The sequence below is a fragment of the Channa argus genome, chromosome 5, assembly GCF_033026475.1.
Source record: "Channa argus isolate prfri chromosome 5, Channa argus male v1.0, whole genome shotgun sequence".
Lineage (NCBI taxonomy): Eukaryota > Metazoa > Chordata > Actinopteri > Anabantiformes > Channidae > Channa > Channa argus.
In genome coordinates, this window is record NC_090201.1 from 9689352 (window position 1) to 9811247 (window position 121896).

Sequence of the window (121896 nt, forward strand, 5' to 3'; positions counted from 1 at the left end):
CCTACAACCATAAAACAAACAGTTAATGTTATTAGTGCAGCAGGTGGAGATAAATGTGTCACATTATTTTATCTTACTCATTCCCGCTACTAAATGAGCTTTATTATGTTTAAATACTCCACCTCATCTACCTCTATCATGGTTGTAGGCCACTCATGTTTCAGCAAACACATGCAATTTAAATTTTTAAACACACATTTTAAACACACTCATACTCTAAAAAATGATCTTTACAACTCATTTAATAAAATTTGTGATAAATATCCAGGTGCTTTTTGTGTTCAGTTTGTGTTTGGTTGCATGTTGGTTAAACTAAATAGTGAAAGTGGCTGTAGAAAGGAAACAGGAACACAACATTTAACATTCCTCTGCAAGGAAAACAAATGTAAAGAAAACAGTGGCCAGGGGAAAATGAGACTAAATAAATAAATAAAAGCACTCAAGAACAATGACTCCCAGTGCAGAAAATTAACTGCACTTTTTGTGGCAGCCAGCATCAGGAGTGGTGGCAAGGGGATGCAAGGCTCAAGCTCATCCCGCAAAGGCCTAAGCTACCCCTAATCACCCCCTTACATTTTCCTGTAATTTAAAAAAATGTGAATCAATTTAATTCCTTTTTTAAATCAATGTTAAAATTTGACAGATTGGGAATCTATTCAGTCTATTTAAAGTTCATTTAAGCAATTTAATGCAGAATCAACCTCAACTAAATGACAATCTTATGGTTAATTGCGCAATGTGCTCATGAATTACAAGAAGATACTTTCAGTAAGCCAGTCAAGTTTGGATGCATTGGTTATGCTATGGTTATCTCAACACAGTTATTTGTGTTAATCAAATATAAACGAGTAGTATTGTTATAGCTATATTAAGTGAGGTTTGGAAGTTGTCTGTTATGCAGAAAATTTCTGTGATTATGGATACATATATGAATTCTATTACAGTATATATCAGGATAAACCCCTTGAAATGTTTCATTTCATTTCATTTTCGGTCCCAAAATTGGAGACCTGTAGCCAACAGCTAAGAGCACGGTAAATGTGAGCAGGTAATGGTGACAGAGGAAGAATCAGAAGAAAAGAGGCAACTGTATAATTTGCAAGATGAAAAGAATATAACAGGGACTGTCTTTCTGTAACTGAGAAGTACACATTATTTAAACTGACCATATGCTGCCAAAACAATTAATGAGTCTGTTCTGTGTTACGTTTTGTGTATCATGTAATTATTCATGTGTTCCAGCTCATGCATTTTCCTTTTGGTCTCTTGTCATGGATATTAAGCGACACTCTTGGGTGGTAGTGTTTAGCAGGAAACGCTGTTAGTGTCTTCCAGCGGCAGCAGCACTTACATTGTGCCACAGAAGCTGTGTCTGGCAAATAGCCAGAGCAGCTCAGTTTCCTTTAGCATCACAGCAGCGGCAGCTCAGCCACTCATTGTTTGAACATCGCAGTTTTCTGACTCTGTTTCACTCACACCAAACAAAAGTAAGCGACAGTGTAGCTCATTACAATTAATAGCTGTGGCTGTAAAACAGCAGCAGGAACAATCCATGTATCTCCAAACTGAGAGAAGTCATGTGCATGGTGCAGCAGCTATAGCTCCACTAATGTTTATATCCTATATTGTGGCAGTTTGCCTCCAAACAGGCAGCTGCTGTGCACAGATCCACAGTTTCTACAGCAAAATATAGCAACTTTGTCCAGGACGTCTCTAGACACATATATTATATGGCAGTTAAATGGCATTAGTAAAGAGACTGTTTATTGTTGTCATATTTAATTGTTTTGGGGGAAAATGTTTAGCTCCAACGCCATGTGGATTGCCCAAAGTGGACATCTGGATTGCTGAAAATGGGATTCAAAAGTGGCCCTCATAAGAAAACACGGATGTCCCCTGGCTTTTGTCAAAATGTGTCTAAATTGCACTCTAATAGCCTTGTTAAGGAAATGCATATATATCAAGAGCCAGCATTCATAGTAGTAGTAGTACAGCAACCCGGGGAGTAAGATAGGAGAGGGACAGCCTTAGAGAGAGAAACAAAAAGAGGATGTGAGCTTGTAGAAGTAACAGAAGGCGTAGTTTGAGCAGCCTGTTATTATGTATGAAGGCGTTGCTTTGTTTGCAGCTCCAGTCTATCCACAGTTGCTCTGAGGCAAACTAGAAAGCTGCTTTAATGTACCTTTCCATCCTTCTTATAGCATGTGAAATACCTGCTCAACACAACTCACCTCAACAACTACAGCATTTTCAGAGCCCAATGCAACAAGTCGTCCAACCTTAACACCCAGATAGGTCATTTGTCTCTACACTCTCATATGACCAACAGGACCATTTGTTAAAATAGTGTCCCCACATAGGGTGGCATTCAGCTGTTAAAAATGCACCTCTTTTGGAACCAGGCACCAAAGTGGCAGATGGTGTCACTTACAGTGGCACCAAAATGGCGTCCACGTTAACACAATTTTTTGCCCTAAACTCCCAAGATTGCTGGATTAAAACTGGCACGAAGACATCTGGGCTAGGTTAGTTTAGTACTAAATAAACATGTTTAGCTATGGTTAAAACATCATGCTTTTCATTGTGTTACGTCATGTGACCTAACATGTTACCTGACATGTTAGGCTCTCACACACTGAACTCAAGTTCCAATCTCCGGTGAGTCCAGTAAGTCGCCTGCTTTATTGACCCATCCATCCTCCATAGCCTCTTCCTGGCAAACTTTTCTATGTCTAAATACTAGGTGACTGTGTTGCTGTAGGGATGACATTCATGTTGGTTGTTTTGTCCTTGTACAAACAACCTAGCCAACTGCTTTGTCTCCCTATGTGTGAGTGCCGCGTTAGTGGGTCAGTCTAAAGCTAAACCTACTGTATGTCTGTAAAGAGACTACAAAACGTGTTCTGTGAATGCATGTAGTGCATTCACACAGAGAAAACATTTAATACACATTATTTAAATAAAAATCCTATTAGGAATTGTACTTTGGGGACACTAATATAAAAAGTAAGTGGAAGAGCAACTCATAGGTGCAACAGAAGTAATTGAGGACGGTGGTGAAAGAGATTCAGCAACATTTCAGAAAAGAAGACATATATAATTGCTCTCTCAGACACAATCGGAATTATCCTTGCCCATGCAGGTATAATTTCCTGAATTATAAAACAAATATGTTATTTCCTTATATTTGTTTTTTTTTTTTGTTTTTTTTTTAGTTCAGGGTCACCACAGCTATTTTGATGACAAAATACTGCTTGAATGATAACACTGTATGGTATCAAATATTAAAAGATGGACACAGTAACCGCAAAAAAAATTCTATTACTAACATTTCATAGATTTCAAACTCTTTATCTCTAGGACCATGTTACAAAATTCTATTTGTGGGTGATTGATTTAATATACTAAACTAAATGTTTAATTATAAATTATTATAAATATACCTTTTGAAGCCCCATTAAAGTTAGGTTAATATTTTGCATTTTTGAACATTAATACATTTAAACCACAGAAGACCTTGCAACAAGAACAGTAATTTTGTGTTTTCCAGATGATTCTTGATGTTATAAAGTCTGAACTTAACAGCTTGTTCCAGACTGTTTAGCCACTGGCTGACAATAAATGATGGGCATTTAGCCTCTTTCAGGTCCACGTTGAGGACCTAATGTAGGGAGCAACTTCCATCTGATAGAAATGACATGTCAGAATTTACTGCATGACTTATGTGACTCAGCAATAGACCAGAATTGGAATCCAAATGTCTTGACATTTAATGGCCACCTTTAGGTCACCAGCTCAGCAATCCAGACTCAGTGGTAGATCAGCTCATCAGAGTGCTGACAGCTTCCTGGCACCTCTCTCACTTTACGTTATCTCTCTCACTTTGTCTCTCTCTCTTGGTACCTGACGTTGCTGCGAGGTGCCATGCAAGGCACTGATGACTTGATCAATAATCAGTAATAAAGATGGTGTGCTGAGCATGATTGTGGAATGATTGATCTGTCAATACAGTATTGAGCGGACACCCGGAAGGCCAGACAGATGCACATTTCGGAAGCAAGTGAAATGCAGCATCACATGGTTTGAAATAAGGCAGTTATATTGGCCCAATATAAACTCTAAAGATTGCTCAACAGGGGCTAGAAACCTAATTGTTAAATCCAATTAAGTGATCGCATTGTTGCTATTAAAACTATTTCTCAACATTACATTTTTACATATTGTAACAGGGACACACTATGGGTATGTTATGGGTCATTTCATAGGGTCATCCTGTATCCTATTTAGTACTATTAAATTTTAGATCAAGGTTTCCCCCATAATGAGGCCACCCACGTGATATTCAAATACTGTATATGTGTCAGAGTCTGTGCAATCACATCTGTAAATTATGGTATATTGTTTGTTTGATAAGAGGTCAACTATGACATTTACTGTAAAGTTACAGTACATGCAGTTACAAAGCTACACAATGACAAGTTTAGTTTTAGTTTTTTACAATGTCACGGGCATCAAAACCATAGAACAAACAAAACAGATCAGAGTAAGAGTGTCTCAGAGTTTGGTCTCTTCAGTCTTCAACGTGATTTTTTTTTTTGGACCACTTATACCAGCAAGGAAATGCAGCAACACAAAAGCAAATTAAAATGTTCCTGGTGTGGTTAGGTTATGTAAAAGTTAATCACTCAATTATCTCTGAACACACAATGTCCTTCTTACGATGACAGTGCAAAAAGGAAATTTGTCAAAATGTTCTGGCACCTGTAGCAGCTGTTGGCTAAAGATTCTTTCTGGTCTCCAACATATCAGAAAAATTTCTCTAATGGAAGATTGTATCACAGCATTGCCAGATTTCCAAATCGAACTACTCAGTTCAAATGAGTTTCTTTTTTCACACAATGCTCGGGCTCTGAGGGATGTGGACACTGTCGTTAATGCTACTTAGATGGGCTACAGGGTTGCAAATTTTCCCCACTGCACTCCATATTCCCCAGAGGAAATTGAACATTGTCATGGATGGATTAGCTCTGTAATGGTGAGACACATAGCTTGAGCACAGGAGACCAGTAAAAAAAAATAGAACTGGGTAAATGAGGGAGGGGAAAAGGTATGAAATTCATTTCATACCTCTTCAGGCACACTTACTTCAAGAGTGGCTTTCCGTAATGCTTAGCTGACACATAAGCAACTTTTGAGCAGTTTTTAGGTTATACAATGCTACTGTTAAAAGTTACACTGCCATCATTCTCTGAAACCACACTAATCCAATTCCACTTAAATTCTAACATCTGTACAGTACATTATGTATTCATTGCTGTAGTGCCACAGTGAATACCCAGTACTCCAGTTTCACCCTACAGTCCTAAGACACGCATGTTAGGTTAATTGGTGACCCTAAATCGCCTGTAGTCGTGAATGGTTGCCTGTCCATATGTGTCTCACTGTGTTGGCCCTGAGACAGACTGTTGACCAGGATGTACCCCTCCTCTCACCCTAAGACAGTTGGGATAGGCTCCAGGCATAAATAATTTTGGGTAGTATGTTAGGAACAGCTCAGTTGCCATGTATCTACAGTTGACAGATACTGTAATCTACTGTATATTACAGAATCCTACCAGCAAGACACTGTGAGTCATTAGACTACCAAATGCTAAATTTAATGTTTTTTCTCAATTCTTCTGAAGTGTCCTTGAACCAGGAACTGAATTTATGAGGTATTTAAAGAAGATGGATTTTCTTATGTGAAAGCCAATGGCCACCTGGCCACCTACAACAATGGCATCACAATATCCAAAATTAGATTGTGTACAGTCTGAAAAGTCAGATAAAAGAGTCAATATTTAGCCATTTTATACACAAACACAGGTCTGACCTAATCCCACACTGTAACCTGTGCAAATAGACTTATATTGAATCGTCTGGGGGACACACTGGTAATAGTATGTCTAGTAATGTAAGGTGTCCATGAATTGTAATAAATGAGCTAAAGCATACAAACCATTGATATGGCTCTATAAGTCGCCAATACAAATGTTCAGATTTGCAGTTTCAGGAATGAACTTTGTTTACTTGCTTGGTCAGGCTGATGGTTCATAGTGCGTATAAGATACAAACATAATGGAAATGGCAAAGCTGGGAACAGACAGTAGGTGCCAAAAGTTAGACTTTTTCTGTCTTGCCTCTATCTAATTCATTTACTGCAGAGTCTAGTTTTTCTGGCAGGGTGGTCAGAGATAATGTTAATCTTGGTCAGCAGCAGTGGGAAGTCATGCAGTTCCACACAACAAAACGGATTGAAATGATAACACAAATGTAGTCAGAGGCAGACAGAAGGGACTTATCTCTACGCAGAAAAGTTTGCAAGTGGCCATGTGTGACAGTCCAATTCTTGAGTTTGTCTGTTATGTTGATTTTAGTGCTTGACATAATCTAATGTTAAATAGGTCTGGACCTGGCAACAAACAGTGTTGTATAAGAAAATCTACAGTGAACACTGTTTCTTTATTAATTAGTTCATTATTGTTGTGTTGAATATAAAAACAATTGCTTCTTGGTTTAAATGAAGAAAAAACACTATACAAGGAACACAATACCTCTAATAGGTTGTGCCTATTAGCAGTAGAATCACTAACCTTCTCTTTGGGTAGTTTTTAATATCAGGACAGGGATCATTCTAATTTCTAATTGACAACTCATCAGACTCCCTGCTATTATGACTTCATTATATCTGCAGAGATAAAAATTAATGAGAAGCAGAGGCACTGAATGGATATGGCAAACTTAGCATTTACATTAAAGAGAAGAAAAGAAACTCACTTGGCCAGAATCTGTAGTGACTTTAATCTAAGAGAGCTTCTAATTTAATGTCACAGTTCATTGTTATTATTCTTTAGGACCTTTATGCTTCCATCTTTCAGTTCTCTTTGAAGAAGCCTCAATGTACACATTTATTTTCTATGTTTACTTTTCTAAACCCATTCATATAATTTCTGAAGGCCAATGTCAGTGCTAACGTCCTCTACCTCCTTCCTCGCGCTCCCTCCTTCTCCTCCAACAGGAATAGGTTTCATTACCGTAGTCAATCTGGGCCTCGGTGGACAGCTCCTCTGCAGCACTTTGCACCTCAATATAATTCTTTTAATTAAAAGCCTGCCCCCCTCCTCCCCCCAACACCGCTGCCCTACTCCTGCCTTTGCCCTTTTCTCACATGGCACCATTCTTTTGTTCAGGCAGGCACTCACCCACTAGCTTCATGTCAAGCCACACTCTTGCCATTTCAAAAGAGGAGATGTCACCTTTGTCTCTACCCCTTTCATGTGGCTTTAATCTCTCTAGCAATATTGCAGACACTGTGTGTGTGTGTGTGTGTGTGTGTGTGTGTGTGTATATGTGTGTGTGTGTGTGTGTGTGTGTGTGTGTGTGTGTGTGTGTGTGTGTGTGTGTGTGTGTGTGTGTGTAAGGAGCTGTGTGTGAGGTTCATCCAGCTTAGGGCTCATCAGGGTTAAATCAGCTCTTAAAAGAGCTTGATTGCTTGTGATTGGGTGCTGATAAGAGGCCAAAGGGTGGGGTGGCATTTAGGCTGCACAGTGCTGTAGATTCTCTATATTGATTTGCCATTATGAAAGCCCTTACCACCTGTTATTCTTCTCTGCAGCCCTTTGAAGTGAAGGCATCATTTTCAATCACAATGATCAAAGACAGTGGCTCAGTTCTCCGTTGTTTTTCTTTAGGTCATTGGATTATGATGTTTCTTGTAAAACTGCTATGAAGAAAATGGAACAATATAAAAATGTACAGTATTATTATTCACGCAATCTTTCCAAACTTACTTGGAAAAACTCCAAAAGACAATAGTTGCTAACTATGTTGCTGACTGCAGTTGCCATATGGTAGAAAATTGATGAATGGTCTCAATTTTTGTGATACATTTTTGTGCACATACTGAAAGCTCCTAGATTAACTTCAATCAGTCTAGCACAACATGACACCAGTGAAGCCGTGTACCTGGGTGGTGGGGATGGACTGAGTGTTCTGCTTTAACCGGCCAACGTTATGTAACCTACATGTGGCGTTATAACTGTATCATTCTACACAAAATTATATCATACACACAATGCTTTTCGTCTAATTGACACTTTCTTTGACACTGAGATACACTCTATCACACACGAGTCCCAAACAGCCTATTAATTTGTACCTGTTCTTATTTTTAGATGCAGGTCTCCACCCAAATATCTGACCAGACACTTTATCCACGATGCAGATTCAATGATGTAGCTAACAGAAGCAGTCATTTACAAACTTAGTCAGGAGATGTTTAAAGTTTGAAGATCATATCTTGTATAAGTAGGCTATCAGTAGTATCACGGATGTGACTTGAATTCTTGACAAGTCAAGATCTTTTCCAGAAGGATTCAATTTCACAGCACAATCATTGTGACTTGATTTTTCTGTGCTTCTGAATCATCCGTGACAGGTTAGTAGAGCAAGTGATCCTGTTTTCCATGGACTGGGGTACATTGACTCAGCAAGCAAAATAGCAGATACCAAGGTAAAGCTACCAGCTAGCTACTCCATACATCTAACATCCCTTAACAATAGTTGTTTTATCATGTCTGTACACAGCTCTAGTTTTGGTGTTGACCTGCTGTCAGACTTTCTGCCTTATATGATTGTTTAGTCCTTCTGGATTTTCAACAAAGGATGCCAGCTTTGCAGTGTTACAGTAGGTGTGTGATGATTCACCACACGAGGTGCTGTTTCAATTGTAATTTACTCAAAGAGAAATAGAGAAGAAATGCCAAGAAAAAAACACAACAACAGCACAGAAGAATCTTTAAAGTCAAATTTAAATGTTTTTTTAAAGGACATCTACAATTAACCATTAAAAAAAGCACAAAAAAAAAAAAACGGCAAAGCATTGCTTCTTTGACTTTATGAGAAAACGCCACTACTTTTGACACAAGGCTCTTTCCACCTCCTTGTATTTGTTTCTCCCTTTCACAGCTATCAAAGGAGCTTTATTCTGCCACCAGCCCACCCTTAACCCTAAACAAGCCCAACTTGATAGTTGTCTCCTCACGTCACCCAGGCCCCATAACTCCCTGATTGATAAGAAAAACTCCTTAGCCCTCCCTCCAACCATCTTGCCCTTGACCCCTCTCTATGCACTATTCATTGGGGTTTTTAAAAGTCACATTGGGCTTTCTTGGGTTGTCCGCTGTTTAAATCAGGGGGCGTTATCAATCTCTCTGCAGAGAATCTCTTGACTCCCCAGACCCCGACCCCTGGAGTTTTATGCATGCGTGCTTGGTTGCAAGAGTGAGTGCACCCTGTCCCAGGTAGACAGGGCATTTATTCACTCAACTCTCAAAGTCTGTCGGTGCTTGGCGGCCATAGCTAAAACGAACTTGGCTTCGGTCTGTCTTCAGTCTGGGCTCTCTGTCCCATCTTTCAGCCTGGGATGTTAGCATGCACAACAAGCAGCCAAGGCTTTGGCCCTTTGACAGGCAGACTGTGGGGAATAAGATGTGTGAGAACAGAAGAAGACAGAGGAGAAAGGGGAACAAGTCAGTGTGGTGCCCTCCAAGGGTCAAGTTGGTTGCTGGCGCTGCCTCATTGAGAATCGCGCAGCGTTGAGTTTAATGACCATGCATGGATGAACAGTGGATGCCAGAGCAATGCTGAACTGAGGACGCTGTCACAGAGAAGAAAACTGGTCAGCCAAGTGCACACATGTGAGATCAAAGGCAAAATTACAGAGATACAGGAAAGGAGTCACTGCGCTGTACATGTGTTTTGACCTTCGGTATCATTTACAAATCATGCCACCCTTCCTTCCGTGTTGTCTCTTATTGTGTTTTGATCGATTGAAGGAGACAACTGGTTATTCACGAGCACCACTGCAGGTCAATACGGTTCTCCCTATCTGGCTTCAATGGGGAGAGTGTTTTATTCGCTCATTAAATGGGATCCAACACTACCACCCCGCTCACATTTAGCCGTATCTCTTTATGACAACCAATTAATGCATGTTCAGACACCCTCAGGAGATGGCCCCTACAATAACCCAGACAAAGGATGTGGAGGCATTCAGCTAAACACATGATTTCAGCACACTGTCTCTTCTTTTCACCTTCCTGCTGAGCTGTAAGGGGTTAACTTCCTGTGGCCACATTTTCATTTCCTGTAGTGGGCGTTCATATTGGTTGGAGGTGTTTATGTGGAACTCCCTTTCTCTGTTTATTACACTGCCAATGACAGATCAGGCTCTCTGACCCCTCTGGCTAGCTTTAAATAAAAGGAGTTTATTCCAAAGCAGCGGCCCCACTGTAGACTGTTGACATGAAAGCGCCTGAAGAGTGCCAGGAAAGCAAAAGGCCAGTTAAAGGGAAATTATATTCCTAAACAAGGTTTGACAATAAAGGCATGAGTGGGACAGATAAACAAAAGGTACTGTACCTCCTCTTATTGCTTTTCAACAGAGTGTATGAAAAGGCACGGGGGATTTGGTGCCCTTACTGTGCTATGTTTACTGGTTCTGCTGACTATTATTGCTCACCTTTGGCTTTCCTCTGCTACATCTGATGCAACTATTTGTTGTTTAATGGCTTTTTTTGTCTTAAATCTGTAATCTGTCAAAGTTGCATTACCACACGAGCCCACATAAATGTGATAAATTTATAGCCTAATAGTTTAAGTCAATTTACCAACAACACTGTAATTCACATTAGACACGTGCATCAATTGAAACCTTCTAAATTAGCAACATTGCAAGAAACCATGAGCAGGTGTCCTTAACAACCTTCATTTAATAGACTTGGCTTGAATTACAAAACAGCAAATTGCCAAAGAATAATGCAAGAAGGGGAAAAATTAGGCAATAAATGATCCCAGAAGTATAAACACAGGCATTTTCCTTTAAATAAAATCAATAGTATTTATTAGATTCTCAACAAGAATAACCCCGAAGCCAAATTGCTCAGTAGCCTTTGAAATCTTAGAAGCAGAGTGTTCAAAAAAAAGGAAGGGGGGTGGGTTGTGTGTGTGTGTGTGTGTGTGGGGGGGGGGGTGATCCTTGTACGCTGAGATGTTTTGTATCATTACAGGCAGCCATTATGTCAGGCACTACTGAGCATGCTCTGAGCTGGCCAGCAGTCCATCGGGGGGCGTTGTTATCTCTTCAGAGTCATTTCACTCTCCATGTTCCCCCCAAAGAGTCAATGTTGCGGCACATCAGAAAGAGCTCTCGCCTCATTAAGCCATTGATATTCTGTGATGCTGGAGTCCTGCTGAACACCATATAGGGACAGCAGTGCCAAGAGAAGGACACAGTGTGTGTTTTATGGAGAGACTCTTCTAATACGGAGGAAAATGATATTATCATGTGGATATGGGCGCTGTGTAGTTTGTGAATGTGTGCGTGTAGAGAGAGATATGACAGTGAGTCTGTGTGTGCATGTTTGGAGGGGGAAACTCTCAGCCACAGCCCGGGGCAAACCCACTGTTATAAATACAGCATTCTAATGGTGACTTTATGATGTTGCCTGTGTGAGACTATGGCCCTCAGGGGACCACTTCCCCACAGCCTTTCTCCTCCCTCATCTCCCTTCCCCTTTTCCCTTTTTCCCTTCTCCCCTACTATATTCTCCCGTTTCTCCTCATTCAGAATTTACGGCCTGACTGGGTAAGACGGGAGCTGTAAATTCTCACCCCTCCTTCGCTGAATTATTTATCTGTGGGACCTGTGACACATGCAGCAGATGAGAACTCTGGTTAAGGAAATAAAAGGTGGAGAAAGAGGGGCCTAATTGACCGTGATGGTGGGGTAATGGAGAAATATTCCGAGCACAATTGGGCGTGGAGATTTTACTACACGCAGAAGCGTTGTGTGCAAAGTATTTTTTTAAGTAAACAAAAGCATACTTATGAATGTGTGTTTGTGCAGTAGTGTTCATATGGATGTACTGCACAACAGGATTACTGCAGGAATATCATCAGTGTTAGGGACTTAAGACATCTTGAGCTATGTGTGAGTCAGTGTTCATTGTTTCATTTTCCATCTCCAAACAAAACACAGACCTGAAAACAGCAGGGAAAGAAAACTCTTTAATTAAATCAGCTCTCAGCGACACACTCATCTCACCGTGTAACATTTCTATCTTCCCTTTTGTTTTCCCTCTACTGATGCAACCACTTCCTATATATTGCACTGTTCAAATGATAAATGGTGATAAGAGTGGGCCATTAATACACTGCACCGCAAAAGTCAAAGGGGACGGGACAGAAAAGTGTATGTGATGTTCTTCCCCACTACCACCCAACAACTCACCACCCAACACACGCACGCACACACACACACACACACACACTTTTGGTCCTACAGGTCTAGTAGCTCTGTGGTTTCTGTCAGGGTGGCCTGATTTCTCACTGTTCCATGCACTGTATTAAGCAATGACACGGGTTGATCGTGTTGACCCCAGGATGTCGACTATCCCATTCTGATGACCTCCAAGTTTCCTTCCACCAAATGCCTTTGGCTCGGGGCCAGAGGTTTCTATAGAGTTAGGGTGTCTGACAGGGAAAGTGAGGGACACAGAGGGCTGCAGGGAGAGAGAGGTAAAGAGGAGGATATCTGCAACATTAATAGATCGTTATCTGGCCCTCTCACCATTGGCCTAGAAGAACACCAGGAGCAGCATGTCTACTGAGATAAATAAAAGAAAGCCTCCAGATCGATCCTCCCCACCCCTCTGGTTTTTAAGAGGCCTTGCTGTGACCTTTCCACAAGATAAGGCGGTCACGAAGGTCACCCCCGCCCCAAGTCCATCTCTCTAAGGCAAACGAAGAGTGGGTGGTGGAGAATCAGGATGAGGAAATCTGTTCTCTGACGGTCTCCACCCACCACCCCACCTCCAGGGGGGTCCCAGGTAAGATTGACAGGGTTGCAGCAGAGGATTGATGAGATGGTGACTGTCAGCTTGACCTTTTCTGAAATGCATCAGGGGGTCAATAGATGGCACGTTCCCCAGCTCGATGCAGAGGTAAGCAGGGCCACATCCCGGGCGTCACTGTCTTATTTGTGTCAAGTGACAGCAAGGGAGTAATCTAAAGAGCAGTGGTGCTGGGATCACGTCTCTGTTATTCCTCCGTTGAGAAAGGTTATAGCAACAGTCTATAGGAATTTAGATTCACTGCCTATCATCAGCATTCCACATAACAAGCCAGTCTCTCCAGAGGAGCAATCCACATTTGCTCTCAGACACAACAATGCATGTTGCTTATAGGCCATTTTGGTTAATGTGTATTCGTTACCTGGCAGAGTATATATATTTTAGCTGACAGCTGTTCCCTTCATGGTTGTTTATTGTATCAAGATTAACACAGGAAGATCAATTTGTGCTTTGACAAAGAATCATCAAAATCCTCTTTGCTGATGTTGGTGTCATTCTGTTACCCAGAATATATATAAGCTTCATTTACATTATTTTCACAGCAGAATATGGCTCCTACAGCATGTCCTAATTAATGTGCAGATACATTCCCCTTACTTTCACTTTGCAAAAGTCAATAACCTGAATTCACCTGAACAGTGTGTCAGCATCTACTTTATTCTTTTTGAACAGTAATTTCATATACTCACAAAACACACAAAAAGCATCAATTTATTTATTTCTTTTCATTCAACTCAGCGTTGTCAGGTTTGATTGAATAGGGACACCCTGTTCTCTGTGCAGCTGTTCCATGTTCTCTGTGTATACATAACCTTGGCACAAGTAAGTAAAGACATAAGCAAAAGTCCAGATTAGGTCTTATCTTGAGTAAAGGTGCGGCATGGTGTCAGGTGTGGGGGGGCTAGGTGATGAAGATAATAACCTTTTTTTTCAGATGGGAGAGGACACCTTTAATTCCCTGTGTGCCCCTGTGAAGAGAGAGTATCCCTCAATGTCTTATCTCTCCATCATCTCTCTCTTCTTACTGAGCAAAGAGCCTGGACACATCTTAGTGATAGTGCAGCAGCTTCTCCAGATTACAGGGTAGCACTTCATATCCAATCCGGCAACTGTTGTCACGGCTACTAATGAGTTCAAGGAGGAAAAAAATTTGAATTTGACTTCGTAATGTTTCAAAATTATAGCACGATTGACTTGTGTTTCTTATTTTCATACATAATGCAGTTTGCATAATGTATGATGTGCTCCTGTATGCCCAGAAACGGTCTGCATGCTCAGGTTACCAATGACTATAAAGCCAAACACTTTGTGTACTTGAAGAATTCAATATGCAGAAATCAAGACAGATCGGTGCTGCTAAACCTTGAGCTCAGTCTATTAACACTGCCACTCTGCTCATCAGCCCAGCACCTGCCCGCTCCCCCTCCTGGCTGACTTTAATCATGCTTAGTAATAAAAACCATTATATCACACAACTAACGTAACCCATGTAGTGCCACACCTGCTGTTAAAATGGTGGAGAACCACACATAAGCAACCACAACAGAAAAAAAACACCTTAAATCCACATGATACACTTGACATACTTCCTGACTCAGGACCAATGGGATCATGCAGGTGAGATGATCAACATCAGCTACAGGAGGTGGTGGTAGTGGTGGGGGGGTGTATTTGGCAACCTTCCTACCTGTCTTAGGGGGACAAATAGCCCATGTGGATGTTTAGAATGATTACATGCAATAAAGATGAATTGCTCCTCCTCTGCGTTTATGACTTGGCGTCGGTGTGTTGTCAGAGGTAATATAGCAGAGATGGTAAACAGAGACAGGTGCATTTGTTTATTGTTAATGGGAGCTAGTAAAGCTACAATGCTAATGTTCTCTTCAGTAGCAGACTCTGGGCATCTGCATTGTTGGAAGTCATTATTTTCAACACACATTAGTAATCAAACAAAACAGTCAGAGCAACCAAGTCCTTTAATATGAAAAAGCTGAGTTGCATTGATTAGTGATCAAAGACCTAAGAATGACTACAGTATAGTAGAGATATGATGTGAGGGGCAATGGGGGGAAGTTATATGAAGTTGCAATGCTGGTGAGATAATGTTGTTCATCATGCCTATAATGTTTGTAATTCTTTAAATGGCTTAATTGTTATGCTGTAAATCAGTGAAGTGATGTCTTACATTTGTGACACGTATTTTAGGAAGAATACTGACCATGTCATTCATTCATCCATTCATTATATGTCATTCTACTTGTATTTTCGCTTAAATATGCACTTCAAACTTTTAAGTGCCTAATTTTTTATATCTTTATTCTGTTTACCAGATTTTTGGCACTAGTCGGGCCGCCAACTGTGGTTGGGGTCAGTCAATTTGAAATCAACTCAACATCAGATAGTGCCTGCCAATCTGTGAGTAAGACAACTCTGTTACCAACATTTTTGAATCCCTCATCCCCATGTTTTCCTCTAATTGAAAGGCTTTAGACAGTGAACTGTTGCTGTGTTTACAACCTGTGTAATTCTTGTTTCACATGACCTATGTACTTGCTTTGATGTCATCACAGCTTATGTAGGGGTTGGAAACACTGAAAATTTTCTGAAATATTGTCCATAGATCCTCTAGGCAGATACTCCTTGCTATACCGAAATGCCCCTCAAGATCCAATATTCATAATTGTAGAAAATCATTGAAACCATATCTCCTTACTTTTAGAAGAAATCTTGTCTGTTGTAGAAATAAAATTTGTTTCAACTGTCTTCCCACTTTGCAGCGACCTCACTAATAGCAAAGGTTACGGTTGTTTGTGTGTTTGTCAGCAGGAATGATTTGTCAATGTTTGAGGTCGACAGCCAGCCAAGTGCTTGAATATGAGCTTCTGCTGCTGTGATGGATGCAAAGGGAAGAATACAGTGAAGTGATAGTGGAAAGAAATTCCCCCCACCAGTTCACACTGGCTCCTACTCTCAGCCACCCCATAATGGAGAGTGCTTTCGAAGACAGCAAGCCACAGCGTGACATCAGAATTGAGAAAATCAGGAGTCTAGGGGACAAAAAAAAAGGAGGGAAAGAATGAAGTGGGGTGAGTTGGTAGTGAAGTGGGTTGGTCGTGCATCAACTCTGAGCCTTAGATGAAACACAGGGAAGGAAAAGAAGGAGGGGGATTGTAGGGAAGGGCTGGTGAAAAAAAGAAGGCAGGGAAGAAATCAATATTTCCACGACATGGCCACTCAAGCCACTGCCAATGACAGCAAACATCATGAAAAGATATGGGAGCAGGGAAGGGGGAAGAAATGAGAAAGATAAGAAGAAAACAGTAAAGTAAATGACATCTGAAGCTATTTCCTCCAGGGCCCTGCCTAGTGCCGAGCTTTGAGAACTCACTGGAGTTATGGGCAGAGTTAAATTTCTATTAGCTTGCAGAGGAAATTTAAGTTCTCTGTCTCTGGAGGAAGACTTGAGAGGGACTCACAGTGGCCCCATTGTCATGTGACAGATGACAAAAGCACAACCTTAAAACGAGTCACGAGGTTCACCACTAAATAGTTACTGTCAGTGAAAATGGTTTAAAGGAGACAGGAGACATTTAAGAGCATGATGTCTTAATTTAAGGCGATGAGCTTCCAGAGCTTTAAAGCAGGCAATTTGTGCACATAGGTCAGTGTAGACATCAATTGTTGATGGGAAATTTTATTCCTAGAAGCCACTGACAAGTGACAGTAGGCATAGTGATGACAGCGATGGTTACCATAATGGCTACAGCTATTATCTGGATTTTAAACTTTATCATTCCACAGCTCACAATTAGACATTTTATGAAGGTGTTTCTGATTGACGTGCTGCAGCTGTTAGTGTTATGGTGTTCTCCAAACATTGTAATGTAGAGAGACACATAACTGAACCTTGGGTCAAAATGATTTCTCATCCTTGCTCAGGAGGCTCTATCAAAGGAATTGTTACGTGGGTTGAGTTCTCACATAGTTCCAACCTGTCAAGTGTGCTGAATTAAGATAAAGTACACTTATCATCATGTGGGAGGAACTTTCTTTTACTTAGATTTCAGACTATTTTAGACAACTTGATTTCAACAGACATTTTAATTTTTTAAAGTCACCTTTCTATCACTTTTCTTACAGTAACTGGATTCACAGGCGTTGAGGAAAACACTTTTTTTTTTTTTTGAGCTAATGGCATAAAATGCATGTCTCTCCTTCGTCTTCTCCCTGCTGTGTTGCTCAAAGGCATTCCAGAAAAAAGATAAAATGTCTTGACTTGAAACAGAAACAGCAGGGAAAGAAGCTTGTACACGTTGCATGACTAAAAATGTTGTTTGAAGCTTGATAACCATGTTTAACTGGGTTTAATAAAGGATTACTCTAATGTGCATGCATCACTCTTAATTTATGTAAGATGGATTCATGCTTGTATGTTTGTGCATATATTGTATATATGCCAGCACTCTTGTGCATTCAGCAACCTATACTTTCTACGTTAATATAAATAAGCAGATTTTATATAAATGGGTATGTGCTCCACATGGGTATGTGCATGTATAAATATTAATGTATATTTAATAATACGAATGCTCTTGTGCTCATTTATTTATGTTTTTATGTGGTTTTACTTTCTGCTACACAGATTTTAGATTTCTTGTTTCTTTTAAAGTTTTGTCGACTTAATTGGTAATGTAGGACTTCTTCCCTTGTATTACTGCCATTAGTCTGACAGGACTGTGTTCCCAGGAGTCTGCACAAAAGCAAACTGCAAACCGTTGTGCTCATCTAGTGCTGTAGTGCCTGAACTAGGATTGTTGTTGCATATTTTCCCATATTTCCTTTATTTACCTCATTTGCATTTTTTCATGTTTTATATTCCCTTCTTAGTGCTTAGGATTGATTTAGACTACTTGTACACTTTTTCTGTGATTTCACAACCATTTTGAAGGGGACCCCTAATCTTCTGTTAGGGTTTTTTAAAACCCTTGTTCCACTTTAGCCAATTTAAAAACGTATTTATCATTTATGAATTTAATGTATGACATGTTTCCGAAGTCCCAATCAGAAAACCATTGTTCCATGGAGAATAAATATTCCATGTTTTATAGGAGGAAGTTTAATAAACATGGAATATTTACTTGTTGGTGTATAGGCAGTGCTGTACAAAGACTTTGGCAAAAGAAAAGGTTGACACTTTTCTGCATATTGAGGTTTAATAAGGTCAGAGGAAAATAAATTTTGTTTAAACGGGAAAGGTTGATATTGTAAATATAAGTTTTACACTTACAACAAAGGAGTGTATAGAACCCAAAACAATGAAAAAGTAAAATCAATTTAAGTTAAAATCAAATGTTAATATAAAATACTTCCATGTGATTGTCACTAATGTCCACAGGAAACAGTTAAGACTCGAAGACTTTGAATGCAGGCTAAAACTCCTGTTCCTCCATCACCACTTCCCTTGTACTGAGCCTCCCAATTCTCTTACTAAATAAAGCTAATACCCCCCCCCAAATAGTACTGTACACACACATGCACAGTCCTATTGTTTCCTCTGCTGTTTGTCCGGTGCATTTTATGTAATAAAGGGGGGTCTGACTTTGATTGAGCAGGTGATTTTATGCTGTGCCGTTAGCAGCAGAGAGATAGAATATCTTCCTAAGGCCTACGGATAGCACTTTTTATGAGCTGCTCATTGCTGAAACTACATCAACCTGTCCAAGGGCACCACACCACCAGGGTCTTTAACACCCTTCCTCCATTACCCATCTTTATCATTCCCTCTATCATATAGTGCTGGGTCTTTTTCCCCCCAGTGTGAGTTTGTGTATTTTTGTTAGAAGAAAATGACATTTATTAAACTGGAAATGTTTGATAAATCAGTAAATGCTGTTTGTATTTGTTTTCCATTTTGTGCTAGAAGAGAAGGCAGCAAATGGCCTATATGATACTATAATCCTTGCTAAACAGCACAGAGACATGTAGAACTATATATACACAGACTTGCAAAATGCACTCACACATATTGATTAGACATAAAAAAAAGGGATAAGACAACTGCTTAAATAGCCAAGTGCGCCCTAGTCAGCCTGAGCAGTTTCACACTCCTACACACACTCTGAGCAACCCACACACAAGACTTAGACACCCAGTCACCCCTTGAGATCAGCAGCCAATTCTGGCATTTAACATTACCATAATCTCGTCCTGCTTCATATAACCCTTCCCTAACTTCACAACCACCCACTAACCATCATCACAGTGCTCTGCTCGCTGACCTCAGATCACTATATCAGTAATATTTCACCCTCAGATCAACACGTCCACGATAAGGCAGGGGGTGAGAGGAAGGGAGATAGAAGAAAAGATGTGGAGGATGGGATGCTATATCAACAGCGAAGCTAAATTATTGCCAATCAGATTTTATTCACAGCTCAACTGCTAGACAAATTGCGGCTGATGCCGTTTGCCATGGGTCAGGGCACTGCGTAATTTCATTTTAATAAGTCATTTTCCAGGCTGTGATGACACTGCAACACATGCAACTTCACATGCTTGAGGACATACACACTCACACATGGCCTCACTCTCAGATGTTAACCCCATCTTCTCATACAAACAAAAATGTGTGACCATGTCTTGGGGGTGGATATTGTATGTGTGAAAGAATCGGATACATCATCAGTGATCTTGAGAGTGACTTTATTCTGAGATAATGCTGATCCAACATGTACGGAAACATGACGAAAAATGTTACAAACACTGTTTGTGCATCATTATACTTACGTACATATACATGTTGTTTAATCCGCCATCATTAAAAGAAAGTGCTGCATTGGGTAAATTAAAGCTGGGATTTTGTTTACAACTTTAACCCTTTATTTTCTTTAAACAGCTATTCATATTTAGACATTTGTACGCAAAATGTTATGAGTCTTAATAATAAAATTGAAATTTGAATATTTGCTAAAGTACAATGACCAATTTCACTGCATTTTCTAATTAGCAAATCAATGATGCAAATGCGTCATGCCATTAAAATGCAGGTACTAGAAATGCCAAATTATGTTTGTACATAAAACATGCCTGGATTTTGTCTTGAGGCTTTTGATTTTTTTTAGAGATTACTGAGCACCTATCTGCTCCATTACAATTCTCCACAAGGTGTGAGTTGAGGCAAATTGATTGGATTAATGTTTATCTGGGCAAATAAACAACTTGTGCCTTAGGGGTCTTTCTGTGCAACATTTCTTCAGAACTCCTCAGGAATCAGAGCCGCTAATATCAACGGCTGCCATGTGGAATAACATCATGCACTCATGAAAATGCAAGTCCCATATATATCAGCATCAAGAGGAGACCTGTGAGAGTAACCGTGTCAGTGATGAGATGTACAGTCAAATCAAATTCCCGGTGCTGCACACACACACACACACACACACACACACACACACACACACGCACACACTCAAAGGAGAAGAAAAAAATCACTTCTAAATAGACCATAAATTCTTGATAAAAATGTGCACTGGATTCAAAGGCCTTTGCGCTGGCTGCCTGTCATGTTCATAGCTGTGTCTTTGAAGTTGGCTGTCAGTGGTCGATGCCGAACCATCTTCAGAGGTGCGTCAGTGCTCTCCCTCCTGTTCTTTCAAGTTCCCCTCCAGCGGCCAGTTAGTGGTGTGATGTTCATTCGGAACGTGCAGTTGCTGCTCTGGAGATAGGGCTGGTCAATTCTGCTGTCAGAAATATCATCCTCCAAGCAAGGCGTGTTTGCGTAAAGTGTAGCTATTCTCAAAGAGAAAGGAGGTCTGGACGTGTAGTCAGTGAGGCGCAAAACACAGGATTTCTGTTTCTGTCACTGATTTCCATATTATGGGAGACTTTGAAGAAAACACAAAATTGAATTATTTTGTTCTCACCAGGAAAAGCACATTAAAGCTCAACCCTACAGTAAACTGTGCAGCCATACCTTTAGGCTTATCTGTTTTCTGATTGCAGTTCCCACCGAAAATTCGGAGCCTCATGCAGTATGAGAAGCTAAACAGGATATTTGATCTCTGAGCGAGAGAAATACTGGGTCAGCACAGTCAAGCATGAAGGCCAGCACAAATACCACCAAGTCAGGAAGATACGGTCCAGGATGAGGAAGTGGTGATAGCAGCGTAACTAAAGATACAGCCTGAAAGTAGAGAGCAATAGCCCTCAACAGATAGAGAGCCAGAGGGCAGGGAGATAGGCCCATAGCAGAAGAAACATTTGTGACAAAATGGCTGACATTATCTTTTAATTAGATTCACAATGTTTACTAGCTTGTTTGTACTCATTTATACATTACCTGATATGGCTTTTCTTTATCTCTTGTAGGGGTTGTAGAAGTTGGCGATGGTATAGCGTTGGCGGTGATGGCTGAAGAAGCAATGCTCATATAACGTTTTCTCTACTATAACTTTTTCCACATAAACTTGGTTGTATTTTACATAAAGTAGCAAGTAACTGAATGATAACTTTTGCACAACTCAAGTGAATTTCAACAATCTAAATGTTCCAAAAGAAGAAATGGTGGAGACGACAGAAGGCAGACCAATTGATCTTTCTGAGCAGTAGCTTATGTGGGCGGTAGAACCAAATCCGCTCTGCCAGTTCATATGAAATATTCTATAATGTGATGTATGCACACATACATCAATTTAATGAAAGATGCAAATTTCCTCATTAAAGATGGAAGCATGAGTCCCTCTTACACACAGTCTACTCATAATTAGCTTGTTCCCCTCACTGGCCCTGAAGCATTTACTATAATGCTGCAACAAGCTCAGTTAGCCTGTGTCTCAATGCTCTTGATAATATTATACATGTTCCAAAGTTGGACAGTTATACTTCCAGCGATACTACAGTATATGGCAATTTAAGGTGTGTATTTCATAAGACATACTGTACATTGTAAGAGAGAGTCGTATCTATATGTATTCCAAGCAGGTGAAAACTGTGTCTCCTTTGCTACTTTTTGATTTTTTTCTCTAATTTTTTACGCTAAATCAAAGCCAAAGTCATTATCTCTATACCACCTGTGCCATAGCACTTATTATTCTACATAATAAGAGAATGTGAAGACTTGACAAAAAGGAAAAACATCAAAGCTGCTAGGAAAAACCTTAAGTTCACCCTCAGTAAAGTAGATTTTTCCTCCCTCTTAAGGAAAAGAAATTAATTCCTGCCTCAGCTTTACTGTTTGTGACATTGAGCTTTTGTGGATTGGTGCCAATAATTTCACCACAGAGGTATTTACATTGGAATTTGTCAGCATTTTGTGAAATTTGCTCCCAGCAAATTTAATTTAATAGAACAGCATTTCAAACAAACAGATCTTCATCAGTCATTGCCAAGTAGAGAGCATAGACGGGCTAGCGGCTTTCCAACTGGTACACATAGCTAAGTTACCTATTTGTAACCTTTTATTTGCGATCCCTGAGAGTGGTTACAGAAATTTCATGTCTTGTCATGTCATGATGAAAAAAAAGTATAAGGATTGCCTCAGAATGATTTCTTTAATATTAAGCTCAGTCATTCAACATGTCACTTCTTATGTTCTAATGTCTCTGAGGAGCCTGCTGGAGTTGTTAGAACTGTTTTGCTTCAAGCTTGAATTGGTGTTGTTTTTTATTTAAATTGCATTAATCTTACTCCCTTAAGTAGTTACACACAATATACACATTTATACCCAGTAAGTTTATAGCTTTTTCACTGCAAACCAACACCAATGAGGTAAAAGTGGCCCAAGAGCTTGTCAAAGTACTAACATCCTCCTAAATTTGTGTTTCAGTTGTAGAAATGCATTTGCATTTTGTTGTGGGAAATGTGTTTGTTGCAACAAAGATGGAAAATGCAAATAAATTGGTTTTTATTACAATTTTAAACAATAGGCTTTCTATTATATGTTATCATGATAGGAATTTTACATGTTGAAGTTTTTTTTCATACTCACTGAATCTGCCACTGTTTACATCTGTTTTGCAGAGGTAAAAAGTGGCATTAAAACCAGGCATGATTCTCAACTGGACATCACTGCATGGGCTAAGGAACAATTCCACAGTGAACACAGTTCACTCCAATCCACTAATCCACTAATGTGAGTTAAAGCTGTATCATGCAAAGAAAATGATATATGTGAATGAGATCCGAAAACACCGCCGTGTTCTCTGGGTCAAAGCTCATTTAAAATAGTCTGAGACAAAATGGAAAAATGTTCTGTCGTCAAAGGAATCAAAATTTGAAATTCTTTTTGGAAACCATGGACGCCATGTCCTGTGGACTAAAGAGGAGAGGGACCGTCCAGCTTGTTATCAGTGGACAATTCAAAGGCCTGCTTCTAAATTAAATATGGGTTGATGAAATTTTCAAATCATTGCATTCTGTTTTTATTTTCATTTTACACATCTTCCCTTTTGGGGATTTAGGTTGTACTTTAAATCTCTCACAGTATCCTTGTTTTATTCCTACAGTAGTTAGGGTTTGGTTTTTGTCCCCAAGTCCCATCTCACTCTTCTGTAAAGGCATAGCACAATCAGCTGTTGGTCAGTGTCAACGTTATAGCTAGCATGTTTAGCGCATAATGTCTTTATCTTGTGCTTACACCGCACTTTTATAAATCTCAGTACTGTGGATGCACTCATGTGACAGGAATGGAGACACTGAATAATGACATCCATTATATGCATGCATTATAAGGAATAATGGTTTTGGGCTGATCAAAGCGAGACTTAGAGTGTAAAAGCCCAACCTCCGGCTTTTAATTTCACGTTATCACCACGTTAATAACTGGCAGATTTCCTGAAACACAAGAGTGTTGTAGAGACCCATATTTGCCTACCTTTTAAAGGTACTTAGAGTAGATTACGTGTTGTTCATTGTAAATATTTAAATGAACAGTATGCTCTTTGAATTGCACACACAGTTTCAGAGAGGCACACCAAGCGTCCTTGTCGAGGTCAGACTTTTCACAGCTTATAGGTAGGTAATCTTTCTTTTTAAGCTGTTTTTATTTTGGATTTATCTAGGATTTCTTAGTACTATTAAATAATGCATTTTTCTGCATGCGGTGAAAGGATAAAATGGTTCTTAACGTGAGCTCCCACCCAATACGGGGCTCTCCCTGTGGTGGCCAGGTGAGCCGCCTCTGAGCATGCCACCGTCGCTGTGGAGGTAACTTTCATGCTCCACTGGGTAAACATTTTCCAGGTCACATTTTTCAATTACACTGAGAGGCAGGTCCCACAGGCAACCAGCCACACCAGCAACAACCACCCAAGCACACAAACACACACTTCCACACGTGCGCTCACATAAACAGACTAACCTTCTCGCCCCTCTCCCTTCACCATGCCCACACCCACACAAACCCAACATCCCGTGTTTAGCAGCACAGTATCTTCCCCTCCATCCCAAATCTTCAAAAGACACAAACACAGCTCAAGGCTTGGGAGAAAGGGCAGGGTATGTTAATAGGAGAGGCTGCACAACCCTCCAAGGAGATTCCAAAGAACCTATGGATTATATTGACATTTTGACAAGAAGGTTTTTGTCCCAAAAAGTCAATATATTTTTATCTACTTCATCATAATCAATAAATTGTTGATCAAATAAAGCTAAAGCAATCAAATTGTCCACCAGCAACCATTCAAAGGACCTTTTCCTCTATTAAATCTGTCAAGGTTTCTCAAGTTCAACATAAGGTGTTTATCTTCTTATCCGAAGTCTTTGAAGTCTCTCCCTCTGTCTGTAGCCTAAGGCATGTGGTGAGATATGAGGAGAGGCTGCCTCATCTGCCTAATGCTGCTTGTGTAGCTAATAGTCCAGAAAACACTGCTCTGTGAGGCCGCACGCGAGCACTTTAAATGATTCATCTTTGGCTGTCACCAAACGAGAGCAACTTACACTCCCACTCTGTCACTCATGATTACAGCCAATCTGAAGGTACTAAGGTGTTAGAGTGGCTGGCAGGACTTAAGGGGTGGTGAAAAGTTGTGTCTATTTAGGAAACATATATTTTTGAAGGTCGCGGAAGCTACTTTGACCCAAGTCATTATTGGCGACGTAAGTATCTGAAACATGAAGAAGGGGGGGATTAAGATGATAATGTTATAACACTGTGCTGTCAAAGTATTAAACTATTATCTCTGCTGTGTTTTGAATTCATTTAAAATTCTGAATCTTCCACTTGGACTCCCACTTGTGAAATCAGATACACAAGATTTAATCCACCCTCTGTCCAGAGCTGCATTCATGGTGTATAAACCCCTTTAGACAGGGTTTGCTTCGCAGCCAGGTGAGGAGCAAGGCAGGTGTTGGGAGTGAACTTTAAACACTAACTAACAATCCAGAGAAGAAAACAAGCAGAGTCTTGAAAAGAGTTTCTTTATTTTACTCAGCTGAAGAAATACAGCATGTCTTTGCTAAGCTACGGTTCCTGGCACCCGCCATGCACTGTATGTTAGAAAGAAGAAGTTACTTGTTGGGAAACTCAAAAAATCAAACTGCCGGCAGCATTCACAGATTATATAACAAATTTTTTGTTATATGACCGATGTGTTTCGACCTGTAGCCTTCATGAGGGTATGAAGGTTAACCTTTTGGGTGGAAAAAGGTAGATATGTTTGAAATTCTATCAATATTAACAAACTTGAGTCAGGAAGGGCCATAACACCAGCTCGTTTGAGCATGATTTGGGTGATGCTACAGATCATTAAAATTTTGACCTGACAGTAGTGATAGAGAAATGGTAAAAATCTAGTACAATCTATTCAGTATAGTTTTACTCAAAAAGATCTCACATCGCATAATGGTGGTACACCAAAAATCATGGATTCAGCATCAGGGAACCAGGTCTGAAGGAGGAAATGCCTTATTTGGCCAACTATGGAAATGAGAGACAGGACTCATAGCTTACTTGTTCTGGCCAGCTTATATATATAAACTGACCTGAACAAATTGATGGTGAAAGGAAAACCTGACATGTCATTGCTGCACCTGTCTCCTCTTCTACAAACAACTTTCTATTGTCATGCAGTAAGCCCTTGTGGGGGCCCTGACCCTGACTATATGTCACCAAAATAGGCTACACAGACAAAGTAATGGGTGGCAGTTGAAATTTCAAACAACCCCTACTCTTCTTAACACGTAACACTCTGTTTATATTCTCATATAAGACTCATAATAACATATTGCCTAAATTAAACTGAGCACAGACCCAGGAAAACATAAGAAGATTGTGTATTGCATGCAAAAACTACACAAAAAATTGCAAACATAGTAATAGGGATGTAATAAAAGGCTAAATGAAAGGTTTAATGATGAAATGGAGGTTAAAATCACCTGACAACATCTGTACCAAAGAGCCCAAAGCAGTCTATCTTGAAATCCTTAGCATTTCATCACACTGGTTGGAGCCAGAACAGAATATCAGAATTTTCCAATAACTATTGTTGAATGTGGGTGATTTATGTGATGTATGTGATATGTTCACGTCAGTTATCTTCATTTCTTTTGTTTGGCTAACACAGGTTTAATCTTCCAATTTTAATGAATAATTTGACAAATTAAAGGGCAAATTTGCCAATTATCACCTTGTTTAGAGTGTAAATGTACATTCATGCTTTTAAACATCCCTCTGACGTCCCAATATTTAAATATTATGTCTTTTTTTTCATTAGGAGTTCAGATTATCTCACCTGGAAGAGCTCTAGAAAAGCAGGTTGACCATGATTACAAACTCCATAGTGTGAGTGACAAGGGCTCATAATCTGAACAGAAGGTACCTCCAAGTGATGTCATCTGGAGTCATTTTTCACCTTGATGAAGAGAGATCATTTAAAATAGGGAAACCCAAACTAGATCCAAAAGGAACAAATTCAAAATCAATGAAGTCCTCCTTTAAAAAAAAGAAAACGGATCCTGCAAAAAGAAATTAAATTGCAATAGTAAGCACTGATATTTCGAAAAACATAAAAGCATAAATGTACATGAGCAATTTTCTTGTGGCTCAGCACAATCAGGTAATTCACAAGCTACCAAACTGTGACAATACAATCATACTCTCACAGCTCAGGCAGCACTTCTCTACTGACCTACTATGGCAGCAGCACTGACCTACCATGGTGACACATTTCAGAATCATGACAGAAAGTAATAACACAGCCTCCAACTCACTACCAGGAAGGCAGGTGAATCCTCAAAAGATGGCATTCATCCCCTATCAATTAACATAGGGTGACATCAACTTCAAATTCTCTTTAGAGCAACATTAATACATTGAAATATGCAAGACCTTCCCTGAAAGAGAAGTTGTCTAGATGGGAGCATATGTTGCATATATTATATATGTCTTAAAACAAGCTGGAGTGTCTCCCTCTTCTTTAGTCCACAGAACAGGGCGACCATCGTTTCCAAAACGTATTTAAATTTTTAGTTCATCTGACTACAGAATAGTTTCCCATTTTGTCTCAGACCATTTTAAATGAGCTTAAGCCCAGAGAATATGGCAGTGTGTCTGGATCATGGTCACATATGGCTTCTTCTTTGCATGATACAGCTTTAACTCACATTTGAGGATTGCACAGTGAAGTGTGTTCACAGACAGTAATTTCAGTGATGTCCACTTGAGAATCAGGCCTGTTTTTAATGCAGTGCTGCCTGAGGGCCCAAAGATCACAAGCATCCAGTTTTGACCTTTGGCCTTTTCCCTTGCGCACAGAGATTTCTCCTGATTCTCTGAATCTTTTGATAATATTATATATTGTAGATGGTGAGATCTTCTAAGTCTTCGCAATTTTAAATTGAGGAACATTTTTCTAAAATTGTTCCAAAATTTGTTGATGCGGTTTGTCACAGATTGCTATTCTTTGCCCATCTTTACATGCCATCTTTCAAAATTAGCTAAAGTTTTCTATGAAATGTTAAAATTTCTCTGTTTCAACATCTGATATGTTGTTTATGTTTTATAGTGAATAAAATATGGGTTGATAAGATTTGCAAATCATTGCGTTGTTCACACCCAACTTTTGTGCAATTGGGGTTGTAGAACATTTAACTTTTTTCAAGGGATTTGGTGACAAAAAGAAAAATATAAAGACACATCAAACTTATTATTCTAATGTTAATAATTTGTGCTTAATATTAACCAAAATTCAGGCATATAATTGGACATGATGTGCAAAACCTTCGTCAGTGAATGCCTCTTTGAAAACTTACGAGAAGCTGGTGGAAAGGCTCGAGCAAACAAAACATTGCAGATAAATTAAAGATGGCAGATAGATAAGATCTAATAATATATTAAGTAATATTAAAGCATTCAGCCTCAGAACAAAATAACATAGCAGCAGATAGTGCAGCAGTTGTCAACTCCTTGAAAGCATTTCTATACAATGTCATCTAAAAATGACATGTAGGATCTGAAATGGTGCATGTGGCTTCAGTTTTGGTTGTGCCAACAGAGTAAGTGGCCATTGCTGAGCAAAGAGTTGTGTAATTGTGTGAGACTATTCAGGCACAGAGGATGGGACTGCAGGCTGCCTGGAACAGAGCCAAGGACACTGGGTCACCGGGGTCAGAGCAAGCTGGCATGACTGGTGAAGACACACAATACGGTCACCGATACACACATCTAAACACACACATAAAGCACAATTAAAAACCATGATTCAAAGCAGAGTGGAACTGATAACATTCCTATTTACATGAGCGCACATGCGGAACCTCTCCTCCTTTTGCTGTTCTCTTGTGGTTAATAATGTTCGGCAGCGTGATGATTGTGATAAGTCTTGCTGTAAAACAAATGCAAATTCACAAGCATCTTCCCTGAAAACCTTTTGGCAAGAAAGTTTCATTAGAATTTTTTCAGCAGAAGGAGACGAACATTTTTAAAAGAAAATACATAAAATCACAGACATTACCAATTTTATTTCCATCATCTGCCAGACTTTGTCACACTCTGATCCATCTGTTCCTGTGGTATTATGCATGTGGACCCATCAGCACCAGCAGCACCCCTGGGCATGACTGTGTCATACCTGCTGAGTCTTCCCGAAACACCTGCTGCCTCTCATCCTGACATGAGCAAAACAAGTGTGGAGCATCAGTGTTTTTGAAAACTGTATCTCGAGTTAAATGTCTGTTGACAATCACTCACTCCTGTATGCTAGGTTTGTCACAGGACAGGTGTTTCAGCGCACGTAGCGCTGAGCATCAGCACCACACAGGAGTGTTAATTAGACACACCAACAATAGCGTCAGGGGTGCTGTGACTGACGTATGAAACTCCCACAGCGATTAGCACACACCAAAACGTTTGGAGTCTGACAGGGTTTCTGTCCCTGAGTGCACCTGAGTGACTATCACAGGAAGGAGTTTTGAGACATTTAAAGACAGAACTACCTGTATGGAGTTAAGCGTACGTATGCAGAGTGAAATTCAAGCTGACTTGGAAAACAGCAAAGTTGTGTCAATCAGAAGAGAAAGGTTATTTTAAATAAAAAGAGAATTATTAAACACAAAGGAAGGCTTTGACACACTGAAAAATGATATCCCTGATCCAGGTGATAATGGATAATAAATGCAGGCAAAGTTCCTGCAATAGACTGATTCATTCTTTATCACTAGGGAGGCAGAATACACAGGGGAGCAATCTGAGTGAGTGCTTGCTCATTTACTTTGCCTTAACGAAGCGGGGGGATCATGCTACACAGCCTCCCATAGATGAGATTCAGGGAGTGCTGGAGCTACGAATAAATGTGCTGCATGCAAAGCGCACTAACAAACATTCAATTAGCCTCCTCACACCCATGCAGTAATTTAATTGCAGGATTGAAAATGTATAAAGTATGTATAATTTGCCAACATTACGCGAAAACACTTTTTCATGCTCTACTTTTTTCAGGATTGGTCACACTTTCTGTCGCCTCCATACAAAAACACTCGCTACAGGGAAACAAGTTGTCTGAATATAACACCCTACATCAATCCGGTCACCTCCAACAGCAGCTAATTGACAGCAGTAAGAGATCTCCACTGGACGACGTTCTCATGAGGTTCTTTCTTTTGAATGGTGTCCATCCTGCAGTCAACAATTTACTTTCACATGCAGCCATGGATACTGTGGGTCACACACCTCATCCACTACGATCCCCATGAGCAGAGAATTCTTTAGTTCTGGTTGTGTATACATATGCCCACTGAACCTTGTCATGTAGTAAGCTACATGGTACCGTGCTGTTAATGTAACTGTAGCTCTGGTGATCTCTTTATTGTATGCAAAATGTGACAAAGATACCACAGAATGCTCCATAACTGTGGAATGAATAAAAGTCATGTTTAGTAACATAGTGAGCTGTAAAGGGATCTGAGGCATGACTGCTTTGCCCTGTTTTTTTTTTCCTTTGGGATTTTGCTCTGTCTTTCACAATGCCTTTAGATTAGAAGTCAAAAGCAGGCGTTGGCAACAAGAGCACTAATCCAGTCAGTTAGTTCATCTGAAGATTCTAATCCTTTAACGCCATGACCAGACGTGTGAAATCTGTTGCCATAAATGTGCGGATTTTTCCTGTGTGCCGTCAGGGTTTCTGAGAGGGCTCGGGTCTCTCTCTCTCTCTCCCTCTCTCACTGTTTTTTTTCTCTTCTCCTTATTCGAATCATAAGAAAAGGGAGGTTTGTCGTGATCTCTACCCCATATGTGATGAATTTTCAAATTCCTCTTAGCCATAAAATTGAATCTATCAAGTCCCCAGCACACCGCCTGCCCCCTACATTTCTCACTGTCAGCCTCTCCACCCTTGAGTTTTATCATTTTGTACAATCTGAGTCCTCCAGCTCAGCCACAAGTTAGGACAGTTAGATTATCTATGGGACAGATTTAGATAAAGAAAAAAATGACTCTAGCTTTACCTATATTGACCTCAGATTTTATGAGTTTACTTTACAGTGCTACAAATTCAAAACAAGAAAAGACTGTTAAAATGCAAGGACTATATTTGGCAGACATGTGCTGTCTGACAAACATGCTAGATATTCCCTGTTTTGACAGCTCTAGCTCATATCTACCCAGACGCCATGCAGACTAATCCCTATTCAAGATTAGAAGGTCAGTGCAAGGCTAAAACTGCCTTTCACTCACAGCAGGGCCAAGCACAACTTGCCAAGGTTAGCTCTAATTGCTAGGTCCGTCCCACTATTTTTTTGAAAAACATTTTTCAAGTATAGTACAAATTCATTTCAATAAAAGTACTGAAAGGTTCATTTTTAAATAGATGTACATTATGCTGTCAATACTGAAGTAAAATTTGACTTCACAAACCCCACATTATGCTTACTGCCCAAACACAGGAAGCTCAAAACTATAGGAAGTGCTTTCCAGCTGGAGATCACTAGCACCAAACTATATTAACTGTAACTTTATTTATGAGTATTTTGTGCTGCAAAATAAAGGGGAGTAATATCTTTGTATGCACATTGCAACAAGTTTTCTAGTCGTTATGCATTCAAAAGTAATTTCTCCCTACCCTCCCATAAAAGCAACAGGACCATTTGGTGAAAGAGCTTCCCCGCATAGTAGCTACTGAAAAGGAACTCTTTAGCACCAAAATGGCAGGTTTTTTCACACTACTTTATACCAATTGTGTTGGGACACAAACCCAAGAAAGCTGGAAAGTCTTGTTCTTTTTTTATCCAACCAACCAACGCAACTTTCTTCTGACAAACTTTTGAGAGTCTAAATACTACATGTCTTATTTATTTATTGCAGCCCTTAGATGTCACCAAACAGCAATATATTGGTTGTTTTTGGCTGCTGGATGAGACAACTTACATAGTTGTGTTTTTGGGATGTGCTCAGTGAATAAATCATGATTGACGTGATTAACTTATTTTTCAAAAGGTCATCACATAAACTGGCTTTGACTTGATACTTACTGTGTATTAAACATTTAAAGTCAAGATCAACAGCTTTCAGCTTGTCCCTTTAGGGGTTGCCACAGCAAAACTTGTAATCTGGCATAAGGTTTTATGAGAGGGATCCTGCTGCAACCCTCTCATTTCTATCCAAGCAAAGAACGGACATTTCCAAACCCAAATGTTGCCCTCCCATATGTACAGAACGTACATATTGTTTTGGGCATGATTACAGCTTCCAGAGCCACTGAAAAACAGCTAATGTTCCATGTTTAAATGAATAGGCAGACACGTGGGTAGAAAATGCCTCCTACAGCATTGATCTATGTAGAGCAGGGTGCAAGGTAATGTGGGTTGTGTATGTATGTATGTTTTTTACATTACCATGTACCAATGATTTTTTTATAAGGCAATCAAATCTTATAAAATAAAAAAGAAGCAGAATTGTGCATTCCACGCTTTTATTTCCACTCCAAACCCTGCCCATTTTGCCCCCAAGCTATATGTTTATGACTCTGGATACCTTAATCCCCAGGTTTCTAGATCTTGCAGCTACCAAATAAAGCTGGGTGGCAGGGTGATCTTCAACCTCAGGCATTATTGGCAGGCCTGTCAATTGAGGGCATGGACAATTTCAGTAATAGATAAAAAAATTCACAAGGTGGTTAGAGATTGAGAAATCAGCCAAGTGGTACTTACCAGCATTACATCCCAGAAGGAGGCTTTCAGCAGATGGTCCAGAACAATTCGCACAGTGTGGAGAAAGGTGCAGCAGACATATGGTCTGTCTGGGGATCTGTCAAGCCCATCAAATATTGTCCATTTGAGAGAGTTTAACCCCCTCAAAAACAGACTCTGCATAAAACCATGGCACAACAAAAATCTTAAATTTATCTGCCAGCTAACAAAGAACCAGAAGCTCAAGGCATGTGTGCAATTAGGTATTCAATTAAACATTTCTTTTAAATTACTGGTACATATTACCTCTATTTTAGATTTCTTTAGACATGTTCAAATAAGAAGCTGCTCATTAAAGCACCCAAATTGAAGCTTGTCAGAAAACCTGATTACTTGGTCCAAATCATTATCTAATACGAAACACTTACTCTACATCTTGAAACAAAAAAATGGAATGAGCTAGACATTGAGGCTAGACTGAGGAAAAGTGGTGAATTGTTGGAGAAGAATGTTGGAGAAAGCGCAGTCAGAGGATGAAAACATGTACATGTATTCTGTGTTATCCTGCAGGAAGAGCAGGATTATTGACGACAGAAATCTTTTGTTTCCAAGCGAACATGTTTGAAGTGATGTGATTGATGTGATACGTGGATTTAGATTAAGATTTTTTGTACGCAATAAAAAATATATAATGAAAATAATACCACTGATACCTATCGGGCCAATATATTTAAATAAATAAATAAAAAAAGTTATAAATTAACATTATCTGTGAGGGTCAGCTATTTTCTTCTCATTTCGGTGTGATGCTGTAGGAATAATTAATCTCTTCTTGTACACTGTGTGCCTTCAACTGTATCCTCTCTCTAACTACGCTGACCTTGGCTGGTGAATTTCTATCCCAGAGAGCCAGTAAGCTGCTATACCATATACTGCTGCACAGTATTATTTTGGCTCTGAACTCCAGTACATAGGATTAAAAGAAAAATAAACTACTATGTGGTTCCAGTGGTGACAACATCTAAATCTGATGAACCTGAGAGAAAAGCAGCCTTTTGTGTAAATGGGCTATAAGCTCTGCATTGTTCCCCCCAGTGTAGATGTAAACACCTTTAAAGATGAAACTCAGCACGTTAACTTTAAAGTCATTTCATTTCATTTCAAATCCAAAGTATTAGAGTAAAGCCAGTCACTAACACTGTACTGTAGATCCTACAATAGCAACAATTACTGTTAAGTATATCACCCATACAATCCCTTAAATCAACACCTCAAATAGCTAGGGAACATGAATAGGCACCAATTACCAACAAGACTCCATATTATCCTCCCCCTCCACCCCCTCGTTCTTTCCTACAGTACCTTCATCTTCCCTCCCTCTCCCTCATCCTTCATTTGCGTCCATGGAAATTGGTAGAAATCCACAAAATTTATGAAGAAATTTTAAGGACATCTTTCACTAGAGAATCTAATGGTAATGGTAAAGACGAGTCCCATTAAAGCAGCAAATAAATCTAATTAGAGAGGAGATATGCTCATGCGCCTGTAGGGTGCGGATTAGCCAGCTGCTGTCATGCAATCCATACTTGTCAGGAACTACAATCTGACTTGAGTTGCCTGGGATATTGAGATGTGCATTAGCACGGAGGAGATTATCATCATGAAGGATGGCAAGCTGTTTCTCTCCTCAGTTTTCTCATTTAGTCACTTGTGCAGTCAAATCTTCTATTTGATAAATTACTTGTGAGATGTAAACTAGAGGTGCGTTCAAATGCTTTCCAAAGAAGTTCTCAACAAGGCTTCTAACTTCAAAACCTCATCAGTGAGACATGCTCCTTGGATTTTGGGTGTTTACTATGCTGTTAATAAAGTGTCTCAGCTGCATGAAATGGAAACATTTGTCTGCAGCAAACACATTTTCCTCTACCAATCATACCGATTTGCTGAATTGTCTGAACATTTTACCAAGCTCAAATGATCTATATCGACTCTACATATTACCTGTAAGACCTAAATTTCCAGATTTGTGTGATTCCTGCAAAGCACTTGTATTTGACAATAGACTGAGAGTTGGATATGACAAATAGTTGACTAGGACCTGGCAGCACCTTCATTACTAATTTTTGACCAGCTGCAGCATTGGTAGTGCCGCTGGTGATGCTTGATGGTACATATGAAGTAGTTAATTTAAAATAATTGAAACTGGACAAAACTAATATAAGCTGACATTATTCAAAGTTTAGCAGTTGGGTGTTGTTACTTAATTTGCCAATGTTATTTAAAAAGTTATTACTGTTTGAGGGCCTTTATAAATATTATTTACAAGTGAAGTTCACCAAAGCTTATGCAAGAAACTTGCTTGTTAATGTCAGGAAAGATTTATTCCGAAAGATTTTGTTGCCCAAGTCAACAATCTGAAAAGAGAGAGAAGATTTGAAAATGGCTAACAGCAGGTAAGTGGTTTAAACGGGGTAGCACACTACCTACACTTGTGTGAGGTATTCTTGAAAATCTGATGTGAATTGCTAATATGCAGTTTTGCTTTACATATATCAATTAAAATTATCTAATTTTTGTTTGAAAACATTATGAATGGATGAGTCTATATGTCAGGTTTGAAGCAACAAACACATATTCCATAAAGTACAGATAAATGTTATAAAAGTTTATAAACTTGTGAGAGATATTTATTTTAGTTTTCTTGCCCGCAGAACCAGACCAGCACCAAATGAGAGACAGACAAAGTTAGGAAGAAGCTTGTGAACATAATGGAGCATTATAGCTAAAGAACCAGATATTTGCATAAGAGCTTACTAAAAGAAAACCAGAGAAAAGTTAATTTAGTAAAAAAAAACTGACTCTAACAGTGGTAATGTAAAAGATAGCAGCAGAAAATGTAACCACAGTTTTACTGTATGTTGTTGTTTGCTTTTGGTTTCCACTGCTCGGGTAACCGATAGGGTCAGTTTTTGCTTGATAAATATTTAGAAGCATTAAGATTTTAACTGTAAGTTAAAGAACACACATATCCACTGAGACACACATATCCACTACTTCAGTGATGGCACATATACAACTGATTGACCAGCCACATTACGGTTAAGATTTGAAAGCTATTATTTGTCTGAGTGAAGGATAATCAAAAAATATACAATTAAAATTATAAAATCACTACATATTTCTAAATATCCACAACTAGAATTCAGCTGTCATTACATCCAAATCACAGATAAGCCATTTTGCAAGCAGGTTTCATTTTCTTCTTTCCTGAATTGTTACTATAACAAGGTTTACTCCAGGCCAGCATTCACTTGATATAAATATATTTCTTTTTTTTTTTTTTCAAATCCCGATAGTGAATATTGCATTTTGGAATGAAATAGTCAAATAGAAAGAGCATTTTAAAAAGATAGGACTAAATTTTGCTTTTAGTGCATTTCTCAGCCTTACCAAATTATAGCCATAACTGTCTCCTCTCTTATGGTGCAACGCTGAAAAGTAATAAAAGACGGGAAGGCAATGGCAACTCAGTTAATACTCCCACAGCATTTTAGTCAGGATAAAATATTGGAAGCTGAAATGGCACCCCAGAGATGCATATACAAATAGCCTGTAAGGAAAAGTTTTCACTCTTTCTCTCTTTATTTCCCACTTTCTTCTTTTCTCTTTAATCTCCATCTCTCCGTCTCTCTCTCTTTCCTTTTTCCAGCTCTAACAGTCTCTTGTGTCTTCCAATATTCCTCCTTCATGATTGTACAACTCACACCGCATGCTAAAGTTTTTGCAGCTCCTCTCTCTGTCTTAGGGCATTGTTAGGCATCACTCTGTAAACATTGAGAAAGTGGAAACTTTCTGGTGAACACGGTCCTGGCAGTCAGGCATAGCAAAGCAATTGTAAAATATCCTCCCTTTTTCCACAGTGGCGATCTGTGCTGTCTCTTAGCTGACATGTTCAAATCAATAATTCATATTCAGCGAGTGCTGCTGTTTCTTTGTGTGTGTGTGTGTGAGAGAGAGAGAGAGGGAGTACATGTATGTGATTGTTTTTGAAACCCTTATCAGCCAACAGAAATGCCTCTTCGGCTCTGACAGATCGACATGTACTGTAAGTTTATCAGGCAGATCCTCGCTCTGATATCATTTTCACAGGCAATTATAGTCAGCAGCAGGTGCTGGATCCAAACTAATAAGGACGTACATAGTTACTGTCACTCTACAAGGTTAAGTGATAAAAAAAGAGAAAAAAAAAACACGTGTTAGTTCATTGCAAGAAAATGAATGTTTTAATGGAAGTATCCTTGCTTATGTATGTGCGTGTGTTTGTGTGGGGGGTGTGTGTGAGTGAGAGAGAGCTGCGGGCCAGCCCACAAACACACATGTAGCTGTATGACAAGGCCGCAGACATTAATATTCACGCTGCACAAGAAGGTTTTCCTCTGGCACAATTATCTTTGTAGAAAAACAAAATGAACAGCACAATCCGTTTCCAAAATGGCCTTGGCACGGTGCGGCGGATAATCATATAATTTGCAGATTTAATTGGAAATATAAATCCCAATGCACACACCATTACGAGCAGCTTTGATATACACCTCGCCGATTGATGCATGATGACACCTCGCAAATGCGGAGGGTCACCCGTGTCACTTTTAAATATCACGGCACCCTGGGAAACCTGATTGGAGCGCCAACAACACATTTAAATAGCTGCCCTCGCATATTGCTGAGCGAAATTACCTCTTCAACTGTCTCTTTCTGCTGCAGATTAGGTTGACTATATTTTTTTTATGGTCATCTTCTATATTTGACAGAGCGCAGCAGAGCTCATGTTGTTGTTGCTGTTGTTTTTTTGCATTAAATTTAACTAATACAGCTGGAACGCAGTATTCCGACATTTCAGTCTTGTATTATATGGGGTGTCTGATAGCCCTATTATAGCCTTATGATATTTCATCTGGCAGTGGGGGAGCCTGTGTGGTGGTCCACCTGAAAAGGCTGCAGGCTCCCTGTACATCTCCATACAGTATTGCAGCAGAATATAATGCTTTATCAATAAACCACTGGACCGTTTGCTGTTTTCATAATGGAGTCATGAAAACACGCTCTGGCTCCTAATTACAGAGGCAAACAGAGCTTGGCAGCAATTCAGGGAATAAAGGGGGGAAGAAAGGGACAGGAGGAAAAGAAGGGGAAGGACATGACAAGAAAAGACCTTTAAAGAAAAACTGATGAACTGCTTGTTCATCCCAAACCCAAAGCTAATTATATCTGCTGAAGCTGGAGGAGGTCTTGTTATGCCCGGTAGACCCAGCTCAGAGGTAGTACCAAGATCCCTATCACAGCTTTATGTCTGCAGGTGTGATAAGACAAGCCTAGTTCACATTTGCCCTCCAAACTTCCCCTTTAGGTTGCACTAACTTTATCAGGGATTTTATTGTGGCCCAGTAACTCAATGGGTAGAGCAGCAGAATGGGATGCAGAAGTCTACAGGATCAAATCCCAGCAGGATCAAATCCCAGGCTGCCTTGAACAGGCGTGTCCCTGAGCGAGACACTCAGCGCTAGCTCCCCAAGCTGAGCGGCAATGCATGGCTCCTGTAGATGACATCCAAGGCCAGATCAGATGAAAATTAAAAGGTCAAAACATGCAGGGCATTTAAATTTACACTAGATTCAAAGTTAATAATACATTAAAATGAAGGAACAACAGAAATTAAATGTTGGCCAATTGTGAAAAGGCCTTTGTGTGCACCTCTGCCGACAAGACATGAAAACAGCGTTTTGTGCTGTGTTGACAGGGAGAGGTTTGAGCAGATAGAAACAAATGACTTTCATCCTTTATACTTTACAGAAGTCTACAGCAATGTTAGCAATTCTGAGTCAATATAGTGATAAGGTACAGCAGTAGTTTGATGCCAACATCAGCATGCTAAACATCCTTTAGTCTGGGCAGCACGTTCTCATGCCACAGCATCAGATATTGACGCTTCCTAAGACGTAATATCGAGCCGCTCTGTACCCTTTGGTGTTACTTTTGGATGCTTCAGGAGGGACACTATTTGAACCCTGGGAGCAATGTCATCCAGTATTGACGCTACAGGTATGCTTTGGTGTCGGTATTGGACAATCCAGGAAAATCATCTTTTGACTTTATAAACACAGAAAAACTGTGTTAGGGTTAGGGAAAAAACTTCAGGGTAAGGTTAAATTAATAAACAAAAGTTAGGGTTAGGCACAAAAATTCAGGGTAAGATTAGATTAGAAGATAAATTACATAAAAATAAAAATGCTACAAACAGTGACAACAGCATACACGCACTTCCTTACTATAGTAACCATGTGGTCCACATTGTGTTACGTTATTAAAGTGCACATCTTGCACTGGAGTCAAACCCCGATCTCTTGTGGGAAAGTCCTGTGTTTTGTTGGGTCAATTTTAAAGCGTTTGGGTTTCCATTGTTCTACACTGAAAACTCAGAGCTTCGGTGACCGACCCAAACAGGTTCCCTAAGCGTCATCATATAACACAGGAGGGACTGGACAAAGCGATGCTTTTTGACGACTTGGGAATGAGAACGGTCTGGTCAGAACCAAAGCACTGGCTTTTGTCCTACAGCCATTTTTCAGCAATTTATTCCCAAGCTGTGCCTCAACAATAGCCTGGCACTACTAGCACTGAACTCCATTGCCTGTGCCAGACACTGAATGTCACTGACACGAGAAAGCAAATACAGTGAAAAAGATTAAGGAAACAAGCATTTTTCACCACAAGCTTAGTTACAGCAGACATTGTTTCCTTTTTTGCCAGAAACTGTGACAATTTTGAGCTGCAGAGAAATGTTATGTGGACACGAGACCGCATGGAATTGAGTCTGACAGCAAAGAGGCACAGGTCTCAACCCAGGGCCAGTGGATAACTCTAATGTCTATTGACAACAACCTGAGCCTCTTTGACTTTCAACCTAATTCACTCTTGGAAAGAGGGAATCATTGCCTTAAGACTGCCAGCAACAAATGAAGTAAAAAAAATACAAAAAAAACAAAGCTTTGATAAAACATCCAAGCTGCTGATGCTGCCCGAAATCAAATTGAAAACAGCTATCCATCTACAGTGTGTCTATGGAGCCCCCTCCTCATGTTGCTTAATTTTCCTGTAATTATTAATGGGTCTGGAATTGCTAGATATTATTATCACAGAGCCAGTTTTGTGGAGGATTTGATGGCAGTTTTAAAAAGCTCATGCCGTTAGTCACAAGTGTTCTCTGGCCATTTTTACTTCAATAACAGCCTCTTGAAGCCGCGTGCACTCAGGTGAATATGAACATTGTGTTAAGAGCATATTGATCCAAGAGGCACTAATGACAGCACTTTGCCATATAACAACAATAAAAACTTCAGTGCACTTACAAACTAAGCTGTTACACCAAATGACTTCACACTAACCTCTGATCAACGCATAAAGTCATTTCTCTCATTACCAGCAACAATTTTTACCAAATGACTCCGTTTTCAGCTTTTCTTAAATGGTTTTAAAGTAATGTTTTGTTTACACTAAATCGTGTTATCGAGAATAAATAGTGACTGTGGTTTTTCGAAATGTTAATGTGGATATAATGTGAAGGAAAACCGATCAAGTTTGATCCCTCTTGTTCCCACTAAAAACTCCCACATACTTGACAACAGAAAAAATGAATGTATCATTTAGGAGTCATTTTTCTGCAGAACTAAACTGTTCTCACCACAGCAAATTACAGTTTTTCTCAACTCGGATGTTTCAGACATTTTGCATGAGGGTTAAGGCATGAGCAGAGAGGAAGGAAATTGTGGAAAATGGATGGGTAATGCACAGGAGAGATGTTGCCACCTTGGGTAATTAGGCTGACAACAGAAGACTGACAGACACATTGGGAGACAGACAGAGACTGGTTGATTCACATGCCCACAGAAAGCAGCAGCAGCAGCAGCAGCAGCAGGAGCAGCAGCATCAGCAGCAGCAGCGGCGGCGGCAGCAGCAGCCAGCAGCCATCTCATGACAAACATCTGAGGAACCTACTTCCAGACAGTTGAGATCAGAGTGTCATCTCTTCCACAGCATAAAAAGTATGGGCTTTATGACAGGCATAATTAAAGTCGCCTCAGACCTAGCACAAAGTTTCCCATAGTCTTTGAGTGAGCGACAATTCTCTGAAGTTCATCCCTTTAGGCAAAACACTCAGAACATGGGCATGTTAAAGTAACCTCCTTTTATCCTAATGATCATAAGCCATAGCTAATGCAGCACCAAACGCCCGCTAAAATCATTCAAAAAGTGGCTTGAATATATTCAATTATAATGATAGAGTTAGAAATGGCATCGTGGAGGCAATGGTGACTTTGCCAGCTCTAATTATGCTGCGGTCATCAAGATCATTATTTTTCTCAGGCATTTCAGGAGATGGAAAACAGGACATAATGAGGATCAAATATACATACAGCACATGCCTAGTTTCATGACCCATTTAAATTCTTTTTAAGGCAGATTGTAAACTTGACAACACAGAGGCATTCAAAGTTTATGAGCTACTCAACACAAATATTGCATTCGCACAAAATTGTGTATTTTAAAACAATGTATATAATTTATTTGCTCGGCATTTCACCATGAAGATTAAAAAAAACCAACAACAACAACCCGAAAGCAAAAGGGAACTGTGACAAGATTTAAATTAGTTTCCATTTTTATATCTTACTCGAAATTACAGCGATATGGATTTGGGGAAGGGGTGTGAATGCAGGAAATGAAAGGACTCTTCATGCCACAATAAAAAAAAAAAACTTGCATGGAAAAACTGGCACAGAAGGGAAATAAATGCTTGATGAATCCTCTGTTACTGACTACAACACCAGGCTGATGAAATTGTAACAAACATGATTATTATAATTATTCAGGATTCCAGACTCCTGTAGGTCCTGTAGCAATTTCTGATAACACTGCAACAGCATCTCTTTTCGACCGCATGTTTTTATTGCAAAGATAGAAAAAGGTGTTAAGGAATAAACAGCAGTGTGAGGAACTTGATGGTACTGTTAGCTCAAACCAGAGAGTCTATGTTTAATCTAATATCTGTTTGATGCAGGAGTTTGTTTCTGTTCCCCTAATCATGTGTATATTACAAGGCAAAGGGTGTATGTGTGTTTTTATCAAGGGCCAACACATTGGTGGGGTGATGGAGGATGACAGTTTCCCATTTTTAATTGCCATGGCTCCTGGTGTCTTGTTGCCTGGGGGGGACAGGAAGGGTGCAGACACAAATATTCTCTAATGAGTATTAATCTAATCACTGTCTGATATAAACAAGGCCTCTGTAATGATGCCAGACCCCCACTGCCATCACTACCTAACTCTGACATTTAGAATGAGAGCATTTGCATTTCCTAAGAAAAAAGTCTTGAGAAATGGAAGGACATTCTTCAGGCAGGAGGGCTTTGGGAGATAACGATGACCATGAAAAATATCTGTCCCATTTCTTTAATAAACTAGTTGTTAATAAACTATTTAAAGGGGCAACTTGTATTTTTTTTAATTATGCAATTCTGTGTCTTTGGGAACTGAATGTGCCCCCATTGTGCCACTGGCTTTGCCATATTTAGAGGCTTTTCATGCCTACAGTGTGGCAACCCTGAAAAAGCCTTCATAAATGTTGGTGAAGATACTGCACATCAAGCTCAAGGAAAATGTTTGTGTTTCAAAAGGTATTGGTAGTGATGTGGGGAGATTACTTATCTGTTTTTGTCATACAGACTAACACCAGTGGGAAATAAAGCTTCTTATGTGCTCACCTTAACAAAGAAAACAGTGAAAACTGCACCCTTGTCTGTCTTGTTTACCTCAGTAGATTGAGAGGGTTACCTCCAAGGGCAAGGGGACATGAATAATGCCTTCCACCTGCACCTGTTTCCTCTGGATGCTGCGGCTTTAATTACCTCAATTAGCATTAAGGAGATTGTTTGTAAGGATCTGTATCTACAGTGATGGAGCATACGCTCGGAGGGGATGCTAACTCATTGGAAAACACAGACAAATTGTCTTCCACTATAACCTTCTGCAGCAGTTGTGACTCTGAGCATGCTGAGAATGAGCTCTGTGCTTTGCCAAGATGAAGAGACGGTGATAATGGGTTGACATGTGATCAAATAAGATGCTGTGCAGCTAAACTTTTCTGTGCCGTGCGGAAGATGCCAGCGCTATGAAAAAGTAAGGAATGAGCCGTAATCTCTGATCTGCAGAAGGAGGGGACAGGATCATTTGTAGATACAAGCTAACACAAATGTGACTTGATGAAATTCTCAGACTGTCCTCAGTGTAAGAGTTTATTAGGAGTCTGAAGTAGGAACTGTGCAGGTTTCAACCTTCTTTTGTTGAGCCTAACCGTCCAAAGTATACTGCACTATGATTTTGTTACTGCTTTACCCAGTGATCTGTATCGTGTGATTTGTCACCTTTCATTTCCATAATGGCTTTCTGAGCTCTCTCATGGAAACATATGGAGACCTCTTCTCACTGTATAGGATTTGTCCTGCATTAATGGAGCTGAGATTGGATTCTGGCACTTATGTGCGCCTAGATGAGTCCTCCTTTTTAGTGCCGTTCTCCTTTGCCTCATACATAATACATAGGGTTAAAGCAGTATTGCTTTGCAAGAGATCTCATTTATTAACAGGGAAGTCTCACAGGGAGGCTCAGCATCAAAGTTTCCCTTGGCACACCTCTCATCATCACCAGGAAGCACTTTCCACCAACAGGTGTGACTAGAATAATTATTAGTATTTAATCACTTGTAAAATTAAATGTCCAGCTGTACTTAACAGGAAAATCAAATCATCGTCACATGTTACCATGACTGAAATCACACATATTCATATTTCTCTGACCAGAGCGTATTGTAACCTTGTGAAATTTTATTTTACTCGTGTCTGTCCAGGACACATGCGAACTGAGCATTACTGAAAGGAGAAAACAACAAAGCCGGTGGCTGTGACAAAGGCAAACAGAGACAGCTGCTTGCATCACAAATTCTACCAAAATGGTAATAATCATAATATTCATTCTAGCTAATTTGTGTTTCTGGACCTAAACCTAAGTAACAGGACATCCACACATATAGATCCATACGCCTGATCTAGCAACAACAGCCCATTTATTGGCAATAAAAAGTACCCCCTGAAAAGCAACACAGATACAGAAAGACCCCAGCTACATTACAAAGGACAGAAAAGCTCAGCTTTATGCACATATTCTCTGACAGAGTTCATGGATTTTAAAGAAAAGAGAGGTAAAGTGATCACCACAGCGTCTGTTTTCTGATTATTGATGACACATGTTTTAACATGTTAAAACACACACACAAACACACACATATACACACACACATCTTTAAAGTAATAACAATCTACCTATTTTGACTCTTAGTTTGTAGCATTGCATTTGAATTCAGTCATTGTGAAAATATTTGAGACTGCGGGTCACTTGTACAAACCTTATTCCTGTATTTCTGTTAACATATCAGTCCCTAGTTTGTCATTATAATAAACATGATGATTTCTTTTTTTTTTAACCCTGAAGTTTTGCTCCAGTAAGTTTGTGTGAGGACGTTTTACTTATTGTTACTTATGGTTGTGTAGTTGTGTTACTGCGTAGCCCACTTTATTTTCCAGATTTCCTTAGTTTGAGTCGGCCAGTTTGAGCTCTTGACCACACAATATTTCATGTAATTAGACTGAACTAGGACACAAATTGCATATTTCACTAAAGCAAAAATCTCTAACTCCACCCTCGCTTCTTGGATCTAATGGTCTCCATCTTGTCTGTGTTTCCACTAACCTGTGTCCAACTGCAGGAGGTCTTATAAAACATCCGTTGCCCTCAGACCAACCTGAACTCCAGGTAATATGAGCACAGAGCAATTACCTCCCTCTGTCTCTATACCTCTCTTTCTCTCGCTTTCTCTCTCCAGGAGGGAGGCACATCTCAATAAGTTATTTCATTATCTCACTAGCTCTGCTTTTCACCCTCTCTGCTTTTGTTTTTCTATCTCCCTGTGTGCATTGCTTCCTTTGGGAGGTCACACAGAAGGATATGGGATTATCTACTAAATAGAGGGCATTCCAGAAATGATTTTCAGTCAGAGTTTTTGATATAATAATCTGAGCTGCCACACGTCTAGAGCATTTATAGGCCATTTGCTAAATGAGTTTGCTTTAGTCATTCCTCTTTAATTTCTATTTAGAAAAACTGTGCCCTTGATTTTCTGTTTGGGTCCTTTGTGTATGCCTGTATTTGAGCTATTATCACAAGTCAGCAGACTAAAGTTGCTGGTATGAAGTTAATTCAAGGTTGTAGAACAGGTTAATGCCTGCTAAAAGAATGAGTGAACACCAGCTGTGAAACAGTCAACAGTCAAATGGTTGCAAATGTTAAAATGGTCAATGACACAACTGGAGTTTAGCAAGAATATTCATTAAATCCACACAGGGCTCCAGATATTTAGCTGCTTTGTTGTTTCATAGCGAAATAATCCACAGGACTCTTTGGTGGGAGATGGTTTAATGACTTTTGAGTGTCATTAGGATGCAAAGAGTAGAAATTACTAGGAACTGTTGAGTGTTAGGAGCTACACAAAATCATCTTTTGATTGTCTTATAATGTAGCGTAGGTAGTTGTGTTGTAATTAGCAGTACTTAGTAATCTGGGCTAGGCAAAACTTTTTTTTATCTAAGTGCCTCTTGATATATCCTCACATCGAACATTACTGTGGTAAACGGTTTCAGAGGTGTTAATGATTAAATTATTTATGTCATTAAAGCTTAACTCACTGTTACTGCTCAAACAGAAGTTAGGCAGCAAGTACGATTTTTTTTAGAACTTAAAACTTGTAGTCTTTGGTTCTGTGTGTTTGACTGTGTTATGTTTGTATGCATGTTTGTAGATTTGGCAGCACAAGTCTGCATGAGGTGGTTTGTTGCCCACTATGGATTTTTGAGAATGTGTGTGTGTGTGTGTGTGTGTGTGTGTGTGTACAGTAAGACTGTGGGTGTTTGAAAGTGTGTGTTCCCACATGTCTTGGTCCTCTCCTGGTCTGACTCTGTAGTGCTTTGATTTGAGCGCGGTGATCCAGCTAAGACTCGGAGCAAATACACGGATTAGGCCGCAGCAGTGCAGATAACACTCTGATCAAAGTGGCCCCGCTGCTCCGACAGGCACAGAGAGGAAAATATGTTAAAGGAAGAGGCAGTGCACACACACAGCCCGAGTCACACGTTTTTTTTATCTCTACTAACAGACAGACAGACAGGAGGAGATTGTCCTGCTTTATTTCCCTATGTTCCAACTGCTCTGCTGTTGATAGCTCTGCCAAAAATTTGCTCGAATCAGTCCAGGCAGCGTCCATCCCCAGGGTCACTGAGACCAATAACAAAATGCTCTTCCTCCCTAATGGGGCACACTCACTCACTCCCCTTTCTTTTCTTTCCTATTGTCTTCATTTTATAGTCCTATCATTCTTCACCTCTGACCAACAGACACATAATAAAAGGCGTGCAGAAGACCACACTGGCCACACTGGCAGAAAAGGGCTCACATGTCACGCACTTTCTTTGCTGTACCTGTTCTTAAGGTGATGATTCATTCACACTGATGGATGGACTATCACTTACTAGTCATCTTTTCATTTGGCTTGTTGGATTTTTTGCAAGTTATCTTTTGACACTAGGACAATCAAGAGTATTCCCAATAACATTAACAATGGAGTCCCACTAAGTCATAGTAGTTTGACAATGAACCAGGACCCTGAAACTGAACCGAATTCAGCATTATTCATTTTTTTTTTTTACACCGCCTTTTTTGACATCAGCCAGGTTGATTTCTATGCATGGGTTTTTAAGTTTAATCCAGCTCAAACACATGTATTTGTGATAATAATGGTAATATTAAAGCTAATTCAGAATGCAGCCGTCACAGTTTTGATCTCGACAGAGCACTGATTGCATATGTATTTCAGAAATGATGTTTAACCCATTTATAACATGGTGCAGTACCATCTTATAATTGTTTAAATAGTTCAAGTTACCAATTAGCACTGCTTTATTCTTTATTTGTTTGCTTAATGCTTAATAAGTGATAATGGGGACATATTTGCTAGAGGTATTGGCATTTTGTAAATGTAGTTCACTCCCAAGTCAGAAAATACAGTATTATGTCTATTATAACAGACTCTTTCAGCCTGTAAATGTACAGGGACTGCAACCAAAGACATGACTTACAATATTTGTGAAATTCAAATTGTGCTTCACATAACTCATTAATGTAATTCTTAGTGTCATGCCACCACCTAACTGTACACCTGTGTTAGACTATATTTCAATTCATTAGATTAACACTCACTCTTGCTGCCACAGAGTGATACAGTAGCAATCACCATAGTAACTCCTAGAGGAGTCTTGCTGCAGTCCAGCAGCAGAGCTGGGGAGTTAAAGGGTTGCAATGCTCTCCCTCTGTCGGTAGCAGCTCATTACTTATCCATGAAGGACTGTTAACCACACTGAAATGGAATCAGATCTATTCACAACAATGGTTTTAATTAGATCTCTGTGTGTGTGTCTCTGTATGTGTGTGTGTGTGTGTGTGTGTGTGTGCATGGGTGTTTGTCTGTGTGTGCGTGTGTGTTTGTGTGTGCGTGTGCATGCACAAAGCCAGTGGATGGCAGCAACCTTGAATCCCGGGAATCCCATGTGAAACGTGACAGTGGGATTCGTGCGTTTATCACCTAAGACTAATTGATTAATGTGTTTCACTGCTGATGTCATCTAGAAAACAAATGGCCTTCCCTCCCACACACACACACAAACACACACATCACTGAACTTTATGTAATTAATGCCTGAATTGACCATGTTTTTTAGATGCGCCAGTGCTGATGTGGAAAATAAGAGGGGATTAATGCAGCCTTCTGTTAATTCCACAGCCTGCTTCAGCACAAGAGGCTGACTCGATATAGACAGTGAATCCTATGTACTTAATAGGGTAATTAATACTTAAGTCTTCTTAACAGTGTACAATTTTCTATGGTAGTATGACGTTACACCTTGTGCCCACAAAAGGGTGTCAAGGGATTTTGGTACAAATCTCCTCCTAACCATCCAATTAAAAAGCTAATTAACACGTATATACTGTATATTAGCTGTTTGGTTTAATTGTGTGGTGTTTGGAAAATTGCAATATTGATACATTTTATTATGATATGTATCTACTTAAATTGTTATGTAAAACAAGAGTATCACCTTATCACTGCAGCCATCTCATTCATTTTCAGCAGCATCTGAAAATAATGTCCAGGTAAATTTAAAGCTTGAAAATGCAGTAATGCCGTCATATATCATATATCCAAGATGTCCAGTCAGTCTGATCTTGGAGTAACGTAAAGTGTGACATGTCAAGGACTTGCATGAAGAAAAAAGAAGCTAAAAGTGTCCCTGTAGGCCATGAAAGGATCAGAGGGATGGATGACAAAGGAAATGGGGAGTGGAGAAGAGAGAGAAAAGGTGCAAGGGAGGGCAGGTGAAAGGGAGAGAGAGAGAGAGAGAAAGTGTGGCGTGATTTCCTGTGCGACAGAGCCCCACAGCAGACATGGAGGGAATAGCAGGTAACTGGGCTGTAGGGAAAGGTATAATGCAGTGGATACATTTTAGTTTTGTCACATCACTTGGTCCAGTGTGGTCCCGGAGAAATGTTTTTGTGAAAATAGTTTTGCCTTCACTGTTTTGTTCAAGGTCATTTATCTAAAAAATACCGCCCAAAAAAATCAACCAGGTAAAGGATTTTCCTCTTTCTAATGTTCTGGCCAAAACTACAATTTAACCATTCTTTCACAAGCCTGATTTACCTGCTCTGTTCCTCTTTACTGGGCTTTACTGGGAGCAGTTGGTGCCAGGGTGGGCCAACACACCAACTCTAAATGCTAAATTATGGATCAGGGCTAAACATTAACAAACTTATCATCGATGGGAAAAAAGCCATTGGGAAGGGAAACACATAATTTCATTGTTGTCTCCTAAAAGAAGCACAGAAGGCTGCTGGGTAATATACCTAAGCCTTTAGTAATACTTTAAATCCTGTTTGATTTCAACAGTTCGGAGCTCTTTCTGTGACCGTTTTTGTCTGTTATACACTCTTCAGTTCTGGCTGTGTAGTGTAAACTCTATGTCGTTGCTCATATACACACCTCTCCGAGTGACTTTTAGAAGTCTTCATGAATATTGTATTGTGTATTGTTCTGTTGTTTCTTGTCCCCCCAGGTGAATGGTTAAATATTCATTGCAGCATAATAACTGCATCATGTAGGACTTATCGATGTAATTTAAAATGTTGTGAATTGGGAATCAAATAAGCAACTGTAACTTCTATATTCTATATTTTCTATCATTCCAGTTAGACCTGTCTGAGTACAGTATGTGACAATTTCATTGCTCACAGCAGGAGAAGGGGGGGGGGGACTCAACAAACCACAGCGACCTGTAGGGTTAGAATCATATTAATGACAACAGTATACTGTAAATGAGCCAATTTTCATAACAAAATAAAGACCTGCAGCAAAATACGACATTCGGTCCATTATTAATAATGCAAATGTAATAGAACCGGTTGGGCACAGTTTGAAGGATAAGCATAAAGCCCCACAAAATATAAGCAAGGTAGTTACTTTGAAAGTAACTTGTTTCCACGAAGTCCACGATGCCTGTTGTGGGTGATCACGTTTACAGTCTCAAATTCTGTCACACTCATATGGTCTTGTTAGCTATTAATGACAGCAATTTTGTTGTTTGCTGGAACATTTCTTCAGCATTCTTTACTGGTATATTAAGGAGTTTGTTCCTCTGAAGGTATAGTAAGGACAGACAGGGTTTTCTTCATTGACTAGGCTCAACACACTGCCAGAGACAAGCCTTGAACGAGTAGGCTGACAAAAACAAAGACATCACAACAAATACAGTCTGATTCAAGCAGCAGCTTTATCTTATCCCTTTGTACTAATGTGAAGTGGTGAGTTGCTGCAACCATGGTGCTACTTTACTGTGGCTTTTCATCTTCCACAGATTTGATATTTTACACCAGTTGACATTGTTAGTGTCACCTTTGTGCTACAGATGTAGCAAGCTGCATGGATGAATTTCTAATTAGTTAGAAACAGCAATTCATGAACACTTAATGTCAAACTGACGTAATAAAAAAATGCTGTCTTAGAGGTAAAATCTAAATTGGTACAAGTCAGAATAAAAGTCAACTGAGACGACCGCAGACTTCAATGACACGATGAGTCCGATATTTAATCCGAGACTATAAAAGCACTGAAAGGTCAGTGTGGTCAACAAAGTGGCCACAATACTCTCAGTCTGTTCTACATACTCTGTATCTGGGGAACAAGAGCATTTCCAACCTTTAAATATGACACGTCCAGGGAAAAGCCTATGAGACAAGTGTGACCACTCTCAATTGTGTGCCTCGTCTAAATGTGATGACTACACACAGCGATGCGGCACAATAGTAAGTGGCATAGCCGGGTCCAAATAATCAGCTGAATGAATGCATTTTTCAGAAGCCATTATTCGGTTGTGGCGATGCGCGCACAACAAACGTACCCCACAACAAACGGAGGCATCTGGAGGAGGGAAAAAAAGTTCCTTTCACTGAGCTGGCATGATAAGAGCGTCTGTATTTCCACTCCCTTTATCACTTCCCGTCCCAAACAATGGATTGAATTTCAAAAGCCAATAAACAAGGGAGATGTCCATTCTGCATGGCAGTTATCACACGCCAGCGTCCCACTCTCATTTGCTCACCCTCCCTCCCTTCTTCCTTCCCTTCCCCTTTTTCAGAAATGAGCAGGAAAAGAGAGATGAAAATTAAAAGTGGGGAGGGAGAGTTGAGAGAGAAGAAAAGGAGCATAGGAGATGAGACGCCTTCATGCTCTGGCTCTCCTTTCATTGGACTGATAAAGGAAAGCATCAAGGCCAGGGGTGGATGTGTTTTTTTCTGTTAACTGAATGAGGCTTTTGAGGGTGATAGTGAGGAGCCGCTCCCTTGAGAGATGTTTGGAGGAACGGGGAGTGGTGAGCCAACATAATAAATATTCTTATCTGTTATTGTCATTGTAATGGGACAGGGCAGAGGGAGGGAGGATGCGACAGTGGATAGCTCTGTCGGTGCCAAGGGAGCTGACTGTGTTGACATGCAGACGAGAGAAAATCAAAGGAGAGACGGAAAGTGAGAGAGGAAGGAAAGTGCGAGAAAGATTTTAAGCCAGTGGGAGTTTGCGTGTAATTATTGATGGGTAGTCCTGGTGGGAAAAAGGATATAAACAAGAATGGGTGACAATGAGGCTCTTCTCCTGCAGCCTATTACTATACTGTATCACTCACTGCCAGGTGTTTTCAACACGCAGGAGAAAGTGGAGTTAAGTTTGAAGGCAGATCATTAACGGGACGTTCCTGTAGCATCGCTTTGATAGAGGAAATAGCATCTGGCCAGCTTTAGAGACAAGGTTTAAAGGACAAGCATAGTAGTACTTATAGGGCCACATTTACACCAACAACAATTCATTGTGGTGGTCTCCTAGGGCTCTAGGTCAGTTGTGAGTCAGTTGTAAAACAAGAATGTTCCCTTAAAGGTAATTAGGTTAAATCATACACTGGTAAGCAAAAAAACAAGCCCATTGCTAGATACAAATGTCATTATTGGATGATTCTGCATATTGATTATGCATAACCAATATTTTTTGACCTGTGTCAAAGTTATAAAAATGGTTATGTTAGGGAAAACCAAAATACTGGGGTTAAGATTGAGTCAGCCAAGATAAATGGCTGTAGTTACAGCTAAAGGGTGAACATTAATTGCAGCCATGTGTGCAACAAATTCTCTGAATTAAATGACAAATATTGTCATTTAATTCTGCCAGAATTAAACATATCGTGAGTGTTTGTCGCCATTACTTGCATTCCATGTGTACACAGTTATGGTTAAGGTCTAGGCACAAAAATGTCTGTGGTAAGAAAGTGGTTTGGGTTGAAGTTACTCGAGTTAAGGTTAAAAGACCTTCACAACCATGATTACAATGATAATAAAAATATTATGGTTAAGATATGATAATGATTGTGCTTAAAATCTGAAATCCATTCCAGTCTGTTGACCCATCCATCTACCTTAACCTTCGCAAATTTGGTGGCTTCATAACAATTGTCACACATCACCTCCTTTGGAAATGGACAACAATGATCGTTCTTGTCTGGAGAACATTTGCTGGTAGTTTTTTTGGAAAGCTGGTTCTCATTTGAAGGGATGCAATTTCAAGTTTCCTGAACGTTAGCAATGGATGTTCAATTGTCAGATGCATGCACATCCAATATGGCAATAATTCCAGGCTGGACAGAGAGCATTCACCATTTTTACAAATTGTGTTTCTCTATGGTGCTTTCAAGTGTGACAAGGTACAAAAGGTTGTCGATACATTACGCAAAGTCATTGATATATGGAGGCCATTTGAATGAAATGGTCCACTATTAATGTCAAACCATACAAGGTCAAATTTACTTTGTCGATAACCAAACACACTTTACAAAACACCCAAGAAGGTTTACTCTAAGGAGCAATAAAAAGGCAGTAGGTAGGTCAAAGGTCTAACTGTATGTACAAAGCACCCATCAATCTGCGGACCTTGACGAATGTTGCCCAATTCCACGTTCCCGCTGATAGTCCCCTAATGGAGCATCGTTTTGCACACATCTCCTCTCTATATATTATCATCCAATATATTGATTCATCATTCGTACATATCACGCTCTGAGACTCCCCTCTCCCTCCCCCTATTAAATGGTCAGCTGTGGACGGTTAATGTGAGTTATCATTAGTGGGTTCCAGCTATAGACTCAACAGACCATGGTCTCCAATGCCCAGTGGACAATTACGGTGTCCAGTTTGCAACAATGTATTTTCAGCTAAATGGCTTTTCTGTAACATATCACTTTAGCCATGGGACAAATATATACATTTTCTTAACAGGTTCTTGATGTATGTGATGTATATTCCATTTAAAGCACGCCTTAACTCTCTTCTTTATAGACAAAATGTCACATGGAGCTTTTAAAACATGAAATTCTGTTCTGTTCTGCTGGTCTCATAGCGTAATACACTGACACGTCAAAGCTCCTCTCAGGACCGCCTTGCTTTCACTCGCTCGAGAAAAATAAAGGGGAAGGGAGGGATTACTGAGAGAAGCAAATGGACAAGATTGTGTGTTGTAAGGCATAGAAAAAGTGTGTGGCTGCTTTACTTTGTATGTTTGTCTGTGTGTACATGTTGCTTTAAAATTTGTATTACAAAAAATATCTACTTACTTTATTGATTTTTTGGTCAAACCTAACAAAGAGCAAATAGAAGTTTGTGCACAAGCAAACATCGACATATAGTGTTCTCTATCTTATTGTGATTTTCTTGTATATTAGGCAAGCTGGCTGCCAGAATGCATGCTCAGTCTGATCAATTATTTAAGCTACCTTGAGCTCTCTGGGTTTTCCCAGGATTTATTAGGTCCAGCTGCTGGAAGTTTGGCACAATAAAAAACATGATGCATGGAGCAAGAAACAAATACCACAGAGACTCGTCAGCCATGTGCCACTTAATGCGAAGTAGGGAATGTGAGGAGCGTAAGATCTGATTTTCAAAGCAGCAAATGGTGTGTCTTTGCTTCTCAGAGGACAGCACGCTGTAGGTGGAAACTTTGGCAAGTTTCTGTTCTGACTTACTGTATGATGGCGCAAATGACATGATAGAAAACTGTGCCTGAGATACAGAATGTTGCTTTTAACTGAAAGAATGACATATGGGGAGAAGACAGTGTGTGTGCGTGTGTCTGCCTATAAACAGTATCCAAGAGTGCATGTGTGTGTGTGCGTGTGTTTGTGTGTGTTTGCATGTGTGTGCGTGCGTGTGTGTGTGCGCGCATGTGTGTGTGTGTGTGTGTGTGTGTGTGTGTGTGTGTGTGTGTGTGTGTGTGTGTGTGTGTGTGTGTGTGTGTGTGCGTGCGTGTGTGTGTGTGTGTGTGTTTGTGTGTGCATGTTTTGCTGCTCACAGTGGCAGCCTGCAGCAGTAATGAATAGGGCCTGGGGATAGCTGAGAGGATGGGAGGTGGCAGATCATAAATAATCATTTATCCCACGGTTTCCCCTGTTTCGCTGCCTGACAGACCACTGGGTACAGGCTGGGAACAGCCAACAGAACGAGCCGAGGCGCAGCTGCACCGGCCACAACGCGCATGTGGCCTCGATGCTCCTGAGGTGATTTTCTTCAAAGCAGGTCGATCTCACTGACAACACCAGCAGAATAAGCAAAAGGAAAAACTATGAGATAGTGAAGATGCAAGACAAGTTGTGATCTGTAAAAAAAGACAGAACAAGAACATTTGCAAGGAAGGGCCAAGCTGACAAAGCATTTGATGAGAAAGGAGAGATGGGTATGAAGTAATAAAAGGTAAATGAAAATCAAAAGCGGGCCTGTATTGTTACGTGTGTTATTTATCCTAAAATCAATAGCCACCTTACCCATTAACTTTTAATGTGTACTTCCAATTGGAGCCTGAAATTAAACAGTGCTGGAGGAAATCAACAGCACCTAATGGCAGAGCCCTGGGGGGTAAATTCACTCATAAACACAGGTTTGCTGCTACTGCGGAGGACGAATATTGGCTTGTGAGTGGCAAAAATTCATTCTGAAACACTGGGGTGATAAACTAAAGATCTATGATGCACTTAAGACCATTGTCAAAAAGCTTAGTTCTATTAGTCAAGCAACATGAAGCATTCACAATCATTCAGAGTAAGGTAGCCTATTGGAGTGCAATGGCTTGTGTATCAGAGCACCATGATGCTGATGAAAGAAGATGCAGAGTGAGAGTTATTGTACCCTCAGTATCCACAAGTCCCAGTGCTGCAAACGTTCTGCTGCATTTACATTTGAAGAAGAGAGTTTTTCTTGGTGGGCAAAGACTTGAGATTGAAACAGAATTTCCTAGAAAAGTGCATTATTCAGACTTGTGCAGGGTGAGTTTGGTACTTTATTCCCTCCAGTTTTAAGCCAGAGGATCAACACTTGATCTTCTTTTCTTTGTTTCCTTTATTTTCACTTCTCTCTAGCTCTGTCTGTCAGTTCATCTCTCTGAGTACATGCAGGCATATGTGTGAGCTCTAACTAATACAAACTAGCATGACTGTGCTCAACACTCAAAGAGCAACATTAATCAGTGCTCCAACACCTTGGTCTTCTCCAGCCAAGCAAAGTAAATCAGGAAGAAGTTGGACAGAGAGAAAAGAGGAAATGGCTTTGATTTAATTTATGGCTTCCGCTTTCATGTTGCCACACGCCTGACTAAGTGTCAAAGTAGCATTTATGATGTATGAAATTAAATTATGGAAGAACACCACCACACACAAAAGCACAACGCACCTGCAATGTGTTCTCACCTCAGCAGTCTTACTCAAAAGGCTCTTCATTTCTCTGGCTGCAATAAGACTCGTCATATATCTTATTCTTGCCCATTTCTTTAATTTCTTTATGGCTATTTCATTAGTGTCTGCACAACACAACCAGAAAGCAAATCAAGGTTTTTACCAAAAGCTATTTGTTAGGTGTTTCATATGGCTCAACAATAGCTTTTGTTTTTATATTAACATAATTTCCATATGTTTCCTTCCCTGACTTCCACATGCCAGCCTGATGACCTATACATTGATCACCAGGCAGCTTAAATGTTTACAGTAAAACAGGGCTTTTAATAACATCTCAACCACTTGTAGCTTCTCTTCTCAGTTACAAAGAAATCTCGTGTTAACTATGATTTATTGCCATTGTATATCAGAGGTGAGTTTATCATCCACCTATTTAGTTTTACTACATTCTTTATTGGTGACATACAGGACATATACAGCAAGTGATGCACATTATCATGTCTGTACTATCACCATTAGTAAATTAACCTTTAAATGCCACCTTTGTTGTGGAACTGAAGCTGTTATGGCATTTTATGTTAGATGTTTCTTCATATTTAGTAACTTGCTGCCATTATTTCGAAATACCTTATTAATCACATTCAAAAACTGGTGTGATCCCATTTTGCAGCAATAACTTCAACTAAAGGTGTCCTGTAATTGCACATATCTTGTGTGATTGTTGGCCCATTCCTCTGTATAGAACAGACTCAGCTCAGACATGTTGGATGGAACTGCCTGCTTCAAGTTCTTTCACAGCATTTAAGGTCAGACGTTTGCCTTGAACATCTAAAAATAATAAATGTCTTGTAATTGATCTATTCTTTGGTAGAACAACGCTGTAAGTTTACAGATGGATAGTGTACTTTGTCATTTTCCTTTGGAAATTGCTCATAAAACTCTTATGAGAATTTATAGCTTCATCAACAATTGCAATGATTCAAAAGCAGCAAAGCAAGGGTGTTGAATACTGTCCATTTGTGCACAGTCTGACACAATCTGAAGACCGAATACTTTCCATAACATTAAAGTGGTCACCTAATTTAATAAAATGTTTTATTGTAGTTAATGTTTTAAATAAAAATACAGGATTCAAGATGGTTATGAAGGCCACACTTGTATAAGCCAGTGCATAGCTAAAGCAGTAAAACAGTTTTGACAGTAGTGCCCACAGCCCAATATGCAATACTTTATAGAACATGCACATGAACCCTGGAAAAAGTGCCAGATATTCACTACCTGCTGAGTATGAAATGTATCTTTTGCATTTCCCTACAGCTAAAAAGCTGAAACAAACACTGCTTTTTTATTCTACAAGGCCAAACAGGTGTATCTTGCCACATTTGTGATTTATGTAATGTTGAAACATACATATTTGTGAATCTGTATCATAACAAGCTGGATTAACTGAACCTTTACCTACAGTAACTGGTTTGACCTAGCATTTTAAACTTCACGCAGTACTTAGCTGTGACCAGAAGCTTAATCTTCCAGCCAGAATAATGAGGCTTTGTCTAATCCCCCACCGGCTAATGCTTTCCTCGTTTCCTCCATATTCTGACTCTTCCCACTCCAACTTACCTTTTTTAATCTTTTGTCTGCCTCTTCTCACAGGCAGCAGCCACCTTTTTTTTTTTTTTTTACAGGGCTGAAAATCTGCTGAGTAACTTGTCCCCCCTCCATCTCTCCCCCAGCCTCCCACCACACATGCACCCATTGGACACCTACAGAAAGTGAGGGAAGGAAGAAAGGAGGAGAAGGTGAAGGGGGGTAGCTGCTGCTGCTGACGTTACCGGCTCACAGGACTTGCCCGTAAATGAACTCATTTTTCATCCTGCCTCTATCCCTCCTCCCCCTCCTGTTAATGACTGGCACTTTCCTCATACGGAGCGCCGGCCCTCTGAAGAGCCTGGCGAGTGACAGAGCACCATTCATCTCCTCGTGACGGAGGACGGGGGGGTAGGGTGAGAGCGGGAGGTAGGGCTGGCAGACGGACACGTGGACAGATGCAGGGGAAGAAAGTGACAGAGACAGGTTGCAGGCAAGGCTAGATTAAGGACCACTTCTAACAGTGGGAGCAGGTAAAAGATAAAACAGTGAAGAAAAGAGGAAGTGGTCGCTACCACAGATGTGATAGTCACATGTTCTTGCTCTCTGTCTGTTGTGCCAAACAGCTCAAGACCAGAAGAACATCAAGTAATCCAAAAATCAGCATGTTTAATATTGCTTTTTATACCGTCTAACCGTGATCAATACAGTTGTCATCCAGACTTTACCCAACTAATCAAAGCTCTTACACTTCCCGCTCTAAACACCTGGTACATTGGTATTAGGACCTTTTTAAACAAACACACACTTGTCTTGAATACATATGACAGTAAAGCTATGTAAGATGCACTTCCATATTCCATAAGCCAACAATATTTTTTAAAATCTTTTTTTTTATTATTGAAATTTGAATTGTTAACATCCATCCTTGTTAACTTGTAGTCTTAATGTTCTTTATTGCATTAGTTGCTGCACAGCTTTCTTTGTGTAATGCCGTCACCAACTTTCTCTGTGCAATAGTATGCAAAATGCTCTGTGCTGCTGCTAGTAGTCGAAATCTTCACATGGTGTACCGGCACACTGTTTGACTGACTTAGTAAATTTAAACAGAACCTTTTTCTAAGATGTGAGGCATTAGGACTAGTATATAGGCAGTGACTGAATTAATTTTATAACCTGACAAATAGTTGGAGCTCCTGTATACATGCTGTACAAAGTTTTTAGTGAGGAGTCTGAGCAGTTGAACATAAGCCCAAAGTCTACATTTAAAATATCAAATTACCATAAGTACTTGGAAGATGTCTGCCTTTGGTAGATTAGAAAATTGTCCCGAGTTCTTCATTAAGAGCACTTCCCAGATCAAATACACCCTCTCATTACATATAATTAAATAATGTATAAATATGCATGAGCGAGTGATGAGCACCTCCATCTCTTGATCACTTTTTAGGGGTCGACCTTTTGCTCTTTTGCAGACTCTGGAACACTGTGTCAAAGCAGGTGTTTTCCAAAATAGAACAACGGTGATTAAAAATTCAAGCATGCGGTAGAGAAAAACACGCCCCACTGTTCAACACAAATCTAATTGCTCTGCCTGTTTTCTCTACTATCATATTACCTGTTGGTGGGATGACGGATCACTGAGCCTAAACAATGCTATTAGGATAGGATGCCTGTGACTCAGATCCCAGGTTCGGCTTTGCAAGTAAACAACATTATTATGATACTGGAGAGCGTGATTAATTATGATTACACAATTATGATTATAAAAAGGCAATGTTATACTAATGCCTCAGAGAATTTGTGATATGGTGAATCCATAATAATAAATGATTTGTATTGTTTTGGAAAAGGCTTGTCTTAAAAAAATGGCTTTTTATTAAAGACAAACATGGGTCATAACATGTGGAAAAATTTATAAAATATACCAGACTAATCATGCATGTTTCTGTTCCTATGGGGAAACACATGTGATTAAAAAAGATTAAAAAACAAATAATTGAATGCACTTTATCTACTTTAAGTATATCACTGCTTGTATGTATGTGTTCATGTGCACACTTTGTGAAAAGCAGTTTGTTTTTTAATTTTTTTCGCCTGCCGAGCATGGCAGATGGAGTCAGGCTCAAAGTGACAAAGCTATAAAGCAACACCTGGTGGAAACAGGCTGGTCACTACTACATCTGTGGCCATCAGGACTGAGTGTGTGTGTGTGTGTGTTAATGTGTGTGTGTGTGTGTGTGTGTGTGTGTGTGTGTGTGTGTGTGTGTGTGTGTGTGTGCGTAGGTGTGTGTGTGTGTGTGTGTGTGTGTGTGTGTGTGTGTGTGTGTGTGTGTGTGTGTGTGTGTGTGTGTGTCTGTGTGTGTGTGTGTGTGTGTGTGCGTGTCCTACGGCCAGCACAAGTGTTGGCACACCATGGCCAGTGTGGGCGATGGTGCCAAACTGAATTCTCTGTGAGATGAGCCAAAAAAAGCAGGAAAACACATCAGCTTGAAGATGCAAAATACGAAAAAAGATTCAGGCAGCTGTGGAAACATTTGTTATTTGGAATGCCAAATTTTTCATTTCCCTCTTTTTTTTCTTGTTTTTTGGTTCTGTACTGTGCCCTTAAAATTTCAAGCAAGGTATTAAAGTGATGCATGTAGTTGGCATTTATTGAAACAAAGAAGTATTTATAAGTCTCAGATGGAGTGAGTCACAGCCCAGTGCCTTTCCATAAGAACATGTAGTATTAACTTGCTGTAATTAAAGGTTCACACTGCAATAAAAAGAAAGTGAAAGAAGCTGCATTTTAGCCATACATCCATTAAGACCACCACCCTGTTTAGGGTTGTAGGGGGATGGAACCTATCCCACCTGCCATGAGGCAAAAGGCAGGGTACATCTTGGACAGGTCGCCAGTCCATTTCAGGGCCAACACAGACAGAGAACCTTTCACCTACAGGCAATTTAGAGTAACTAATAAACCTAACATGCGTGTCTTTGGACTGAAAGGGCTTTCAATCTCTGCCACATTCATGTTCATGAAATTTTGGCTTAAAGAGAGTTTTCAGCTAACAACCATCCCTCAACTATCTTCCTGAAAGATAAAAGCTGAAAATCACCACAGTAAATGTGAAGGACAAAGGTGGAAGTGCAAGTGAAGTGCATGTGCAGAGAACAGCAGAAAATGTTAAGTAGGAGCTGTGATAAAAACTGAAACAATAACATGAGTTGTATCTTAGTTACACTCAGTGAGACACAATGAAATCGGAATTAGCAGAAGACAATCTATCTTCTGCCTTGACTTAATGAGCGAGTTTTATGCCTTCCTTGACTGCAAGGATTTTTTTATTCTAAAACTCCTCAGCATCGTTAGCTGCCCTTTTGTGTTTGTATTCTGTGTCTGTTACTGAGCAGCATTTTTTGACACTAAACCTCACTTTCTCTCCTGAAAAAGTCCACTGTGCTAGCTCATATAGAGTACCCTTGTGAGACTATGGTGATAATAAAAACATATGTGGTTCAAAACAAATATGGGTTGTTGAGTGACGACCGTGAGATTTAGCCTAACTATTGGTCTCTGGCTTCCTCTGCTTTGTCACCCAGGAGTGCTTTCCTCTGCCTGCCTCTGCCCACCTTGCTCCACAGTTAGCCATTCAAAGCCCTTCCCTGTCCTAGCAGGCAACAGCCCAGCCAGTCAGAAGTCATTACACCCACTATTAACTCCTGCTCAGCTTCATTAGGCATGCAAATTGAGGAGGGACAAAGACTTGAAAAACTTTGCTCTCTCTGACGCCCTCCTCCCCCTCTTTCGTTCTTTCACTTTCTCCCTGCTGCTAAACTCCCACCTGTGTTCAATTAAGCCTGGATCTGTATTGAATGTGTGATGTGAGGATTTGTGTCGTGCCTTCAGGAGAGTGTAATTGGCAAAATGCATGACAACTACAGGCTCAGTGGCAGGACATAAAAGTCTGAAAAACAAAAACTTCTCAGATTTCCATCACTACTGCCGCCAGAGTCAGCTCCATAATCAGAAAGCAACATATATACATGCCTTTTAATGCTTTTCACACTTTTTACACTGATCAGCCACAACATTAAGTACCCCTGGTGGTTTTAAACTTGTGGTGAACAGGGGTCAGCATGGGCACTCTGACCACCCTGCAGCTACATGCACAGCCATAGGAAGCTGTGATGCACTGTTTTCTGGCAGGTACGAAACATTATTTTTTGCCACAGTACCACAGTATTAAAACCACTGGGTGGTATTAATGTTGTGGCTGATCCGTGTGGTTTTATTTTGCCAATGCCACCATCCTTTGAAAAATTCCACAACTGGTTAAATTTTACACTGAATAATTTGAAAAGGTATGTGCCTTTTTTCTTCAGAGATACTACAAATAACCTCTTCAAATATTCATGAACATCACTCTGTTAACCCAAACCGCGGTAATGAAATTTCAGTGGCTTATTATGTGTGATCACGCGGGTCTAAAAATGAACCAAGAGATACAGGATTTATTAAAGTACCGGCTTGTCATAATTTTAGGTGGAGGAGTTTCTCTTTTTTTTCACCATGACCTCCATCCCTCTTTAGTAACCCTCTCTTTGTCCCTGCTGTCTAAAGCCACCAACATCAGAGGCAAGGCCAGCATGGGTCAGGGCCAATCCCTTGCTCTGACGGAGCATAAATATATTACCAGCGAGATGAATTACCAAGGGATAACACGGTGTGTCGCGCCGTGCCACTGTGCATCACACAACAGGTTCAAACAGGTGGAAAATGTATTCCGAGTAGAAGGGGAAAAAATCAGCTATTGTCAGTTTTCACGAGAAACAAAGCTTTAACAAAACCTGGATTATTATGAAACAAGCTCTGAACAGGGGTTTTAAGAGATGAACCATTAATAGATTCATTTTTTTATTTAAAAAAATAAGAATGTTGTTTTACATGATAATTTATGATACAACGGGATATGTTTAAATGGTAATATTTATATTATCTCCACAAAAATAACATCAGTCCATTTATATTTGTCATCTGACCAGAAGCACTAAAAGCTATGACTATTCAGCAGTCAGCTCGGCAACAGACATTTAGAGCAGGTATTCTGTAGTAAACAGTGCCTTCCTCTGATTTGTTCAAGAACTACACTGACATGACAGTCATCTAAAATTCAAATAACTTCAGGTAAGTCTTACTAAAATCAGAATGTGCTGTGTGCTGTCTTGCTTTGCTTTTTAAACAGACACTTCACTTGTAAATCTATAAACCTGTAGAATCGTAAAAAGCATTTGAATAAAAAAAAAACAGAAGTGGAAACTGATCAGTTATTTATTAAAAATTATTTTATATTATAATATAATATAAATAATAATATCAGTTCTTGAGGTTCCAATACATAAAGTCATGCATAATTTTCTAAGACCTTCTACCTATCAGGTCCACAGTGATGAACCATGTCTCTGTGAAAACCTTGCCAGTGCTAAATGGTGCCATGACGCAGACGGCCCGGAGGCCAAGGGCCAGCCGGAGGACAGGTGGCAAGCTAATCATGTGGAAAATGAGAGCCTGGAAGGCGAGTGTGGGGGTTGGGGTGGGGGCTGATGAGGGGTGTCCACTTTGTGCTCACAGGTCCTGGCCCGACCGGGAACAAGACCAGCGCCATGGTCCTCCATTCTGTCAGCCAGCTACAGCCCCTTTCTACCCGACATTCCCACAACTCAATTATCCTTCCAGCATGAGAAAGCCAACCTGTTGCTCCACCAGCCTTTTCCTATGCTCATTAAATAAATCCACAAGTTACTAAGCAAGTTGTTATACTCAAGTAAAGAAGATGAATGATATTTTAACAAACCTTTCTGGTCAATTTATCAATAAAACATTCTCAGTTTGTTCAATACACTGTACATGATGAATCAGCGAGTCATTATACAAAGCCCACACAGTGCAAAATGACTGATCAACATCGATGTTTAAACCATTTCAGCTAATTACAGTACTGGCATACACTTTTAGTTTGAGCTTTGTCACTGTCTAATAGAGACATTTTGTGTCAGCATGTTGCTAAAATAAGACGATGAAACTTTTTCTTTGCCAGTAAGTAAAAAACACATAACAATGCTTAAGTACAAATTGTCTATGCATCTACAAACTGTTTCTTCAAGGTCCAACCTGACATACATTTACATTTACAAAGATCAACAGTGTCTTCACAAATATAACATGTGCAATAATGTCCATGTCTGCATCTATTTTGGTATATATAATGGAGGTTACATAGCTTTACTTTAAATGTGTGAACAACATTGACAAAACATGGCAAGATTTAAATTTTTTAACTTGCATTACTCAGATGTTTGTGATTGTTGTGATTTGCAGTTAGATAAAAAAGTATTTCTCTGTATTATAGAGGATGCAAATATCTACCTGGAATGCTAAGTGTGGCTTTAATACAATAAGCTCCCTCAGGGGCACAAAGCACAAAACTAAATCACAGTACCAAGTAACCTACTAGTGCATTAGGTGTCACTAATATTGACAATGCTAACACCTTTGTAAGACATTTAATGTGTTGCTTTTCATATGAAGCTTAGAAAAGTCAGGAAATGGTCAAAACTAACTAAATAAATCTGAAGTTTGTTTGGATGTCTGGGGATTTCTGTGTCTTCCTCAATTATCCTCTTTTTTTTCCATTGCAAGTAGTCTGTATGCTCAAGCTCCTTATTAGTTCTGATACGTTCAAACAATAGTTTGCTATTACCACTACAATTGAGAGCATAGAAGACCATGTTGATTCAGAGAATCGAAGGTGATTCTAGAATAAAATACATTACAGCATCTAATTTCTTTAACCATAGGTGACTGTAATTATGTGATTTAGGAACAATTTAGTAAATAAGATCAATAATGCTGTGCAAAAAAGACTTTCATGTTTATCATTTTATCCAACAATTTTGAAAATCAATCATTTGCAAAATGAAAGAGCAACAGGATCAGTATTTTTGATATGGATCTGTTCATCACTCCCTGTAAGCTGTACACATGCTGATCAACTCAAAAGGGTGGGAGTCAAAATAAACATGGTTGAAGAAAGTAGAACATGTAGAAATAATAAACAAACTTAATTTGCTATAAATATATATATTTATGAATTTTATTGATTGTGGGTCCTGGATGACAGTATATATTAGAAGAGATATTTGTAAAAAGGCTTTTCACATTTATGAAATTGAGCCAAAAGAGATTGCATGACATGATTTTTCCAAATTGATAAATCCAAACAGAGGTAAAGGGATGAGTGGATTTTAGACTTACAACATAACATGCTGCTGTAATAAATGTTACATAGTTTGTTACGGTTGTGCTTTTCCTGCTATGACTAGCCAAACTGTTAAATAGATTTATTTATTTATTTATTTATTTTCTTCCACTACAGTTGGGACGATTTTCTGTATCACTGTGATTATTAAAAAACAGATCTGTTTGCAGTTGAGTTTCAGGCAACCTAATTAATGTGAGTCCGATATTCACTCTCGTTTTACCTCAGTTTTTCTCTCGACCAACTCCTGAGGGAAATATGTGGTTCTTTACCTGCTAAACTCTCCATTATCTTTACCAGCTACAGTAGCAAACCTTTTACTGCCTACTGTTTGTAGTGTTCACTGGCTTTATCAAAGCTTTATTTGTTGGAAACAGCAGCCTGTTGGAGCTACTGTGAACCAAGAAGTTAATTTGCAGGAAACAAAATCAAAACAATGAGCAGAAAGATTCTAAAATATGATAATTATCCATAAATTTCTCATCACAAAAAAACATAAACATTCAAATAGAAATTTCTTTAGAAAGAATAGAAAGAAAAACACGATGGACTACGGTTTGAACACACTAACAAGAAGCTAAATGGACATACATGTAAATTTTCTCTTGAATAACGCTGATGCATTATTTGCATATGCAAAATGAGACAAATGGGATGATGATGATGATGATGATGATGATGAGAATTATGATAAACATATTGCATGTGTTAATGCCAGAAGTGCCTCTCATTTAAAAACAAATGTAAGTGAACAAACAAGCTCAGCTAAAACATCTACCAATTGATTGCCCTGCAGTTTTTTCAAAAGTTCCTTAAATGTCAACTGCAGAATGTGCTGTGCAAGTATGAGAAGGCTTTGAAGAAACAATGCCAAAGAGCCATGGTGTTAGAGCCAGAAAAGCCAGAAAAACTGCATTGAGCAGAGGGCCACAACACTGTCTGTCTCCTGGGTTACCCCTTCTTTGAGAAAATGAGAAGGGCTGCGGGGTAGGAAAAACAGGTCAATATCACAGTGTTTTTTAGGAAGGAATATTGCTGTATGTGTGTTTGAATAACGCCCTGAGGGGAATTATTGATCAACACTACAGCATGAAAGAGAAAGGTCCCTCAATGGTTTCAAATTGTTCCTAAATTGCTGTCAAATGAATGCCACTCACATTAGGTTAGCAGCATTTTGAGGAAGAAAGAGAGAGCCTTAGGTGAAATTGAATGTGTTGCATTTCCAATCATTTCTAGTAGCTGTTTTAATGAACATAGGAGTAGCAGGATTTAGACTATTAATGTGTTAAATCAAATGCTTGTCTATAACAGAGTAAACGTCATGCTTAATTTAGCTTGCAATAAAATGTAGTCAATTATTGTCGCGTTACCGAGAGCATTTGCTTCATTACCATCATTTTTTTTAACAATATGACTCATTTTGTCATCACTGACGTGATCAGTGACACCAGCAGCTCCATCTCATTTGCTTCCTACAGGAAAAAAATAACTTATCAACTAAAGCTGGTGTGATGACACATATTGCAATGTAGAAGTTGCATTGCCCCCACCCCACTTTCACCCGAGTTAGGAAAGCAGTGAAAAATTAAATCGTGTAACTGAGAGGTTCTTTTTCAGTCCAGAACCCAAATTAGAAATTTAGTCTCTCATCCTAGGATACAGACTCATTAATATTTATTGGTACTTTTACTTTGTGGGAACACACTAAAAAGAGAGTCGTGACCCACTTTAGGTGTGATCCATAGTTAAGAATATATATTTTGCCCTATTTTAGAGGGGACAAAATAGCCTAGTATTAAAAATAAGAAATTAACTGTAAAAATAAAGCATCTCAATGACATCAAATACCTTTTTAGTGGCCAAGACAAGCAGAATATGAAAGTCAGAGTATGAGAAGACAGCAAGAGATAAACAGAAAGAGTAGATGTGTTATCAAACTTGCCAGAAGGGGAATCAACTCAACTGTCCCTATCCATATGTTAGTAAGGTGATGTTCCATGACATCCATCCTGACTCAGACACCTGCCAGCCGGAGGTTCTAGCACTGTTCCCCTGCACGTCCATCTGGACCACTGCTACCAGTGGCAGCTGAAAAAACAGAATAGAAAAAAGGGTTAAAAAAAAAAGGCTGGCTATGAAAAGAATAGTCTGTCCTGGTTAAGTGTTTTTCGTTTTTTGAGTTCAACAGCAAAGATACTGCCATCATATTAGGAGCTGTGCGATTATAACAAAGGATGAAGTGTGTTCTTTCTGAAATGAGGTTTAATGCCATATTCATTCATGCCAGCTAGAAAACAATGTTTGGCTGTACTCTAAGCAGCGCCCAGTCTGTTCAAGCTAGATCAGCAGGCAAGACAAGGGAAAAAATATCAGAGGAAACAGAGGAAGAAAGAGAAAAGCCGTTTTGTCCCTGTCGCCCTATTAATTAAACAGGATTAAATGTGTTACTTCCACAAACCCCCCCCCCTGCTTTCTCTCTGAGTTCAAATTAAAGGATAGGATGGGGGAGTTGGGTGGGGCAAGGAGGAGGGTGGGAAAAGAGAAGAAAGGTGTTAATTGCTTGCCAATCAATAATTCTATAATTACTTTGTGACAAATGGCTGGCTTGCGGTGCTAGGGTGGGTTCATAGGCGGGTGGGGAGAGGAGGGTGGTCAGTGGGTGGGGATGGTAAAAGGGATTGGCCATGATCAGGAACGGAAATATTTGCTTTTGTCCCTACAAGCCTGGCTGCCCTGGGGATTTGTGAAAGGGAATTTATGTCAGGTTTAAATGTGAAGCCGAGGCCCATTGGGGGGCACGTTACAGGGAGGAGAGTATGAGGGCATGTACACTCATGAACAAAAAGTCGCTCGTACTGGACAAAGAAAATTTTGCTAAGCTTACTTTACCTGATATTTCTTCTCAGCTTGAAAAAGTTACAGAATCATTTTATTCTGCTGTACACGAGACAATAGCAACACAGTATATGAAAGCATATTATAGATAGACTGGCAGATTATCATTTGTGCACCATTAAATTGTCAGACCGATTAAAGAGAAGAGCAATCTGTAAATGGAAACCTGGAGCGAGAGGTTTGAATTTGGCTAGGAGACTTTGAGTCTACTACTGCCTGTCACAGTTCACTATCTTCCAATCACAGTTTCATTATGCCAGCCAACCGTGAAGTGATGGGAGTCTCTTCTAGCCACAGGGGGAGCTTCAGGCAGACAGCAGGTGGGCTATCTAGATACCTGTACAGGTCAGGGCACCGTGACACCTGGCGCCCCCTAGCTGCTATGGCTGGGTGGGGAAGGGTCAGAGGGACCAATGGGAGATTGATGGCCCACCTTCACTCATGTCAAATCACCTGTCAGCACGCCCCTGGCACTGAATCCATTTTGTTCCAAGCCACCATTAACCTTGGACCACTTGGATTCATTCCCCCTCTCCATGGACCAGGCCCCCACAACCTTTGTCTACTACAGCTGCCAAACTAGTTTCTGGGCTCAACTTTTATCATGTTCACTGAGCTTTCATCAACATGGCCAACTTTAAAACAGTAAACAAGTAAAGCGCTGACACTGAGTTGTGTTTTGTCACCAACTCTTTGGGGCACGCAAAAACAAGAGTGTGCATGTTATTACTGGGGAACAATAAGACGACAAACACCGTCAGAAATGCGTCATCCATTTGGGCTTTATTAATCCACAGAATTTGATCAGCCATGGAAAGCTTATTGATGAGAGATGCCTCAAGGCTACTTATACCCCTCAGTCTGCCACTCTACACACTCTTAAATAAATGTACTGTATTTTCATTTCTACATGCTCTTGTGCTAGATGATATGCAGAATTCGATGTTGTATGTTTTATATGATCCATCTATATATGAAGCATGGTTATGAGCAGATGTTTGATCATTTCACAGGCCTATAAAAGGGCGATTGGACTGCCAGTGGCTGCTGTAATATTGATTGATGGTGGGCAGGTGGGGGCCAGAGTGCTGCCCTCAGACAGACTCTGTTTATTTATACAGTCTGCCGTCTGCCCACCTTACCCACCACAGGACTACATTCACTAAATTTACAGTCGTCAGGAGAGAAAAAAATATGCTAATGATGCCACATAGCCTTGAGGAGAAACAAAAACATTTTCAATCCCAACTTTTTGCAGTTGCATCTGTTATATCAGGTTGTATCTTGTGCACCAATATGACACATACAGTATCTCAGCTCTCTACAATACCAGTCCATTATTTGTTACTCTGTCCCTTGGGGTATACATAAATTGGATCCAATAATAAGAGGCAGTAATGATTCTTTTAGCATGTTTGGTCTTGATTTTCAATTATATATTGCTTATATGATGTTCTGGATTCTGTGTGTTGCAGAAATGGCGTCTTTATTAAACATGCAAAGCAAAAAAATAATTTTTTTTCCTTCTTGGCTTATTCAAACTTTATTTCACTATATTCTATAGATATAGATCTATATCTATAGAATACAAGATGCCAGTATGACATCATCTACTTTTTTTGATTAGTATCAGCAGTCCAAAAGTCACAAAATGCAAAAACAAAGGTATGTATATTTTGTATTTTCTGTGTCAATGATAAAGCCATAGACAGACAAATAAGAGGGAGAGGGAGATCCACTCCACACCATTAAGGATGCTGAATAGTCCTTGCTCCATTCCAATTTTCTGAGCTTTGAAGGAGTCAGTAGTCGGATGTGGGCTGTCTCACGGAGCATGTCTTCTGTTCCACTGAACACACACTGGCTTAGGGATCAGCCTGTGTCCCTTAAAGGAATGTGTGCCACCGAGTGTTGGCCTGTCCACTGAGCAGAGCTGCGAACCTCAGATCAGTGGCACTGGCTGGCCTACGGGTTGTTCTTTATGGCTATGTCGCTGAGTGTCTGGCTCTCCGCTGTGCACACGGCAGCCCTCCAGATGGATGCTGGGACAGTGGAGGCCACAGGGCTGAAAATCCCATCAAGCAGCAGTTCCAGGTCCTTGCACTGAGAAGATGAAGCGCACCGGCATGCCAGGGGACACGGGCAAAACCCTTCTGCACCTCCATCAACCCCCAACCCCAATCCTTTCATGCCCCCTTTTTCTTCCTCCCTTCATCCCTCTCTTCCTCTATTTTCTTCCTTTTACAGACTGCGAGACCAACCAGCCAGAATATGGAGTGTGGCCCTTGGGGTCTGTGGCCCTCACTTGTTAAATAAAGGAGCTGACTGGCTGATTGATAGACCCTCAGCAGTCCCTGCACCTCACATGATTCCTGCTTCGCTGCCTTATATACGAATTCTTTGTTGGCCAGGCCTGCGTTAGCATTTGTTAAATGCAGTGTTTGATGGATGGCACCAATTTTCCTCTAAAACCCAGATGAGGCACCTAAGCACCTTTACCCCTCTGCTGGTTTCTCCCCAGGTAAACCCCATGAGCATGAGGGGACAGGAGTGTTCTCAAATGGTATCAATCAAACAAGCCGGTGCACGGCTGCAGCGGCAACGCAATGTTTCAATTATGCATCTGCTCCTCAGCGACTGACATTTTGTACAGCCTCTTATCCCCACAAGGCTCAGAGGAAGTGCCTTGCCTGTTGACCTCACCTAAGTTTTTAAATTTACTATTTACTATTTCGTATAACTTTATATTCATTTGGTGTCTGTGAAGGCTCAGACACTCAACTGAGCTTTATTGTTAGCATCTTTTATAGCAAATTATAGTTACCTTTAGGCTAAGACTAAGGCTACTACAACCAACAATTCTTTTAATATTTCAGTCATTGTTAGAATCATTTATTGTCTCAATTACACTGTTATTCCCTATAGAAAATAAAAATGGTGGTAAATAGTGAGGAAAAGTAATATTTCTGAAGAAGATAAAGAGTATAACTTTAAGCCTAATATGAAATTAAATTAAAAAATTTTAAATGTGTTACACAAAATACAGTATTAACTTTCTAAATAAATAAATATGCAACTAGACACACTGTACTATCACATCCACTGCCAAAGTTAACAAACCAGTCAACACTGACTATCTCTGTCCCTGGAACGCCAGAGGCATGCTCTGAAATCCACAATGGCTGCAGAGGAGTGTCAGCCAGATGCAGTGCAGTGAGCAGACAGGTGAAAAAGATAAACAGATGCGAGACCAGTCTCTGGGGTGTTGGGTTCATTTGTTACCTAGCGAGGACAGACATATTCCTGTCAGACAAGCCGTGGCAGCACCAGATGCGAGGTCATTCTAGTTACAGAATGAAAATCTTGAGGTAAGGACAAAGATTCTCACTTCACACAAGAGATGGCCATGGGGTTTTATTTCCCCTGTGGTCACCTACGATAAATGCTCAATGCACATTCAGTTCCAAAAGGCTGGAAAGTTTTGTTCTTTTTTTCTTGTTAAGACTGAAGCGTATCCATCATTGTTTGCCTCCTGTTAAGCCTGGTTCCTATTTACGATCCTACAACCATTCTGCAGATGCATTTACATAGTTTTGTAAAAAGTAATCGTGTGATTGCAGACTAGACGAGAATGCATTGTTTTGTTCTTGTCTGTACTGACATCATAAGTTCACAATTTTGACTTTACTCTTTCCAAAAGATGTTTGTTGGTGTAAATTTTGCCTGCAAAAGTGAATTGCTGATTTGCATACATTTATAAGTCTTAAAAATCAAATATTCATCAGTTCACAATTAGATAAACTGTCTATAAATGATTTATTACTCAAAGCTACTCTCCCCAGAAGTAGGTGCCCAGCCATGACTCCAAAAGCACAATGAAGGATGCTTAATGAGGTTAAAAAAGAACCATAGAGTATAGGCTAAAGGCTTGAAGGACTCATTGGAGTTGGTTAACATCTCTGTTCATGAGTCAACCATACACAAATTATGGTAGATGGTAGGAAGCTCTTAAAAAGCAAAAAGAAAGAAAGAAAAACAAATCACTATGGCAATGCTGCTGGGAGGGAAATATTTTGGACCATAGTATCAGCAGCACTTTAGCCGAGCAGCTCCAGTAACTGTGGCACTCCTAAGGGTAAATTGTTAGGGAAGAACACGGAGCACTACATATGGCATAAAAAGACCATTGCATACTAAAATGAAAACATCATCCCAACAGTGAAATACACTAGAGAGATCTTCATTATTTGGGGCTGCTTTGTTGCCTGTGGGCCTGGATAGAACAGTCAGTAAGAGCCCAGACCTTATCCGAATACAGATCCAGTAGAAGGACCACAAGAGAGTCATTCACACCAGACATCCAAAGAATACAGCTGGTCTGAAGCTGTTGTGTGAGGAAAAAATGGTTCAAAATTCCTCCTGAATGTTGTCAAGTTCTAATCCACATTTCCCATAAGTGCTTGTTTGAGGTTACTGCTGGCAAAGGAGGTTTGATCGGTCATTAAATCCTGGGATTCACTTACTTTCTACCAGACCTGAAAATGTATACTGGTAACCCCAAAGTAAAGAAAACATTTTTTTGTGTAAAATTAACTTAAGCACATGGACATTTCAATAGATGAACTTTTTATACACTTTAATGGTGTTTTTAAATAATTCATTTTCTCACTTAAGCACACATTCCCATACACTGTAAGCAGCAATGCTCTGTGTTCTGAGATCTGTCAAATATAGCCAGCATTTATTCTTTCCTATACTGACTCTTTTCTACCACAACGTTAAAATCACCAGATGGCTTTAACGTTTTGGCTGGACGACCAAAGGACACCAACAGCTGATTTGAACGGAAATTACACAAGAAGCATCTATTTGTGGCATGTTGGATTGCATGTTGGTCAAAGTACCACTCCTCTTTCTGTATAATATTTATACCTTAGCAGAGAGGACAGACAGCAGACACCCTTGTGGAAGGAGAATATGCGAAGGTACTTGAGACACACTGGCTCCTAACCAGAACAACTGGTGTTTCTCCTCTGCAGATGGACACACAGGTGGGCTCACAGGTGGGGAAGGAAGGGGGAAGTGCTCTGCCAGTTTTTTGTCCTGCTTGGTGTGTGTGTGAGCACATAACATCTGGAACATAGTCCACTGAAAAAGAAATTCAACAATAAAGCTACACTGCACCCTTCTGGATGTCTGCAGTACCACATGGCCTAAAACAAGCACAGGGTTTATTACCAGTTGTTTAGTTTTCAGTATCTGTGAGAAAAATCTAATAAAAGCTTTTTGACAGGTTAACATGTTTTTATAAATTTAGGTTTCTTTTTATTACACAGAGGTTTTTCTCATAGTTTTGTATTATTCTCTCCACTTAGTGCTGTTTGTAAATTATTTTGTCCTTTTTTTAAGTATCCTTTAAGAAATATCCCCGTTCCTACTAAAGCACCCACATAAATAATTTTTCTAAGTCTATGAAAAGATGGGCAGAACCAAACAATATGATTGCAGAAAGCAAACCGACAAATAATATTGATCCCAGCAACACAGAGACAGCTAATCAATGAATGTATGTCCTCCCCGCACAGGCTGCAAGTCGAGATCAATTTTAAAGAAAGATGAGGCATTGGCAAATAAAGTAAAGTAGTTCTGAAGCATATCCCGCTGTTGTAAATGGAATAAATTCCTGAAACATATGAAAGATTGACTATAGCTGTAAGAAATGGTGTAATCATACTGTTTGAACTCAGAAAGAACCATCATGTTTAATGCTATAATTCTAATAAATGCTGTTGCTATTATTGCGTACTGCAGTAAGTTTATCCTTCATATTCTTGGTGTGCAGTCGTACACTTAAATATCAGTTGCTCTCTGGCCTCACATCATGAACCACCAGATGATTTATTGATCTGTACACAGCCTCCGAATAACCTGCACAATTTTTTCATCACCTTGTCATTATTGTCTCATGATGAGATGAGCATCAAAAAGTTGAAAAAGTCCCTCTCAGGTGCCTCTTTCAATATCGAATTGATAGGCACATTACTTTTTATGTATTGCCTAATAATGAGAGGTTACAGGTTGTTACTGGCTCACTGATTGCACAGTAAACTTACTGACCCGAATTTCACGCCTATGATTTTTTTTCTCTTGAATTTTTATTTATTTTTGGTGTGTTTAAACAGTGAAAGCTAATTGGTGGTCATCTGGTAGTTACCAGTCATATGTAGCAACTGTGTTTTACAAAGCATTTCATTTTTCAACATAAAGATGTCTTGTGCTTTCCATGCAAAATAAGCTGAAAATATTTAAGACAAAACTCAAAGATAATTAGTTTTAATAAACTCATACAAAATGGCATCACATATGCACTCTTCCTGAATATAATGCTGCCCTTTAGTCACATGCAAATGTCCACAATATTCAGTTACAATAACTTGAGGCAACTGGTACTTATGCTTAGGCAAAAGCGAAACAAGTCATGTCATTTAAAAGTTTGTATTCCCCTATTTTGTTTCCATCAATATAATATTTAACCCATATTCAGCTAGTACAATCATTCTTTTATTCAAATGTAATTAAATGTGAATAAATGTTTATTCATTTATTATTAGGGATGCAAATTTGTGTACCAATGTAATTTTCATTATTTTACTTTAACTTTTTTAATGCTCTTCTTGACCCCATTTCTATTTTCAAGCACATTTTGCTAAATTGGGAAGTTGCACAATAAGTATATAGTAAGGTTCTTGCTGTATGTGGATTGGATTCATGAACCTTAATAATTATATTTCCATCATGTTGCCAGTGATATCATATGTCATATTTGTAAAAGGAATATATTGCAACCTTACCCTGAGTCTGACAGAAAGATTAGTATCAGGTTCTGTAGATGTTACATAATTTTACCAAGACATCTAAGATGTCTGCAGCTACATAGTAGAAAAGGTCACGGATGAAAAGATTAAGAGATGAGGTTTTGTGGCTTTTGGCCATGTTATTCACCATAAAAAGATACCTCTCCATAGAAAGTCTTAACTCACTAGCATCAATATAATTTACTGTGCAATATGTAAGGAAATACCAATAATAAAGCTTCAACATAACAAATCACACAAACAATATTACATGGCAGTAATTATTAACACATAGCATTGCAGATACCACCGCTGTTGCAAAATATTGACAAAACAAGGTAACAAAATACACAATAGCATTTATTGTGAGAATTAAATGCTGCTACACTCACTGCATACCAAGTGGGAATACAGAACAAAACCATTATTTAGCTTGATGTTTTCATAATTACAAAAATTCCCATTAGCTCATTATCTTGGATGTGTCAATTTGTTTTGAATGCATTGGACAATATTCTATCTCTAGCTGCATTTAGCAAGGCAAATTAAACAGTTACCAGACCTTTAAAACACACTGCAGCCTGAGAAAGCCGTTACCTGAGGAAGAGCATAAAATATTTAGTGCCTAATAAAAGGCATCTTCTAACTGGACTAAGAGTAGCTGGATGACACTGTGTTACACAAATGAGAGCACATGCAGTTTGTAATGATTAAACTTCAAGCATTCATCCCCATAAGTGACGCATAAACCCTCACTTCCTGAAAAGTATCTCAGAACAGAAACGTAAAAGTGTCATTAGTGCCGAAGGCAAAGCAGGATATCTCAGTCAAACGAAGAACTTTTATAGCTATAGAAGGTTTTATGCAGCCTACTATCTGCTTTACCACAATCATCACACCTCTTCTATCTTACTGCCATTACACAATTGGTTTGGCTTATATTTACTTCAAAGAACCCTGACACTTCCCTTTTTGACAAACTTTTCCTGTTTATGACTTATAGGGGCTTTAAAATGAGATTCTGCAACTTTTCAAAGATGATATGACATTTTCTTCTCTGTACAAAGACTTTAGGTTTTGCTGCTACAGCCTTACTCACGGCAGCTTAAGGACAGCAAATTTTAACAAAACCAAAGCTTTTGATGTATAACTGATACTGAAATATTTAACCTTTATATCTCTCTACTTCCACTATAGTTATATTACCGTCATTTAGCAATAGTTATATTATCTGGATTAAGATTTGTTCATACTAGTTGCCCGACCTCAGATAGATCAGTACCCTCACCACAACTTCTGTTCACACAGAATTGGGGATATGGAAACAGACATGTTCCGTTCATGCCCATTACAAAACAATGATGGCAAATCTGAACTGTAGCAAAAGTAAAAAGAAACGCTCTGTGTGTTCTATTGGACTTGACAAGAAGAAATAAAAAAAAAAATTAAAACAGCACAGTGTAACTGCTGACCAGTGTCTGTGCGGTTATAGTAAACATTACATACCTTCTATCCCTGAAGTGAGGTGCTAGTTACTTTATTGGCATGTGCAGAGTCGTTGCACTGGGGCTGGACAGATACAAATTTTTGGCCTGCATGCGGCCGTTCGTAGAGCGTTTGTCCGGACACTCGCAGCATGGGGAGATGACAAACTTTACATCATGGATACGGACAAACGAATGGAGAGAATATAAATTGGCATTTATAAGGGCCGTAGGTATGTATAATTTATTAAACAAAAAAAAGCTTTAGATGTTGCAGTCATTACTTTAATTAATTAATTAAATTGTTTGTTTAAAATTAAGATTAATTGACATTGTTTCACATTTGTTATGTTACGTGGTTTTAAATATTAAAATTTCTTTATTTTGGGTTGTAACCCAAAACCTTTTCCATTTGAAAAAAAAAACTTTCACGTTCCAAGCATAAAAGCTTAATTCATGAAGTCAATCTCACAAGGAAACCAAAGCATAGTCTAATCAAACCAGTTCAGTTTTGCATTCTCTTCTTACTACACCCAAAGAAAGTAAGCTATTTCATCTAGGTCCACTGGATAGTCCGTGAGGTGCAATGGCTTCTTGATATCATATCTTTCCCCCTTGTAGCTTTTCCAATGGCCAGCAGGGAGGTAGATATCACGCTCTTGTTTCCCAGGCTCTAAAACCGGGGCTACCATGAGGTCATCCCCAATCAGGAACTGAGAGTCAATTTTATAGGCTGTTTCATCACCTGTGGCAATCCACCACAGGGGTCGTATGATTGGGTCCCCAGTGTCCACCACCTCACTAGCCAGCTCCAGGACCCGTGGTGTAACAATACTCTCGTGAAGAGCTGTGTATTTACGAGCAATTTCAACCACCTCGTTGTCGTATTCCCATGGAGGAATAGAAAACTGCATGGAGGGCATAAAAGCTGCCAGCTCCAACCACCGGATATAGAGTTCTCGATCAGGTAATCCACGACTTCCATCTGTGCGGTTCAGGTAGGCATTCCCTCCAATCATGTCTGGTAGAATGAACTGATAGCCAAGGACACTGATGGTGAGCACTGTGGGGATAAGGGATTTGAGACCCAACTCATACCCCCACACAGAGTCCCTGTCAATGGGTCTGAAGAAGCATGATATGTTCTGGGACTGGTAGCCACTACGCAGCTCAGCTCTATCATTGAAAGGAATAGCCATTTCAGTGTAACGTCTCGTGAAAAGGCTTGGGTCTCGAATGGGAGTTCGGGTGCTAAATTTCCATGGTAAGTAGTTGGTCTCCCCTGCATCAAATTTGAAAGACGACAACCCATACTTCATGCGCAATAAACGCAACTGTTGGGAAAACCATTCGCGGGCTTCTGGATTTGTAAAATCCACAATGGCCCCGATGCCATTCCACCAGCGCACCAAGGCCGGGAGTCGGCCTGTAGGCTCCCGGACAAACAGCCCCCTCTCTACACATGTATGGAAGTTTTCAGAGTCATAGTTAACAAAAGGGTGAATCCAAAGTGACACAAAAAATCCCTCTGATTTCAGCTTTTGGAACATGGCTGTGGCATTAGGAAACTTTACGGGGTCAAAGTCAAAATCCCCATATCGTCTGGTGTAGCGATCATCAAGTTCCAACTGACTGCAGTTGAAGTTATGCTCGCGGATGTTGGCAGCATACATCAAAAGTCTGTCTTGATCAATGTCAGTCTTATGTAGTGCCCAGGTCGACCAAATTGGATGGCGAAACATGATTTCGGCTGGCACTTTATTTGGTTTGTTGAAGTATCTGCGGACCATGTACTTGTGTATGGACGTCACATCTAAGCCCACACACACTCTGTAGCTAAGTTCGGCACATGGAGCCTCCCCTGGGTTTGGCTTAAAGGGACTGTCATTGTATCGCGCCTGGAAGTACATAGTCTTCTCCGTGTCATTCCATCCCAGGTGGAAGGGCACGGAATTGTTGATCTTGATGGCCGTAGCGTTAGACGAAAGCCAATAACTCTCCAAAATTCCACCAAATTCATTTCGGTTTGAGTAGATGTCACTAGTAATAAAGGGTTTGGGAGACTGTTGTCCAGAAATTGAAATAGGCCAGTGCTGGATTGCAGACACTGCTCCGCCATACCAGTGGGCAAACTTGTATGTCATGGCATGCTCAACGACAATGTCAGGAACGAGTTCTTCCCAGCGCACACGGTAGCATTGCACTGTGTCTTTGGGTTGTACTGTCTCAATGAAAAAGTTAAGTTTTCTATCAGTGGTGCGTCCACAGCTCAGAATCTCCCCTTCTTTAGAGCAGGAATCCAAATCAAGTGTCCCTGACCTACCGGGAAGAGTTAAATGGCAGCAGGGTTAAGACATTGTTTTACATTAATTTACTGAAGAATTTTGAATATGTATCACACGTACATACCACACATGCATGTAAAATACAAACCTGAAATCCATTCTGAAAACAATAGACCCTCCCTGGTTGCGGATAATGTAGCCATCTTTATTCAGATCCAGCAACTGAGTCTTAAGCAGTTCAGCTTTGCGAATAGAGGCTATGTAATAACACCATGCAGTTACTGCTGCAATCACCAGCACCAGGCCAATTATTCCAGCTCCGACTAAGGGTCGAGTGTCCTTGCTGCGTTTCTGCTTGGGGATAGTATCTGTAATTGTGCCCCCAGTTCCTCCCGGTACCACTTGGTACATGTTTTGCATTGTTCAGTGGGCAAACCCAAAAGTAGTTTTTCTACAGATCATGAAGAATCTCTTGAGGGAATCTCATTTGTTACACTGTGGAGAGGGCAGACAATACAAAAGTCACTCTTGGTTCAATATTTGCTCTTCTCATACCAATATTGCTTATTAGATAAAATGTTTTTGTCATTAACTGATCACTACAAAAATGCTGCTTCTGTACAATTCAATGCAGTACATTGACATGTTTGCTTATACGTTGTACAACATATACTGACTAAACGATCTGAAACATCCAGGAAAACACTCCAACTATTTCTGCACATTTATAAGATGTCAACATATTTTTCAGCCTGTTTGTTTTTTGTCAGTTCAAAACATCCATTACATTTCTAGCTTTGTCTAGCCTGCTCTTCATTGCTGCACAAAGTGATTTCACAGCACTTAGAGGTATTATGCTGTCAGGATGTAAACTTTAGGGATGTGTCCAAGATTTAACAAAACAAATCTACTGCCAATTACCCATAAGAGGATAAAGTGGACGTCCTCAGCAGTAATTCTAACATATGAGTTCAACTGAAAGAAGACTCATTTGTATGTAAGGAAGTAGAGAAGCAGAAAGGGGATTTTGGCCTTAGAGCTCTGCCAATGCCGGAATCGAATAGATTAAATTAGAGTGCACAGCAGAGTGAGGTGAGTTCAGTCCTCTTGAGATTCCCTCTGTGCTGACTAGTCCTAACTGCAATTGACCCTCACACTGTGTCCTGGCAGCAGGGCTCAATAAAAAAAAAAATGCTTGCTATTAATTAGCAGTCTAATTGACTAATTCTGTGTTCAACCACCCTTAGTGTAGATTTCCCCCAGCAACAGGAGTGATAACATAAGCCCATCATTAATTAACTGAGAACTAACTGTTGGTTCCTTGGAGATCCACTCTGCTGACTGCTGGACTCAGGTAGTGAAATTTACCGGCAAAGTCGGGAGGAGATTTACTGTCTCTTAGGCTTATTGTATGGAAACTGTGTTTGAAATTATCTTCCTTTTTTGGTAGACGACTAAAACTTGGGAAAAGTACAATATGACTACAATTTAACACAATTAGCAATAACGTTTTTAAATTCGAGGATTCTTTTCTGAGTTAATACATCTATAATATACTGTCAAGAACTGGTATCAAAGATGAGATCTGAAAACATCTGCTTGTTTCATAAACCCAAATCTAAAAAATCCAAACATTATGGAGACTGAAGAAAAGCAGCACCTGAAACCAGAATGGAGCCATTTTACTTTAAATAACTTAAACTTCTATGACTGACAGGTTTGAATGAATAAACAAACAAACGCTGCATGACAGCAATACAAAGGGATCATGTAGTAGTTTTGTTTGTGTGTTTGTTTATTACCAATACAGACTAGGGCATTCTATATTTGTGGTGTGATCATATTTGCTATTTCAGCCTATTTGCTTATCTACTCTGAAATTGAGAAAAATAAACTCAGGAGTGCTTACACAGTGAGAACAGAAGGGTGAAGAAAGACAGTGGCTCAAAATAAGCGTGCGTGTGAGTGAAGGGTGCGTGCACGAATGTGTTGCAACTCGCTGGTTGGGGCTATGGCCTCGGGTCATACAGTTGAACAAATAAGTAGTAAAAACGATTGTGCTGAGTTCAGAGAGCAGCAATCCCAAGCACGATATTCAACGAGGAAGCTTCTGTGTTTACAGTCAAACTTTTTATCTGTCGTTTTTTTTTTAAAAGTAATCGTCCTATGAATGCACGGTTTTATAGCAAAAATATCTGCACTGTAAGTGAAGTCGTCTACCACGCCTGTACATTCTCTATAGTTAGATGTATTGAGAGCCGTTGTGCGTCTTGGAGGGTGGTGCGGAAAAGTTTCTGTGGAAAACAACACGCAATCCCTTCATGCAACGTAGTATATAATATCGTAAACGTATTTTTTTTTTAGGTTTATTCTGTTGACTTTCCAAATGTTTACTTAAAATAATATTCGCCTACCGATCAGAAGCACCGCCTTCAGCAGCTCCACGAAATACTTGTTTGCCTCAGCTCACAGAAAAGGTCTCATACAGCCGTATACAGGCATGTTGCTGCGTGTCTGCCTTGTCCACGCGCACTGGAGCATGGGAAATGTAGTCCAGAAGGTGAGAACAGTTATCTTTATTTACTAATTACGCAAAGCTTGATTGGATTTCAGCAAATCTCACTTTAACTTTACACAGGACACTGTTTGTATATGGTAAAAGGCAAATATACCAAAACATGTTTAGAGTACAGTGGGAGCAGCAATTTGAATGGGCTATATATATATTGATTGTTACAGTAGGACATTATTAGCTCTGGTGGTATATTTTGTTAACTATATGTTCCCCTCCCCAACTGTGCAGTGTCGGTCCAAGCCCGGTAGAAATTGGGGAGGGTTGCGTCAGGAAGGTCATCCAGCGTAAAAACTTTGCCAAAATCAACATGCGGACAATGATCCACTGTGGCGACCCTGACCTCACGGGATAAGCTGAAAGGACAAAAAATAAATAAATATGTCTACTGTATGGCTGTAAAAATCACCACAACACATGTGCTTCACTGTTACAGAACTAGTTCTGTTTTATAATGTTATCTTTCTAATTGTGGGTTAAAATTTTACAAGACAGTAAATATCATAGACAGGCACACATTACAGTCTCATCACAGTCTTATTCAATTTCATCCAAGCCCCTTATGGGAAGATCTTTCCTGCTGATTTAGTGCTAAATTGTAAAAGGTTCCACACTGTACCCAGGGAGATAATAATGTTGAGAGTGCGGCCTACAGTTACATTATTCATTGTTACACTTTGTCTCAGAGGGTTAATTAGTAGAGAATAAAACAATAGCGAAGTTAACGATTCTTCATTTTGCTGGGGACCCCCTTAAGAACCTCTGCAGGACTCCAGTTCCCACTTTGAAAGTTAGTGTTTTAATAGTGCTAGGAAAAGCATTCCGACACAAACTCGGGGTGTATGATGTAGTGTCCAGCTTGGTAGGGCTTCACCACATGAAAGCAGCTGTAGCAACTACTGTTGAGAGACCATCGAAGCATAGATTAGACTTCAAGCTAATTCTTGTCCAGAAATTTTTTGTTTTTATGTCATTAAAAGGGAGTGAATATGCACCTATAATCCAGATTGCTGTTAGAGCAAGACGTGTAGTTTTGGATGCATGGAAACCGGTGTGAAGCTGCAGGAGAGTTTGTAGTTTGGGGTCTTGTACAAAGCCGGACACCTGCGGTTTGTCTGTCAAAAACAATATCGCTTTCAGTATTTTATAGCATGAACAGGAATCAACTAGTTCATTCTCAATAGTGTTTGTGATTTTTTTTTTTTAAAGGCCACAAGGTTGGAGGTCATTCTCTCACCGTGCTGTTGAGGGTGGATTTACATTGCCCTGATAATCAATTCTCCTGCAAAGCAAATCAATCAGAATCACTATTTCTTCAGTGTTACCTTTGGCCCAAAGTTTGAACTGATTGATCACTACCTTTGTGGGTTCTTTAAAGCTGCATCAGGCTCAGTCAACTGTAGTTTTTGCACTCTGTCACCAGAGGGCAGATCCAGTTCTGCTGCTGAATTGACAGGAGGCATGTGTTGTGGTCCACCCAGGCACACAGCATTGAGACAGTTGCCAGGACTAGTTGTAACTGGACTGTGAAATGACAGCTGTCTGATTGGGGGGAAGAGAGGGCGACCACTGAGCTCAGGGAGAGAGGGGTGTGGCTGTGTGTTGGCTGCCCTGTAGCTGGGCTGAAGGCTCCGGGGAAACAGAAAGTCCTGGAAAGGCACAGAAAGGACATGTATATGTAGAGGAAAAGGAAACAAATGCCTTGTGCATGTTCTGATAGCTTCAATTTACTTTCCTTTTCTAAATGAACATTAAATAAATAAATAAGTCTACTTCTTTGTCTCATTTGTATCACAAAAGTACAGATTCTGACACATTTAGTTTTAGGATGTGTCAGAATTACTTAAAACTACTATATGTCACATATCATAATTTAACATGTGCATTACACCTATTTTTTCACCTATGTATTACACCTATGTATTCAATACAATAAAAAAAAAAATTTCAACCCAGATATCATTATTCTTGACAGACTGAAAACTGTGAGACAATAACAGTGTAAGACAGTGTAAGGTTTTCTTTGTGTTTTTTACAGTAGAGTGACTGCACACCACTTGATGCCTGGATAAACAAAAAGGTACAGAAGGAGGAATTCTTGAATAATAGATGGGACACAGCTTTCACCAAGCCGAGGCAAATGTAAACAATCAGCCACCAATTAGTCTTTAGCCGTATATATATATTTATATATATATATATATGTGTGTGTGTGTGTGTATATATATATATACATACACACACACACACACATACATATATATATGTGTGTGTGTCTAGATAGATAGATAGATAGACAGACAGATAGATAGACAGACAGACAGACAGACAGACAGACAGACAGACAGATAGACAGATAGATAGACAGATAGATAGATAGATAGATTGATAGATAGATGTGCTGCAATATAGCCAGAAATACTTACCAGAAATACCAGCCAGAAATATATACCACTACCATGTCTTTTTAGACCTGTCCAGTCCATGGGTGTGGTATAGTTGTCTGTGTGTCTTACCGGACGAGGCTGGGGGTTGTTCCTGCGGTGGGCTGAGGTGGGACGAAGCTCTGCACGTTTCACTCTCGCAGGTGAGGCAAACTGCTCTTTGTACACAGTGATGTAGAGCTGGGGAGTCATTTTCACATACTGTGTCACTTATATTCCACTGCTTACCTCCAGTCTGCCTAAAAGTCATGATCATCCTTCTCCTCCCCATCACCTGGTGGCTCCTCCCTTTCCCCAACCTTTGTATGTCTTCTCATTAACTTTCACTTTTTTTCTGCAAAATTACCCAGTACATTTTTCCTATATTGTTGTTTGCTTGTTGCTGGGCTGTGCCTGTCACTTATTTTGCTTATATGTAACCGTTACTGTACATGGTAAAACATTTAGTTTAACCTGTAGCTACTGTGATGGTGGTGGCTGTTGGAGACAGGTTAGGAACAATCTTGCTGAACTAGAACAACTCTTTGTGCTACCTGATCACTTGACCACTAATCCAGCTAAGGCCCAGGCCCCCTGCAAAGACACACATGCCTGGGGTCACTGTCCGTGACCTACTCCCCTCCCGGGGATCCTTCTAAACTAGCCAGCATTTATCTCACACACAGGCTCATCTTCCAGCTGTTTAAGTGCCTTGTAGTTAAACAGTGGACTGGAGTAGACTTGAACAAATCAGTAAAGAGGATTTCTAAAAATCTCCGACCACCATCCAGGGTCACCTCTTTTCACTGACAGCCTGCCACATGAGCATCAATAATTCACCAAGCGCTGTAGGGTGCCTTTGTGTCTCTACGTCTCTTGCTGAGTTATCTGTGACAGGAACTGGCTGTTCGTCTGGCTGCAGTTGCTGGGCTTTGTTTGACAGCCCTGCAAAGCCAGTCAAATCCCTGTCAACAGATGCAGAGCAGAGGACAAAGGGAATAATAGTAATGATGTGGCTGCAGCGTTCTTCAGGGGTGCTCAAATCAAATCCAATCAGTGGTTTGTGCACCTTGTTTTCAGTATACTTTAATGAAAGACAAATACAGAACTTCTTCTATTATTTATTTCTTTAGTATTCCTCCCTTCAAACAACAAAATTGGCTTTATTCTTTTTCTAAGAAATTGTTCACAGTGTGAATAAAGGTTCATACATTTTATATCATTATATCTCAAAGCAAATACCCGCTTCACTTGCGCATACGATCAGTCTGAGAAGACTCTTGCATTGCTCTCATGTTCTGCACAGGTGACAATGCAGAAGCCCAACTTGTGCAATGCATACTTCAAAGTCCTTTGGCCCTGTAGTTGTAACCTCACAGTATTTATTGAAGTTTGGATTTTGCTGCTTCTTTCAGTTTTGTGTAGACATAGCTGAAATTCTGAAAGAGAAAACAGATAAATACTGTCAGAAAGAAAACTGCTGTCCACCTGTCGTCCTAACTGTTTGTGCCTTGAACAAATATGACAACAAACAAGATTTTGTTCTTTGCAAGCAAAAAAGTAGCAGTAAAATATAAATGGGCAATATAATAAATGACATTCACAAACCTGAACTGCATAGTAAACTATCCCCAAATAAGCAGCAATGCAACCACCGAGGAAGAGATCAAAGGCTGCAGGTTTCACTCTGAAAGAGAAGGTTTGTCAATGTCAAGTGTCTTGTTGATATTAGCACATGCACACAGGGAATGCTAATGTACATATTTACCTGTACATAACTATCGGTTGGTTCATTTGATCAAAAAAGGTAACATCAGGGTCCCTGTAATATGAAATACATTTAATCAGTGTTTGTGTTTCTTCCTACAGTATAGGTGAGAGCATTGGGAAGCCATTCTACAACTTACTACCTCTTATCCTGTCGAAAAGTGTGTCTGTGGACTTGCTGGAGGTAGCGTTTAAATTCGTGCTCCAGTGAGTTGACCAGCAGGATGTGACCAGGTTCTTTATCCAGTAGCTGGGTTGCCCGAGGAACTGAAGTCAAGAAGTGCATCAGACTGGACATACGACTGTCCTGAAAGTCCTGCATCAGTGGTTAAGATTCAACATTGTAGGAAAGTGTAGCAGCTGTGGTTACTCTAAGTCAGAATATAGCCACTTTGAAATTCCCATTACTTATTTCAACACCAGCAAAAGTAAATTTTTTTAGTAACTGTAACTGTGATGGTAAAGTTTTCTAAATCATTAAAGCTGAATATTTACATTTATGGCAGTTTTAGTTAAATGACTAAATCATGACTTATGACTTAAACTAAATCAAATTAGCTAACTAGGACACATGCCTTTGAACATCTGTAGTTCCTACATACTAACACTAGAGGTCAGGAGTCGTCTGTGCATACTGACAAATAATCTCTCTTACCATTTGGCCCCTGAAAACTTGTACATCTTTTGGTGAACCCTTGGGAAAATAAAAATGATTATTCATACAAAATACAACAGTGAATGAAAGCGTCTGTATTTATATACACATATATATTTTTAGGTATTTAATCACCTTGTCAGAAAGATTGTACATATACAGTGCCAGTGCTTCTGCAATGATGATGCCGTTTCTTTTAAGTTTCCTGAAATCCACTTGTGACCTATGAGAAAAAGCCAATGTGGCATCTGCCTCTTTAAGTCAGTCTTTTATAATATCAAAGTAAACAAGGAATTTAACCAACACAAATTTGTTATAAACAGAGTTTGTATTTACATGGTGTCTAGTATGGAGCCTCGGAGCTCAGATTTGGGATCTTCCAGATGAGATAGAGTGAAGCCAGGGATCCTGCGCAGACTGTAGCGCTCATGCTCCCAGGTCACTGTGGACTCCACGAGATTGATCTTCTTATGGACCAAACTCATTTTCACCCATGGAAATCTAGAGGCAACCACCTGCAAGGCCGTAGTAAAAATGGCCATAAGGGCTCACACAATGTCTCAGTATTGTAGACTGAACAGTAAAACTTGTTACCTCCTCCAAGTGTTGGATGAAAGAGTGCATTGGAGTTTCAGGTTTAGGAGGCCGGGACACGTGCATGTACAGTTCATCTCCATCAGCCAGTGTATCCAGACACAGAACAAATGCCACATTGTCATGGAGCAGGCTGGACTCTAGCAAGAAAATGTTTGGCTTGAATAAACAAAAAATGGACAGCTTCTGATTGACTTCACATACAGCACAACCCACATTTTCAGTGGATCACAAATTCATAAACTCACCAGCATGGTCCAAATTCTCCTCAATCCATCTCTTTGTACCAAGGAAATTGTACTTTCCTCCTCCAGTTAAGGAGAACATCAAATGATATCTAAAACACCAAAACATCACAAAAGTATCTGCGAATAGTCAAACAGTTGAGCTTTTTGATTAACTAGAGCATTACTACGAGCCCGATAATCAGGTAATGAGAAAAATGTGTGTACATTACACTCATGTTAGGTTTTCAACCAAATTTAACATGTTGTTTGTTTTCATAACCTTACATATGTACATTATTAGCACTCATGGGTTCATTAGGTACATATTAAAGGATGCCTTGACTGATGCCTTCAAGACACGTCCCTTTGACTTCCTTATATTAAAATATCTCTCTTTTCTATCTTAAAAATGCCTCCGTTGAGTTGAAAATTGGTGAAGTCATCAACTACAAACTATAAAACTATGGAAGTTGTCAACCTCTTCAAAACTTAGTTAACTAACAATATGTAAATATGCATCCCTTATCTGTAACCTCTTATCCTGTTTAGGGTCGTGAGGGGACTGGAGCCTATCAAGCAACTTTTTGTCACCAATTAACCCAACATGTATGTCTTTAGACTGTGGGAGGAAACCCAAACAAGCACAAGGAGAACATGCAAAGTCCACAAAGAAAGGTCACAGTTGGCCACGGACATGAACTCACAACCTTCTAGCTGTGAGGCAGTAGCCCTAAACACTCCATCATCTTGCTGCCTTACCCTCCCTAACCAAAATTAATAATCTGAAAATTATAATCTGAAAAGTAACTAGTAAATCTAGACAAATGTATTAGAGTAGTACATTATGTATTCACCTATGAGATACGTATAGTAGAGAAGAAGTATTAAGTTGCAAAAACTTGTGACTTTTACTGTATGCAAGTAAAGTATAAATACTAAAAATACTAAATTTGTACCCAAGCACAACCTAATACTTTGTTACAGTCCAACACACCACATATTAACCAAATCCCTTTGTTATGTTAAAAAGGGAAATGTAACTTACGGTGGTCTGGTTCTTGGGCTACTGTAAAGCTTTTGGAAAAGACGGGCTAACTCTAACAGGATGGTGACCCCACTGCCATTCGAGTCAGCGCCATATGACAACCACTGTGTTACAGACAAATGCAAACACATACAATTCAACATGAATGTGGCCTTTTCAAACACATCGTAAGTGTTTTTGTATTTATGTCACTCACTGGGGCCAGTCCATATGAATCATAGTGAGCAGTGACAACAATGGTGGGTACATCCTCCAATGCTCCAGGAAGCACTCCCTGAAACACACAATACCATTTACTCAGTACAGAACTGAGGTCCAATCACTAATCTGTCAGGATCCAAACTCACCTCCAGCGTGACTATAGTGTTGTCACTGATCGGCTTTATAGGGGCATTGTTGCTCACTAAGATCTGAAAGGCTGTAGCAGTGATCATACTTCGAAGCACTGCCAACGATAAAACATAGAAATTTAAATAAAACAGCCATGCAGCTGTTCTGTGATCTATCCACCATACAGTACACCCATATAGAAAATCCTCTGTCTTATCTTACCTCGGATGAATATCGATAAAGTTCGAGTGGCTGCGGCCTGCTTGACCTCGTCATACATGTAAAGGAGTTGTTCATCTTCCGGAGCCACATACACAGGTAAGGGGGTCTCCTTCAGCAAGGTCTCACTCTCGCTCACCATGAAGGACTGAGAGAGAAAAAGATGACGGTAAAACAAGGATGACAAAAGTCTGTGTTGCTAAGAAGAGCATCCCTTTTTTTTCTCTTTACTTTCCATAGTATGATACTTTATATTAACACCTCAGCAAGCTGTTACCTGATACCTTAGAGCACCATATGAAAAAAATTGTATCTTGAATAATTTCTTGCAAAATATGCCTACTTTTGTCTCTCAGCTTGTCCTGGAGCATAAACCTATTATTTATATTTGTTACCTGTATCGTTTCATGGGGGACACTGGAGATATTTTTGGGTAGCAAAATGAAAATGGCAGCTGCATTTTGCCTTTGAGCTTCGAGGTATTTTTCTGTGGTGAAGTCCTGCACCTTCATGATGACACAGCGGCGGGTCAGCACCGGCTCGTCGGCTGACCGTGCCTCTGCCACTACAATGGCACCACGGCAACCTCAACACACAAATAAAGACAAGGGAGGAGAAGAAGTCATTAACTTGAATTTCAATGTTAATTTAGTGTATTTACATGTTATGTTTATATTTTGAGAATAGAGTTAAATGTGAGAGAAACTTGCACTTTTTTCTCCACTACCACTATTCCACAGCTAAATTTATATATTTAGTATAACAATGCACTGTATTTCATGAGCTCATTACATGTTTAGAAGTATCTGCTAACTGTTGCTCATTTAAAGTAAAATTATAGAAGATAAACTCGAGTACAAGTATCTCAATGCTATACTTATACTTAAATACGGGGCTTGAGTAAATGTTTATGTTCCACTGATAGAGGTAAAGTGATACCCTCTAACATTGAATTCACCGTGCTTCCGTTGTGCCAGATTGTACTGTTGCATCCTATAGGCAGTGAACTCATAGGAGGATACAGCAGGAAGAGCGGAGCCGTGCAGAGACTGGACACAGAGCAGCAGCAGAACAGCACCTACACTCACGTCTTTCAGTAACATGACGTCACGTCTTATGGTATCAGTCTATGAAGGAAGATAACCGATAAGCTTTATACAAGGCCACAATACACACTTTGAAGTTTCCAATATGACATGTACTATACATCGCTGGGAAACTTCATGTTTACCCAAATCACTATGACGATAATGCTAAAATGACCTGTCAATTTTGAAAAGTGTCAAACAAAATCAATCGCTAAAGAAGTATTTCATTTGGCTTATAATAATATCATGGTCTGAACCGACTACACACAGAAGTCTCCCACAGTTCTGTACTGTAGTACATTGTGCCTGTAACTTTAGCTGAAGTATCTTGAATTAACAGTAGTTTGAGCATTAAAAAGTTCCTCACCTGCCTCCCAGCAATCCTGCCTCACGAGTCTCCCTTAAATTCAGGACTACCCTTTGCAGCGTGGACACGAGCTCCTGGGATTCAGGGTATCAAGGTAAGCCACCATTCACCATCTGCTCCCAAGGGATCAAACTCAAGGCTAATCACAAAGGCCCAACCCCCCCACAGTTCATACTCTTCCATCTATCCTCACTCACTTCACTTCACTGGATAATAACACATCACCAGCAGATACTCTAGATATGTAATATTTATTTTTTTATAAGTTGCACTCTACACAGAACTTTAACACTGTTAAAATCTAAATGGAACCACTTCACAATCATCATAAAAAGCATCTGACGAAAAAGCATCTGTTTGTATATGAACTAGTTCCCACACATGAAAAATAAATTAAAACACACAAATAATTCAAATAAATACTTTTTCTGCAATGGATTATTTTAGAGTCAAAACTCCAGAAGTTAGTTAAGCTACTTCCCATTTTTTCCAAAATAGTGTACTTAACAAAAACATGTACATTTCTTTGCTCTAATGAAAAAAAAAGCACCATAGTCAATCACACAGTCAGTCTCCTTTCATTAGTGGTAACTATACACAGCTACTGGACTTACGATAACCACAGGTTTTAGCTGCAATGATGACATACAGTATTACCTGACCTACTTTCCTGTTTGTGTCCTATTACTTTACCTAGATACATGTCACATAATTTGATTGAGCAATTTTGCCTAATTAGTACTCTAATCTGGAAAACTCATCCAAGGTTTAAAATCAAAAAGATAAAAAAAATGAAATTATACTTGTTGTCATTTCCCAAGTAGGCTTAATTAGAGTGAATTAAGTATTTCTTTATTGAGCACATAGAGTTAGCTCTATACTCAGTATTTGAACAATGTCACAATTTTGATAATTTTGCCTCCTACCACAATGGTAGGGTTCCACAGCGGATCATTTGTCCAGATGTTGATTTGGCACACTTTTCAAAACAGGGAGAACCACATAAGAAATGGTCAAAAGCATTTCAAAAGACATTTGTGGTCAAGATAAACTTTAGTTCAAAAAAATGGTTCAAAGATTTATAAGCCAATAAAAATACGGGTCTAGGGATCAAATGGATGAATTCTTATACAGTCCATCTGAAAAGATTGACCAAGCACTTAAAAAAGGTGGTAGTCTACACTTTAATTACATTTTGGTTGTTTTATTTTGTGGTGGCATACAGAGCCAAAATAAGGAAAATTGTATCCGTTTAAAAATACTTAAGGACCTTTCGATATGCTTACAACCATATATGTATGGTTTTGAGTCATTACATTACATTGTCTTGTGCATCTCCATTCACTCAATCTTTTTAAATCTTCGAACAAACAAAATTAAAAGATAATCAATTTTGAAAAATGAATGAAAGGTTCACCCAAAAGCACTGTCACATATTTAAAAATATACCCTAAATGATATTGTTACTGCACATAGTATTTCACTTCCTGTTCACAAGTCAACCGAAGAGGAGAAAATAACAAACAACTTCCCATTAGGGCGAACAACTTTATCAATGTATTTTTTAGTAAATGTTTTTCAAATGTCGTAACTACTTGAAATACACATGGTAGAAAGATGTGTACTTTCAAAAATTACTGATGGTTCAGTGTTTTTGGGAAACCTCAGCTTGATGTTACAGTGAGCACATTCACATGCAAGAGACTGTTCTCATTAACCAGAAAAGAGCTGATATCTGTTGTGCTCTATAGAGTTAAATAAACTATAAACTAAATAAAAACATATGCAATTAGTACTTTTATACAGCAATGACTACTTCATTTTTCGCATCAGGGAAACATCCCCTGGCATAAAGCAATGATGATACACCTCTGTGTCAGATGCTACATTTACAGTTTTTGTCCCAATATCAGATACTTTCGTTAAATTGAAACTAAATGGGACTTTGCGCAAATATACAACCATACAAAATAAATGGTCTTAACTTTGAAGTTAAAAGAAAGGAAAGTGTCCTATAGTTCTTTTGATATGCAAAACCCCCAAAGACCATTTTTCCCCATCCAGGCAATACAGAATTACTTTGTATACATTCTCTGGTGTGACCAAACATGTGAGCAAAATTTTTTTTTAAGTGTCTGCACATACACTATTCTAAGCATAAATGTGTTGATTACTTTGTGACCACATTCAGTAATGGTAACCACCTTTGTGATCATCATAAACTTCCACTCATTTAAGGACTAACATGAACAAACACAAAGGAAACACACTAAAACATGAACTGTTCTGCCATTGTTTCTAAATATCTAGAAGTTCTGTAGTAGGTAGTCTAGTATGTGAATCTAAGTATTACTGACTTTATGTTCTTAAGAGTGTCATTGGCACAAGGATGTGTTTAGGGTTCAATAAAAACTGATCATTTATCTGCACAGGCTGTTTTTCAGACACAGTGTTAACAGGCAACATGCAAAACGTTTTGTTTTTAGTTTCTTTTAACTGAAAATGAAACAGTTAAGCAGTACAACCTCAAAGTAACAAACTTTAAAAAAAAAAAAAAGGACTTAGTGTTGTGACTATAAGCATTAACGCATTATCAGCAGCTTGAGGATTTAGCACTACTTTCTTGGACGTAATGAGACACAAATATGTCACTTTCAAGTAACAAATATATACACAGAGGGACAAAACAGAGAAAAAAAATTGGCCACTCCAGAATCTCCAGTTTCTTCTTCTCCGCTGAATCCGTCCATCAATGACACACAAGCAGAAGATGTACTTCCCATAGATAATGGGGATGACACCTCATCGCCATTACAAGTCATTCCCATAGTGTTTTTCCTGTTTTTCCATGCTCCAAAATCCATCATCATCCTTGTAAACCAAAATATCCACAAGCATGAAATGAAAGTCAAATGAAGGAGAAGAAAGAGTAACAGGCTTTCCTCAGAGGTACAGTTTCTGTCGTCAGTCAAATCCACGCAGAACAAACAATTCAGAAGTAAGATGCACAGATCCTACCATAGGAGGAATGCGCACAGATACTGTACATATTTACTCTTTCCTCAAGACCTGACATTTTTTCTTTTCTTCCATTTGTTTCTTTTTGTACCATAAACACTAATCAAACACAGCATTACCACCACCTAGTGGTTCAAATGTTGTAGTGAATAGGGGTCAGCATGGACGCACTGACCGATCCGTGGCTATACACAACCCCATCCAAGCCAGCTGAGATATACTGACACCAGTTAATCATGGCCAGCATTGAATTTTCCCCACGCTGACCCCTGTCCATTAAAACATTAAAACCACCATGTGACGTTTGTGTTGTGGCTGATGTGATGAACAAACCCTTGTTTTCCCTTTGTGCCTCCACCAGTTGACAGTTTTTCCTCCTCGCTGCCACCCTGGTCAGTAGTTGGCCGCAGTGCAGGTGGCAGATGGGAAACTTTTACTTTTTAAATGGGGGATGGTGCTACTGGATTTGACAGGCTGTGGAGGGAGCAGCCTGGCAGCACATGCAGGTGGGGTTAACTGATTTAGGGGGGATCAAATCCAGGTCCTCATCATCTGGGATCTCATCGAGGCGGTACCCATCTTTTAGGAGCTGGATATTAAGGTCCTGGTTGATCTGCTGTTGAGTCCAAAGAATAAAGATAACAGAATTTCAGGATATTTTTTACATATTTTAGCTAGGAATGACCTTGTTGTTTATATTAGTTAATATACTGATGCTTAAAATATTTGTCATAGAAACCAATAGTGATCTAAATTAATGACATTCTTACAGAAACAGAAAGTAGTTTGGTAATGAGAGAAGGAAAGAGGAAAAAACAAGCAAACATACTCCAACGGGAAGAAATCTTTTTAATGAGAAATGGGACAACTTGAAGTTCAGTTATATATATAATTTTTTTTTTTTTTCATAGGGTGCAAATATACCTTAAGTGAGTATGGGACTGGGTGATCAGGTTGTGACACTGGTGGGATGACACAGCAAAAACTGCAATATAATGTGTGTATAGATACCTGGTCCCTCAGACATCTCACCTCGGCTGAGGAGTATCCTGATGAAGAGTATCTGGACATATCGAAGTCATCATCACTAGAAAACATAAGATATCAGCAGTTGAACACAAATGATGGGAGGCCATATAACAATAACCAAATTGCACCAAATTGACCAAATTGATTTGGAACAAATGCTCACAATCATAAAATCTTTAGTCCCAGTATGGGTCAAGCCAACAGAAGTGCTATGTTTCCTATAATCAAACTCAGTCTTGATTGTTACATTGGTAAATGGTAAATGAATAGTGAAGATTAGTGGAGGGCCCCTTTCGTTTTTTCTAATATTAATTAAAATGCATACCTTCATTTCTGAACTGGCAGACAGTTTGATTTTAATACACAAAGAACTGACATTTCCAAGGCACTGATTTCATATTTTAACCCACAGAGAGAATCTGTGCTGTTGTATATGGAAATGACTACCTTTAATATCATTGTGCAAAGATTCAAAGATTCAAAGTGTTTATTGTCATATGCACAGATAGAACGCATGTTTCCCTGTACAATGAAATTCTTACTTTGCCCTCCACTCTGAATGTCACACAGTAAGTAAAATGAGAATTTACAAAAAATAGAAATAAAATAAAATACAAATAAAATAAAAAAAAGTAAAAAAAATAAGAACAAACAAATAAGAGCAATAAGGCAATAAAGTGAGGTAGTGCAGTTCTGAGTAGGCAATAAAGTGAGGTAGTGCCGTTCTCAGTGCGGTAGTGCAATTCAAAAAACAAACAAAAAAAAAGGGTGTGCACAATAATCAAACGGGGGTCCTGTGTTGCTGAGAGTCAGAAAGCTCGTCAGAGGCAGTATTTGATGCATACATGCTTTAAGCTTAGTTGACTTCCAGAGTACTCATTTCACATGACACAGCATACAGAGGGCACAAAGGGTGGGACTCATCTCTGTCAAATACAGACCTGCTGGTACAGGGTGGAAGCAACCACTCACTCTGAGCAGCTTTTCCCTGTCCAAATCCTCACCCCACTATCCTCTAATCCTGAGCCCTGGGAGAGGCTTTGTCCCCTTTTAGGATCCCTTCTGTTAAGAACTCTATGAAGTTGCTCTATAGATTAATGTGCCATCACCATAGAGCGAGAACTACAATACTGAAATTGTAATTTTAGTTCTATCGATCTCTGCATGAAGAAGCTGAATAATGCACATACCTGTCCGTGTCCAGTGCTACCAGGGGCTTCTCGTCTGGGCTTTGGTCTAAAGAGGAGTACCCTTTGTTTGGCACAACCAATCTGAAGCGGAGCATAGAGCAAAACAAAATTATAAGAACACAACTTGAAAATGTGTCAAACTCATTTCACATTTGTTTTACATTTTGTTGAAATACCAACAAAATTGCTTGCAAATGTTAGAAGACATTGAATCACAAAACAATTGAAATTAAGACTGAATATCATGCACTCCTTTCTGCCATAAAGATGCATAAACTGCAGCTAATCTGCAACTTTCAGATGGCAGGCTGTCCTAGATTATCTTTCTGCCTCAGAGACTCAGTTCAGACCAGTCAGTAGCCTTTCTTATACTGCCACTAATCCATCAGGGAGTGGGATTAGACAGATGAGCCAGTTGTCAATATTGTGGGTTGTACTGTTATTATGCTTAGTACTTTAACTCTTATCACTATGCACTCTCAAAAACATCAAAGTCTTCTTACATAAAAACCCCTGTTGTTTGTACGATTTTTTGTTTGGTTGTAACATTAGACAGTCTGATGGAGTTGGTAGAAAGCTCACTACAAATAATGCTTGTAGTGCCTGTGCTGTCCTCGTGATTTGCATTTGAGTTGGTTGTGGTTTTTTGTGTTGAATGGAGAACAGAAGATACAAAAACATATCGGTTGAGATGCAAATGAATGCATTTTTGGTTGAGTTGGTCAAAATAACAGAGAAACAAATAGGCAGTGGAAGCTGTTACCTTGTCCTGGCATTTTTCTTCGGTTGTTGATTGACAGGACTTCCCACAGTGCCATTCTTCACCGATCCCTTCCTGGCAAGGTCCCTCTGTTTCTCTGGGAAACCACAGGATGTGAGGTCATTAGTAATTATTGTATTTTTGCGATTTTCCTGCTCTAGCTTAGCATGTGGTTACAACTGCACATGGAGTTATTGTAAAATCATTAGTTACATTTACATTCAGTCATTTGGCAGAACTGGGGAACACACACACACACACACACACACACACACACACCAGTTTAGTGTCTCACTCAAGGACACCTCAGTATGTGAACCAAATGAACCATTAGGGGACAACCTGCTCTATCCTCTGTCCCACAGCTTCCTCAACATTAATGGACCTCAGCTTGACCATAAATAATACATTTATATAATTTAGTTTCTTTATTAAAGCAGCCAAATATGAATGAAAAAAATGCTTTTAGTTTTAAAGAGGAGGTATTTTTCAGCATGTTTTATTGAATAAACTTCTTAGGAGTATAAAGACATGAAGAATCCTGCACACTAGCAAGGATTTCACACTGCTGTGGTGCTACAATAGCTGAAGTAACAGAAACGATACCTGATATAAACTGAAGTTGAATAGAATATGTGCTTATTTTGCACTTGCATGATACAGTAAACAACAATCATTTGGCAGCCACAGGCAAATTTCATGGGCAAATTTTACTTATGTGAATGCTTTTCATTCTACAAGAGGTTCTTTGTACATTCCTTGTTACTACTTATCGCAAATCTTATCTTAAACCTTGACTACAAAGTGTAAAGCCATGCCACTGTGTTGGTTGGGATACCTATCTGGACTTGCAGTGGTGAGGGCTTGTAGTTCACTGCCACTGTCTCTCCTTTAGTATCAGGGTCCGCCTCTGAGGGCGAGGATGCTGCTCGATCCTGGAAAAAGACATGCACCAAAAACAGAATGCTTAATATAACTGAGTACAATATCATATATCACAGATATACACTACTACTTGTTATGGTAGGCCCTGAATTTTGTATAACTGCTGCAGAGTTGGCTAATTCGGTAGCTGACAGGGGTTGAACTTTGACCCAAGCTGTAATACAGTTCTTGTTAACTTGATCTATACTTCCTTTGGGCAACTGCAATTTAACCCAGTGCATAATCAAAGTGGACAATCAACTCTGTATAAAAAGAAACCCTCTGACTGACCGCCAAGCTAACGCAGGCCCCCACCGCATAGAAAATGTGCTCCTTTGAAAAACTCCTGGTGTTTAATATGCTGGCGAGATTTCCCAAGCCTATGGGCTGATATAGCTGCCCGGTTCACAACGTCAGAGGGCTTGTGCGTTCTGCCCGTGTTACAGGCTCTGTCTCTTTTATGTGTGAGCAGTGATGGCATTAGGGGGGAGGGTATGGGAGAACAGAGGAGATCGCTGTTTGAGCAACGGTTTCCCCAGATTGAGAGTGGTGAGTTGGGCCATGCTTGGCCTGCTCTGCTGACAGAGCTCCGCATTATGTTGATCCTAAAGGCCTTCCTTGTTGCACTCTTAGGGACTGCACGGCCACATGGACGAAGGGTACGAGGCATTTGGCATTTAACAACTCAGAGCTTTTACTCTCTAGAGTACATTAAAGTAGTTCTCCAAGCAATTAACTTAGACACTTAAAGTTAAAAAAACAGATAGGCTTAGACCACTGCTTTATATCAAAATACTGCGTGCGGCATGTATAAATATCTTTATATCAAACAGAGGCCCAAGTTTTTTTAATGAACAAAAACAAAAATGTCACTTAGCATTGCGCAAAGGGATTAAAAAATAAATACTTCTAGATACAGATATGTCTGGATCCATTTCATCTAAACCCTTTCATTCTAATAATGTCAAATACTACATGAATATAGGCTAACTCGGTGAGACCAATACTGTTTATCCAATCTCACAAGGCCAGATGAAAAATTCATAGTATTTAGCAGCGGCAGCTTATTTTGCATATTGTCCTTCATGTAACACACTTAAAAACAAGACACGACCAACACAGTCAGGTACAGCAGCATACAGTAGCAAAGCAATACATGTCCAAACACATGTTATATCTAGTTAATGCACAAAAATGCTTGAAGTAAAAAACAACATTTTAAAATAAGAGGAAAAGGCTGCTGCTTCTTAACATTCAGCGATTGCAATACATCAGAGAATAAGTCATTTTTCCACTTCTCCACAAGATGTAAACATATACTATACAGCAGCCTGCATGTTTTTTATGAATCATCTGCATTCAGTCATCTAGCGCTGTTCATTTATCTAGGACAATTAACAAAAGTTAACAAGAGTGAATACAGCACACATGCTAGCAAGAACTGAGGAAAGGACAGCACAGAGTCAGACGAGGTATTCCCACTGTAACGATCACAAACATGAGCTCCTTCTGTTCTGTGACAGGCCCTTCTCTTGGATCATTAGGTTTTCCCTGAGGATTTTTTTATTCATGCTTTCAAGGCTTCCCTTTCACCATGGAAAGATGCTATAATGAAGGAAGGTCATATAATCTGTCAAATAAGCCCCTTTGATTTTTTTTTATCCAACAAAGATGGCAGATAATGATGGTGTGGATTGCGTGTTATGCTGTTTGTGACTGGATTTTCTGTAATATCTTAAACAGAAGACATAGGCACAGTCCATTATAAAAAAGTTTTTAAAGAGAACGCCTTACACTAAATTAGTCTAAGGTTTTGTCTAAAAAAAAGACGACACCAAAAGTTACCAGCAAGCTCTTACAGACATGTGATCTTCTCATTACTGCAGTTTTTGCCTAAGTAATTAACATTAGTTCCAGAGCTTCTTGTACAACCATGAGCTGACAACCATGCTGATAGTGACTTAAAAATAACACCTAACCTAAGACATGTGGATTAACACACTGTTTTTTACTGAAAGTAAAGCCCTCATGATCACAAAATGTGTGTACACATCATTACTCTATCTTCTTGTCAGCAAGCACTTTCACCACATATGGCAATAAAAAAGCCTTAGGGTTTCTGACATGAAGATTTTGGTAGGAATATATATGACCTCTGATTGGCCAACAGCAGTGACAACTGGCACATCCGGTGACCAGTCACACGCTTTGCTTATTACAGTGACAACTAGATTATATATCAAACCCTGTGTGCTGCACAGCAATCTGTGGTAATTAGATTTAGCCTATAGTAATCATTCTCAGATGTCTTTGTGCTAAATAATGATACTGTACATTTTCAAAAAAGCCAGTTATTGGGATATATTACGTTTAAATGTTTCAGTCCTAAGCTTGAAACGCATGATGACAACAGCTCAGGATTTAACCCACTCAAAATTCTGTTTATAGCCGTTTTATTTGTGTGAAATTCATTCTCATCTGGGAGGCAGGTGCCAAGTGCACCCATGCCATTTAGGAATCATAATGAAGTTATTAGCATTAAAATGCACATCCATGTGTGCCACTGTGATCCTGACACAATGAGATATGGTATAAATGTAAATGCAGTGTTTCAGAGGCTGGGGTTGCAAAGGATTCAGTGGTAACATTGGCAGAGTCCACAAAGTTGTTTAACTCAGGTATGATAATTCAAGGTTGTGACCACTGACACACTGTAGCCTCAACCCAACAATCTCTTGAATCTCTATTAGCCTCCATTCCACAGAAATCTATCTGGATGAAACATGAAAGCACATTGATCAAATCTTCATGGGGAGAGAGCAATTGCTACTGCATTAAAAGGGAGACTTTCTGTAGTGGGAAAAGTGTGTTCTATGATTTCAGCTGAAGTTTAGCCTCAGGGGTTGTAGAGCTGAGGATGCACAGCATGGACACTAGAGCTCTGAGCTGGCTGCTGTTGACTAAATGCCTAAGGCAAATACTTTTAAAAAGAGACAGGTTTAAGACTGCTTTCTTTGAAGTCCAAAGGATAAAGCTGGTATATCAGAATCATCTATGGTAATAGTAAGCTGGACTAACAGCTCAGCTCAATTTATGAAGGTGGGATAAGTCCAGTGGATCACTTAATTGTAGCTGGTCATATCATTTTAGAGCTTGTGCGGTGTGCTGATATGGGCCTTTGGTATAATTCCAAAGAAAATGACTAAGTTGTAAAAACTGTATGGAAGAATAAAGCATAGGGCAAAAATCATGACTTCTGGAGAATATCTATTCTATTGTCACTAGGAGGTCAAAAGGTTGTCACATGATAAATCTTTAAAGGAGAGATTATTAATTTAATATAGGTCTAAATGGGCTAACAAACACCATGTCGTGATCATCATCATCACCAGGGTTGCAGTCTGCAGTATGGCTCGGACACAGAGCTTGTTCACCCAGCATTTAGGCTCACAGCTTATACACCCATCCCGACCCAAATAACACGTCAGCAAATGACTAAAGGTAAAAACAATATACTTTCGATACCAGCGCGTACTGACGTGGATTTAAGAACAGAATAAAATCACAATTTTAGTTAATGAGTAGCTTCTTATTACGGCATAGAAAAGAAATAAGTGGAAGTGAACGTTGATTTGTTGCTTGCTTATTACACTATATGCATTACTTATGTAATCAATCATATAAGGAAAGATACAGCCGCTATCCTTTCATAAATAATAAATCTAACGTTACACCCATCCCATCCCATACTTGTGCCTCAGCTATCCGTTAGCGCTTACACACAGATTATGTATCCCGGATGTCACGATAAAGCCACAAACGACACAAAAACGTTGTCCTTTGCATTCATATGGGAATGATGTGCATACGATGTGTTTTTGTCTTTCCTCTCTTACCAGAGGCTGTGTCTCTCCGTTGACTGGAGGGACTTGAAACCTGTCGATTTCTTCCATCATTTTGGCAACGTGTTACAGAAACGATACGGGAGTTTGAAATAAACGACGACTTTCGTCTAACTAGCCCAGTTTATGAAGCTTGCTTGTCGGGATCCTGGATTATTCAGCATGATAACAGTTCGTTTTCCTCCATCCTGACATGACAGAGGTGACTCGACAGCAAAGCAGCAGTACCGCCCCACTTCCGGGTCGATACATTATTCATGAGAAGTGTGTCCAATCACAGACCAGATCGTATCAAAATGCGTAGTGAAGCAAATTCATGACGGTGACTACAATTTAACACGTTACATTACATTTAGTCAAGTCTTAGATTTGGATATTTGTTCTCAGTAATAAAATATAAAAACTGTTTATCTTAATTAAAATATTAAACACCCATATGCCACATATGCTTGTGCTCTTGGTTGTTTCTCCTTCAAAATTGAGCAACATAACATAAGGGTATTTTATATAAATATCATAAATAAATAAGAAGATGTTGAAAGCGATGCGTTCTCAACAAGGCTTTTAGTGTTTACGGTTCCCGTGAGTTGACACAATTAAAATGAGCTTCAGCTGATGGTAAGTGTGTTGACTGTTAACAAGCTTTTTGACCCCTTTGGGTTACCATGCTGGTCGTCTTGGTAACGTACACACAGCAGCGGGTAGTTATCAACTTGTCCTTTACACTATTTCAAAGTTTCTTTTTTTAAATATGTGGACCATATAGCTACAGTGCCGGTGAAGTCCGTAAACCAGACTTAAGTCGCAATGCCGGTGCAAATTAATGCACCCGCCGCAGCTTTTACGAGGAAGGTAAGGTTGAATTTTCAACTTATACTAGCTGAGCCAATTTAGAGCCGATTTTAAGTTCTGAACGCAATGAACTAAAGTTAACCATGCTCTTACTGCAAACCGTTTAGTTGGTCTTCATTTGTTTTCACACAGAGCTCATATGCTCCGAAGCTACCTGGCTCGAAGTCAACCAAAGCTGCAAGTAAGAAAAAGGTGGGTGCACTTTAAGTCAAAAACAAGGTGTAAAAGAAGTAAAAATGTATTTTTGTAATGTGTATCTGTAAATCTGTGTAATGTGACAGGATGAGGAGGAGGGTCCAGATTCCGGTGATGTTTTGGATGAGTGGTCTCACGGTAAAGCACTCATGAAGCCAGCAGATCAACTGGAGCTCTCTGATGCCGTAAGGGACACACGCGGCTTTTCGATGCTCGGGTTAATACAGCCACATAGGCTCATTTGTCTCAGGAATTGCTTTAAAACTTGCTGCTGTTTTACTGAACTTTCCATGCAAAAAAGCTTGTCCTCGTCATCGTCCTTTGCCATATGTAATGCTCTTTCTGTATAACTTTATAATTAGGAGCTGAAAGAAGAAATCACAAGGATCTTGACAGCAAACAACCCACATGCACCCCAAAACATTATCCGCTACAGTTACAAGGTAATGAAGTTGTATCCAGGCCTAAAACGTCAAATGGCGTTTTATATTTAATCTTCATTGCAACACTGAAGCTACCTCATAACATGAAATGTTCAATTAACAAGTGCAGTGGACTCTACACATTTAATAGATGTTCTTTACGAGTGTTTCTTTGCTTCTTTATTTTAAATATTTGTTTGATACTATCCACAGTAAGTATTTAATTACCATAGATTATTTTTTTCTCTCCTAACCACAGTCAAACAAAACTGACAGGTTTCTATTGCTCTATATTCCTCGCATCTTTGCTCATTTCGTTTTCTAGGAACGTTCCTTTAAGCTGACCAGTGTTGTAGATCAGATGGGTGTTCACTTTGTTTTGGAGGGCGGTCTCCTGCATCAAGACTCAGACGAGGCTCGTAGGTTGATGGCTAAAGATGGTCTCCCTGAAGGTAGCTTCTTAAACATGCTAAAATAATATTTAATGTTTTGCGTTTTTATTGTCTCTTGTTTTTTCTGGTGTAGTGCATACATCGTGCCACAAGGTGTCACTTTCAACATGTGCCATACAAATATTGAAACACATTCTTTTTATTATTTTATGTCCAGAGACTGGAACAGTTGAAAGTGGAGCAGAACTTGATGAAGAGAAACCAGAAACCCCAGTAAAAACATCTTATTTCACTTTTATATTAAATAGTGACGACACAGACTTTTTGTGTGGGACTGGACCTCTAAAACTTCCATTATTCTACAGGCTAAACCTATAGATGATGGAGGTGAAGTGGAGGAAGCTGGAGTGGAAGACGTTGCCTCCAAGAAGAAGCCAAAACTTACGAACCAGTTCAACTTTAGTGAGAGGGCTTCCCAAACCCTTGATAACCCACAAAGGGTAGGAAGGAGGAAATGTATAGTAGCTATCACCATAAGGGCTGAGATATGCAACAGTTAAAAAGAGAACAAATTTAATACAATAGCAGCCATACATATATATATATATATATATATATAGTTTAGTGTCTCAAGAGTTTTAATGGAATCATTTTTATTTTTCTGTAGGAAAGAAGCTGCCAGTCCGAACCTCCACCACGCGCTAACTTCTCTGCCACTGCTAATCAGGTATTGGACTCCCTGACTTGTTTAAAAGACATGTTTATACCAGGCTTCTATTCTCCCTTTGAATCAGCAGTAAATTTATGTGCTTCCTCTGGCTGACTGTAATAACTCTGTTTTCATTGCAGTGGGAGATCTATGATGCATATGTGCACGAGCTGCAGAAACAAGAAAAGAATAAAGAGAAGCAGAAAGCTGTTTCATTAAAGAAAGACAATGAAAAAAGCAAGAAGAAGATGATGCAGATGGAAACTCAGGTAGAATTAGCTGCTCACCAACTTTCTGGTCTTGACAGGCAATGGTTATTGGTATTCTAGCACATTTGTCTGACAATACTCTGATAATAAGATTCACTGCCATATCATGCATATATTATAGAAGACTTTGTTAGTGTCAGTCAAATAATTGTAGTTATGTTTTTACTATGCTTCTACAAAGGTTCTAATATTTCTGTTAATAGGGTAATGACATCAACAAAGTGGGTAAATCTTCCAGGATCTTGGAGCGAATGGTCATACAAAACACTTTTGATGATATTGCACAAGGTATATTCTTTAACTTTAACTGTGTGAAATGACAGTATAATATAGTATAATAGTAGTAGTAACTAAATAGTAGTAAATAGTAATAACTAAGTAAGTCTCATTCTTGTTCATTTTCCTTTTCCGCTTATGATGCCCTTTCAGATTTCAGATACTTTGAGGATGCCTCTGATGAGTTCAGGGACCAGGAGGGCACCCTTCTCCCTTTGTGGAAGTTCCAATATGACAAAGCCAAAAGACTGTCTGTCACTGCACTCTGCTGGTAGGTTGCTTATGTTTTGTTTTTACATTGCAGTGGGAACTGTATGATGCTCATGTGCCAAAATTACAGAAACAAGAAAAAAAATTATATTGTTTGCTATAGTAGTTCAGTGATTATTTTATAACTTCTGCTTGACTGATTAATGAAACTCTCTTTAACAGGAATACCAAATACCAGGATCTGTTTGCTGTAGGAATGGGGTCATGTAAGTACATGATATTGAAATGTTATGTTATTGAGAAGTTATGCAAACATCTCAGACAGTTTTAACTTATCTAATCAGATCTGCTGTCATCACTTTCAATGAAGAATAATGGTTTAGCTTTCATTCCACAATAACATTTATTAATAAATATTTATTTAGACCTGCTCAGGGTGTACCCCACCTTTCGCCTAATGTCAGCTGGGATAGGCTCCCACTCCTCAACGACCCTGAACAGGATAAGCAGTTAGAGATAATAGATGGATGGATAGATATTTAAGGAATGTGTTGAAATGTAATCATTCCATCCACTATCCTTCCTCTCCATCTTCTTTTCAGATGACTTCAATAAACAGGGGTGTGGCATGCTTCTCCTTTACTCACTGAAGAATTCAACATTCCCAGAGTACATCTGCCCCACCAATTCTGGCATTCTGTGCCTCGATATCCATAAGCAGCGTTCTTACCTGGTGGCGGTTGGCTTCTACGATGGCTGTGTTGCTGTCTACAACTTGAGAGAGGAGGGTCTGGAGCCTGTTTACAAGAGTACAGCGAAGACTGGCAAGCACACTGACCCTGTCTGGCAGGTAAAAGTAGAAGAGAAGGCAGAGTTGACAAGAGCTCACAGTGTATGACTAGTTCCAGCAACCCAACAACTATACCATATGTTCTAATTGTGTAACTGTGAACAATTTTAGAGCTACCCAAAAATGTAAAATCTAGGAATGCACAGATGCTGAATTATACTAATACTTCCACAGTCTAACACAGAATCTTATGCTCTAGAGAATAAATAAAATGCAATAGTAGAACTTTGTAAGACACTCTTTAGATCTAGCACATAAATGCCTTTTACACACACCATCCATTTTCTTGTTTATTCAGGTGTGCTGGCAGAATGATGATATGGACAACAACCACAATTTCTGTTCTGTTTCATCTGATGGACGAGTTGTGTCTTGGACACTTGTTAAGGTAAGGTAGCACACACTGTATTTATTTAAAAGTATTTTTTCTGTGGCTTGTACTCTCCAAGCTTATTTTTTATCTTAGAATACACATAATGCACATTCAAGATGCTTTTAAATCAAATTGTTTTTGTATCAGCTCTCAGCTTTGTATTAAATTATGTGATTGGTTGTATTTGCATGTGTATATATACAGTATCTACAATTTCATCACCAAATATTTGCACGTTTGCAGAATGAGCTGGCTTTTACAGACATTATCACATTGTCACTATCTGGATCTGTCTCTGAGGGCCTAGAAGGCATGCAGCAGCACAGCACTGGTAAGGCTTGACTGACTTGGAGGGTCACAGTTTGCATATACAGTACGGAAAAATAGATGCTTACAATGTGTAAACTGCTGGTACTCTGGCAAAGTAATACACTGTATTATTTGATACCACATCAGACTTGCCTTGGTCTTGTACACCTGCCCAGTGCAAGTTAAGTTAATTACTAACTTAAATCCTTGATGCCTTACATCCACAGCTTGTGGTACATCGTTTGACTTCCATAAACAGATCGACTATCTCTTTCTAGTTGGCACTGAGGAAGGCAAAATACACAAGGTATGTACTTTAGATTCCACTTGTCACACAATTACATAAAAGTTGTTGACATGTGTCGTTAAGGCAGTTAAACATTTATTAGGGAATGGAATCACACAAATTGTGTTATACAATAAACTCAAGACACTGAGCATTAGCCACAGTCGTGATGATCAATCTATCAATCCATCCATTACCTTAACTCCTCATCTTAAGTAGGGTTGGGCTGAAGCCCGTCCCAGCTATCGTTGGGCGAGAGGTGGAGTAAATCTTTGATTTGCAAAATATTACAAGATAATTATTAATAGTTGTATATATCTCAAAATTTGTGCCATATTTGTGGTTTCCTCATAGTATTGATTGTGCACAAATGTCTATTTCATTTTTTAAAACTTTTACGGCATTATTATATGTTCCATGGCAGAGTGAACAGGTAATATGAAGGAAGAAATAAGGCTATGACATCCAACAAATGTCCCCAGCTGGATTTCAATCTAAGCTGCTGTAGTTACATTGTATGCACTCTAACCAACTCTAACCACCAAGCACTGCTTGTGCACAATATTATTATCATATTCAGTTTTTATTTATTTTCAAACACACAGACAACCATGGGCTTTAAGATCATTTTAATATAGACTGTCCTGAAACTTGCTTGAGATCTAATACTCAGACTCCTAATACACTATGTGCTAGTGGTTAGCGCTGCTGCCCCACAGCTAAAAGGTTCCCGGTTCAAATCTAGCAGCCAACTGCTGCCTTTCTGTTTGGAGTTTGCATGTTCTTGCATGGGTTTGACTCTGATTTCTTCCCACAGTTGTACACAGACAGACTTGTCTGTATGTTTTTCTGTGTTGGCCCTGAGATAGACTGGGGACCTGTTTGTCCAGTGACATCTGGTATAGGCTACAGCCCCCCATGACTCTGAACAGGATACATGGGTACAGATAGTAGATGGATGGAGGTATTCATGTAAATGGTGAATTGCTTTACCAGTAAGATACATTAAATGCATTTATCATGCAGTTAGTTAAACCCAAGTGTCAGGTGTCTATTAACTATTCTCCTCATTGTTTGTATCTGAAATGTTTTAGTCATTGTATGATTATAATCTCTTATATAGACTATTTGTAGTTTACTTTTGTTTTCTCTAGCTAAAAATCTCAAAAAATCTAGAGTTTTAAACATTTGTGAGACAAGAGGCTTGATATTGTTGTTGTTTAGACATTATGTGATGCCAGTGTATTTGTTAATAGTATTAGGGTTGCAAAGGTTGCACCATGAGTGCATATTCTTGGACTTTAAGGTAGTGCGTGTATAAAACTCCTTTTAATTATTAGTTTCATAGAAAGAATCCAAAAGCTACAGGTGTTCCGCAAAGCCTCATCCATAAACTAGTTTATTTCTGTATCTTACTGGAAAGCGTGATTTTGGAAAGTAAGGTTGACCCTTAAGGGCATGAAAGTAAACACAAATTTACCAATTTAGCACACACACAGGCAGGTGCACACACTGTTAAGAACACAATGATATTGTAAATTTACAGAATAAGATAAGAATAAGATTTTTTCATCTTTTTGTCACAACACTTTAACTCTAAAAACACAAACCCTGAAAAAAGCAAAACAAACTTTAGCCCAACATAACTTGAGCTTCAGAAGAGAACTGCACTGACACCCAGAAACAATTAAAAATTATATAAAACAGCAATATCATTACACTGCATTGCATTTTATATAATTTAAAAGGACAAAATAGTATTAATAACAATTCTGTGTTGCAGTCACAATATTTAGCACGTTTGCAGGTGGATGCAACTTTTTTAACTAATATGTTTTATTCTTTTATACATTATAATTAGCCACACAAGATATTAGGGAATTCCTGACTATCTTACTAATAACACCTAGGTGCAATGAGATGGTTTTGAAAATGTTTGGTTGAACAGTGTTGTTGGGCTTTGTACACAATCAAGAGCAGTTGGAGAATGCACCTACTTTACTTAGTTTTCCTTGCAGACGCACAGCCAGTATGTGTGATGAAATGATATCTGTCTATCACCTAAGAGTTCAGTGGCACAGAAACCACAGGAGAGGACCAATTACATTTTTCATCTAGCTGCAGGAAAACAATTAAATGGTCAGTGGCCAGAAACAGCGAACCTTAAATTCCTGAAGCTGTTTAATCCTAGATGGTCCAGCTAATGTGTTCCGTCTGCTGCTGTTTGATGCCATTGTAAACCCTATTGTCTTACATATAAAAATGTTAACATTTAAAGTGTAATTCATCACTGAACCACAGGGAGGTGCATTACTCTCTTGCTTAAAACGGTCAAGAACATTAAATCTCTTGTCTCCCAAAGTTTTCTGTCCCCCAATGGAAAATGACATGTCCCTAGATAGATAAAGCATTCTCACGAAAATATGTTGTGCTATAATGCTGTCGCCTCACAGCTGGAAGGTTGTGGGTTTGAATTGTAGGCCAGCTGTGACCTTTCTGTGTGGAGTTTGTATATTCTCCCCGTGCTTGTCTGGGTTTGCTCTGGGAACTCCGATTTCTTCCCACAGTCCAAAGACACGCATGTTAGGTTAAATGGTCATTCTAAATTGCTTGTACGTGTAAATAGCATGAACGGTTGTCTGTCTGTGAGATAGACTGGCGACCTGTCCAGGGTGTACCCCACCCCCCGCCCAGTGACAGCTGGGATAGGCTCCAGCCTTCCTGTAACCCTACACAGGATGAGCGGTAACAGATAATGGATGGATGAATATTTTATGCCATGTCCTGCACTCAAAAGCAAAATTTGTTTACAGATTTAACAAAGGGTTTGTCCATTTTTACTCCTTATGAGGAGCATTACGTAACCTGTGTGCAGCATACTTTGTCAAGATGCTGTGATGTCACCAGTGTCATCTCAACTTGGGCTTGGGCATCACGGGTGTTTAACAGAAGGTGTCATCAAGTTGTCCTAATGAGAAAAGCTCTATTGAATAGCAAAATAAAGGTTTATAATACATATATTTGGAGCATAATAAATCAAACGACCAAAAGTCAGGATATGCTTGCTGTGGTGCCGTTTTTTGAGAGCATCAACTTTCTGATCTAGGGAATTGCTGGAAGAAGATTCTCAAAATCTGTTTTTCAGTGCATACATACTGTTCCTACATTTCTGCACATTTCTACCAGCCATACTATATAAATACTAATAAAAAACTGTTTGGATTAAATTTAGCAGGAACTGTGTTACCATGGAAATCCAATTTTTGACTTTGTTGAAACGTTGATAGTTGTGGGGAGCCTGCAGGTTTATCATGCAGTATGTGCTCATATGACCGACCAGCGCACCTACCCATATATAGTATGCTTGGGATGCATTTGAGAAATGTTTAAAAGCATTATATTTAGTGTTTTAGCGAGGACATTGTTATAACTCACAGGAAAAAGTCTAACTAGTATTAAGTGTGAAAAAAAACAAAAAGGTTTAGAAATATAAAAGTTGTTGACGTGTCATTAAGGCTGTTAAACATTTATTAGGTTCATTAAGTCAAGTTTTACTTGAGATGAAATCGGGTAACGAATGGGGTACTACATAGGCAGTTATTAAAAGAAAAACAGTGTATAAAACATGTCTTTTCCTTTAATCCCTAGTGCTCCAAGACTTATTCAAGCCAGTTCCTGGAGACCTATGATGCTCACAGCATGGCAGTGGATACTGTTAAGTGGAACAACTTCCATCCAAAGGTCTTCATCTCGTGCAGCTCAGATTGGACTGTCAAAATCTGGGACCATACAATCAAGTAAGATAACAGTTACAGTAAATAAGTCCATAGCAATTGTAGATAGGACATTTTAAAATAGAGGGATTGTCTTGGATTTATCAGAGAAAAAAAACAAATGTTCTATTTTGTGTATTTTTTATATCATCTTTTTGGTTGAAGCCCAGTATGTACAGTATTAGATGTTGTTTTTCCCATCCCAAATACCATTTCCATTTCTGGGTGGTGTAGATTTTTGGTTTTACATCATTTTGTGCTACATGCTGAAAATATTTAGAAGCACTTGGATGGTGTGTAGCTTTTACTGAGTAAAAGCAGTAAGCAGACCACCATGGCATCAATTTGTGACACTGCTGGCCATCAAACACAACTGAGAACAGAACACATTGCATCAAACACAACTGAGATATTGTACTTGTAGATGCAGTTTTTACTCCTACTGGTTGATGGGGCACTTTAGCTGTTGGATGAAAACAAAGACCTTGTGACGAAATGTGTGGGAGAAGGAAGTGGACCACATCAAAATGGGAGTAAAGGGGGAAAAGTTAATAAAGAATAAAAGAATTGGACTTGGGATAATTGGCTAGTTGTGTATTTTTTACTTTTGTTTTACAGAAATGTTCAGTTTTGTTTTTATTTCAGTTTCACTGTATGTTGATTACTCTTTGGTTTTGTTTTTATTTTTTATATATTTTTTACCATTATTCAAGTAAAATTAATATAAGATCAAATACATTTGTATTTCACCTCTAATGCAGAATGTATGTGGTTAATTACAGAATAGCACATGGAATTTTATGCTGCATTTATATTTCCATGCTTAGCACCATTTCTTATCCTCTGTGTATTTCAATGAAGAAGCACACAGAAGAAGATAATCATTATTCCTATAATCTGTCCATTATATTACAGTACAGCATATTAGTCTTCATTCCCTTCTTACACTTGTCGAAGACCTAGCATAATTTCCTTCCTTCATTTCACTAACCCACAGTGCTTCCCACTTCTTGTCAGCACAGGCAGCTTGACTGAATAATGATAGTAATCATCTGCCCATTATGAGAGATGGGGTTTTCAAGAATGATCCGTAACATCCCACAGATAAAACATTTTCTTTCTAGGAGAAGGTCTGACTGGATCAAACAACTTTTCACAAACTCTTTACCTCACTGTTCAGAAATGTAAGAACTCAGGACTAAAAAACTGCTCCTTTTGTTTGACAGATGAGGCATATTTTAAACTGTCAGATGAAGTTAGTCAGTCCTGAATGGAATCAAAGGTTTGTAGCTACAAAAGCGTTGCATCAAATCTAATAATTACAGAAAATATTGGCTTAATAAAGTTGCACCTCTGACTAATGATAAACTTAGACACATTCTGTGAGTCCTATCGGTGGTAAATAAAGACTCTCTTGGAAGACAGTGCATCATATTTATTAGATATTTGCATCAAATTTCAGACATATTCTCCACTTACTAAAGTGAATGTTATATATCAAATAAGTGCACCAGCAGGTCATTTGAGACACATCATGCCTAAATAATCAAATAAGACTGGTGCAAATTAAGAGCTATTAGTGCATTTTGTTTTATTTACTGAGCTACAAGAAGTTGTGAGGGTCAGTTTTGCTTAGAAAATGAAACACAATAGTGAACACAATAGTGTCCACTTCAGACAGAGGGAGTTTGTGTGGCTCTTTCTGACATTCACTAACCCTGTGTTGAATGTATTTCTCCAACCAATCTCAACATCACTTTGTTTTGATTAGTTTTTCTGAGCGTGCTCATGGTAGCCGTATTCTACAAATAAATGCTGACATTTGATACCAGTTTCACTTGCAGAATGTGCATAGAAAGCTGTCTTAGGTGACAGTTGCGAAGTGTTCCTGCTTTTGAAAATTAACCACCAAGTACCCAAAGAGTGCGAGGGCAATTACAACCTATTACTAAGACATGGTTCCAATGAGGCATTGGTCTAAAGATGGGTTTCTTCCTCTGGAAACATGTAGGAAAAATGACAAATGTAGCAATGTCTAGACTACACAAATAAAGTGTTTTATATCTGGAAATTGACTATGATTAATATAGATTGTGCAAAAAGATTTTAAATGCTCATAACATTTAATGCAGTGTCATGACAATTAAAATTGTATGGCCTTGTTTGTATTTTCCAGAACTCCAATGTTCACTTTTGACCTTAATGCTCCTGTTGGAGACGTTGCCTGGTCTCCATACTCCTCTACTGTATTTGCTGCTGTCACAACAGATGGAACAGTAAGTGTCCTTTTAAACTTGAAATGTCCAATCTAACTTGAGAATTTATCAGCTGGCCCTTTTGTTTGTTTTGGGCCTGTGTGCTGTGCAAATGTCTATTATACCAAATCCTGTGATCATGATACTGTAGGTTCTAAATGATGTTTTTAACATCACAATGTACATCTTAAATGCCGTTTAGTTCTTTTCTTTATTTAGGATTGGAGGAAAGGAGAAATGACATTTTCATGATAGTCTCAGATCTAGATGGGGAGATTTAAAGGCTACCACACATCTACTCTGTGCCTAAAGTAACATAATCTTTACACTTACCAGACAGAAAATGGGAGATCAGCTTCACCATCTATTACCTCACTTCCACTTCATTATTATCCTTATAAGATAATGAAAGACTTTGCTGGCTAAACCCCATCTGTAAGGCAAAGCCTCGGATTAATGCAGAACAGCCTCAGGCAACTGAATTAGTTCAAACACAGTTTCCTATAACAAAGGCAGCTTCCTGCCCTGCCAGTGGTTATTGATTCCAGTCCAATTTCACTGGATGCCATGTTGCCTATCTCCACATATTTTATTAGTGTGGCTGCAAGCTGTCCCCATCTGTTTCTCTTCACACCAGTCTGTGCCACTCTATAAAAGTCCAGAGTGTTGTGTCTGACACATTTCCTGTCCAGTGTGCCAAGTGACGTAGAGCGAGGGTGATGGAGAGGAAATATGTGCCATTTGAGAGGGAGAGAAAGGGAATGTCCCTTTCCTTGTATACAAGTGGCAAATAAATAACTGGCAGTGCATACATTTAAACTTTGAACCCAGAAAAACATCTGTTTCTTTAATTGTAAGCATCTTATACCTACCCAAACAATCTAATTAAATAAAATTATTTTCTAGAGTACCAATAAAGTCTGATGTTTATTACAATTAGTTCACTGCAACTGGATCAAATCAGCTATTAAAGAACGAATTAAAAGCTCATTGGTTGGCAAACATCTTACTAGCACAATATCCTCTCCCTTCTATGCAGCAGGGAGGACAAGATTATAAAAGTTGATCAAGGTCAGTTCGGCTGCTTCCTTTATTTCTCAGCAGGGTGAACTCAAAATTCAACTCAAATTATTCCAGTATGATTTCAAGGGAATAGTTGGCCAAAGATCATTTTAAATTGACAGAGCCAGTAATTCTGTGTAATTATACTGGTAAAAGACAAATTTTAGATCTTACCTACATGTCACCTGTAAACCACAAATTCTGAATTACCTTAATACCCTAAATAATGTTTTTCATTCAGTTCCAGCCAAATTTGAAAGAATGACAGAATATATTCAAAATTCCCACATTCATTGGTGTGTTCTTAGTGCATGATGGTATTCGGCATAATTGTCCCCAGGATAGCAGATTCTTTGCAGTACATTTGTCATTTTCTGTGACAAGTGTCTCATGGAGCTTGAGTGACTCAGCATGCGTTATGAGTTCCTTGACATGTATTTACTGTTAATGACAACCTGGCTTCCTGCTGGTGTCACAGTGCAAAATGTCAAGGGCAATGGAGTACATGTTTGTGTGTGTGTGTGTTTGTGTGTGTGTGTGTGTGTGTGTGTGTGTGTCTTTGTCTGTGTGTGTGTGTGTGCGTGTACATAAGTTCATAAGGATAATGACTTTCCTGGCAGCCTTAGGTGTAAGAATGACACTGACTTGTGCAGCGCAAACAAATATCTCTTCGTTCTCTCTCTGTCCCTGCTTCTCCATCTGAGCTGACTGTGAGGAGATAAAGTGTCAAGATGAAATAATAAGTACAGGCATATTCCCCCACTGATTAGTCTCAAAATCCATATTTGCTGTCAGTACAGCTCTTCTTAACCTACTGCACATAGATTATCACATATTTCCTTTAGTATGTCTTAGGGCTCCCCCTTGAAAGTTGATAACTCGAATCATTAGTTGGACGACCCATCAGTCAACTGAGATTATTCAAGTGGAGCCTTTCAATTTTTGGTTTGGTTTGTTTTTTTACTTTTTTACAATGGGCCTACAATGGCAGCATAAATCAAATAGCTGCGAGCAAAAAGTGAACAATGATAATAATAAGGAGAATTATATTTCCATCCATTCACTGTATATCATTGTATATCCATTCATTGTATATTGCTTATTCTGTTATAGGTTGCGTTGCAGGGGTGCTGGATTCCTGCTGTCCTTAGGCAAATAGTATACATATTGAACAGCCCCCTCCGAGTCAATTAATGAACTTATGAGTTGGGGACGGTCCTAACTACATTAGATCATGCAACATTTTTATATCTAATAAAAGTTTGAACCTAATATAATTAAATGCCATAAAAATCTGCATCAGTTATTTTGAGGTAGTGTAAAAATACATTTTTGTGCTAACTAGTTTCCTGGAAAAAAAGCCATAGTTCAACTGGTATCAGAACCTTCCAAACAATTTGCAGTAACTTTTATGTTAAATTACAGGTGTAGTCAGTGTATACTGCAATCATTAACATCTAATATTACATTTGCACCTATATTTTACCAGACAATACACTGTAAATAACGTCTGTAGTTATAGAGGTTAAAGAAAGTCGCACCCGGATGACTGCATTTGTGCTTTGTGTGGTGCTGGTACATTGACAGTTTGTACCCAAGCAGTTCAAGCATAGTCATCTTTCTGGTAAAAAGAGTGGGTTGTGCTTTGCATTGGGACCATTTGTTGTCAGCAGATTGTCTAAATGAATTTAGCCTCAAAGAAGAATATCTGTGAGCACTTATTCCTTCTGGATTAAGATGCTTAGACACGCAGTCTCTCTCTCAATGGCGTGCACACACTCATACACGGACAGAAGTGCACACTCACTGAATTACTGGAAACACCCTTCTTTGCACCAGATGGTCAAGCTTGCATGCCTGCAGAGGCTTGTGCTCCATCATTCTTCTTCTCGACACACACAAGATATGAAAACGCAGTCTGTATCAACAGATTCAGCTTTTACTTACTCAGGAAAGAAATATGCACCCAGACTTGCGTATATCCTGCAGTCTAATATGGTAGGTAATAAGATAGCTTAGGTTTTATCATTTTTATTATTTACACCCTTATTCATTGGTATGATGGTAGTGCCATACTCTTAAAATGTCAGTTCAATTAGAGCTTCAGAACCGTTAAGAGAATATAAAATTATATTAGAACTAATCACCAATCTTTTCCAGGTACATGTTTTCGACCTGAGCATCAACAAATATGAGGCTATCTGCCAGCAGCTAGTAGTTGCCAAAAAGAAGACCAGGCTGACTCATATTGAGTTTAATCCCATCTATCCCATCATCATAGTGGGCAGTGACCGAGGCTGCATAACCAGCTTCAAGCTGTCTCCTAACCTCCGCAAGAAGCCAAAGGTAAGAGTCCTTTTGATTTGCGTTATCAGACATATATTTTTAGGGCTACCTAAAGGTGGTAAGAAAATAAATTTACCTTCCTGATAGCAGCTACTACTACTACTACTCATTATCACCATCAATAATTGCCTAAATATCAGTCTCACCTTGCCCCTTGGACCTTTAAAGACACAGAGAAGCTGAATATCCTTGATCATGATATGATTAAGCTTCTTTGAAAAGATCAATAAAATTGGCAGTAAATACTATGACATAATCATCTTTTTAAAAAGTTGCTAAATTTGGCAAGTTAGTAAATTGTAACTACACAGCAAAACAAAACTCCACTTGAGTCTATTTACAATTGACGAGTCACTGAAAGCTCTGTTGCTACTAATGACAGTGGTTAATGAGATGTGGAGTAATCACAGCGGCCCTGCTAAACACAGGAGGAAACCAAATGACAAACCGAGTCACAACACTTTAATCAGGGCCCATTTAGAGTCGGCTCCACAGCCTCTCCAGTATTCATTTGTGCTGTTCATGTTGCTGCATGTAAACTAGAAGACATTAAAATGGCTAGAGCAATATGTATTTAGTTTCACAACACGCTTTTGTGCAACATACATAGCATTGCCAAGCCTGGGTGCAGAAAGAAACAGTTCTCCTTCAACCCCCCAACACACACACATACACACACAGACGTGCACACACAGAGTGCTACCCCATTAGCAACCTCAGACTGCAACCCTAAAGTGTACAATTGGGAAATAGTTACACAGTTCAGCACTACTGACAGCCATCATAGCATTTTGAAACCCGGTGTGGTAAAAATCCATTTGGCACAACCTAAGCATCAGGCACAAGAAATATGATCAAGAATATATCTTTACAAATGGCACAGTGGCTTACAAAAACTACCATAGGTGGCATGCTGCCCTATTAATAAACCCCGAACATTTGTACATTGGCCTAGCATTCCAGACTGCAACTTTCAAGTGTGTTGTGCTCACCTATTTGAAGGGCTTTCAATAAGACTGATGAGGAAGCCCATCTGCTCAGCTCTCTTACTCTCAGCAAACAAGTCCAATTTGCACCTCCTGTCCTGTAGTGCTTTACAAATACCTCTTAATTGTTTGATCTTCCAAAATGTAAGCCAAATGCACTGACAACAAGTTTCAGAAAATAAAGGCTTACTGCTGGATATATCCTGCCAAAGTATGTTCTAAAATACACTGAGTAGTTTTTCACAGTTACAGTAATGAGGTAATGTCAGATATACATGCTGTTATGCTGCATATGTGTAGGCCTGGGAGTGTATGATGCCTGTGTTTGGGACCAAGTGCCCAAGTCTCCTATTGCTCCTCAGTGCTGTACTATATGTTGTGTTATATGTTTGAAAGTCTGAGGGTTTGAGAAAACAACGGTGTTGTACAATAAATCAAATTTATCAGCACTTTTTGCTTGGATCTAGTCTGAAAGGGTCACAATGCATATAATGCACATTAAGTACACATCATACAGCTCAAATGTGTGCAACATAAATGTGCTCATCACATCTGTTCTGTTTTCAGTGGCCTCGTGCTTTGTCAAACACAAACCATAAGTGGCAGTTACACTATAAAAATGCACAATTATGTAATATTCTGTGCTGTTCTATTTATCACTGTTGCCTCACCAAAAAATATTTCTATAATAGCATTTAGATTTATGTTAATGCAGAGAGCCTGGAAATAATGGTGAATTGTATCCATTGCTTTTGCACATGGGAAATCCTAATGTCGAGATTTTATTATTTTGGAATGGAAGTTAACATCTCCAGAGAAAATGAATTATGATTTTGATTAATTTTAAGTACTGATTTGTGAGTCAGCCTTCTTTACTCCACCAAGGAGGCTTTATTGAGAAGTTCTCCATCATAGACATTTTTGTTTTGTTTTGCATCGAGATTTGATGCTCATTTGTATTGGCAATGCAGCTATCATTATGGATCATCAAGTCACCCACAGCTGTTCAACTGTGAATGTTTACCGAGTCCCACTTCCACACTAATATTATTAAAAGTGGATGTTGTACTGTATTATTATACTTTTACTAGTATACAAAGATTATATGTATTTGCTGTTTTATAGTGGCAGGCAAGGCACAATTTAGTACTAAAGAGACCAAGTTAATGCTAAAGTGTATTTAGTTCAAAGATTTAGGATTTAGCTACGTAGTCTATTCAGTTTGGAGCTTAATATATTTTAACTAGCATTTGTGAACTTTTGAATGCTTTATGGTGATTACATTGTTTAATAGTAATAGAAGTAACAACAGTAATAACATTGATGACTGTAACAACTGCAGTCAGTGCCTGATATTGCAAAATCTTACCAGTGGCTGAAAAAAGCTGGACTGAAAGACAGTGCAGATGCACTAATCCTGGCAGCACAAACTCTAAGTACAAGATCAATAGAAGCAGGGGTGTACCATACTAATCCACCACATAACAGCAGGGTCCAAGAAGCTAGCGCGCAGATGTAGATGGTTGTAGGTGCTTGAGAATGACCAAGCTCAGGTCCTGTGGGAATTCCAGATACAGACTGACAAACTGGTAATGGCCAACCAACTGGACAGAGTAGTGGTGGACAAACAGAAGAAGAAGAAGACCACAGTGATAGATGTAGCAATCCCACGTGATAACAACATCAGGAAGAAGGAACATGAGAAGACTGAGAAATACCAAGGGCTGAAAACAGAGTTGGAGTTCCAGGAACAACATCTGAGATTTAATTGTTTTTATAGAGTTGGAATTAACTCCTGCAGCTATTTATTGTTTTATATTTTGTTTTTTGGTTTATCCTGTAAGTTCAGGGTCACCACAGCGGATCATTGGTTTGCACGTTCATTTGGCACATTTTTTTTACACCAGATGCCCCGGACACAAAATGACAAAGTGAGATTATTTAGCTGGCTTTAAGTGGCTGTGCTTTTCTACACCTAGGAGCTTTTAATATGCCAATAATAAATGCATGCTCACGCCACAAACATTGAATTTACTGACTGACCCTGTATCTACAAAGAATATAACATACAATGCATATTTATAAGAATAGAAATATAATCACTGTGTTACTGTTGTCCATCCATCTATTTAATTTCTGTTGTGTGTATGTGTGTGTTTATAGGCTAAGAAGGGTCAGGAGCTGCCTAAGGGTCCAGAAGCGGAAATAGCCAAGATGGAGAAGCTCCTTAGTCTGTTGAGAGAACCAGAGCACAGGACAGTTTAACATTTTCACTGTGGCTTCTCATTCTAACATGGTATTATCTTATATTCTCATTATATTCTCTTTCAAGTTCCAAATTTCATAGACCAACTTGACATAGGAAGAAAACATTTTGTAGATGTTTAGAATGTTTTTTTTAATTTCTTTCCAGCTGTTAAATGATTTATATTTAATCAACAGTGCATTTGTAAACATTAATATTTGATATAAATTCAACTGGCAGCATTAAAATTCCATTGACTTGACTGACCTCTTCTGTTCAATTTATTAAACTCTTTTTTGTAGGTATTGTTCAAGTTGACAAAGCTAAATTGTGAGGGGAAGAGTTACTGCAAGAACACGGGGACATAAATTAGCGTAATAGACTGAGCATTTGTGGATTATATCCAGGCAACTTATCTTGGCTGGCACACATCGTCCTGGGCACTTGTCCAGGGATGAGCTAGGAGCCTTTTAATATCACATCGATGGGAGAACTTTACATTGAGTCATAGTGGTGTCCGTCTTTTTTGGGTTTTTCTCTCTTCGTCTTCATGTTAATGATCTTGTTCTTTAGTAAAGTACCACCCAGTGCTCTGATGCTCAACTGGAGTCAAATTCCACCTGTCTTTCTATCTGCCTCTGCGACAGCGGGCTTCTTTGCCTTTCACATCTTCCTGCAAACATAGGCAGAACCCTCTTCCCCTAAGTATGATTCATTCTGTCGTCTGTACACCTTTAGTTAAAAGTAGGGCTGCTTAGTCAGGTACTAGTACAGCTATATTAGTGAATACAGCAGTAACTGGATGCATACTGTAGGGTTGGCCAAACACTGTATTTTAGAGTCATTCATGGTGCATGACAAAATTGGTCTATAAATGCAAAGAATATTTGCTACAGTTTATCTTTAATTTGTTTAGGATTATTTCTTTACAACAGATATGTGTAGAATATGTATGCGATTACAGCATCTTTTATGTAATTCGTGACATTTTTTCCATCTGTTTGATGGAAACATTGTTGTGTTAGTTAGCAGGAAGATGTATTATCACGATGCTTTATTCATACTACTACTGGGATATACCACACAACAATATTTAAATTATACATACTGTATTTGAGCTTCTTATTTTCATGTGAGCAAAAGCAATATATTGTGAACCCCTTTACTTAGTCTTACTTAGTCTCTGATATAAGCTAGTATCCTGGAAGATATTGTAAAGTCAAATACATAAATCATACACATCAGACTGCACAACATGCCTTGGTGTTTCTGATATTGCATTTCCAACAATATAGGTTGCATGCTTAAGTAATCATAATTTGTGGGGGATGTGGGGGAACATGGGCAGTTGCTGTCGGTGATCTCTGATTCAGTCTAAAGTGAGTGTGCCATTGTGGACAGCAACAAGCAGATATCAGGTGATGTGAGGGCCATATTGAAGAGGAAACAAATCTAAACTAAGCCTCTCTAGTCCTTATGTAACGCCCTCACCAAGGCACTATGCCTCACAGATCACTGGCATTTATGAGTGACAATGGCACATACAATCCACACAAGCTCAAGTCTCTGTTTTCAGCAGCAGACTGATTTTCTCTTTTTTTTTTTTTTTTTTTCAGGAGTGAGCATGAAATAAGACGATATATTTAGACACCTCCGACAACAGGCCAGTCTCTCTTTGTGTACTGAACAGTCCTTTCTTTCTGTCTTTGTGTAGCCTGTATTCATCCTTGTGGCCGTGTCCTTTTTCTCCGTTTACTGTGTATATTAAACATATACACTTCCATGGGCATTCCTTCATGAGCTTTGTCAACCCAAGGACAAGATCTGAAAAGTAATCGCTGAGTTTCCTTACTCCACCAAAATTCATCCTTATTCCCTTAGTGAGACACAGTCATTTCTGCCATTAGATCAGCAGCTGACTTTAATATCTATGAAGGACAAATCAGATTATTGCTTGCAGACAGTCCTGGTTCTTCCTCAGTCCACTCTCTTGAAGAGGAGTGCACAGTGGCCATCATTCATTGCTACATTTGACTCATCCTTCAAAAGTCAAGAGGTCAACAGGTACTTTTGCTCGTTCATTTGCTGGGTTTCTCCTTCGATGGGAGCCAGAACTGGCAGCCTCTCCGGGTTGGAAGGGACCCTACAAGCTCTGAAGAGGATTAAACAGAGGAGGAGGAGGAGAATGGCTACAAATGTATTGCAGGCGATGGCCACCAATGCAGCTGTGGACAGTCCTGTCATGCTCTCCTCAAATTCCATCATGAAGACTGGACTCTGCATCCAGTGTCAACTTAAATATGAAATATTAAGTTTTTTCCATAATGCCCTCAGTTCATTATTAGAACTGAGCATCACATTTGTCTTGATTTAAATGGCTTGAATCCACAGGATTATAAGTACTTATGTCTACAGGACTGTATTTCCCTGCCACATTGTAAGATGAAAAAATCAATACCTATTGCAACTTTTAAACTGAAGCATTGCTTGGCAGGTTTTGATGAATATTTATATTAGACAACAGCAGCTCTGCCTGTAGCTGTCACTGCAGAGATAAATGTTTACTCCACTCTGTTTTTTCTTTTTTGCTTCTTTATGGTGACACACCACCTGTCTGCCATACAGATTAGCCTCTCAGCGCTTTCTGGCAATGTTGATTTCACAGTAATCTGCACTATCAAAATACTGCCTGTGATTCCAGTAGATACCTGCCAGCATCTGTAAGAGAGGAACAAAAAAAAATCAATCAAAAATGATTTATTCGTAATAGTGCATAACATTGGACATTCAGTCAATTAAAATATTAGTCTCTATAAAACTGAGATCAGATCAGATGGAGATGCCACTCTTATTTATGACTTTTGGAGTAATTTGAATAATCTGTATATACCAACAGTGTTCCGATCATTTGTATTTGCTTAAATGTTGATTAAATATGTATCTAATGCATTAATTAGACAACAGTAGCAGGCAATTTAATATGACACGTTATCTACTTATTTGAAGTCCAAATTCAGTTTTGTTGGACTTGTTGAAACTACACAAACATTCAAGCTTCATGCTGATTGCAAAGCTGTTCAAAGAGAGAAGCTTCAGACCGTCCACATGATTTTTTTCAGTGCATTCACAGGCTTCAGAGAATGTGTTAACTAACCATATAAGCTTAATGTTTACTCACACCATTAATTAACTACAGGTTTAGCAGTTTCCTTTAAATTGGCCAGTTCTGGAGTCTGATGTAGACAAAATGTCCAAGTAGACAAAGGCTAATGAGTGTAGTTTATAGTTGGACTGCAAACTTGCAGTTTGTTGGCATGTAGTTAGCAGGTTTACCCAAAAGATATGGTAATAGGGCCATTTTGTTATTTTCAAATACCCATTAGAACATCAAACTCCCGCTTCTGAGCAGATTTATTGGGCCATGACAGTTGGACAGCTGGTTCAGCTTCAAGCAGCATGTGTTGTAAACTAATGAAGGCATTTTCATCCTTTGGAGTCACTACAACACCATTCAAAAAAAGACATTCTTTGAATGATCATATAGGGCAACTGTGGCATACGAGGTTGAGCGGTCGTCTACCAATCCTACAGTTGTTGGTTCAATCCCCGGTTCCTCTGGTCACATGTCGAAGTGTCCTTGAGCAAGACACTGAACCCCAACTTAGTTGCTCCAGGTGAGTGTTAGCAGCTCCTCCATTTTTCAAGCACAGTTATGCCAAACTAATTTACTGTGGTTTATTTTATCCAGTTGTACACAACCTCCATTGACATAGAGCCACACAAAATTCAAAGGCTGCTGATGTTTTACACAGTTCTGCATGTCATAATCAAATAAATGCTTTCCTCCAGTCTGGACTCTCCGCTCCATTACAACCATTACGATGCACTGCTTGTAAATTGATGGTGTCAATGTGTACTATTGTTGCTATTTCCCAAATAAATTGATAATACTCACGCTGCCAATGTATGATATGCCTTCAACTACACACCAAAGCTATACCAAAGCCTTGCATGATGCACTTTGATTCATTAAAATAAGCTGATATTCTGTGACAGGTGCTGCATAGCTTTTGTTGCACTATCCTACTTTGCTATAAACACCTCTACATGTTCTCATCTTTCTTCATAAGCTTTCAAATTAATCTGCGCGGTGGGCACACACTACCGGGAACTAAATTAAAAATCCACTACCATTATTTTACATTGGAATAGCACTTGTAATGTGAATAGTCAACAATTAACTCATGCAACATTGAGTGAATAGTATTTACCTGGAGAGCACTTACTGAGTGTCATCATTTTAAATTCATAAAAAAATCTGAAAAATACTTGCTGAGTTGTTTTATTAGGAATCCGTGGGATTTGGAAGAAAGAGGTGGGAAAAATATCTAATGACAAAGAAAGAGAGTATAACTTTAACAGAAAATGGAACAGAAATGATCAGTTTTAGTTTAGTAATTAGTTTGAGATTTGT

General features: G+C 39.2%; 4 protein-coding genes and 1 long non-coding RNA gene across 7 annotated transcripts; 2 read left to right on the forward strand and 3 right to left on the reverse strand.

The window, feature by feature from the left end:
• Positions 1 to 73196: 73196 nt before the first annotated feature.
• myorg (myogenesis regulating glycosidase) lies at positions 73197 to 80040 on the reverse strand. Its single transcript, XM_067504154.1, has 3 exons — positions 79917 to 80040; positions 77651 to 77997; positions 73197 to 77536 (listed from the first exon to the last, which is right to left on the reverse strand). Exons 2-3 carry the CDS (start codon positions 77920 to 77922, stop codon positions 75745 to 75747), a joined length of 2064 nt encoding a protein of 687 aa, XP_067360255.1. The 5' UTR covers positions 77923 to 77997; positions 79917 to 80040; the 3' UTR covers positions 73197 to 75744.
• LOC137127316 (uncharacterized) lies at positions 79930 to 84506 on the forward strand. The gene is made up of 4 exons (XR_010914408.1): positions 79930 to 80062; positions 82113 to 82154; positions 82546 to 82661; positions 84367 to 84506. It is a non-coding gene; the product is annotated as an uncharacterized lncRNA (long non-coding RNA).
• Positions 83819 to 88440, reverse strand: zgc:109965 (Nicalin-1-like). Its single transcript, XM_067504155.1, has 15 exons — positions 88293 to 88440; positions 87730 to 87920; positions 87338 to 87482; positions 87133 to 87230; positions 86982 to 87059; positions 86786 to 86889; positions 85762 to 85850; positions 85514 to 85653; positions 85256 to 85434; positions 85055 to 85142; positions 84920 to 84958; positions 84408 to 84580; positions 84266 to 84319; positions 84106 to 84184; positions 83819 to 83936 (listed from the first exon to the last, which is right to left on the reverse strand). The coding sequence occupies exons 1-15, from the start codon at positions 88435 to 88437 to the stop codon at positions 83880 to 83882; spliced, it is 1659 nt and encodes a 552-aa protein (XP_067360256.1). The 5' UTR covers positions 88438 to 88440; the 3' UTR covers positions 83819 to 83879.
• Positions 88441 to 89024: 584 nt separating this feature from the next.
• fam219aa (family with sequence similarity 219 member Aa) lies at positions 89025 to 99856 on the reverse strand. Of its 2 annotated transcripts, none has more exons than XM_067504156.1 (6): positions 99607 to 99856; positions 95625 to 95721; positions 94790 to 94883; positions 94027 to 94107; positions 92819 to 92894; positions 89025 to 92423 (listed from the first exon to the last, which is right to left on the reverse strand). In XM_067504156.1, exons 1-6 carry the CDS (start codon positions 99664 to 99666, stop codon positions 92265 to 92267), a joined length of 567 nt encoding a protein of 188 aa, XP_067360257.1. In that variant the 5' UTR covers positions 99667 to 99856; the 3' UTR covers positions 89025 to 92264. The 2 variants fall into 2 exon arrangements, with proteins under 2 accessions (XP_067360257.1, XP_067360258.1); XM_067504157.1 differs by having other exon boundaries at positions 92840 to 92894; positions 99607 to 99855.
• A 391-nt stretch (positions 99857 to 100247) lies between these two features.
• Positions 100248 to 119386, forward strand: dnai1.2 (dynein, axonemal, intermediate chain 1, paralog 2). Of its 2 annotated transcripts, XM_067504367.1 has the most exons (21): positions 100248 to 100464; positions 100597 to 100656; positions 100746 to 100844; positions 101022 to 101102; positions 101407 to 101533; positions 101691 to 101746; positions 101839 to 101973; positions 102141 to 102200; positions 102323 to 102451; positions 102655 to 102739; positions 102881 to 102998; positions 103160 to 103203; positions 103540 to 103787; positions 104086 to 104175; positions 104404 to 104491; positions 104697 to 104776; positions 108404 to 108552; positions 110705 to 110804; positions 114006 to 114191; positions 117341 to 117473; positions 119039 to 119386. In XM_067504367.1, exons 1-20 carry the CDS (start codon positions 100420 to 100422, stop codon positions 117440 to 117442), a joined length of 2082 nt encoding a protein of 693 aa, XP_067360468.1. In that variant the 5' UTR covers positions 100248 to 100419; the 3' UTR covers positions 117443 to 117473; positions 119039 to 119386. The 2 variants fall into 2 exon arrangements, with proteins under 2 accessions (XP_067360468.1, XP_067360467.1); XM_067504366.1 differs by lacking the exon at positions 119039 to 119386 and having other exon boundaries at positions 100249 to 100464; positions 117341 to 118595.
• The last annotated feature ends 2510 nt before the right edge of the window (positions 119387 to 121896 follow it).

Coding starts and splice junctions, on each gene's coding strand:
- myorg (XM_067504154.1), bottom strand. CDS start 77,922: ATGCAAAACATGTACCAAGTGGTACCGGGAGGAACTGGGGGCACAATT. Junction 77,537..77,650: donor GTTTTCAGAATGGATTTCAG/GTTTGTATTTTA, acceptor TCTTCCCGGTAG/GTCAGGGACACTTGATTTGG.
- zgc:109965 (XM_067504155.1), bottom strand. CDS start 88,437: ATGTTACTGAAAGACGTGAGTGTAGGTGCTGTTCTGCTGCTGCTCTGT. Junction 87,483..87,729: donor TCCCCCATGAAACGATACAG/GTAACAAATATA, acceptor TTTCTCTCTCAG/TCCTTCATGGTGAGCGAGAG. Junction 85,851..86,785: donor AGCCCAAGAACCAGACCACC/GTAAGTTACATT, acceptor TTGGTGTTTTAG/ATATCATTTGATGTTCTCCT.
- fam219aa (XM_067504156.1), bottom strand. CDS start 99,666: ATGATGGAAGAAATCGACAGGTTTCAAGTCCCTCCAGTCAACGGAGAG. Junction 95,722..99,606: donor ACGGAGAGACACAGCCTCTG/GTAAGAGAGGAA, acceptor GTCTTTTTCCAG/GATCGAGCAGCATCCTCGCC. Junction 94,108..94,789: donor AAGAAAAATGCCAGGACAAG/GTAACAGCTTCC, acceptor GCTCCGCTTCAG/ATTGGTTGTGCCAAACAAAG.
- dnai1.2 (XM_067504367.1), top strand. CDS start 100,420: ATGCCGGTGCAAATTAATGCACCCGCCGCAGCTTTTACGAGGAAG. Junction 102,201..102,322: donor TCTCTGCCACTGCTAATCAG/GTATTGGACTCC, acceptor TTTTCATTGCAG/TGGGAGATCTATGATGCATA. Junction 103,204..103,539: donor TGCTGTAGGAATGGGGTCAT/GTAAGTACATGA, acceptor TCTTCTTTTCAG/ATGACTTCAATAAACAGGGG.